General features: G+C 44.2%; 6 protein-coding genes and 2 long non-coding RNA genes across 11 annotated transcripts; 1 reads left to right on the forward strand and 7 right to left on the reverse strand.

Annotated features, from left to right (window-relative positions):
* Nucleotides 1–35,730: 35,730 nt before the first annotated feature.
* LOC147020787 (uncharacterized) lies at nucleotides 35,731–38,065 on the reverse strand. Of its 2 annotated transcripts, XM_085896731.1 has the most exons (3): nucleotides 37,746–38,020; nucleotides 36,855–37,110; nucleotides 35,731–36,290 (listed from the first exon to the last, which is right to left on the reverse strand). In XM_085896731.1, exons 1-3 carry the CDS (start codon nucleotides 38,003–38,005, stop codon nucleotides 36,282–36,284), a joined length of 525 nt encoding a protein of 174 aa, XP_085752857.1. In that variant the 5' UTR covers nucleotides 38,006–38,020; the 3' UTR covers nucleotides 35,731–36,281. The 2 variants fall into 2 exon arrangements, 1 of the variants encoding a protein (XP_085752857.1); XR_015062113.1 differs by lacking the exons at nucleotides 35,731–36,290; nucleotides 36,855–37,110 and adding an exon at nucleotides 37,117–37,560 and having other exon boundaries at nucleotides 37,746–38,065.
* Nucleotides 38,066–38,114: 49 nt separating this feature from the next.
* LOC147020788 (ubiquitin carboxyl-terminal hydrolase 17-like protein B) lies at nucleotides 38,115–39,958 on the reverse strand. Its single transcript, XM_085893811.1, has 5 exons — nucleotides 39,932–39,958; nucleotides 39,660–39,742; nucleotides 39,344–39,455; nucleotides 38,967–39,107; nucleotides 38,115–38,303 (listed from the first exon to the last, which is right to left on the reverse strand). Exons 1-5 carry the CDS (start codon nucleotides 39,956–39,958, stop codon nucleotides 38,115–38,117), a joined length of 552 nt encoding a protein of 183 aa, XP_085749937.1.
* Nucleotides 39,959–50,929: 10,971 nt separating this feature from the next.
* On the forward strand, nucleotides 50,930–51,811 carry LOC147020789 (uncharacterized). The gene is made up of 2 exons (XR_015062114.1): nucleotides 50,930–51,062; nucleotides 51,175–51,811. It is a non-coding gene; the product is annotated as an uncharacterized LOC147020789 (long non-coding RNA).
* A 10,137-nt stretch (nucleotides 51,812–61,948) lies between these two features.
* Nucleotides 61,949–68,165, reverse strand: LOC147020790 (uncharacterized). 2 transcript variants are annotated; one of them, XM_085896424.1, is made up of 7 exons: nucleotides 67,801–68,165; nucleotides 67,416–67,661; nucleotides 66,525–66,780; nucleotides 64,484–65,960; nucleotides 64,004–64,245; nucleotides 63,582–63,683; nucleotides 61,949–62,847 (listed from the first exon to the last, which is right to left on the reverse strand). In XM_085896424.1, the coding sequence occupies exons 1-4, from the start codon at nucleotides 67,947–67,949 to the stop codon at nucleotides 65,952–65,954; spliced, it is 660 nt and encodes a 219-aa protein (XP_085752550.1). In that variant the 5' UTR covers nucleotides 67,950–68,165; the 3' UTR covers nucleotides 61,949–62,847; nucleotides 63,582–63,683; nucleotides 64,004–64,245; nucleotides 64,484–65,951. The 2 variants fall into 2 exon arrangements, with proteins under 2 accessions (XP_085752550.1, XP_085752549.1); XM_085896423.1 differs by having other exon boundaries at nucleotides 67,416–67,664.
* A 198-nt stretch (nucleotides 68,166–68,363) lies between these two features.
* Nucleotides 68,364–76,022, reverse strand: LOC147020791 (ubiquitin carboxyl-terminal hydrolase 17-like protein 5). The gene is made up of 7 exons (XM_085893812.1): nucleotides 75,928–76,022; nucleotides 70,191–70,258; nucleotides 69,554–69,624; nucleotides 69,282–69,364; nucleotides 68,966–69,077; nucleotides 68,589–68,729; nucleotides 68,364–68,444 (listed from the first exon to the last, which is right to left on the reverse strand). The coding sequence occupies exons 1-7, from the start codon at nucleotides 76,020–76,022 to the stop codon at nucleotides 68,364–68,366; spliced, it is 651 nt and encodes a 216-aa protein (XP_085749938.1).
* A 17,330-nt stretch (nucleotides 76,023–93,352) lies between these two features.
* LOC147020792 (uncharacterized) lies at nucleotides 93,353–95,091 on the reverse strand. The gene is made up of 3 exons (XR_015061964.1): nucleotides 94,197–95,091; nucleotides 93,717–93,958; nucleotides 93,353–93,395 (listed from the first exon to the last, which is right to left on the reverse strand). It is a non-coding gene; the product is annotated as an uncharacterized LOC147020792 (long non-coding RNA).
* A 54-nt stretch (nucleotides 95,092–95,145) lies between these two features.
* Nucleotides 95,146–98,491, reverse strand: LOC147020793 (uncharacterized). 2 transcript variants are annotated; one of them, XR_015061963.1, is made up of 4 exons: nucleotides 97,516–98,491; nucleotides 97,131–97,376; nucleotides 96,240–96,945; nucleotides 95,146–95,675 (listed from the first exon to the last, which is right to left on the reverse strand). XR_015061963.1 is itself a non-coding variant. In XM_085896425.1 (4 exons), the coding sequence occupies exons 1-4, from the start codon at nucleotides 97,662–97,664 to the stop codon at nucleotides 95,667–95,669; spliced, it is 660 nt and encodes a 219-aa protein (XP_085752551.1). In that variant the 5' UTR covers nucleotides 97,665–98,491; the 3' UTR covers nucleotides 95,146–95,666. The 2 variants fall into 2 exon arrangements, 1 of the variants encoding a protein (XP_085752551.1); XM_085896425.1 differs by having other exon boundaries at nucleotides 96,240–96,495.
* On the reverse strand, nucleotides 97,824–108,439 carry LOC147020794 (ubiquitin carboxyl-terminal hydrolase 17-like protein 5). Its single transcript, XM_085893813.1, has 10 exons — nucleotides 108,352–108,439; nucleotides 108,179–108,229; nucleotides 107,724–107,919; nucleotides 100,021–100,088; nucleotides 99,317–99,387; nucleotides 99,045–99,127; nucleotides 98,729–98,840; nucleotides 98,352–98,492; nucleotides 98,154–98,207; nucleotides 97,824–97,943 (listed from the first exon to the last, which is right to left on the reverse strand). The coding sequence occupies exons 1-10, from the start codon at nucleotides 108,437–108,439 to the stop codon at nucleotides 97,824–97,826; spliced, it is 984 nt and encodes a 327-aa protein (XP_085749939.1).
* Between the last annotated feature and the right edge of the window lie 14,383 nt (nucleotides 108,440–122,822).

Below are 122,822 nucleotides of genomic sequence, written 5' to 3' on the forward strand. Positions count from 1 at the left end.
CACACTCTCTCTTCCTTTTGCTGCCCTTCTCCCGCTGTGGCTCTTGGGGAGCGATTTCCAATGGAGATCTTGGTAGGAGGGACACGGAATGTTAAAGGTCACTTCCATTTGTGATGAAATCATGACCCCCCTCGCCCCATGATGCCCCACATCTTAAAGTCCCAAGCGAGTCACACCTCGTCCAGCCATCTTCCCTCTACAAAGTCAAAATGTTCAGTGTCCCCGAGAGGAACGTGTCCGTCCTTAAGATGGTGTTGAAGTGTTGGGTAGGAGTAATAAAGTGAGTCATAAACAGCAGAGGTGGAGAGTAAGCGGAAACCGAATCTTCTGATCACCAGCAACCGCTGACGAAGGTATTCATTAACCCCTTTGTTAGCATCAGTTGGTGGAGGTTAAAGATCCCATGGTGTCCACCACAAAGTGTCCGTGAGCTCTCACCGGTACACTGGACCATTGACAAGTTCCTGCTCGAACCAACAGCCATGCTTCGAGCAATGATGTAACCCAGCAGGCACGTACTGCATCCGAAACGAATGAACCCTTCATCAAGTTGTCATCCTTCCATGTTAATATGCAAATGTACATCCACAGATATATCAATATTTACAGGATTAACAAATACAAGGGAGTTCCTGCACTTCCTCCCATAATGCTCCGATATCATGATATTGCACAAAGTGATGGAGTTAGAAAGGGGACTCACAGCTCTTGGCAAGAAACGTCACCACGTCCCACATTGGCATCTCCACGACACAACCTCTTGGCCTCTCCTCCATCATGTGTCTCTTTTCTTTTCCTTTTGTTTTTACAAGTAGTGCTGGTGCCGTTCAGATCTTTCTGTACCCTTGGTATGGGGTTGGCATGGTGTTGGCACACACTTGGGAGTGTTGGTAAATGATTTCCCCTGATCTTGATCTTGATGCGTGGAAGGGTCTTTGTTTGCTTGATACTGCTGAAAGACATATGGACCAAGGCAGGCTTACGGAAAAAGGAAACTGATACATGGAAACATCAGCTCACAGAGACGGGAATTAAAAACAAATAAAATAAATAAATTATTGTGAGAGATGATTTACACACTCACATACCTCGTTGGGAGCTTCACATCTTCTGAATTCTGCCCTTCTGTACCTGTATTCCCATCAAGACCGTCAGGTGACCGCACATAGAACAGGAGATAAGCCTGTTGGTGCATCACCTCGGTCACGTTCACCTTGTTCACGAAAGCATCATTCATTTTAAACCAGGTGCCGTGACTCACCTGTGGGGAAGTGCATCAAATATCATCCTTGCATTGTGACAAAAGCTCAACATATCGAAGAACAATTCACTCCTTTCATATTTGTAGTTTGTGGTGGTGGTGACAATGGCCTGGCAAAGTTGATAAGTCTCAATGTCACTGCAGAGCAGAAACGGAAAGCTTATCTTTTACAAAGAGCAAGAGTGTGAGGCCTGTACCATTGTCAGGGATTTGGAACTTCATTACATTGGGCGAATCATTGTGTCGACACTCAGTCTGAACTCCACATTTCCACACCGATTGGCAAGGTAAATTAAAACCACCCATTGTTTTACTTACACAAGAGATGATGTTTTGGCGGCACCTCCCCTTCTGTGAAGGATCGTACGTAGGATGAGATCGCCTGGTTTCACGCCATTTTACATCTATGATGGATAAAACCAAGAACGGACTGGACACTCAACAACTAATAATGTTCCTCATGACCTGATCAAATGTTGTCCATTGTTCACTCAATAGACTCATGAACTGAGGTTCCATCTGGATGGTCACAATGGATAATCAAAATGTGATTCAATCACGTAACCTGAAGAACATGTTCCCCTCGGCCTGGAGGGCTGCTGTACATCCTATTGGACACAACAAGGTCACGCAGCAGATAATGGTCTCACGTGGATCACTCACCTTGACAAAACTGAAATAGTGACCTTTACAACTTCTTTTCCCATGATGGACGAGAACAGCATAAAGGAAGTAGTATATTGGAGGCCCGTCTGGTTGTGACATGTGGGGACGAAGATTCAGCTTTTCAACATATGGGAAGTTCTGTGGATAAATGATCACGTCATTGGAGGTCAAAAGTTCAAACACCAATTCAGTCCAAATCAGAAAGTCATTGCCGAATTCTAACCAGGTGTATCGAGCATTTTAGAGGTGAAATTGGTGACGTAGTGAGCACCTTGTGGAATGGTGCCTGATGAGGTCTTGGATCAGAAACAAAAATCACATCCGATCGTGTAAGTGTCCTGGTGTACAGGTGTTCCAGATAAGGACAAACGTACCTTTGAGATCTTTCCCCCAGTGACACAGGAAAACCTCTTCAGTGTGAAGGTGAGGACGTTTGGTGGGTCGGAAATTGTGGTAGCCATTGTGGCAGGTCTCTTTGAGTTGCATCTGGAAATCATCACCACAATCCCATCAAACGTGATCATGAGATATATAAACAACACTGGGGGTTCTGGTCACGTGGTGATCAGTCACCAGAAAAGTTGTTTTTTAAGAGACAGATAACTTTGAGAAACGTTTCCATTGTTTTAAAGATCTTTCCCTGCACAATGCAGATCAACATTTGGAACAACAGATGAAAGATGCACCCACCGTTCACAGAAATAAGCATTGTCTCCAAACAGGTCGTCTCTCCTTGAAAAATGCTGAAGGGACTCCTCGATACCGGAAAAATTCTGTGGAAGGACAGGGAAATAGGTCAAAGGTCATGGAATCAGCACACGATCATTATTGTGAAGTTCGAGCACACCCCCCACCACCAGATTTATTTAATTTATCACTTACATTTGTCTACCTGCACCAGGTCACGGCACGGCGAGTAAAACGAAACGGAAAAAAATATTTTATAAAAAACTGAATCCCAACCTCAATATCGAGGAGAACGTCCCTCATCGGCTCGTTCCTGTTCGACTTGTGATGGCAAGTTAAACACTCAACTGATGGAGAAACGGACAATGGTTACCACAACACAGAGAATGTGATAACTGTTGTTTCACTCTTCCATGAGCCTACACTTGTGCATCAACACACTGGTTCGACCTCATAGTCAAGGAGTTTCAGTTTGTACCTTATGGGATTAAAAACCCATTTATCATTGTCAAAAGATACAAAATATATATTATAGGCATCAACTAGTCCTTAACTAACATGAGAACACACACACACACACACACACACACACACACACACACACACACACACACACACACACACACACACACACACACACACACACACACGTGGAGTGGAATTCTAACCAAGAGATTGGCAGGTTCACTGAGAGTGATTCAAATGTGTTCAACGGATTAAAGCACAACCAAGATGGAGTTCATCAAAACTGAACAAATAAATAATGTGGCACACAATAAAACCTGTGTTATGTGATCCCCTTCCAATCAAATAAAAGCGGCCATACTGTACAGGTACCCAATGTGGTATTTACCATTACAGGGTGCTCATGTGTGCATCATCAGTTGGTCACAGAAGGCCGCAAGACGTTTGATCCACTCATTGTGATGGACTCACCTTGTGTTTGTAGGTACCCTTCAAATGTCCGACTGATCACCTTGGACGAACAGCAATGCTGACAGAGGCTGTGAAGTACAAAAGATAAATGTACAAACAGTAAATCATGAACTCACTGAGTTTGGGGTCTGAGTGTAGCTGGTTACGGACTCACCAGTGAGTATTCGTGTTTATTGAGTTTTATCCCTGGGGATGGGGATGAAGTTCGCAATAAATCTCAAAAAGCAAACATTGTGCCACCACATCAGGATCCACCACAAACCAACCCTGACTGGTCACGCTGTCCATCCCTCTCCACTCTCACATACTCTATATCAGTATTAGTCTGTCTTTGTACTCCCTTCTCATTACTTATCATGTATGTGTGCACCCTGACCATCATATCCTCCCTCTCCACCCTCCAACCTAAAACTACTCTAGTACTTTTAACATCTTAACTCCTCCACTATCGACAGTTCTCCGTCGATCATTCCCATATTGTCTTGTCTGATTCATTACTTGCAGGGCTACCCGGTTTAGTTTTATGGGACGTAAAACACTTCCCCAAAAAAACAACAAACATTTCCTTCCCTTGATTGATTAAGGGTGGAAGATAAATATCTGGAGATAAATAGCAAGTTACAAATTCAAGAAGAAATGGAGGTGTCGAATTCAACTGGAATGTGGTGAACAAATGAAACATGGATCGTGACACTCACGATCAAAAGGGAAGTGCTCCAGGAGCTGTTTCACACCTAAAGGTCCCAAAAAATGATCACACCCATGTTCATTAAGATTATATTAATTACTCACCATATTGGGAATTATCAATCATATCAATTAGTGGTAGTGTACCACAAGGCACTCTCATTATCCTACTAACTCGATGGCGGCTGTGGGGTTGTCAGGTGGCGTCGTTCACTGTCAGGATACGAAAGGTGTGTTATCACAGTGAAAATGGATTAAATCCAGGACAAAGTGGAATCAGCGAATCCTTTTGAGAAATTTGTGAGTTTTGCTTTATCAAGGTTCTGAAAGAGGTGTGATGATAAAACTATTGGTAGTCAAAGGATATGATGTATTTTACAAACATCTTACACTCTCTGTTCGTTCAACCATGTCCTCAGACCTGTTTGGGGGTTCGTGTCATGAGGCACTTTCTACCCTGACCCCCACCCTTCCAAAAGGCAGGAGGGACAATTGACCCCACACTGCCCCCCACCCCCACCCCTCCCATGTCCCCCATCTCTGGAAGTCACGAAAATATTTGTATCAAACTAAACTTCGCTGTGCTGACTTTATTCATAAAGCAAAGGTGACAAAATGGTGGTGACCTCGCAGCGTGAATGATAAACACGAGATATGTCCATGAAAAGGGAGAGGGAGACACAATGGATCACATTGAGATCTCCCAGCTGTGGAATCATGAACCTGGAAAAGTTTAGGTTCATAGAAGTAGATAAAACATAAAACAGAATGGATAGAAAAGGAAGAGGATGTGAAGCTCTCACGTATCATCTCGCTGCATGGCATCCAAGAGAAACCCGAGGAACTCGTGCGCGTCTTCCTGATTACCTTGAACAAAATGTTGTGCAATACCTGCAACCATTCAAACAACAATCTCTCCAAACAACAATCGAAATGATCTTAAAATCCATTTATCATAAAATCAAAGCAATCTGTGAATTAAAACTATGCAAGGAGAACAAAACACACACACACACACACACACACACACACACACACACACACACACACACACACACACACACACACACACACACACACACACACACACGCACACACACGCACGCACGCACGCCGCACGCAAACACACACACACACACACACACACACACACACACACACACACACACACACACACACACACACACACTCCCACAATTGTGACAACTCAATAAAAAAACCTCAACCTCCCCCTGCCAACTCTGTCTCCTCTTCATTCACTGCCACCCCCGCCCCCACTCAGCCCCAGATCCTCAACCTCCCCCGTCCAAAGCTGTTACATCTTTACTCTCAACCTCCTCCCATTCAGAAAAGCCAATGGGCATCCCCACGTCGAAACAGTGGAATACGTAAGGCTCACTGTTGCCCAATCAAGTGATCACCGACTTCACAGAAACCCATCACAATTTTAAGAGAAACAAGGAGCTGATACTCTCGGTCCCCCATCTTTTGGGTGGTATGAGGAATCGATCATTATGGAATGAAAGCTAAATCTTGAACTGCTTTTGAAACATCACGTGCACAAGCCAAGTTACTGAGATGGTTTCCAGGGCAACAAAAATCAGCCAATCACAGCCATGATCTCATCACATTGGGATAATGTCCTGAGGAACAGATATCTACAATATGGAAGTTCAACAGTTTTGTAAACATCACGGACACAAAACTACATGGACGGATGATCGATGATGGATGATTGGTGGATAATTCTACAGGGTTATAAAGTGTAACTTATAAAGGGTTCTAAAGTGTAAATTATAGAGGGTTCTAAAGTGTAAATTATAGAGGGTTCTAAAGTGTAAATTATAGAGGGTTCTAAAGTGTAAATTATAAAGGGTTCTAAAGTGTAAATTATAAAGGGTTCTAAAGTGTAAATTATAGAGGGTTCTGAAGTGTAAATTATAGAGGATTCTAAAGTGTAAATTACAAAAGGTTTCTAAAGTGTAAATTAAAGAGGGTTCTGAAGCGACAATTCTAAAGGGTTCTAAAGTATAAATTCCAAATGGCTCCAAAGTGTAAATTATAATGTGTTCTAAAGTGTAAATTCTAAATGGTTCTAAAGTGTAAATTCCAAATGGTTCCAAAGTGTAAATTCTAATGTGTTCTAAAGTGTAAATTCCAAATGGTTCCAAAGTGTAAATTCTAATGTGTTCTAAAGTGTAAATTCTAAATGGTTCTAAAGTGTAAATTCTAAAGGTTTCTAAAGTGTAATTTATCAAGGGTTCTAAAGTGTAAATTCCAAACGGTTCCAAAGTGTAAATTCTAATGCGTTCTAAAGTGTAAATTCTAAAGGGTTCTAAAGTGTAAATTATAGAGGGTTCTAAAGTATAAATTCCAAATGGTTCCAAAGTGTAAATTCTAATGTGTTCTAAAGTGTAAATTCCAAATGGTTCGAAAGTGTAAATTCCAAATGTTTCCAAAGTTTAAATTCTAATGTGTTCTCAAGTGTAAATTCCAAATGGTTCCAAAGTGTAAATTCTAATGTGTTCTAAAGTGTAAATTCTAAATGGTTCTTAAGTGTAAATTCTAAAGGGTTCTAAAGTGTAATTTATCAAGGGTTCTAAAGTGTAAATTCCAAATGATTCCAAAGTGTAAATTCTAATGTGTTCTGAAGTGTAAATTCCAAATGGTTCCAAAGTGTAAATTCTAATGTGTTCTAAAGTGTAAATTCCAAATGGTTCTAAAGTGTAAATTCTAAATGGTTCCAAAGTGTAACTTCTAATGTGTTCTAAAGTGTAGATTCTAAATGGTTCTAAAGTGTACATTCTAAAGGGTTCTAAAGTGTAATTTATCAAGGGTTCTAAAGTGTAAATTCCACATGGTTCCAAAGTGTAAATTCTAATGTGTTCTAAAGTGTAAATTCCAAATGGTTCCCAAGTGTAAATTCTAATGTGTTCTAAAGTGTAAATTCCAAATGGTTCTAAAGTGTAAATTCCAAATGTTTCCAAAGTGTAAATTCTAATGTGTTCTAAAGTGTAAATTCTGATGTGTTCTAAAGTGTAAATTCTAATGTGTTCTTAAGTGTAAATTCCAAATGGTTCTAAAGTGTAAATTCTAATGTGTTCTAAAGTGTAAATTCGAAATGGTTCTAAAGTGTAAATTATAAAGGGTACTAAAGTGTTATTTATCAAGGGTTCTAAAGTGTAAATTCCAAATTATTCCAAAGTGTAAATTCTAATGTGTTCTAAAGTGTAAATTCTAATGTGTTCTTAAGTGTAAATTCTAATGTGTTCTTAAGTGTAAATTCTAAATGGTTCTAAAGTGTAAATTCCAAATGGTTCTAAAGTATAAATTCTAAAGTAATTTATCAAGGGTTCTAAAGTGTAAATTTTAAAGGGTTCTAAAGTGTAATTATAGAGGGTTCTTAAGTGTAAGTTATTGAGGGTTCTAAAGTGCAAATTATAGAGGGTTCTGAAGTGTAAATTCGAATGTGTTCTAAAGTGTAAATTCTCATGTGTTCTTAAGTGTAACTTCTAAATGGTTCTAAAGTGTAAATTCCAAATGGTTCTAAAGTATAAATTCTAAAGTGTAATTTATCAAGGGTTCTAAAGTGTAAATTTTAAAGGGTTCTAAAGTGTAAATTATAGAGGGTTCTAAAGTGTAAAATATAGAATTTGTGGTTGGAGTCAGCTGAACTGTCCCACCAAAGGGTGGAACTCGCACACACACACAGCACACACCGGACGCATGCATGGCTCCTTCAACATACGTCGAGATAGCATGATGTTTTCTCCAAAGTGTTATATTCCACAACGGAATATAAATGTGTATTTGTTTTTAAAATCACAGGTGTCAATGAAATAGTTTCTTTGAAAGAAAGTTTCTTCCATTCTCAGGACGATGTTCGGGTAACCATTGTACGGAGCTGCCTTGTGTGCACAGAGAGTTGTTGAAATGTACGACTCGCATGTTAATGGAAATATTACATAAATTAACATGTAATTGATCACTTTGCAATAACATTTATATCACTGTTTGTCCATTTGGCTGAAACAGGTTTAAAATTGAAAAATGAAAACCCTGAAATGCCACGATCGTAGAGGTCGAGTGCTGCAGAGCATCAAAGTCCTGTTCTCCAAGTGTGACGTCAATGATTCAGGAAAAGCTCCACCAGGAACGTTTAACCTTTAACCTTTCCCGGGGGAGGGGGGGTGTACAAGGCATTCATTTAGAAACAGAATCTTGGAGGGGGAAGTGGTGGCAACCAGAATTTGCAATAAAGAGGGGAGGGGGGCACAGCATAATTGTGGAGGGGAGGGGGCACAAGTATAATTTCTATGGAGGGGAGGGGACACAAGTATAATTTTTATGGAGGGGGAGGGGCACAAGTATAATTTATATGGAGCGGGAAGGGGGGCACAAGTATAATTTTATGGAGGGGGAAGGGGGAACAAATATAATTTTTGTGGAGGGGGAGGGGGGCACAAGTATAATTTATATGGAGCAGGAAGGGGGGGTACAAGTATAATATTTATAATTAAGAAGGGGCTGTACACGAACATTGTGCGAGATCTTTCACGAACAACAGAATTCCCTCCTGGGGGAGTGGGTATTTACCAGTAAACTAAAAACATGGAATGAAAATATTTCAAACTTTACACCCACAAGGATTTGTGGGAAAAGGCGGGAAAAGGATCGGTTTCAGTTTTTTCATTCTCACACCCTCAGATTGATGCATTTGTAAACCTGCAATCTTAAAACGGTCAAACAACTCCCAGGATGGAGGGGTCTTGGTGGTGAGTATAGGGGACTATGATGGAGTTGTTGTCGATCAGGATGTGTGGATCATTATTCATGCATCAATGAATCTCCCTGTGACGTTTCTTTCCGGTGCACACGAGCTAGTACTGCAGTATACGATGATAACTCCACCAAACACCGTTAATGATGGTGTTTCACTCTCGTCGGGGCACATTGTACTCACTTTGGAGCCGTGAAATGAAGGGCCATGGAAGGAACGGTGCCCTTGTGTCTGCCATCGCCTTGATGATGTGTTGGCGCATCGTACACAATGTGCATGATGAAGTGTGCTCACCTGCACGTGATAAAAAAAACAAAAACTTAATGATCATGCCACTGAATGATCATGGTTGTAGGGAAGAGAAACTAAGTGAAGATATAGATGAACAGGGCGAGGTACACACCATCATCGCCATGACTCCCTGACAGCAGGTGGTTCACCAAGGGTGCTGTGTACGTCAGGCATTGGAGCGTGGCGTTCAAAAAACAAGTGTTACCACCGTTCTTCAAACCTGCCCCAATGCCTCGACTTCTTCGCCACTCCAAGGAGAGCTCACCCGGTGTGTGATGGTCAGGTGTGGGAACATGTCTCCCATTGTGATCGTCATCTGCAGGAAGCAAAACCCAAATATGGTGTCATATACATATATTTGGCATCAACTCCATGATATCACGGTACGAGTTCAACAACACACCGGTGTAGATCCAGAAAGCCAAAAGGAAAACCCACATTTGGTGGTGTTTGGTTCGCAATGGGGGGTCTTGTCACTGTTGAGAGACGCGTTCAGCGCCCTCTCAACATTCACGTTCTGCCTCATCGCAGATTCTGCAGGAATGGAAAACAGAGATAAAGGGTTACTGAGAGATAAAATAAATAAATACACAAGAAAACAAATAAATAAACAAATAAATAAATACACAAGAAAATAAATAAATACACAAGAAAACAAATAAATAAATACACAAGAAAATAGATAAATACACAAGAAAACAAATAAATAAATAAATACACAAGAAAACAAATAAAAAAATTAATACACAAGAAAACAAATAAATAAATAAACAAACAAATAAATACACAAGAAAACAAATAAATAAATACACAAGAAAACAAATAAATAAATAAATACACAAGAAAACAAATAAAAAAATAAATACACAAGAAAACAAATAAATAAATAAATACACAAGAAAACAAATAAATAAATACACAAGAAAACAAATAATAAATATCTCAATAACGATCATAATCTTGATCCAGTAACAATCATGATGTTGATCCAGTAACGATCTTGATCCAGTAACAATCATAATCTTGATCCAGTAATAATCATAATCTTGATCCAGTAACAATCATGATCTTGATCCAGTAACGATCATGATCTTGATCCAGTAACAATCATAATCTTGATCCATTAACAATCATAATCTTGATCCAGTAACAATCATTATCTTGATCCAGTAACAATCATGATCGTGATCCAGTAACGATCACAATCTTGATCCAGTAATGATCACGATCTTAATCCAGTGATGATCTTGATCCAGTAACGATCTTGATCCAGTAACAATCATAATCTTGATCCAGTAACAATCATGATCTTGATCCAGTAACGATCACAATCTTAATCCAGTAACAATCATGATCTTGTTCCAGTAACAATCACGATCTTGATCCAGTAATGATCTTGATCCAGTAACAATCATAATCTTGATCCAGTTACAATCATGATCTTGATCCAGTAACGATCTTGATCCAGTAACAATCATAATCTTGATCCAGTAACAATCATGATCTTGATCCAGTAACGGTCATGATGTTAATCCAGTAACAATCATGATCTTGATCCAGTAACAATCATGACCTTGATCCAGTAACGATCACGATCTTGATCCAGTAACAATCATAATCTTGATCCAGCAACAATCATAATCTTGATCCAGTAACAATCATGATCATGATCCAGTAACGATCACAATCTTGATCCAGTAACAATCTTGATCCAGTAATGATCACAATCTTAATCCAGTAATGATCTTGATCCAGTAACGATCACGATCTTGATCCAGTAACAATCACAATCTTGATCCAGTAACAATCATAATCTTGATCCAGTAACGATCTTGATCCAGTAACAATCATGATCTTGATCCAGTAACAATCATGGTCTTGATCCAGTAATGATCTTGATCCAGTAACGATCACGATCTTGATCCAGTAATAATCATGATCTTGATCCACATTCTTTCATGAAGATAACAATTCCCTGAAGATTTTTCCTCCTCTCAACATCACTCTCATCTCCTTCTTGAGAATTTCTCTCTTTCTTTGTGAATTAAAGAATAAAACAAATTCAAACAACGGTCTCCAACCTCCTGCCCTCCCTCACCTGTACTCCCTCACCTGTACTCCAACCACCTGTACTCCCTCATCTGTACTCCACCACCTGTACTCCAACCACCTGTACTCCACCCACCTGCCCTCCCTCACCTGTACTCCACCCACCTGCCCTCCCTCACTTGTACTCTACCCACCTGCCCTCCCTCACCTGTACTCCACCCTCCTGCCCTCTCTCACCTGTACTCCACCCACCTACTCTCCCTCACCTGTACTCCACCCACCTGCCCTCCCTCACTTGTACTCCACCACCTGTACTCCAACCACCTGTACTCCACCCACCTGCCCTCCCTCACTTGTACTCCACCCACCTGCCCTCCCTCACTTGTACTCCACCCACCTGCCCTCCCTCACCTGTACTCCACCCTCCTGCCCTCTCTCACCTGTACTCCACCCACCTACCCTCTCTCACCTGTGATCCACCCACCAGCCCTCCCTCACCTGTACTCCACCCACCTGCCCTCCCTCACTTGTACTCCACCCACCTGCCCTCCCTCACCTGTACAACTAGCACTCATAGAGCGCATACCTTCGCCGCCACTACTTTTTTAGTTCTTGGTATGAGTGTGAGGAACTGGTTTCATGCTGGTTTCATGCAAATAGAATAAGAATTGACGAGTTATATCGAAAACCGCATATTTTTCAAGGGCGTGACCCCCCCCCCCGACATTTTACCCCAACCGGTGACATGTGTTATGACGTCATTGTGTCACAAGATTGGGCATTAAATTCTGAACATTTTGGTGCTGGGTTCATGTAAAGCGGACAAGAATTGACCGCGTTATGACAAAAACCGCATATTTTTCAAGGTCGTGACCCCCCTGACCTTTGACCCCGAACCGGTAACAAGAGTATGGGCGTCATTGTGTCATATTGCATATCACAAGATGAGGCGTTGAATTCTGAACATTTTGGCGTTAGTTGCATGCAAATTGAATAAAAATTGACTGTGTTATCGTAAAAAGACGATTTTGACCTTTTCGTGACCTTGACCTTTGACCCGAACGATCCCAAAATCTAATCGAATGCTTCCTGGCTAATAACCAATCATCCCACCAAATTTCATGCAATTCGGTTTTTTTTCATGCAAACACTTTTTGAGTTTTACGAATCACAAGATTACAAATAAACAAACAAATAAATAAATAAACAAATAAATAAATAAATACACGCCGACCAAACCCTAACCCTTTCACAGAATACGAAGGTAACAAGTCGAAGTGAACGAGGAACAGGGTCCAACACAAACGATAAAAGTCCAAACGGTTGAACCTCTGGGTCCAAACGGGGTAACATCCCTGGGTCAGATTGCGGGAGAGTGTGTCGGAGTGGTGCTGAGGTGTCGTCCACCAGACGGCGGTCTCCTTGGGTTAACCTGAGGCGGTCCCTTTGGGTGGGTGCCTGGAATGTCCTATCCCTAAGAGAGGATGATCACCTGTCTCTGTTATCATCTGAGCTCAAGCGTTTGGACATCGGGATTGCAGCTCTCTCTGAGGTTCGGAGACCGGATTGCGGCGAGATAATGGTGGGTGGTTACACCTACTATTGGTCTGGTCGCTCTGATGGTTACCATACCCAAGGAGTTGCTGTAGCTGTGTCCAATAAGCTGACCCCAATGATAATTGAGGTAACACCGGTCAACGAGCGTATTATGAGATTAAGGATTCGTCACTCCTTAGGTGTCATTTCCCTGGTCTCTATTTATGCTCCGACTGAGGCGAGTGATCTCACCGTGAAGGACACATTCTACGCCACACTCGAGTCTGTGGTTGATCAGTGCCCCAGACGAGATACACTTCTAGTCTTGGGGGATTTCAATGCATCGACTGGAACTGATAGGGATGGTTATGAGGTGTGTGTTGGTCCCCATGGGTCAGGAACTATGAACCAGAATAGCACTAAGTTCCTTGACTTTGCAAGAAGTCATGGACTTAGGGTGGCTGGTTCATGGTTTCAGCGCCCGCAAGCTCATCGCTGGACTTGGTATTCCAACGCTGGCGGTGTGGCAAAGGAGATTGACCATGTCCTCATTGACGGTCGTTGGAGGATGATCCAGAACTGCAGGGTCTACCGGAGTGCTCAGTTCCTCAATACTGACCACAGGCTTGTTGTAGCAACTCTAAAGCTGCACCTTAAATCCTGGAGAATGGTACCATCCCAGCCTAGGCTGGATGTTGCCAAGCTCAGGGATGAGAGAGTAGCTGAGGAGTTTGCGAACAGGCTGAGTGGACACTTGGGGGTCTGGGTGCTTTGGGGGGTCCTGAAGAGTTGTGGAGCACCTTCAAGACCACGGTCCTTGATGTTGCCGGTGGATGCCTTGGAGTTCACCGCAGGGCAAAGAAGAATTTTGTCTCTCAAGGGACACTGGATACCATTGACCAGAGTCGCAGGGCCAGGCTGAATGGCAGAGCTGAGCTGTTTCGGGAGCTGAGGCGTAAAACTGTACGTGCACTGAGGGTGGACAAGGAGGGCTATGTGCGAGGAATCTGTGAGGGGGTAGAGCATCACCTGTGGACAGGTGATTCTCGTCCCGCTTACAGGGGAATTCGCGCATTACGTTCATCCAAGCCCATCCCTCGGAGCACTGCAGTTCGAGCAGAGAGTGGTAGGCTCTTGACAGAGGAGTCTAAAGTGAAGGCCCGCTGGGCCGGTTACTTTGAGCGGTTGTACTAGGCTGATCCCCCAGCTGTCGAGTTGGACGTCAAGGGTGTTACAATCCCTGTTGCTGACCCTCGAATCAACTGTGGTCCACCATCGCTTGTGGAAACACGGGCTGCGGTGAACCAGTTGAAACGGGGCAAAGCTCCAGGGATCTGTGGCATCCATGCTGAACTTCTCAAGGCTGGTGGAAATGCTGCACTCGCGTCGTTGCATGCAGTTTTGTGCTCTGCCTGGAACACAGGCATCATCCCAACTGACTGGAAGAGGGGCCTTGTTGTTCCTCTCTGGAAAGGGAAGGGTGATCGCCAAGACTGCAACAACTACCGAGGGGTGACGCTGCTCTCAGTGCCGGGCAAGGTCTTTGCTCGGATAATTCTTGATAGGGTTCGCCACCATCTGCTTGAGCACCAGCGTCCAGAGCAGTCAGGCTTTACACCAAAGAGGTCAACGATTGACCGTATCCTTGCTCTTCGTGTCCTCACTGAACGCAGACGAGAGTTTCGGCAGGGGCTGCTTGCAGCCTATGTTGATCTCTGTAAAGCGTTCGATTCAGTGAATCGGGATGTCCTCTGGAGGATTCTTTTTCTTCGTGGGGTGCCACCGAAACTGATCGATCTGATGTCTGAACTCTACTCTGGTACTGAGAGTGCTGTGAAGTGTGGTGGTACCGCCTCTGACTTATTTCCAGTTGTTACTGGAGTTCGTCAGGGATGTGTACTTGCCCCCACACTTTTCAGCACTTGTATGGACTGGATTTTTGGGAGGATGTCGGAGAGATCAAGTTGCGGTGCATCGTTTGGCAATGTCAAGATCTCGGACCTTGATTTTGCAGATGATGCAGTCATCTTTGCGGAGACTTTAGACATCCTCTTGGGGGCCCTCGAGGTGCTGAATGAGGAGTCGGAGCCGTTGGGATTTCGGATTTCTTGGGTCAAAACAAAGATCCAGGCTTTCGGTGACATCTTGGATGCTGCTGTCCTGTCTGTGTCTGTTTGTGGTGAGGATGTTGAGGTCGTGGATAGATTCACTTACCTTGGCAGTGATATTCATGTCTCCGCAGGTTGTGAGCCGGAGGTCAATAGACGTCTGGGTCGGGCCTGGGGAGTCATGGATTCACTGGATCATGGGGTGTGGCGCTGCCGGTACCTGTGCGGGAGGACGAAAGTCCGAGTCTTCAGGTCCTTGGTACTTCCAGTCTTGCTCTATGGGTGCGAGACTTGGACTTTGACCAAGGATCTGAGACGGAGACTTAATTCCTTTGGTACCAGGTCTCTTCGGAGAATCCTTGGCTATCGCTGGTCGGATTTTGTGTCCAACGAGCGGTTGCTGAGAGAGACTCGGATGAGATTTGTTACCTGCATAGTCCGTGAGCGTCAGCTGCGGCTGTATGGACATGTGGCTCGTTTTCCTGACGCTGATCCTGCTCACCAGATTCTCTCAGCGAGGGAGTCTCATGAGTGGAGGAGGCCAGTGGGCCGACCACGTGCCTCATGGTTGCAGCAAGTTGACCATCATCTCAAGGAGATGGGGATGGGCCTGGCATCTGCCTGGGGGATGGCCAGACGGAGGCCCCTGGAGTACCGACGGAAAGTGGACGCAGCGACGCGCTGTTCTGGCACATGCTCCCATACCTGACCTGACCTGGTTGAACCTCCAAAGAGCGTGACAGTTATCAACTCGGACCAAACACAACTGCAGACTCACGTCACATTTTGTTGCTTAGCAACAGCACAAAAATAACCGACATCCAGGTCTCTTATTCCGACCAACGGAACGTTTTTTCCACAATCGATTTCATTTGTTTGATTTGATGATAAATTTACATTAAAAACTGAATAAATGTTTTTTAAACTAAGTTAACCAAACCCAGATAACCAAACTAAGTTAACCAGCACTTTTTGAGGTTCACGGGATGACAGGTCAGAGGGAGCGGACTTCACTCTCATCCACCTGGTGGGGGTTAAACTGCCAGTCTGACTGTAAACTGTCGTCCTGGTGATGTTCAGCGCAAGGTGATGCATCAATGAGCACACCTGATCCTTTGGAAACGACGTTAAGTCGGCTATCCAATCTGCTAGCATTCACCGAAGGACGTTAAATATCCCTTTGAGGACGTTATTGGGTTAAGTATGATTTATTAATTGGTTTCAATGACTGAAGAAAACTAAAATCGAATGTGCGAGAATGTTTTTATTTCATGACTCGTAAACTGTAATTGTTATATTCTCCTCTGACATTTATATCATTTCATCACTCACGTCGGGTTTTTTGTTTTTCCCCAGGAAATTCCACATCCTCGTAATTAATACATGCTCCAGGCGGTGTATTGGTACGCTTTATTGTGTGTGATCGTTTGGCAAACATCTGCGCTGACTAATTAAATTAAATTTTTGACTAAATTTCGTTAGATTTTTTCGAATTATCCGTTCACATCATAACTGTGAATGTGAAGAAGATCCGATTTTAATATCGAAACGGATTGGGAGACACCACGTCAGTTTCACACAAAAAACCGTTAATCACGTGACTCGTTTTCCTTCTCTCTGAAACACGTCACGGTGACGACATTCGATTGATCACGTGACTCCTTTTCTCTGAAAGACGTCACGGTGACGACATTGGATTGATCACGTGACTCCTTTTCTCTGAAAGACGTCACGGTGACGACATGGGATTGACCAACCTCCGCTGAAGGAGGTTGGTGCCTGCACGGCAAAGCCGATTCACTGTATTTACCATTTTTGTTTGTGTTTGTGGAATAATGGTGATTTATTTCGTCGTGGTTTGGTGTAACGATGGTTTTTGAAAGGGTTCGGGGTTCGAATTTCATCTGATACCTGCAGAGAGTGATCGACGACGGAGCGGTTTGAGGTGGTCAGAAGGAACTGAACACCGGAACACAATGGAGATCGTGTGTGTGTGTGTGTGTGTGTGTGTGTGTGTGTGTGTGTGTGTGTGTGTGTGTGTGTGTGTGTGTGTGTGTGTGTGTGTGTGTGTGTGTGTGTGTGTGTGCGTGTGTGTGTGTGTGTGTGTGTGTGTGTGTGTGTGTGTATGTGTATGTGTGTGTGTGTGTGCAGGTCATGTTACATCGGCTCTGATAACACTGAACAACAAAAATTTTTTACTGGAGATGTGTAAAGTGATTTAGACTAATTTGGGTACGCTGATTTCAAAAATCATAACCGTTTTGCTGTATCACGTCAGGATTTTCAGGAACAGAAATATTCCCATTTCCTAGAAGTCAGGATTTCAATGAAATTTACAAAAATTCATTCATTCATTTATTTCATCATGAATGCTTCAAAATTATAGAAATTACAGAAAAACTCCACTAGAATGTAATTAAAAATGCTTTAGGCATTTGGCTTTGCGTTTGTGCTGCTCTGTGTCAGTTTCACGATGCAGGAACCAGCAGAAATCGCCCATCATGTTCGGGTTGTGCCGCCCTTGGTAACGCGTCTCCATGAGTGAAATCTCTTGGTGGAATCGCTCGCCGTGCTCGTCCGAGACTGCTCCCAAGTTGTCAGGGAAGAAGTTCAGGTGCTGGTGTAGGAAATGGATTTTCAGGGACATCCTGGAGCCAAGTTTCCTGAAGGACTCCAGCAGCTGCTGCACTATTTCTTCATAGTTGTCCGCGCGCTCGTTCCCCAAGAAGTTGTCCGTCACAGCTTTGAAGCTCCTCCACGCTGCCAGCTCTTTGGGGTTTAGAGTTGTCGGAAAAGTTTCGTCCTTCATAATCTGTCGGATTTGCGGTCCAACAAAGACACCAGCCTTGATCTTGGCCTCCGACAAGGTGTTGCCAAAATTTTCCTTGAGGTATAAAAACCCACGCCCATTCAGATCCATTTCCCGTACAAAACTTTTCATCAAGCCGAGCTTTATGTGGAGTGGTGGAAGGAAAACCTTGGCTGGGTCGACAAGGGCGACATGCTTCACGTTGTGTCGACCAGGTACATGCTCTTTTCGCTCTTCCCAATCTTTCTTCGTCCAGTGATTCTTGTCGTCTCTGCTATCCCAGAGACAAAGGAAGCACATGTATTTCGTGTAGCCTGACTGCAGCCCTAACAACAGCGCAACCACTTTCAAGTCTCCGCAGATGTGCCAGTTGAAGTCATTGTACTTGATGGAATCAAGCAGCTGCCGCATAGTCTCATAGGTCTCTGTCATGCCGAACGCGTGAGCCAGTGGGACTGATGGTTTCTCGTTGCCATTGTGGAGCAAAACAGCCTTCAAGCTGTTCTTCCCCGAGTCGATGAAGAGGTGCCAGTCTGCAGGATCGTGATCACACCCAAGTTCTTTCAACAGACCGTTGATGTCACTGCAGAATGTCATCGTGTCTTCCATCTCAAAGAACTCAGCCATGTCTCTGTGACATGCTCTGAACAAGGATATCTTGGTGTTAGGTTCAAGTAGATTCCACTGCTGCAGCCTTGATCCAAGCAGCTCTGCCTTCGCCTTTGACAGCGAGAGATCTCTTACAAGATCATTTAAGTCTCCCTGGTTCAGAAGGTGTGATTCTTGAGTGTCGGGTTCAAAAGGTTCTTCATCACCATCCTCTTCACCACTGCTTACAGCTATGTTCTGATCAGCTGGAGGTGTTGGAACGGGGTTCTCGTCATCATGAGGCACAGGTTCACGAGCAGAGAAGCAGTCAGCGTACTTGATGTGACCTTTATTCTTCTTGTTGAAGCCGGCGATGCTTGTGCAGCAGAAATAACAATCATCATGATGATTCTGCGGCTCACGCCATATCATGGGCACCGCAAATGGCATGCTCGCGCGCTTGCCCACCAACCACTGAGTCAAGGTTGTGTGACAGCTTGTGCAGCAGATGTGTGGTGCCCAGCTCTGTTCTTGGTCCCCCACCTTACACCCGAAGTAGTGAAAGTAGGCGGCCTTCATTTTCACTGCTGTAGATATACTTCGCTGTTGATCTTTTTTGGTATACCGACCACAGACATAACAGAAGTTGTCAGGATGATTGGTACAGGAACGCCTACTCATCTTTATCTGAAAGAAAGAAATATAACACAAGTTAACAACAATTGTACGAAATAGTCATGTTAAAGACATATGTAAATTTCATTGAAATCCTGACTTCTAGGCAATGGGAATATTTCTGTTCCTGAAAATCCTGACGTGATACAGCAAAACGGTTATGATTTTTGAAATCAGCATACCCAAATTAGTCTTAATCACTTTACACATCTCCAGTAAAAAAAAATTTTGAAATTTGTTGTTCAGTGTAACTCGTCATCATGATGAAGGGAATGAGATATTTACATTCCCAGATATTTAATTGTTTGGGGTATTTACCGGAAAGTTCACTCACTCGTCACAATGGTCCCATTGTTCACGCAAACAAAGCAGCACGTCATCAATCATGCTCTGATCACGTGGATGGTTCTAGAACCATGACACAGCTGCATCACCTTTGAAAATCAGAACTACAACACGGCTGCAAACCTCTCCACGTCTGGGAAATATTGTATCAAGATGAATTATAATTGCTCACCTTGTACATCGGATGTTTTTACCCCACACACGTGACCTGAGGTGCAGGGTTCAACAATTGGTTTACTTCTGTCCGTCTGTCCTTCTGTCTACAAATGTCGGTTGATTATTGAGGAACAACTTGATTTCAATTTAATGTTTTATTTTGAACATGAATCTGAAAACGAACCTGATGTTTAACACTACTTTGCTCTGAATTCGTCCCGAGCACACACGTACACAGAGGAGTGATCATTTTTTTACTCTCTCCCTCTCTCTCTGTCTGTCTGGAAATCAAACAAAATTTAAAATAATTCCAAACAGGAAACTTCCTGTTATTCATGACGTCACAAAGGACACAAACAACCAGAACATTTTCAAGCAAATTTCACTGGATGACAAGGGTCAAGAGAACTGGTGATTTGGAAAAAAATGTATTTATTACAGGGTTACTGAGAACCGAGAATGATCAATGCAGAGACATACTGCAAGGGCACTCGGTCGAGCGCATACCTCTGCTCCGCAATGCCTGATCCAGTGAAACATATCGAGACGAATAACTTTTTGAAATATCGTGCCATATATCGGTTCTTGCCCCATCTCTTAATGGTGAAGAATCACTTTAAAAATGAAATAATTATCACATCCGGATCTTCAGGAAAATTCTATCAATTCTTTCTGGTCACTCACCCAACATGCCCTCCCAGTTTTGTCCGAATCCATCCACAACTTGGGATATCATGCTATTTATCGATTTTGGCCCCATCTCTCAATGGTGAAGAATCACTCTCATAATTCTACCTGCCGGATCCGGATCCGGTTCTTCACCAAAATCGAATCAGTTCGTCCTTATCACACATCCAACCTGTCCAAATTTCATCCAAATCTGTCCACAACATTTTGAGATATCCTGCACATAAACAGACAGAAAGGTGAAAACATACCCTCCTTACACCTTCGGTGGTGGGGGTAACAAACCCTTCTAAAAGGTTATCTCAAGACGAGAAAAATGAGTTTAAATAATCGAACATTTGCCATATTTGCCAAGATGAAATCACCGACGTCAAGGTGAGAGATCATTGTCGTATTTCAGGAAAATACGGAGGACCTGCTCATCAAAGTCGTAATCTCAATTACAAACTTCCTTTTTCATTCCTGTCTTTATTTCCAAGAATGCAAACTACAACAAACTCAATTTGTTCATACATGAACTCTCGACAGTTGGGAACATATCTCCTATTCCTAACACAGACCAGAACTACATCTCTTGCACCAAATCAATTTGAATGAAGCACAAAACTCTTATTAGATTTCTTGACTAGTTCAAATGTAATGATCTAGTTCATGATCGAAATTAGCTTCAAGTTTCATATCATTTTCTAATATCCAGTCATTTCTCAAATCAGGATGAAATGGAACTCTTTTCATTAAGAGGTGGAGAGTAGGTATATAATTTTGACTACATGGACCACTTTGACAGATTTAATGAAACACAACTCCCTCCTCAAGAGAACTTTTTCACAAACTTAATAAAAGTCAAATTGATGATAAAGAATATCAACGCACACAGAAAAATTTGTGGAATGAGGTCAATATCAAAAACCTACGTGAATACCACGACCTCTGTGTCAAGACTGATGTTCTGCTGTTGGCCGATGTGTTTGAAGCCTTTCGAGAGGTCTTTCAGAATAAGGATTCCTCAGGATTAGACCCAGCTCATTATTATACAGCACCCGGTCTCACTTGGAGTGCGATGTTAAAGATGGAATGGATCTGGGGATGGACTCCTTCAAAAAGAGTGGGGATGGTGGGAGAGCGACAAGGGGCTCACCCACCTCCAGACAGACTGAGCTCCTGCTCCTGAGGAGCTGCTGCGGGTCATCAGGTGCAACTACCAGACCGACTGCAGCAGCTTGAGGTTCACATGCAAGAAGCACGATGTTGAGTGTACTCCTGCTTGTGGAAACTGGAGAGGGTCAAGTTGAACAAACAACACAGCTGGCATTTGGCGAAAATGAAGATTATGAAATTGTTGGCATCTGAATGCATATTGTACATTGACACAGATTACCCATGGTGGGGAGATGCTGGCAAGATGGCAACTACTCATCTTCTGTGGAGATCGATGCTTCTCTTGCATAATATTGTTACGAATCTGGAACCCATCACACACAACAGCCAGAGTCCTTATAGATCAGTTATATCGGTAAGTATGTGTTTCTAGGTAGGGTCCCGCCCTATGTTTAATGGGTGATTAATTGTATGTGCGTTGTGAATTATTTTATAGTTAGGATTTTTACACCACCAACAACGACAACAACGCCCATCTTTGCTTCTTCACCACCAACAACAACTACAGCTACTACTACTACTACTACATCCACTAATGTCATCCACTAATGAGGACGGCAGTTCTGAGGATCGTGGCGATTGCGGCAGACGGTCGGAGATTGGCTTGGTCTGGACTAGTTTTTCGGGTGACCGTGTGATTGTGGCGACTGCAGAGGGTTCTGCAGATGGTCGTAGTTGGAGCAGTCTGCGGTCCTTTGGAGGGCAGGTCTGGTCGGCGAGCAGCCAGGATCCGAAGCGGTGGACTTTGGGTCGTGGGTTCGAGTCCCACCAGTGGTTCGGAGTCGGTGTGGCCACACGAAGCGGACAGGTACCCTGGCCCGGCTTGACCGAGATAGACCTACGGGTCCAGTTCGTGTGTGTGTGTGTGTGTGTGTGTGTGTGTGTGTGTGTGTGTGTGTGTGTGTGTCCGTGGGCCACATCTGTTAAATAGAGCTGTTTAAGTGTTTTCTTTTCATATTACATTTCTTTTATTTGTGATAACTCTGCTCTGTGTCTCCCCTCCCCGAATATTGTTATAAATAAATCCCTTTTGTTAAATGTTCCAGCTCGTTTCTGTGTTTCTTTCATTGGCTTGACACGCTGTGTATTGAGAGATAGCGAGGGTAAATTGTTCATTTGGTCCGGCGCGGCTCTGGTAACTCCGCTCGGTTACGCCGGATCCGAGTCGTTACCTGCAACTCGGATCGGACAGAGTCGACCGAGGGTGTGGTTCCACGGTAGTTAGACTGCGTGGGTATTGAGGTATATTGAAATTAGGCAAGTAACCCTGGAGTAGGAACTTGGGTGGAGCCAAAAGCCAATGGGTGGAGAGAGGCAGAGCCAGCAAGCGAATTGGTAAAAAAAGACTGAGCCGGGAGGCGAATGGGTAGGTTGTCGATCCCAAGTCAAACAGAACGAGCCAACAGGAATGAAGAAAGGAACGATGGGCAGGAACAACGCCGACGCTGGAACGACACACGAGGAACGACGACGACTGCGACCGTCCTTTTATAGATCCGGTGGGGCGGGGTCGATGACCCGAAGCGGTGTCGTCACCCGAATCGGGCGCTCTGGTTGGGCCCCGACCAGCACACGAGCTGATCGCCATGACTGGAAGCGGCTCCACTTCACTTCCGGCCAGATGGTTCCAAGCTGAGGAATCGTCTCGCTCCGAGCACCATGACATGAATGGCCTTGCACCGAACTCCGTGATATGAATAGCTTTGCACCGAACCCCGTGCCGTGTCCCGGCGACCCGTGGTTGGCGCTGGTCCATGTGCCTGCTCCACGGTGCACCACGCGGCCCGAGCGATCCGGCCGCACAGCATGCCTCTGCCTGGTAGCAGCTGCATCGAGGCGTAGGTGTGGGAGGATGTTGGCCGTCTGCAGGAGACATTTGTTGCCGTCGTGGTGAGTGAAGACCGATGGTAAGATGTCATTGTAACCCCATGCGCAGACCCGACAAAAGACGTGGGTAATTCGTGCCCCGTTCTTTGTGATGATAAAGTATCATGGCCGTGCGCGAGTCCACCATTAAGCACATGGTCAGCGTGCGGGTCCACCCACCAACGAGCATCGTGTTTGCGGTTATCAAAGGCGGTGGGATGCACGGTGCCAGCCCTAATCTGTGTCAGGGAATTGAGGGAAAAGTTTGGATATAATTATGTATGTCGGGTTGAGTTGAAGAAGAAGATAGATATGATTATTAAATGGAGAGATGGGTTGAAAAGAACACGCCTCGTGCGGCCTGTACAGTGGGTGGAGGTTGTTTATTGTTTGCTGCATCGGTTGCCCCTCGTAAAGACGTATACATTGTGTGTGGCTGCAGTTTTTACAGGTGGCTGTCTGAGTGCAGTGCCTGCTTTGATTTATTTCAGGAAGAAGAGGAAAAGAGTAGGAATGAAGACAAATATAAGACCTAACTGTGAGATCCACACGACCCACTGTCCCGTTGCCCTGCTAGACAAAAGGGAAGGGACTATCTGAACGTATATTAATGGAATAACTGTCGAGAGACCGTTGTATGGTGGTTGCTATTGCTTTGGAGGGAGGTGGTTCCCAAAACCGCAACAATATCATCGACATTTAAAAATGGTAATGTCCTGGAATTATATCGTGCCAGTGTGGATTCAACTCCAAGGATGGGGGTCTGGGTCTCGGATCAGGGACCAGCAGGAGAACCTTGTAGGTGTCGAGATGATGATGGCCCACTCTGTTCCTGGTTTTTCCAAATTTATAAGGCCTCACATAGACTATCCTGAGGTGCTTTTTGTGGTGTTAATAATGTTAAGAGGACAATGTGCATCAAACGTTTTTGAATCAAACCTTGTGTTTTTATACAAGAGTCTACAGGCTCATGGAGGAGTTAAACAACAAAGGGCAGCCAGCTTACAAACCACCAAAGGGTATGGTGGTGGTTGTGGGTGTAGACATACAAAAGGAGGAATCACACAAAAAGCCAGGTGTGTCCTTGATCTGCCCACACACCGCATCAGTATTTCACATGTTGATAGAACACATGAACATAGTCCATAACGGGCAATAACGAGAACTATACTGGGAAGAACGTATACCTCCACCAGGCTGAACAGTTGATATTTTGTATCCCACTGATAGGATGGATCTGGATCAGGACCTGAACCTGAACGAAATTACCATCGGCTTGTTCTTGTCATCTCACCAACTCATCAACCTCGTTTTGTCAAAAGTCATCCACAACTTTTTGAAATATCGTGCCACATATTGTTTTTCATCCTATCTCTAAATGGTGAAGAATCACTTTAAAATTCTTGTATTTTTCACCAAAATCTAACGATTTCGTCCTTGGTACACACCCAACTTCTCCACTAAATTTTGTCCGAATCCATCTTCAACTTTTTGAGATATCCTGGTCACAGACAACCAGACACACAGGCGTGAAAACATAACCTCCGTCGACCTTCAGTGGGAGGTAAGGAAAGGAAACCCAACTGCCCCAGACCACGTCAGGTCCAACTCATGCACGAGAGGCTCGCCCAGGTGTAAGGCACCACCAGGAAGCAATCAGCACCCTGGGATCCCTCCAGGGCCCAGGCTCTCTTTCTCTCTTGGGAGAACTATTCACACAAGTACTTCAGCTTGCAGCATTGAGGCCAAGAGGACCCGAAGGTCTTCAACATAAGCTACTGAGCTACACTTTCTCCATCACACCATTTACGAACCTCTTGCACTGCACACTCCAACTGACTAGTTCTGTACATGTACCTTGATTGAAATACTGTTCCGAATCTGGAAACCATGCGCACTCAACATTCAGGTCCCAAAGTTAGTTATTTCGATAGTATGTCTTTATAGTTAGAATCCTTCCTTCTGTCTAATGGGAATTACATGTGTGCGCTTCGAGTTATTTTTTCGCTAGGTTTTTCCTTGTCAACTACTACGACATCCACTACAACAACGCCACCGTCCCGCACTCGACCGGTCGCCATTGCCCACGTGTTTTCGGCTGAAGGCTTGGGCGGAGCCTCAAACCCCTCAGATCGAGGCTCCGTCCCAAGGAAGAGCATGGACCGTTTCCACAAATTATCGCTTGCATTGAAGTAACAACTGCTGTGATACTTACACACACAGAGTTAATTAAAATCATTTACCTCCCTGTCTTTGCTTGCCATGACATTCGCTGCCATTGACCATTGCCACTCCTACGCCACGGTAACTAATGCACCGATCTCCATCGTAACAGTAATAACGTGACGTCATTATCGGCCGGCCACGCACTGGCCTACACAGCCACGCCTGCGCAGCAACGTGTCCTTTCATTGGTTGGTAAATTAATGGCCATAACTTGAGAAGCACTTATCCGATTAATATCAAACTTTGAAAAGGCACGTCAACAGGGCCCCAGCAATATAGCTGGCACGTTTCAATTAGATCGGACCAGTGGTTGTTGAGAAACAGCGGTCACACACACACACACACACACACACACACACACACACACACACACACACACACACACACACACACACACACACACACACACACACACACATTGCTGGAATTATAGATAGATAAATAAACCCCTGTTAAATGTTCCAGTTCGTTGTTCGTGCTTTCGTTGGCCTAGCATGGTGCGGGTTTGAGAATTAGTAAGGCCGTTCGGGCCGGTAAGTTGCCCCTTGGACCGACGGATCTTGGTAATCCCTGCTCGGTTTACACCCGGATCTGGCTTGGTAAACGGTCCGTTCCGCCCGAGGTCCGTCGAGGGTGTGGTTTTCCCCGGTCGTTGGACGACGTGGGTATTTAGGTATATTGAAATTAGGCAACTAACCCTACCCCACGCCGTCAAAATATTGGCGACCACGTTCCGCCAAGGGATCCATGAACTCTCGGACTTATCCGAGAGTCACGACCTAAATTCCAGGTGTTCGGTGGGAGACGACTCCACTGCTCCACCAAGTGGTCGTTTATCGCCACCGACCACCCCCCCCCCCTGGCCCGCAACAATACATAATTTCACCCCCACCTTGGCGTTTGTGTCTATTTGCAATGGGCATGATGTTACACAATCAAGCTTCATGAAGAAGTTGTTGCAAGGTCAGGTCAGGTATGGGAGCATGTGCCAGAACAGCGCGTCGCTGCGTCCACTTTCCGTCGGTACTCCAGGGGCCTCCGTCTGGCCATCCCCCAGGCAGATGCCAGGCCCATCCCCATCTCCTTGAGATGATGGTCAACCTGCTGCAACCATGAGGCACGTGGTCGGCCCACTGGCCTCCTCCACTCATGAGACTCCCTCGCTGAGAGAATCTGGTGAGCAGGATCAGCGTCAGGAAAACGAGCCACATGCCCATACAGCCGCAGCTGACGCTCACGGACTATGCAGGTAACAAATCTCATCCGAGTCTCTCTCAGCAACCACTCGTTGGACACAAAATCCGACCAGCGATAGCCAAGGATTCTCCGAAGAGACCTGGTACCAAAGGAATTAAGTCTCCGTCTCAGATCCTTGGTCAAAGTCCAAGTCTCGCACCCATAGAGCAAGACAGGAAGTACCAAGGACCTGAAGACTCGGACTTTCGTGCTCCCGCACAGGTACCGGCAGCGCCACACCCCATGATCCAGTGAATCCATGACTCCCCAGGCCCGACCCAGACGTCTATTGACCTCCGGCTCACAACCTGCGGAGACATGAATATCACTGCCAAGGTAAGTGAATCTATCCACGACCTCAACATCCTCACCACAAACAGACACAGACAGGACAGCAGCATCCAAGATGTCACCGAAAGCCTGGATCTTAGTTTTGACCCAAGAAATCCGTAATCCCAACGGCTCCGAATTTCAGCACCTCGAGGGCCCCCAAGAGGATGTCTAAAGTCTCCGCAAAGATGACTGCATCATCTGCAAAATCAAGGTCCGAGATCTTGACATTGCCAAACGATGCACCGCAACTTGATCTCTCCGACATCCTCCCTAGAATCCAGTCCATACAAGTGCTGAAAAGTGTGGGGGCAAGTACACATCCCTGACGAACTCCAGTAACAACTGGAAATAAGTCAGAGATGGTACCACCACACTTCACAGCACTCTCAGTACCAGAGTAGAGTTCAGACATCAGATCGATCAGTTTTGGTGGCACCCCACGAAGACCAAAAATCCTCCAGAGGACATCCCGATTCACTGAATCGAACGCTTTACAGAGATCAACATAGGCTGCAAGCAGCCCCTGCCGAAACTCTCGTCTGCGTTCGGTGAGGACACGAAGTGCAAGGATACGGTCAATCGTTGACCTCTTTGGTGTAAAGCCTGACTGCTCTGGACGCTGTTGCTCAAGCAGATGGTGGCGAACCCTATCAAGAATTATCCAAGCAAAGACCTTGCCCGGCACTGAGAGCAGCGTCACCCCTCGGTAGTTGTTGCAGTCTTGGCGATCACCCTTCCCTTTCCAGAGAGGGATAACAAGGTCCCTCTTCCAGTCAGTTGGGATGATGCCTGTGTTCCAGGCAGAGCACAAAACTGCATGCAACGACACGAGTGCAGCATTTCCACCAGCCTTGAGAAGTTCAGCATGGATGCCACAGATCCCTGGAGCTTTGCCCCGTTTCAACTGGTTCACCGCAGCCCGTGTTTCCACAAGCGATGGTGGACCACAGTTGATTCGAGGGTCAGCAACAGGGATTGTAACACCCTTGACGTCCAACTCGGCAGCTGGGGGATCAGCCTGGTACAACCGCTCAAAGTATCCGGCCCAGCGGGCCTTCACTTCAGACTCCTCTGTCAAGAGCCTACCACTCTCTGCTCGAACTGCAGTGCTCCGAGGGATGGGCTTGGATGAACGTAATGCGCGAATTCCCCTGTAAGCGGGACGAGAATCAACTGCCCAGAGGTGATGCTCTACCCCCTCACGATTCCTCGCACATAGGCCTCCTTGTCCACCCTCAGTGCACGTACAGTTTTACGCCTCAGCTCCCTGAACAGCTCAGCTCTGCCATTCAGCCTGGCCCTGCGACTCTGGTCAATGGTATCCAGTGTCCCTTGAGAGACAAAATTCTTCTTTGCCCTGTGGTGAACTCCAAGGCATCCACCGGCAACATCAAGGACCGTGGTCTTGAAGGTGCTCCACAACTCTTCAGGACCCCCCAAAGCACCCAGACCCCCAAGTGTCCACTCAGCCTGTTCGCAAACTCCTCAGCTACTCTCTCATCCCTGAGCTTGGCAACATCCAGCCTAGGCTGGGATGGTACCATTCTCCAGGATTTAAGGTGCAGCTTTAGAGTTGCTACAACAAGCCTGTGGTCAGTATTGAGGAACTGAGCACTCCGGTAGACCCTGCAGCTCTGGATCATCCTCCAACGACCGTCAATGAGGACATGGTCAATCTCCTTTGCCACACCGCCAGCGTTGGAATACCAAGTCCAGCGATGAGCTTGCGGGCGCTGAAACCATGAACCAGCCACCCTAAGTCCATGACTTCTTGCAAAGTCAAGGAACTTAGTGCTATTCTGGTTCATAGTTCCTGACCCATGGGGACCAACACACACCTCATAACCATCCCTATCAGTTCCAGTCGATGCATTGAAATCCCCCAAGACTAGAAGTGTATCTCGTCTGGGGCACTGATCAACCACAGACTCGAGTGTGGCGTAGAATGTGTCCTTCACGGTGAGATCACTCGCCTCAGTCGGAGCATAAATAGAGACCAGGGAAATGACACCTAAGGAGTGGCGAATCCTTAATCTCATAATACGCTCGTTGACCGGTGTTACCTCAATTATCATTGGGGTCAGCTTATTGGACACAGCTACAGCAACTCCTTGGGTATGGTAACCATCAGAGCGACCAGACCAATAGTAGGTGTAACCACCCATCATGATCTCGCCGCAATCCGGTCTCCGAACCTCAGAGAGAGCTGCAATCCCGATGTCCAAACGCTTGAGCTGAGATGATAACAGAGACAGGTGATCATCCTCTCTTAGGGATAGGACATTCCAGGCACCCACCCGAAGGGACCGCCTCAGGTTAACCCAAGGAGACCGCCGTCTGGTAGACGACACCTCAGCACCACTCCGACACACTCTCCCGCAATCTGACCCAGGGAGGTTACCCCGTGGTTTCCCTCCTATCAAATATTGGGGGTCCCGAAGGCTTTGCCCCAATCCTGTCATCCGGTGAGCTGCCCTGCGAAGGGAAGCTGCACAGGAGGTACTCCCACGGAGTGGGTTTTCAGATTTTTTTGCGTTTTTGCGTTTTGCGGAATGAAGCGTTTTACGGTGGCCGGAGTGCAAATCCTGCCACCAACCTCCTAATAAGAAGTAACTCAACTGCAGGAGGACGTCCGCAGACACAGTTGGGCACTAGATATGGATGGCCGTTGGCTCACAAGGAGCTCCTCCGCCCTTTGACAGGTTTTGTTTTTAATCCTGCTGGGTGTCCATATCCAAACACCCTCCTCACCAGAAAACCTGGTGGGGGAGACGGTTTAGTCGCCGACAACCCGACCATGGAACAGGTTAGTACAGGTTTACATGGTACCTGTAGCAGGTCACAGATCGAACCTGACCTGACAGATCCACACGTTGGATTGCAAGGAATCCATCCAAAGACAGGGAGATCCACACATTGGATTTTGTGTTGCAAGGAAGCACAAAAATTAAGAAAACTGTCTACAAATTGTGTGCACATCAACATTGAGGCAGAATGAAGCCAAAAAGTGGATATCTTGGTCTTGTTACCTGTATCATTTCCACAACCAGAAGAATGTCTTGGAACCCACCTTCAGGCGAAGCAGAACTTTGTCTCCCAAATGACACTTAATTCCATTGATGAGAGTCGCAGGCCAGACTGAATGGCAGAGCTGAGCTGTTCAGCAAGTTGAGGCTTAAAACTGTACGCGCTGCAATGAGGGCGGACAAGGAGTCGTGTGTGCGAGGAATCTGTGGTCAAGTGATTCTTGTCCTGCTTATAGAGGAATTAGTGCATTGCGTTCCTCCAAGCCTATCCATCGGTGCACTGCAGTTTGAGCGGAGTCTGGTGGGCTTTTGACAGAGGAGTCCGAAGTTAAGGCCCGCCGGGCTGGTTACTTTAAGCGGTTCTACCAGGCTGACCATCAGGCTGTTGAGTTGGATATCAGGGGTGTAACTATCACTATTGCTGGCGCTCCAATCAACTGTGAACCACCATCATTTGTCGAAATGCAGGCTACAGTGAACCGGTTGAAATGAGGTAAAGCTCATGGGATTTGTAGCATCCATGCTGAACTTCTCAAGGCTGTTGAAAACGCTGCACTCGTGTCGTTGTATACATTACTATTCTATGTCTGATCACAGGCATCATCCCAACTGACTGGAAGAGGGGCCTTGTTGTCCCTCTCTCTAAAAGGAAGGGTGATCGTCAGGACTGCAACATCCACTGAGGGGTGACATTGCTCTCAGTGCCAGGCAAGGTCTTTCCTCGGATAATTCTTGATGGAGCTCGCCACGATCTGCCTCAGCACCAGTACCCAGAGCAGTGAAACACCAAAGAGGTCAATGAATGACCGTTTTGTTGCTCTTTGGGTCCTCACGGAATGTAGATGAGAGTTTCAGCACGGGATGCTCACAGCCTATGTTGAACACTGCAAAGCATTCGATTCCGTGAATCTGGATGCCCTCTTGAAGATTCTCAGTCTTCATGGATGCCACCAAACCTGATCAATCTGAATTCTGAACTATACTCTGGAACTGAGCGTGTTGTGAGGTGTGGTCGTTCCATCTCTGACATTTCCAGTTGTTACTGGAGTTCTTCAGAGGTGTGTACTGGCCCCCACATTTTTCAGCACTTTTATGGACTGGATTCTGGGGAGGAAGTCGGAGAGATCAAGTTGCGGTGCATTGTTTAGGAATATCACGATCTCTGACCTTGATTAAACAGATGATTCAGTCATCTTTGCGCAGATGCTGGATATCCTTCTGGGGCTGCTCGACGCATTGAATGAGGAGTCGGAGCCATTGGGATTACCGGTTTCCTGCATAAAAACGAAGATCCAGGCTTTCAATGACATCTTGGATGCTGTTATCTTGTCTATACCTGTTTGTGGCAAGGATGTTGAACTCACACAGAGATTCACTTATCTTGGCAGTGATACTCATGTATCTGCATGTTGTGAACCAGAGGCCAATAGACGTCTGAGTCAGACCTGGGGAGTCATGGATTCACTTGATCATGGGATGTGGCGCTGTCGGTACCTATTTAGGAGGACCAAAGTCCGAGTCTTTAAGTCCTTGGTGCTTCCAGTCTTGCCCTACGGATGTGACACTTGGACTCTGACCAGAGATCTGAGATGAAGACTTAACTCTTTCAGTGCCATGTCTCTTTGGAGAATTGTTGGCCATTGCTGGTCAGACTTTATGTACAACGAGCGGTTGCTGAGAGAGATTCAGATGAGATTTGCTTCGTGTATAGTCTGTGAGCGTCACCTGCTGCTGGATGGACATGTGGCTCATTTTCCCGACACTGATCCTGCTCACCACTTTGGACTCGTGAGTAGAGGAGGCCAAAAGGCTGATCACGTGCCTCGTGGTTGCACCAGGTTGATAGGCATCTCAAGGAAATGGGGATGTGCCAGGCATCTGCTGGGGGGGGGGGGGGTAGCCAGACGGAGCTGAAAGTGGACACTGTGACATGCTGCTCCGGCGCATGCTCCCATAACTGGCCTGACCTGACGTTAACTTTTGCAGAGAAATCTGTCAACACGGCTGGTGTATCAGTTTACCACATCAGAAATACCTTTTGGCTCACTGAGAATGTCCATCAATGTTTAAAACCTGTGAATGAATCAGGAGGCAGAAAACATTTCACAACAAATGACAACAAAGAACATTCCATGAACTTCGTATTTATTAAAACAACACAATGGTCATATCAGCACAGAGTAAAAAGTGGAGAAAAGAGGAAATTCACACCAGAATAATTTTAATAAAGAAAGACAACTTTGTGAATCCGTTAACACGAAACCATTGACTTTTGGTCGCAACCACTCAAGAGAAATGTTTCACACAAAAAGATATAAAAGAAAACAATGTACGAAAACACTTATCAAGGTAACACTGAATTGGGGGGAAAACAAACAAAACTGGAGAATTTTAAACACAAGAACACATAGATCATCTCAACACCGATTAGAACTCAAGAACCAATCAAATAACGAGATGTCTCCGACTCAAGTTTCATCTCAACACACTGGAGTGTTAATAAATGTACAAAGATGAGTTTCATTCCTTCTTTCATTTCAATGTGAAACACAAGAAAAAACGAGGAGATGACATCTTCAGCATCACAAAGAGTGAGAGCGACTACTTCACACCTGTAGTACACCTGGATTACATTTTTTGAGGAGACACCATCTCCTTACTGGATGGTCATTGGTTCCTGAAGGAAGCTCATCCGCCCTTTGACAGGTGCTGTTTTTAGTCTTGACAGGATGACACAGTCACCCTCCACACAAACAAGGCCAGCGAGGGGGGGTCGGTGTTGTCGCTGACATTCCGACCATGCTGCAGGTCGCACTGAGTTACATGTTCACATTGACGGTCCCAAAAGACAGACCTGACGTCGTGTTGCAATAACCAGAAGAGAATTTTCATTCCAGTCGAGTAGTCATGTTAAACATGTCAGGAGATTCACACAGGAGTGTTACAGCCTTGAAAATAAACATCTCTTGGCTTCAATCCTGGGATGGAGACATTGTGGTTCGGTCGAGTCTTCTCAGGGATCACGAATCTTTAAAAAAAAAAAATGTATTTTATATAAATGTCATTTATCCTGAAAAAAACATTGTTTTCAGCGCACGGAGAAATGAATATCCTGCATGTGAAACACCAGGGTGACAGTTTATAGCCGTGTTGGGATTCAAACCCAGGTGATGTCATGATCTACCTGTGTATCACAGCAATGGTTTATGTGACGCTTAATATTTCAAAGCTGCGAACCAAGTGTTGCGTCAAAAACAGGGTCCAGGGAGTTTGGGAATGAATAAAGGGGAGAACACAGCTCCAGAAGGGGAGAACACAGCTTCAGAAGGGGCGAACTCAGCTTCAGAAGGGGCGAACACAGCTTCAGAAGGGGCGAACAAAGCTTGAGAAGGGGAGAACACAGTTGAGAAGGGGAGAACACAGCTTGAGAAGGGGAGAACACAGCTTGAGAAGGGGAGAACACAGCTTCAGAAGGGGAGAACACAGCTTCAGAAGGGGAGAACACAACTTCAGAAGGGCAGAACACAGCTTTAGAAGGGGAAAACACAGCTTCAGAAGGGGAGAACACAGCCCCAGAAGGGGAGAACACAGCTTCAGAAGGGGAGAACACAGCTCCAGAAGGGAGAACACAGCTTCTATAAGGGGTGAGCAAGTGGAGCATTGTAAGAGAAGCGAGTGAAGCATTCCATGAGGAGTGAGTGGAGCATTCTTCGAGGAGTGAGTGGTGCGCCCCTTTGGTTCGTTCCAGCGAGGAATGTGCAAGGGCAAGGATATTACAAAACGTGCAAGAAGAGAAATATTTTACCAGGATGAACTCCATTCGTCTTTCAAATGTTGAACGGCAGACATCTTGTCTCTCCATCCAGATGGAATGAGATATAGAAGACACTGGACACAGCATATTCCACTGGATGGTGCAAGAACAAAGAATAAGTTCCAATAAAAAATGATTCAAGAAGCATTTACTCTCCTGACATGATCAGATATCCTGAATGAAGAAAGATTCCAGACCAATCACAGTTCATCTTAGCTTTGTGTATCATAATACTAAAACCACAAGAATCTCATCTGTGAGAGTGATTTGAAATCGATGCTTATCGACATTTACGGATAAAAATCAAATCCTACCAAGGTAATTTATAAATAAATAATAATCCCACTGAGAAAAGTACAGAAATAAATAAAGAAGAGCGACACACGGTCGGCCCTTTGCTGTTTCAAACCGTACCTGGGTTCCTCTGCAGGTGCCGATCCAGGTACGTTCAATCAGAACACAGCACAAGATGAAGAAGCAATGGACAACCCCAATTTACAGGAGAAGTCACATGGGTTTTCAGCACAAACACAGGACACGTGAATGAAGAAAAGTGAGTGAGATGACAATCCTGGTGTTTATACCATGTTTATAACATCCTCCTGCTGGAAGCCCTGTACTCCTTCCTCCATGACGTGACCTTCCAGGCGGTTCACCTGCAACAATAGAATTACACAAACACACGAGGATATGACAAGAAGGGGTACAAAAGGTGACATCTTGTGAGATCATTTCACTTTTGAAAAACTTTGAAAAACAGGATTGTCACAAACATTCCAAGGGGAACTGTACGATCACTTGGAAAACATGGCAAGGAAGGTTCAGATGAAGGGACTCGCACAAGGTTGTAACAATTAGTGAGTGTTTTACCAAATGAGTGTTACAATAGCTCACGATGAAAACTTCTGGTGGAGAAAGATAAACACCATGATGATCCCCAGCAATCTGCATCCATCACAGACTCTTGGAAAATACAAAACAGGAGACAAAGACAAAATGAAGAACCAATTCCAGGAACACAAAATTCTCGTTTGGTGGAACAGGGATGATAATGGAGGTGTCCTGGTGTTTATAACATGGTGTAATTTCAATGTGCAGTTGCAGGTGAAAGGAGGACAGCATTTGCTCAGGTGAAGAAAAGCTTGCAGGTAGACAGGCAGGTAGGCCTCTGATATTCGTGGACCAGAGTGAAAAGGTGTGAATGTGAACAACGATGGGATCATGAGGGTAGTGGGGGAGGGGGCAAGGTAGTGTGATTGAGCAAGATGTAGGGATGGAGGTGCAGGCTTGATTGGGGTGAGAGGCAAGAGGAAGCCCAACGGTGTTGAGAGGGAAATGTGGAGCAGTTTGTGTGTGTTTCGTACAAAACGATTTATGTTTGGAAACCGTGAGTGTTCTTGGAAAAGTGTTCACACCTGTCACGACTGGGGTGAAGAGCTGGGTTGCTGAATGCTTCGAAGGAGGTCGTACTAAACCTTCGTGGCAGAATAAGCTGAGAGGGCTTACGTATTGGCCAGGAAGGTAAAAGTGAAAAAGTGAGTGTGCCTGAAGGAAGATTAGTGTTTGAGACAGATGGAGAAGAAGAAGCGATGGACAACTCCGATTTGCAGAAGTCACCTGGGTTTTCAGCACAAACACATGACACATGAATGAAGAAAAGTGAGCGAGATGACAACCTCCACGTGGTGCTCCTGTTAAAAGATATTCAACCATTTTACACTCTGAAGTTATCAGGACTGATGTCATTAACTGACCAATACGACCGACGCACTCGGGACAAACCCCAGCAATGGGGATCGAGATTGTGTAGCACTAAATAAAGTCCTTTTCAAGGTCAAAAGCCATGGACCACAACTAGACCAGTAGGTCCCTCCTCCACATCCCCCAACTCATTGTTGAGGAGCTGACATTTCCTAATTGTGAGATCCTCGCCAACATCCTGAAGGACTACAACATTGACGTAGCCATACTCCAGGAAACTCATCACGAGGATGACAAAAAGGCTGCAAAGAGAAAGATTGGAGATTAGCTCTCCACCAACTCACACCTGAGGCAGCGACATGGCTGCAGAACCTGGACATGAAACTTTAGCGCAATCCATATTGGTCGTTCACAAGAAGAAAGATGTGAAGAAAAAAAACATTAAAATAATTGTTGATGGATGTGCAGGCTTAAACATTTCAAAAAACAATTGAAATTTAAAAAGTGACGTCATGTCCTGTGAACCAATCCATGAGGATACAGTCTTGGTGGAGGAGGCATTGATGGCTTTGTCGAGCATCTCCACTGTATCCCGACAGGAAAGAAGCTCTGTTGTAAAACAGCCTCAATCTGCCACCACGCCAAGGTAGAAATGCCAGGTCAGGTGAGCTGCAATGAGGTGAGGCAACCACAACCATCAATACAAGGCTCAAAACCATGTGACTATCTGTCAGAGCTCAGACTGATGGAATGATACCCAGAAAGGTATGATGGACAATGAGAACGAATACTCCTTGATCGAAGCTCGCTACGGAGGGAAATTTCATTCCTATCGGCTGAACTATCGTCGAGTTATGTAAAAAAATATGAAAATTACTTCCATTCGGTCATGACCTTAAAATTGAGGTCAACATCAAAAGACATGATATCAACCCCACCGACTTCACATTCACATTATTGATGTAAAATTTCATTGCGAAAGTTCCAGCGGGCTCCGATATCCAGCTCGGTAATTGATACGGTCCGGGAATTTCGAGTGTAAGGAGTGCAGGAAGAAAATAATGATCATAATAACTTTCTAAATGGGGGTTTACTACTCCGAGGGGTTGAAGAAACTTGTGGTTCCAATTAAAAATAGGGGACGATAATTGCGGAAACAAACCCGACAACAGCAACAAGCCTTCCCCAAGCAAGGGGGATGCTCAACAAACGATATTTGATGAAGGAGCACACCTGGTGTTCGAGTTGTGCCGACAGGTGAAGGGGAACTCGGCACAACCTTCCATTCGTTCCTCGTTCTTCATCTTGACTGCATTCACCGGACCCATCGCCAGTGTGTGTGGTCCCTTTCAGTGTATTATTCTTCCTTTCTCTTTTCTTTGTACTCTTCTGCTCCCACAATTCCTCCTCGTCCTCATCCTCACACTCTCTCTTCCTTTTGCTGCCCTTCTCCCGCTGTGGCTCTTGGGGAGCGATTTCCAATGGAGACCTTGATAGGAGGGAAACGGAATGTTGAAGGTCACTTCCATTTGTGATGAAATCATGACCCCCCTCGCCCCATGATGCCCCACATCTTAAAGTCCCAAGCGAGTCACACCTCGTCCAGCCATCTTCCCTCTACAAAGTCAAAATGTTCAGTGTCCCCGACAGGAACGTGTCCGTCCTTAAGATGGTGTTGAAGTGTTGGGTAGGAGTAATAAAGTGAGTCATAAACAGCAGAGGTGGAGAGTAAGCGGAAACCGAATCTTCTGATCACCAGCAACCGCTGACGAAGGTATTCATTAACCCCTTTGTTAGCATCAGTTGGTGGAGGTTAAAGATCCCATGGTGTCCACCACAAAGTGTCCGTGAGCTCTCACCGGTACACTGGACCATTGACAAGTTCCTGCTCGAACCAACAGCCATGCTTCGAGCAATGATGTAACCCAGCAGGCATGTACTGCATCCGAAACGAATGAACCCTTCATCAAGTTGTCATCCTTCCATGTTAATATGCAAATGTACATCCACAGATATATCAATATTTACAGGATTAACAAATACAAGGGAGTTCCTGCACTTCCTCCCATAATGCTCCGATATCATGATATTGCACAAAATGATGGAGTTAGAAAGGGGACTCACAGCTCTTGGCAAGAAACGTCACCACGTCCCACATTGGCATCTCCACGACACAACCTCTTGGCCTCTCCTCCATCATGTGTCTCTTTTCTTTTCCTTTTGTTTTTACAAGTAGTGCTGGTGCCGTTCAGATCTTTCTGTACCCTTGGTATGGGGTTGGCATGGTGTTGGCACACACTTGGGAGTGTTGGTAAATGCTTTCCCCTGATCTTGATCTTGATGCGTGGAAGGGTCTTTGTTTGCTTGATACTGCTGAAAGACATATGGACCAAGGCAGGCTTACGGAAAAAGGAAACTGATACATGGAAACATCAGCTCACAGAGACGGGAATTAAAAACAAATAAAATAAATAAATTATTGTGAGAGATGATTTACACACTCACATACCTCGTTGGGAGCTTCACATCTTCTGAATTCTGCCCTTCTGTACCGGTATTCCCATCAAGACCATCAGGTGACCGCACATAGAACAGGAGATAAGCCTGTTGGTGCATCACCTCGGTCACGTTCACCTTGTTCACGAATGCATCATCCATTTTAAACCAGGTGCCGTGACTCACCTGTGGGGAAATGCATCAAATATCATCCCTGCATTGTGACAAAAGCTCAACATATCGAAGAACAATTCACGACTTTCATATTTGTAGTTTGTGGTGGTGGTGACAATGGCCTGGCAAAGTTGATAAGTCTCAATGTCACTGCAGAGCAGAAACGTAAAGCTTATATTTTACAAAGAGCAAGAGTGTGAGGCCTGTACCATTGTCAGGGATTTGGAACTTCATTACATTGGGCGAGTCATTGTGTCGATACTCAGTCTGAACTCCACATTTCCACACCGATTGGCAAGGTAAATTAAAACCACCCATTGTTTTACTTACACAAGAGATGATGTTTTGGCGGCACCTCCCCTTCTGTGAAGGATCGTACGTAGGATGAGATCGCCTGGTTTCACGCCATTTTACGTCTATGATGGATAAAACCAAGAACGGACTGGACACTCAACAACTAATAATGTTCCTCATGACCTGATCAAATGTTGTCCATTGTTCACTCAATAGACTCATGAACTGAGGTTCCATCTGGATTGTCACAATGGATAATCAAAATGTGATTCAATCACGTAACCTGAAGAACATGTTCCCCTCGGCCTGGAGGGCTGCTGTACATCCTATTGGACACAACAAGGTCACGCAGCAGATAATGGTCTCACGTGGATCACTCACCTTGACAAAACTGAAATAGTGACCTTTACAACTTCTTTTCCCATGATGGACGAGAACAGCATAAAGGAAGTAGTATATTGGAGGCCCGTCTGGTTGTGACATGTGGGGACGAAGATTCAGCTTTTCAACATATGGGAAGTTCTGTGGATAAATAATCACGTCATTGGAGGTCAAAAGTTCAAACACCAATTGAGTCCAAATCAGAAAGTCATTGCCGAATTCTAACCAGGTGTATCGAGCATTTTAGAGGTGAAAGTGGTGACGTAGTGAGCACCTTGTGGAATGGTGCCTGATGAGGTCTTGGATCAGAAACAAAAATCACATCCGATCGTGTAAGTGTCCTGGTGTACAGGTGTTCCAGATAAGGACAAACGTACCTTTGAGATCTTTCCCCCAGTGACACAGGAAAACCTCTTCAGTGTGAAGGTGAGGACGTTTGGTGGGTCGTAAATTGTGGTAGCCATTGTGGCAGGTCTCTTTGAGTTGCACCTGGAAATCATCACCACAATCCCATCAAACGTGATCATGAGATATATAAACAACACTGGGGGTTCTGGTCACGTGGTGATCAGTCACCAGAAAAGTTGTTTTTTAAGAGACAGATAACTTTGAGAAACGTTTCCATTGTTTTAAAGATCTTTCCCTGCACAATGCAGATCAACATTTGGAACAACAGACGAAAGGTGCACCCACCGTTCACAGAAATAAGCATTGTCTCCAAACAGGTCGTCTCTCCTTGAAAAATGCTGAAGGGACTCCTCGATACCAGAAAAATTCTATGGAAGGACAGGGAAATAGGTCAAAGGTCATGGAATCAGCACACGATCATTATTGTGAAGTTCGAGCACACCCCCCACCACCAGATTTATTTAATTTATCACTTACATTTGTCTACCTGCACCAGGTCACGGCACGGCGAGTAAAACGAAACGGAAAAAATATTTTATAAAAAACTGAATCCCAACCTCAATATCGAGGAGAACGTCCCTCATCGGCTCGTTCCTGTTCGACTTGTGATGGAAAGTTAAACACTCAACTGATGGAGAAACGGACAATGGTTACCACAACACAGAGAATGTGATAACTGTTGTTTCACTCTTCCATGAGCCTACACTTGTGCATCAACACACTGGTTCGACCTCATAGTCAAGGAGTTTCAGTTTGTACCTTATGGGATTAAAAACCCATTTATCATTGTCAAAAGATACAAAATATATATTATAGGCATCAACTAGTCCTTAACTAACATGAGAACACACACACACACACACACACACACACACACACACACACACACACACACACACACACACACACACACACACACACACACACACACACACACACACACGTGGAGTGGAATTCTAACCAAGAGATTGGCAGGTTCACTGAGAGTGATTCAAATGTGTTCAACGGATTAAAGCACAACCAAGATGGAGTTCATCAAAACTGAACAAATAAATAATGTTGCACACAATAAAACCTGTGTTATGTGATCCCCTTCCAATCAAATAAAAGCGGCCATACTGTACAGGTACCCAATGTGGTATTTACCATTACAGGGTGCTCATGTGTGCATCATCAGTTGGTCACAGAAGGCCGCAAGACGTTTGATCCACTCATTGTGATGGACTCACCTTGTGTTTGTAGGTACCCTTCAAATGTCCGACTGATCACCTTGGACGAACAGCAATGCTGACAGAGGCTGTGAAGTACAAAAGATGAATGTACAAACAGTAAGTCATGAACTCACTGAGTTTGGGGTCTGAGTGTAGCTGGTTACTTCCTCACCAGTGAGTATTCGTGTTTATTGAGTTTTATCCCTGGGGATGGGGATGAAGTTAGCAATAAATCTCAAAATCAAACATTATGCCACCACATCAGGATCCAGCACGAGCTCAACCCTGACTGGTCACGCTGTCCATCCCTCTCCACTCTCACATACTCTATATCAGTATCAGTCAGTCTTTGTACTCCCTTCTCATTACTTATCATGTATGTGTGCACCCTGACCATCATATCCTCCATCTCCACCCTCCAACCCACAACTACTCTAGTACTTTTAACATCTTAACTCCTCCACTATCGACAGTTCTCCGTCGATCATTCCCATATTGTCTTGTCTGATTCATTACTTGCAGGGCTACCCGGTATAGTTTTATGGGACGTAAAACACTTCCCAAAAAAAACAACAAACATTTCCTTCCCTTGATTGATTAAGGGTGGAAGATAAATATCTGGAGATAAATAGCAAGTTACAAATTCAAGAAGAAATGGAGGTGTCGAATTCAACTGGAATGTGGTGAACAAATGAAACATGGATCGTGACACTCACGATCAAAAGGGAAGTGCTCCAGGAGCTGTTTCACACCAAAAGGTCCAAAAAAATGATCACACCCATGTTCAGTAAGACTATATTAATTACTCACCATATTGGGAATTATCAATCATATCAATTAGTGGTAGTGTACCACAAGGCACTCTCATTATCCTCCTAACTCGATGGTGGCTGTGGGGTTGTCAGGTGGCGTCGTTCACTGTCAGGATACGAAAGGTGTGTTATCACAGTGAAAATGGATTAAATCCAGGACAAAGTGGAATCAGCGAATCCTTTTGAGAAATTTGTGAGTTTTGCTTCATCAAGGTTCTGAAAGAGGTGTGATGATAAAACTATTGGTAGTCAAAGGATATGATGTAATTTACAAACATCTTACACTCTTTGTTCGTTCAACCATGTCCTCAGACCTGTTTGGGGGTTCGTGTCATGAGGCACTTTCTACCCTAACCCCCACCCTTCCAAAAGGCAGGAGGGACAATTGACCCCCCACCCCAACCCCTCCCACGTCCCCCATCCCTGGAAGTCACGAAAATATTTGTATCAAACTAAACATCGCTGTGCTGACTTTATTCATAAAGCAAAGGCGGCAAAATGGTGGTGACCTCGCAGCCTGACTGAAAAACACGAGATATGTCCATGAAAAGGGAGAGGGAGACACAATGGATCACATTGAGATCTCCCAGCTGTGGAATCATGAACCTGGAAAAGTTTAGGTTCATAGAAGTTGATAAAACATAAAACAGAATGGATAGAAAAGGAAGAGGATGTGAAGCTCTCACGTATCATCTCGCTGCATGGCATCCAAGAGAAACCCGAGGAACTCGTGCGCGTCTTCCTGATTACCTTGAACAAAATGTTGTGCAATACCTGCAACCATTCAAACAACAATCTCTCCAAACAACAATCGAAATGATCTTAAAATCCATTTATCATAAAATCAAAGCAATCTGTGAATTAAAACTGTGCAAGGAGAACACACACACACACACACACACACACACACACACACACACACACACACACACACACACACACACACACACACACACACACACACACACACACACACACACACTCCCACAATTGTGACAACTCAATAAAAAAACCTCAACCTCCCCGTGCCAACTCTGTCTCCTCTTCATTCACTGCCACCCCCCCCCCAGCCCCAGATCCTCAACCTCCCCCTTCCATAGCTGTTACATCTTTACTCTCACCCTCCTCCCATTCAGAAAAGCAAATGGGCATTCCCACGTCGAAACAGTGGAATACGTAAGGCTCACTGTTGCCCAATCAAGTGATCACCGACTTCACAGAAACCCATCACAATTTTAAGAGAAACAAGGAGCTGATACTCTCGGTCCCCCAACTTTTGGGTGGTATGAGGAATCGATCATTATCGAATGAAAGCTAAATCTTGAACTGCTTTTGAAACATCACGTGCACAAGCCAAGTTACTGAGATGGTTTCCAGGGCAACAAAAATCAGCCAATCACAGCCATGATCTCATCACGTTGGGATAATGTCCTGAGGAACATATATCTACAATATGGAAGTTCAACGGTTTTGTAAACATCACGGACACAAAAGTACATGGACGGATGATCGATGATGGATGATTGGTGGATAATTCTACAGGGTTATAAAGTGTAACTTATTAAGGGTTCGAAAGTGTAAATTATAGAGGATTCTGAAGTGTAAATTATAGAGGGTTCTAAAGTGTAAATTATAAAGGGTTCTAAAGTGTAAAGTATAGAGAGTTGTGAAGTGTAAATTATAGAGGGTTTAAAGTGTAAATTCTAAAGGGTTCTAAAGTAAATTATAGAGGGTTCTAAAGTATAAATTCCAAATGCTTCCAAAGTGTAAATTCTAATGTGTTCTAAAGTGTAAATTCTCAATGGTTCTGAAGTGTAAATTCCAAATGGTTCCAAAGTGTAAATTCTAATGTGTTCTACAGTGTAAATTCTAAATGGTTCTAAAGTGGAAATTCTAAAGGGTTCTAAAGTGTAATTTAGCAAGGGTTCTAAAGTATAAATTCCAAATGGTTCCAAAGTGTAAATTATAATGTGTTCTAAAGTGTAAATTCTAAATGGTTCTAAAGTGTAAATTCCAAATGGTTCCAAAGTGTAAATTCTAATGTGTTCTAAAGTGTAAATTCCAAGTGGTTCCAAAGTGTAAATTATAATGTGTTCTAAAGTGTAAATTCTAAATGGTTCTAAAGTGTAAATTCGAATGTGTTCTAAAGTGTAAATTCGAAATGGTTCTAAAGTGCAAATTCTAAAGGGTTTTAAAGTGTAATTTATCAAGGGTTCTAAAGTATAAATTCAAAATGGTTCCAAAGTGTAAATTCTAATGTGTTCTTAAGTGTAAATTATAATGTGTTCTAAAGTGTAAATTCTAAATGGTTCTAAAGTGTAAATTCTAAATGGTTCTAAAGTGTAAATTCTAAATGGTTCTAAAGTGTAAATTCTAAAGGGTTCTAAACTGTAATTTATCAAGGGTTCTAAAGTGTAAATTCCAAATGATTCCAAAGTGTAAATTCTAATGTGTTCTGAAGTGTAAATTCCAAATGGTTCCAAAGTGTAAATTCTAATGTGTTCCAAAGTGTAAATTCCAAATGGTTCTAAAGTGTAAATTCTAAATGGTTCCAAAGTGTAACTTCTAATGTGTTCTAAAGTGTAAATTCTAAATGGTTCTAAAGTGTAAATTCTAAAGGGTTCTAAAGTGTAATTTATCAAGGGTTCTAAAGTATAAATTCCAAATGGTTCCAAAGTGTAAATTCTAATGTGTTCTACAGTGTAAATTCTAAATGGTTCTAAAGTGTAAATTCCAAATGGTTCCAAAGTGTAAATTATAATGTGTTCTAAAGTGTAAATTCCAAATGGGTCCAAAGTGTAAATTCAAATGTGTTCTAAAGTGTAAATTCTAAAGGGTTCTAAAGTGTAATTTATCAAGGGTTCTAAAGTGTAAATTCCAAATGGTTCCAAAGTGTAAATTCTAATGTGTTCTAAAGTGTAAATTCCAAATGGTTCTAAAGTGTAAATTCCAAATGTTTCCAAAGTGTAAAATCTAATGTGTTCTAAAATGTAAATTCCAAATGGTTCCAAAGTGTAAATTCTAATGTGTTCTAAAGTGTAAATTCGAAATGGTTCTAAAGTGTAAATTCTAAAGGGTTCTAAAGTGTAATTTATCAAGGGTTCTAAAGTATAAATTCCAAATGGTTCCAAAGTGTAAATTCTAATGTGTTCTACAGTGTAAATTCTAAATGGTTCTAAAGTGTAAATTCCAAATGGTTCCAAAGTGTAAATTATAATGTGTTCTAAAGTGTAAATTCCAAGTGGGTCCAAAGTGTAAATTCAAATGTGTTCTAAAGTGTAAATTCTCAAGGGTTCTAAAGTGTAATTTATCAAGGGTTCTAAAGTGTAAATTCCAAATGGTTCGAAAGTGTAAATTCTAATGTGTTCTAAAGTGTAAATTCCAAATGGTTCCAAAGTGTAAATTCTAATGTGTTCTAAAGTGTAAATTCCAAATGGTTCTAAAGTGTAAATTCCAAATGTTTCCCAAGTGTAAAATCTAATGTGTTCTAAAATGTAAATTCCAAATGGTTCCAAAGTGTAAATTCTAATGTGTTCTAAGGTGTAAATTCGAAATGGTTCTAAAGTGTAAATTCTAAAGGGTTCTAAAGTGTAATTTATCAAGGGTTCTAAAGTATAAATTCCAAATGGTTCTAAAGTGTAAATTCTAATGTGTTCTTAAGTGTAAATTATAATGTGTTCTAAAGTGTAAATTCTAAATGGTTCTAAAGTGTAAATTCTAAATGGTTCTAAAGTGTAAATTCTAAAGGGTTCTAAACTGTAATTTCTCAAGGGTTCTAAAGTGTAAATTCCAAATGATTCCAAAGTGTAAATTCTAATGTGTTCTGAAGTGTAAATTCCAAATGCTTCCAAAGTGTAAATTCCAAATGGTTCTAAAGTGTAAATTCTAAATGGTTCCAAAGTGTAACTTCTAATGTGTTCTAAAGTGTAAATTCTAAATGGTTCTAAAGTGTAAATTCTAAAGGGTTCTAAAGTGTAATTTATCAAGGGTTCTAAAGTATAAATTCCAAATGGTTCCAAAGTGTAAATTCTAATGTGTTCTACAGTGTAAATTCTAAATGGTTCTAAAGTGTAAATTCCAAATGGTTCCAAAGTGTAAATTATAATGTGTTCTAAAGTGTAAATTCCAAATGGGTCCAAAGTGTAAATTCAAATGTGTTCTAAAGTGTAAATTCTAAAGGGTTCTAAAGTGTAATTTATCAAGGGTTCTAAAGTATAAATTCCAAATGGTTCCAAAGTGTAAATTCTAATGTGTTCTACAGTGTAAATTCTAAATGGTTCTAAAGTGTAAATTCCAAATGGTTCCAAAGTGTAAATTATAATTTGTTCTAAAGTGTAAATTCCAAATGGGTCCAAAGTGTAAATTCAAATGTGTTCTAAAGTGTAAATTCTAAAGGGTTCTAAAGTGTAATTTATCAAGGGTTCTAAAGTGTAAATTCCAAATGGTTCCAAAGTGTAAATTCTAATGTGTTCTAAAGTGTAAATTCCAAATGGTTCTAAAGTGTAAATTCCAAATGTTTCCAAAGTGTAAAATCTCATGTGTTCTAAAATGTAAATTCCAAATGGTTCCAAAGTGTAAATTCTAATGTGTTCTAAAGTGTAAATTCGAAATGGTTCTAAAGTGTAAATTCTAAAGGGTTCTAAAGTGTAATTTATCAAGGGTTCTAAAGTATAAATTCCAAATGGTTCCAAAGTGTAAATTCTAATGTGTTCTACAGTGTAAATTCTAAATGGTTCTAAAGTGTAAATTCCAAATGGTTCAAAGTGTAAATTATAATGTGTTCTAAAGTGTAAATTCCAAATGGTTCCAAAGTGTAAATTCTAATGTGTTCTAAGGTGTAAATTCGAAATGGTTCTAAAGTGTAAATTCTAAAGGGTTCTAAAGTGTAATTTATCAAGGGTTCTAAAGTATAAATTCCAAATGGTTCTAAAGTGTAAATTCTAATGTGTTCTAACGTGTAAATTATAATGTGTTCTCAAGTGTAAATTCTAAATGGTTCCAAAGTGTAAATTATAATGTGTTCTAAAGTGTAAATTCCAAATGGGTCCAAAGTGTAAATTCAAATGTGTTCTAAAGTGTAAATTCTAAAGGGTTCTAAAGTGTAATTTATCAAGGGTTCTAAAGTGTAAATTCCAAATGGTTCCAAAGTGTAAATTCTAATGTGTTCTAAAGTGTAAATTCCAAATGGTTCCAAAGTGTAAATTCTAATGTGTTCTAAAGTGTAAATTCGAAATGGTTCTAAAGTGTAAATTCTAAAGGGTTCTAAAGTGTAATTTATCAAGAGTTCCAAAGTGTAAATTCCAAATGATTCCAAAGTGTAAATTCTAATGTGTTCTAAAGTGTAAATTCTAATGTGTTCTAAAGTGTAAATTCGAAATGGTTCTAAAGTGTAAATTCTAAAGGGTTCTAAAGTGTAATTTATCAAGGGTTCTAAAGTGTAAATTCCAAATGATTCCAAAGTGTAAATTCTAATGTGTTCTAAAGTGTAAATTCTAATGTGTTCTTAAGTGTAAATTCTAAATGGTTCTAAAGTGTAAATTCCAAATGGGTCCAAAGTGTAAATTCAAATGTGTTCTAAAGTGTAAATTCTAAAGGGTTCTAAAGTGTAATTTATCAAGGGTTCTAAAGTGTAAATTCCAAATGGTTCCAAAGTGTAAATTCTAATGTGTTCTAAAGTGTAAATTCCAAATGGTTCCAAAGTGTAAATTCTAATGTGTTCTAAAGTGTAAATTCCAAATGGTTCTAAAGTGTAAATTCCAAATGTTTCCCAAGTGTAAAATCTAATGTGTTCTAAAATGTAAATTCCAAATGGTTCCAAAGTGTAAATTCTAATGTGTTCTAAAGTGTAAATTCGAAATGGTTCTAAAGTGTAAATTCTAAAGGGTTCTAAATTGTAATTTATCAAGGGTTCTAAAGTATAAATTCCAAATGGTTCCAAAGTGTAAATTCTAATGTGTTCTAAAGTGTAAATTATAATGTGTTCTCAAGTTTAAATTCTAAATGGTTCTAAAGTGTAAATTCCAAATGGTTCCAAAGTGTAAATTATAATGTGTTCAAAAGTGTAAATTCCAAATGGGTCCAAAGTGTAAATTCAAATGTGTTCTAAAGTGTAAATTCTAAAGGGTTCTAAAGTGTAATTTATCAAGGGTTCTGAAGTGTAAATTCCAAATGGTTCAAAAGTGTAAATTCTAATGTGTTCTAAAGTGTAAATTCCAAAGGGTTCTAAAGTGTAAATTCTAATGTGTTCTAAAGTGTAAATTCGAAATGGTTCTAAAGTGTAAATTCTAAAGGGTTCTAAAGTGTAATTTATCAAGGGTTCTAAAGTGTAAATTCCAAATGATTCCAAAGTGTAAATTCTAATGTGTTCTAAAGTGTAAATTCTAATGTGTTCTTAAGTGTAAATTCTAAATGGTTCTAAAGTGTAAATTCCAAATGGTTCCAAAGTATAAATTCTAAAGTAATTTATCAAGGGTTCTAAAGTGTAAATTTTAAAGGGTTCTAAAGTGTAAATTATAGAGGGTTCTAAAGTGTAAATTCTTGAGGGTTCTAAAGTGCAAATTATAGAGGGTTCTGAAGTGTAAATTCTAATGTGTTCTTAAGTGTAAATTCTAAATGGTTCTAAAGTATAAATTCTAAAGTGTAATTTATCAAGGGTTCTAAAGTGTAAATTATAGAGGGTTCTAAAGTGTAAATTATAGAGGGTTCTAAAGTGTAAAATATAGAATTTGTGGTCGGAGTCAGCTGAACTGTCCCACCAAAGGGTCGAACTCGCACACACACACACAGCACACACCGGACGCATGCATGGCTCCTTCAACAAACGTTGAGATAGCATGATGTTTTCTCCAAAGTGTTATATTCCACAACAGAATATAAATGTGTATTTGTTTTTAAAATCACAGGTGTCAATGAAATAGTTTCTTTGAAAGAAAGTTTCTTCCATTCTCAGGACGATGTTCGGGTAACCATTGTACGGAGCTGCCTTGTGTGCACAGAGAGTTGTTGAAATGTACGACTCGCATGTTAATGGGAATATTACAGAAATTAACATGTAATTGATCACTTTGCAATAACATTTATATCACTGTTTGTCCATTTGGCTGAAACAGGTTTAAAACAGCTTGACCCATTTACAATCATGATCTTGATCCAGTAACAATCATAATCTTGATCCAGTAACAATCATAATCTTGATCCAGTAACAATCATGATCTTGATCCAGTAACGATCACAATTTTAATCCAGTAACAATCATGATCTTGATCCAGTAACAATCATAATCTTGATCCAGTAACAATCATAATCTTGATCCAGTAACAATCATGATCTTGATCCAGTAACGATCACAATTTTAATCCAGTAACAATCATGATCTTGATCCAGTAAAAATCATGATCTTGATCCAGTAACGATCATGATCTTGTTCCAGTAGCAATCATAATCTTGATCCAGCAACAATTATGATCTTGATCCAGTAACGATCATGATCTTGATCCAGTAACAATCATGATCTTGATCCAGTAATAATCATGATCTTGATCCACATTCGTTCATGAAGATAACAATTCCCTGAAGATTTTTCCTCCTCTCAACATCACTCTCATCTCCTTGTTGAGAATTTCTCTCTTTCTTTGTGAATTAAAGAATAAAACAAATTCAAACAACGGTCTCCAACCTCCTGCCCTCCCTCACCTGTACTCCCTCACCTATACTCCAACCACCTGTACTCCCTCCACCTGTACCCCCTCATCTGTACTCCACCACCTGTGCTCCAACCGCCTGTACTCCACCCACCTGCCCTCCCTCACCTGTACTCCATCCACCTGCCCTCCCTCACTTGTACTCCACCCACCTGCCCTCCCTCACCTGTACTCCACCCTCCTGCCCTCTCTCACCTGTACTCCACCCATCTGCCCTCCCTCACCTGTACTCCACCCACCTGCCCTCCCTCACCTCTACTCCACCCTCCTGCCCTCCCTCACCTGTACTCCACCCACCAGCCCTCCCTCACCTGTACTCCACCCACCTGCCCTCCCTCACCTGTACTCCACCCACCTGCCCTCCCTCACTTGTACTCCACCCTCCTGCCCTCTCTCACCTCTACTCCACCCACCAGCCCTCCCTCACCTGTACTCCACCCACCTGCCCTCCCTCACTTGTACTCCACCCACCTGCCCTCCCTCACCTGTACAACTAGAACGGCCCTCATAGAGCGTATACTTTCGCCGCCACTACTTTTTTAGTTCTTGGTATGAGTGTGGGGAACTGGTTTGATGCTGGTTTCATGCAAATCGAATAAGAATTGACTGAGTTATGCCGAAAACCGCATATTTTTCAAGGGCGTGACCGCCCCCCCCCCCCGACATTTTACCCCAACCGGTGACATGTGTGATGACGTCATTGTGTCAAAAGATTGGGCATTCAATTGTGAACATTTTGGTGCTGGGTTCATGTAAAGCGGACAAGAATTGACCGCGTTATGACAAAAACTGCATATTTTTCAAGGTCGTGACCCCCCTGACCTTTGACCCCGAACCGGTAACAAGAGTATGGGCGTCATTGTGTCATATTGCATATCACAAGGTAACAAGTCGAAGTGAACGAGGAACAGGGTCCAACACAAACGATAAAAGTCCAAACGGTTGAACCTCCAAAGAGCGTGACAGTTATCAACTCGGACCAAACACAACTGCAGAGTCACGTCACATTTTGTTGCTTAGCAACAGCACAAAAATAACCGACATCCAGGTCTCTTATTCCGACCAACGGAACGTTTTTTCCACAATCGATTTCATTTGTTTGATTTGATGATAAATTTACATTAAAAACTGATAACCAAACCCAGATAACCAAACTAAGTTAACCAGCACTTTTTGAGGTTCACGGGATGACAGGTCAGAGGGAGCGGACTTCACTCTCATCCACCTGGTGGGGGTTAAACTGCCAGTCTGACTGTAAACTGTCGTCCTGGTGATGTTCAGCGCAGGGTGATGCATCAATGAGCACACCTGATCCTTTGGAAACGACCTTAAGTCGGCTATCCAATCTGCTAGCATTCACCGAAGGACGTTAAATCTCCCTTAAAGGACGTTATTGGGTTAAGTATGATTTATTAATTGGTTTCAATGACTGAAGAAAACTAAAATCAAATGTGCGAGAATGTTTTTATTTCATGACTCGTAAACTGTAATTGTTATATTCTCCTCTGACATTTATATCATTTCATCACTCACGTCGGGATTTTTGTTTTTCCCCAGGAAATTCCACATCCTCGTAATTAATACATGCTCCAGGCGGTGTATTGGTACGCTTTATTGTGTGTGATCGTTTGGCAAACATCTGCGCTGACTAATTAAATTAAATTTTTGACTAAATTTCGTTAGATTTTTTCAAATTATCCGTTCATATCATAACTGTGAATGTGAAGAAGATGCGATTTTAATATCGAAACGGATTGGGAGACACCACGTCAGTTTCACACAAAAAACCGTTAATCACGTGACTCGTTTTCCTACTCTCTGAAACGTCACGGTGACGACATTGGATTGATCACGTGACTCCTTTTCTCTGAAAGACGTCACGGTGATGACATGGGATTGATCACGTGGTACAGGCGGTAACTTCCGGTAAACATGAAGGATCGTCCACCTGAACCGCTAAAGGAGGTTGGTGCCTGCACGGCAAAGCCGATTCACTGTATTTATCATTTTTGTTTGTGTTTGTGGAATCATGGTGATTTATTTCGTCGTGGTTTGGTGTAACGATGGTTTTTAAAAGGGTTCGGGGTTCGAATTTCATCTGATACCTGCAGAGAGTGATCGACGACGGAGCGGTTTGAGGTGATGGTCAGAAGGAACTGAACACCGGAACACAATGGAGATCGTGTGTGTGTGTGTGTGTGTGTGTGTGTGTGTGTGTGTGTGTGTGTGTGTGTGTGTGTGTGTGTGTGTGCAGGTCATGTTACATCGGCTCTGATAACTCGTCATCATGATGAAGGGAATGAGATATTTACATTCCCAGATATTTAATTGTTTGGGGTATTTACCGGAAAGTTCACTCACGTCACAATGGTCCTATTGTTCACGCAAACAAAGCAGCACGTCATCAATCATGCTCTGATCACGTGGATGGTTCTAGAACCATGACACAGCTGCATCACCTTTGAAAATCAGAACTACAACACGGCTGCAAACCTCTCCACGTCTGGGAAATATTGTATCAAGATGAATTATAATTGCTCACCTTGTACATCGGATGTTTTTACCCCACACACGTGACCTGAGGTGCAGGGTTCAACAATTGGTTCACTTCTGTCCGTCTGTCCTTCTGTCTACAAACGTTGGTTGATTATTGAGGAACAACTTGATTTCAATTTAATGTTTTATTTTGAACATGAATCTGAAAACGAACCTGATGTTTAACACTACTTTGCTCTGAATTCGTCCCGAGCACACACGTACACAGAGGAGTGATCATTTTTTACTCTCTCTCCCTCTCTCTCTGTCTGTCTGGAAATCAAGCAAAATTTAAAATCATTCCAAACAGGAAACTTCCTGTTATTCATGACGTCAAAAAGGACACAAACAACCAAAACATTTTCAAGCAAATTTCACTGGATGACAAGGGTCAAGAGAACTGGTGATTTGGAAAAAAATGTATTTATTACAGGGTTACTGAGAACCGAGATTGATCAATGCAGAGAATACTTCAAGGGCACTCGGTAGAGCGCATACCTCTGCTCCGCAATGCCTGATCCAGTGAAACATATCGAGACGAATAACTTTTTGAAATATCGTGCCATATATCGGTTTTTGCCCCATCTCTTAATGGTGAAGAATCACTTTGAAAATGAAATAATTATCACATCCGGATCTTCAGGAAAATTCTATCAATTCTTTCTGGTCACTCACCCAACATGCCCTCCCAGTTTTGTCCGAATCCATCCACAACTTGGGATATCATGCTAATTATCGATTTTGGCCCCATCTCTCAATGGTGAAGAATCACTTTCATAATTCTACCTGCCGGATCCGGATCCGGTTCTTCACCAAAATCGAATCAGTTCGTCCTTATCACACATCCAACCTGTCCAAATTTCATCCAAATCTGTCCACAACATTTTGAGATATCCTGCACATAAACAGACAGAAAGGTGAAAAAATACCCTCCTTACACCTTCGGTGGTGGGGGTAACAAACCCTTCTAAAAGGTTATCTCAAGACGAGAAAAATGAGTTTAAATAATCGAACATTTGCCATATTTTCCAAGATGAAATCACCGACGTCAAGGTGAGAGATCATTGTCGTATTTCAGGAAAATACGGAGGACCTGCTCATCAAAGTCGTAATCTCAATTACAAACTTCCTTTTTCATTCCTGTCTTTATTTACAATAATGCAAACTACAACAAACTCAATTTGTTCATACATGAACTCTCGACAGTTGGGAACATATCTCCTATTCCTAACACAGACCAGAACTACATCTCTTGCACCAAATCAATTTGAATGAAGCACAAAACTCTTATAAGATTTCTTGATTAGTGCAAATGTAATGATCCAGTTCATTATCGAAATTAGCTTCAAGTTTCATATCATTTTCTAATATCCAGTCATTTCTCAAATCAGGATGAAATGGAACTCTTTTCATTAAGAGGTGTAGAGTAGGTATATCATTTTGACTACATGGACCACTTTGACAGATTTAATGAAACACAACTCCCTCCTCAAGAGAACTTTTTCACAAACTTAATAAACGTCATAGTGATGCTAAAGAATATCAACGCACACAGAAAAATTTGTGGAATGAGGTCAATATCAAAAACCTACGTGAATACCACGACCTCTGTGTCAAGACTGATGTTCTGCTGTTGGCCGATGTGTTTGAAGCCTTTCGAGAGGTCTTTCAGAATAAGGATTCCTCAGGATTAGACCCAGCTCATTATTATACAGCACCCGGTCTCACTTGGAGTGCGATGTTAAAGATGGAATGGATCTGGGGATGGACTCCTTCAAAAAGAGTGGGGATGGTGGGAGAGCGACAAGGGGCTCACCCACCTCCAGACAGACTGAGCTCCTGCTCCTGAGGAGCTGCTGCGGGTCATCAGGTGCAACTACCAGACCGACTGGAGCAGCTTGAGGTGCACATGCAAGAAGCACGACGTTGAGTGTACTCCTGCTTGTGGAAACTGGAGAGGGTCAAGTTGAACAAACAACACAGCTGGCATTTGGCGAAAATGAAGATGATGAAATTGTTGGCATCTGAATGCATATTGTACATTGACACAGATTACCCATGGTGGGGAGATGCTGGTAAGATGGCAACGACTCATCTTCTGTGCAGATCGATGCTTCTCTTGCATAATATTGTTACGAATCTGGAACCCATCACACACAACAGCCAGAGTCCTTAGAGATCAGTTATATCGGTAAGTATGTGTTTCTAGGTAGGGTCCCGCCCTATGTTTAATGGGTGATTAATTGTATGTGCGTTGTGAATTATTTTATAGTTGGGATTTTTACACCACCAACAACGACAACAACGCCCATCTTTGCTTCTTCACCACCAACAACAACTACAGCTACTACTACTACATCCACTACAACAACGCCACCCCGCACTCGACCGGTCACCATTACACACGTGTTTTTGGCTGAAGACGTGGGCGGAGCCTTCGTTACCTCGGGTCGAAGCTCCGTTCCGAGGAGGGGCAGAGAGCGTTTCCTCCAGCCAATGAGCGGAGAGCGAGCACCACACACGTGCCCCAGCCAATCGGGAGGCCGCCATGAGTCGCCTGACAACCCACCGTCCAATCAGGAGGCGAGTAGCGGGGAGAGAAGCGCCTCCCTCCTCAAGAGAGCGGAGAGGACGGCAGTTCGGAGGATCATGGCGATTGCGGCAGACGGTCGGAGATTGGCTTGGTCTGGACTAGTTTTTCGGGAGACCGTGTGATTGTGGCGACTGCAGAGGGTTCTGCAGATGGTCGTAGTTGGAGCAGTCTGCGGTCCTTTGGAAGGCAGGTCTGGTAGTCGAGCAGCCAGGATCCTAAGCCGTGGACTTCGGGTCGTGGGTTCGAGTCCCACCAGTGGTTCGGAGTCGGTGTGGCCACACGAAGCGGACAGGTACCCCGGCCCGGCTTGACCGAGATAGACCTACGGGTCCAGTTATTTTGGGTGTGTTTGTGTGTGTGTGTGTGTGTGTGTGTGTGTGTGTGTGTGTGTGTGTGTGTGTGTGTGTGTGTGTGTCCGTGGGCCACATCTGTTAAATAGAGCTGTTTAAGTGTTTTCTTTTCATATTACATTTCTTTTATTTGTGATAACTCTGCTCTGTGTCTCCCCTCCCGAATATTGTTATAAATAAATCCCTTTTGTTAAATGTTCCAGCTCGTTTCTGTGTTTCTTTCATTGGATTGGCACGCTGTGTATTGAGAGATAGCGAGGGTAAATTGTTCATTTGGTCCGGCGCGCCTCTGGTAACTGCGCTCGGTTACGCCGGATCCGAGTCGTTACCTGCGACTCGGATCGGACAGACTCGACCGAGGGTGTGGTTCCACTGTAGTTAGACTGCGTGGGTATTGAGGTATATTGAAATTAGGCAAGTAACCCTGGAGGAGGAACTTGGGTGGAGCCAAAAGCCAATGGGTGTTGAGAGGCAGAGCCAGCAAGCGAATTGGTAAAAAAGACTGAGCCGGCAGGCGAATGGGTAGGTTGTCGATCCCAAGTCAGACAGAACGAGCCAACAGGAATGAATAAAGGAACGATGGGCAGGAACAACGCCGACTCTGGAACGACACACGAGGAACGACGACGACTGCGACCGTCCTTTTATAGATCCGGTGGGGCGGGGTCGATGACCCGAAGCGGTGTCGTCACCCAATTCGGGCGCTCTGGTTGGGCCCCGACCAGCACACGAGCTGGTCGCCATGACTGGAAGCGGCTCCACTTCACTTCCGGCCAGATGGTTCCAAGCTGAGGAATCATCTCGCTCCGAGCACCATGACATGAATGGCCTTGCACCGAACTCCGTGATATGAATAGCTTTGCACCGAACCCCGTGCCGTGTCCCAGCGACCCGTGGTTGGCGCTGGTCCATGTGCCTGCTCCACGGTGCACCACGCGGCCCGAGCGATCCGGCCGCACAGCATGCCTCTGCCTGGTAGCAGCTGCATCGAGGCGTAGGTGTGGGAGGATGTTGGCCGTCTGCAGGAGACATTTGTTGCCGTCGTGGTGAGTGAAGACCGATGGTAAGATGTCATTGTAACCCCATGCGCAGACCCGACAAAAGACGTGGGTAATTCGTGCCCCGTTCTTCATGATGATAAAGTATCATGGCCGTGCGCGAGTCCACCATTAAGCACATGGTCAGCGTGCGGGTCCACCCACCATCGAGCATCGTGTTTGCGGTTATCAAAGGCGGTGGGATGCACGGTGCCAGCCCTAATCTGTGTCAGGGAATTAAGGGAAAAGTTTGGATGTAATTATGTATGTCGGGTTGAGTTGAAGAAGAAGATAGATATGATTATTAAATGGAGAGATGGGTTGAAAAGAACACGCCTCGTGCGGCCTGTACAGTGGGTGGAGGTTGTTTATTGTTTGCTGCATCGGTTGCCCTTCGTAAAGACGTATACATTGTGTGTGGCTGCAGTTTTTACAGTTGGCTGTCTGGGTGCAGTGCCTGCTTTGATTTATTTCAGGAAGAAGAGGAAAAGAGTAGGAATGAAGACAAATATAAGACCTAACTGTGAGATCCACACGACCCACTGTCCCGTTGCCCTGCAAGACAAAAGGGAAGGGACTATCTGAACGTATATTAATGGAATAACTGTCGAGAGACCGCTGTATGGTGGTTGCTATTGCTTTGGAGGGAGGTGGTTTCCTAAACCGCAACAATATCATGGACATTTAAAAATGGTAATGTCCTGGAATTATATCGTGCCAGTGTGGATTCAACTCCAAGGATGGGGGTCTGGGTCTCGGATCAGGGACCAGCAGGAGAACCTTGTAGGTGTCGAGATGATGATGGCCCACTCTGCTCCTGGTTTTTCCAAATTTTTAAGGCCTCACATAGACTATCCTGAGGTGCTTTTTGTGTTGTTAATAATGTTAAGAGGACAATATGCATCAAACGTTTTTGAATCAAACCTTGTGTTTTTATACAAGAGTCTACAGGCTCATGGAGGAGTTAAACAACAAAGGGCAGCCAGCTTACAAACCACCAAAGGGTATGGTGGTGGTTGTGGGTGTAGACATACAAAAGGAGGAATCACACAAAAAGCCAGGTGTGTCCTTGATCTGCCCCCACACCGCATCAGTATTTCACATGTTGATTGAACACATGAACATAGTCCATAACGGGCAATAACGAGAACTATACTGGGAAGAACGTATACCTCCACCAGGCTGAACAGTTGATATTTGATCCCACTGATAGGATGGATCTGGATCAGGACCTGAACCTGAACGAAATTACCATCGGCTTGTTCTTGTCATCTCACCAACTCATCAACCTCGTTTTGTCATAAGTCATCCACAACTTTTTGAAATATCGTGCCACATATTGTTTTTCATCCTATCTCTAAATGGTGAAGAATCACTTTAAAATTCTTGTATTTTTCACCAAAATCTAACGATTTCGTCCTTGGCACACACCCAACTTCTCCACTAAATTTTGTCCGAATCCATCTTCAACTTTTTGAGAGATATCCTGGTCACAGACAACCAGACACACAGGCGTGAAAACATAACCTCTGTCGACCTTCAGTGGGAGGTAAGGAAAGGAAACCCAACTGCCCCAGACCACGTCAGGTCCAACTCATGCACGAGAGGCTCGCCCAGGTGTAAGGCACCACCAGGAAGCAATCAGCACCCTGGGATCCCTCCAGGGCCCAGATTCTCTTTCTCTCTTGGGAGAACTATTCACACAAGTACTTCAGCTTGCAGCATTGAGGCCAAGAGGACCTGAAGATCTTCAACATAAGCGACTGAGCTACACTTTTTCCATCACACCATTTACGAACCTCTTGCACTGCACACTCCAACTGACTAGTTCTGTACATGTACCTTGATTGAAATACTGTTCCGAATCTGGAAACCATGCGCACTCAACATTCAGGTCCCAAAGTTAGTTATTTCGATAGTGTCTTTATAGTTAGAATCCTTCCTTCTGTCTAATGGGAATTACATGTGTGCGCTTCGAGTTATTTTTTCGCGAGGTTTTTCCTTGTCAACTACTACGACTTCCACTACAACAACGCCACCGTCCCGCACTCGACCAGTCGCCATTGCCCACGTGTTTTCGGCTGAAGGCTTGGGCGGAGCCTCAAACGCCTCAGATCGAGGCTCCGTCCCAAGGAAGAGCATGGACCGTTTCCTCCACCCAATGAGCAAAGGGCGAGTATGACGCATGCCCCAGCCAGTCAGGAGGTGACCACGAGTCATCCGACAACCCCTCGTCCAATCAGGAGGCGAGTGGGAGGAGAAGAGGCCCCTCCCATCTAAGGAGGAGTAGAGTGGTTGTCTGGACCAGTGTTGGAGGGACAAGGGTGCGTTCTGCAGGATCGTTGCGATTGCGGTCTGTGGTCTTGGTGGCGAGTGTGGCTTGATCCCGTTCGTGGGCCGTGGACTTCGGGTCGTGGGTTCGAGTCGGTGAAACCGCACGAGGCGGTGAGGTACCCGGCTCTGCCGAAAATAGACCCACGAGGTCCATTTATTGTGTGTGTGTGTGTGTGTGTGTGTGTGTGTGTGTGTGTGTGTGTGTGTGTGTGTGTGTGTGTGTGTGTGTGTGTGTGTGTGCGTGCGTGGGGCGCCGCCCTGTAAGTAGAATTGTTAAGTGCTTTTTCTTTGCTCATTGTACATTGCCTGCCTTTTATTCGTGATAACTCTGCTCTTTTTGTCCCCCCCTCCCCGATTATTGTTACGAGTACGTGTGTGGCCGTACGTGCAAAAAAAAAAAAAAACACATTTCAAACCGACCCAGAAACAACAACCACACAGGCCGTTCCTTCGCTCGCGCGTGCCCGTACGTGCAAACCAAAAAATAAAAACTTTCAAACCGTGAGCCAGAAACAACCACACAGGTTGTTCCTTCGCTCTCGCGTGCCCGTACGTGCAACCCCCCCCCCCCCTCCAAAAAAAACTTTCAAACAAACACATAGGCCATTCCTTCGCTCGTAAATGACGACTGGATTGGGGCATTGTGTTTATCTATAAATGCACATAAGAAATCGAGAAATTATTAGAACACACTAAGTCATCACTATCCGGAAGTGGTGCGTGCCCGTACGGAATGTTCACCTGCATTCCACAAATTATCGCTTGCATTGAAGTAACAACTGCTGTGATACTTACACACACAGAGTGAATTAAAATCATTTACCTCCCTGTCTTTGCTTGCAATGACATTCGCTGCCATTGACCATTGCCACTCCTACGCCACGCTAACTAAGGCACCGATCCCCATCGTAACCGGCACGGCACGTGACGTCATTATCGGCCGGCCGCGCACTGGCCTACACAGCCACGCCTGCGCAGCAACGTGTCCTTTCATTGGTTGGTAAATTAATGGCCATAACTTGGGAAGCACTTATCCGATTAATATCAAACTTTGAAAAGGCACGTCAACAGGGCCCCAGCAATATACCTGGCACGTTTCAATTAGATCGGACCAGTGGTTGTTGAGAAACAGCGGTCACACACACGCACACACACGCGCACGCGCACACACACACACACACACACACACACACACACACACACACACACACACACACACACACACACACACACACACATTGCTGGAATTATAGATAGATAAATAAACCCCTGTTAAATGTTCCAGTTCGTTGTTCGTGCTTTCGTTGGCCGAGCATGGTGCGGGTTTGAGAATTAGTAAGGCCGTTCGGGCCGGTAAGTTGCCACTTGGACCGACGGATCTTGGTAATCCCTGCTTGGTTTACACCCGGATCTGGCTCGGTAAACGGTCCGTTCCGCCCGAGGTCCGTCGAGGGTGTGGTTTTCCCCGGTCGTTGGACGACGTGGGTATTTAGGTATATTGAAATTAGGCAACTAACCCGACCCCACGCCGTCAAAATATTGGCGACCACGGTCCCCAAGGGATCCATGAACTGTCGGACTTATCCGAGAGTCACGACCTAAATTCCGGGTGTTCGGTGGGAGACGACTCCACTGCTCCACCATGTGGTCGTTTATCGCCACCGACCACCCCCCGGCCCGCAACAATACATCATTTCACCCCCACCTTGGCGTTTGTGTCTATTTGCAATGGGCATGATGTTACACAATCAAGCTTCATGAATAAGTTGTTGCAAGGAAGCACAAAAATTAAGAAAACTGTCTACAACTTGTGTGCACATCAATGTTGAGGCAGAATGAAGACAAAAAGTGGATATCTTGGTCTTGTTACCTGTATCATTTCCACAACCTGGATTCCACAACCAGGAGAATGTCTTGGAACCCACCTTCAGGCGAAGCAGAACTTTGTCTCCCAAATGACACTTAATTCCATTGATGAGAGTCGCAGGCCAGACTGAATGGCAGAGCTGAGCTGTTCAGCAAGTTGAGGCTTAAAACTGTACGCGCTGCAATGAGGGCGGACAAGGAGTCGTGTGTGCGAGGAATCTGTGGTCAAGTGATTCTTGTCCTGCTTATAGAGGAATTAGTGCATTGCGTTCCTCCAAGCCTATCCATCGGTGCACTGCAGTTTGAGCGGAGTCTGGTGGGCTTTTGACAGAGGAGTCCGAAGTTAAGGCCCGCCGGGCTGGTTACTTTAGGCGGTTCTGCCAGGCTGACCATCAGGCTGTTGAGTTGGATATCAGGGGTGTAACTATCACTATTGCTGGCGCTCCAATGAACTGTGAACCACCATCATTTGTCGAAACGCAGGCGACGGTGAACCGGTTGAAATGAGGTAAAGCTCATGGGATTTGTAGCATCCATGCTGAACTTCTCAAGGTTGTTGAAAACGCTACACTCGTGTCGTTGTATACATTACTATTCTATGTCTGGATCACAGGCATCATCCCAACTGACTGGAAGAGGGGCCTTGTTGTCCCTCTCTCAAAAAGGAAGGGTGAACGTCAGGACTGCAACATCCACTGAGGGGTGACATTGCTCTCAGTGCCAGGCAAGGTCTTTCCTCGGATAATTCTTGATGGAGCTCGCCACCATCTGCCTCAGCACCAGTACCCAGAGCAGTGAAACACCAAAGAGGTCAATGAATGACCGTTTTGTTGCTCTTTGGGTCCTCACGGAATGTAGATGAGAGTTTCAGCACGGGATGCTCACTGCCTATGTTGAACACTGCAAAGCATTCGATTCCGTGAATCTGGATGCCCTCTTGACGATTCTCAGTCTTCATGGATGCCACCAAACCTGATCAATCTGAATTCTGAACTATACTCTGGAACTGAGCGTGTTGTGAGGTGTGGTCGTTCCATCTCTGACATTTCCAGTTGTTACTGGAGTTCTTCAGAGGTGTGTACTGGCCCCCACATTTTTCAGCACTTTTATGGACTGGATTCTGGGGAGGAAGTCGGAGAGATCAAGTTGCGGTGCATTGTTTAGGAATATCACGATCTCTGACCTTGATTAAACAGATGATTCAGTTATCTTTGCGCAGATGCTGGATATCCTTAGTGGGGCTGCTCGACGCATTGAATGAGGAGTCGGAGCTATTGGGATTACCGGTTTCCTGCATAAAAACGAAGATCCAGGCTTTCAATGACATCTTGGATGCTGTTATCTTGTCTATACCTGTTTGTGGCAAGGATGTTGAACTCACACAGAGATTCACTTATCTGGGCAGTGATACTCATGTATCTGCATGTTGTGAACCAGAGGCCAATAGACGTCTGAGTCAGACCTGGGGAGTCATGGAATCACTTGATCATGGGATGTGGCGCTGTCGGTACCTATTTAGGAGGACCAAAGTCCGAGTCTTTAAGTCCTTGGTGCTTCCAATCTTGCTCTACGGATGTGACACTTGGACTCTGACCAGAGATCTGAGATGAAGACTTAACTCTTTCAGTGCCATGTTTCTTTGGAGAATTGTTGGCCATTGCTGGTCAGACTTTATGTACAACGAGCGGTTGCTGAGAGAGATTCAGATGAGATTTGCTTTCTGTATAGTCCGTGAGCGTCACCTGCTGCTGGATGGACATGTGGCTCATTTTCCCGACACTGATCCTGCTCACCACTTTGGACTCGTGAGTAGAGGAGGCCAAAAGGCTGATCACGTGCGTTGTGGTTGCACCAGGTTGATAGGCATCTCAAGGAAATGGGGACGTGCCAGGCATCTGCTTGGGGTAGTCAGACGGAGCTGAAAGTGGACCCTGTGACATGCTGCTCCGGCGCATGCTCCCATAACTGGCCTGACCTGACGTTAACTTTTGCAGAGAAATCTGTCAACACGGCTGGTGTATCAGTTTACCACATCAGAAATACCTTTTGGCTCACTGAGAATGTCCATCAATGTTTAAAACCTGTGAATGAATCAGGAGGCAGAAAACATTTCACAACAAATGACAACACAGAACATTCCATGAACTTCGTATTTATTAAAACAACACAATGGCCATTTCAGCACAGAGTAAAAAGTGGAGAAAAGAGGAAATTCACACCAGAATAATTTTAATAAAGAAAGACAACTTTGTGAATCCGTTAACACGAAACCATTGACTTTTGGTCGCAACCACTCAAGAGAAATGTTTCACACAAAAAGATATAAAAGAAAACAATGTACGAAAACACTTATCAAGGTAACACTGAATTGGGGGAAAACAGACAAAACTGGAGAATTTTAAACACATGAACACAAAGATCATCTCAACACCGATTAGAACTCAAGAACCAATCAAATAACGAGATGTCTCCGACTCAAGTTTCATCTCAACACACTGGAGTGTTAATAAATGTACAAAGATGAGTTTCATTCCTTCTTTCATTTCAATGTGAAACACAAGAAAAAACGAGGAGATGACATCTTCAGCATCACAAAGGGTGAGAGCGACGACTTCACACCTGTAGTACACCTGAATTACATTTTTTGAGGAGACACCATCTCCTTACTGGATGGTCATTGGTTCCTGAAGGAAGCTCATCCGCCCTTTGTCAGGTGCTGTTTTTAGTCTTGACAGGATGACACAGTCACCCTCCACACAAACAAGGCCAGCGAGGGGGGGTCAGTGTTGTCGCTGACATTCCGACCATGCTGCAGGTCGCACTGAGTTACATGTTCACATTGACGGTCCCAAAAGACAGACCTGACGTCGTGTTGCAATAACCAGAAGAGAATTTTCATTCCAGTCGAGTAGTCATGTTAAACATGTCAGGAGATTCACACAGGAGTGGTACAGCCTTGAAAATAAACATCTCTTGGCTTCAATCCTGGGATGGAGACATTGTGGTTCGGTCGAGTCTTCTCAGGGATCGCGAATCTATAAAAAAAAATTTTTTATATAAATGTCATTTATCCTGAAAAAAACATTGTTTTCAGCGCACGGAGAAATGAATATCCTGCATGTGAAACACCAGGGTGACAGTTTATAGCCGTGTTGGGATTCAAACCCAGGTGATGTCATGATCTACCTGTGTATCACAGCAATGGTTGATGTGACGCTTAATATTTCAAAGCTGCGAACCAAGTGGTGCGTCATAAACAGGGTCCAGGGAGTTTGGGAATGAATAAAGGGGAGAACACAGCTCCAGAAGGGGAGAACACAGCTCCAGAAGGGGAGAACACAGCTCCAGAAGGGGAGAACACAGCTTCAGAAGGGGCGAACTCAGCTTCAGAAGGGGCGAACACAGCTTCAGAAGGGGCGAACAAAGCTTTAGAAGGGGAGAACACAGCTTCAGAAGGGGAGAACACAGCTTCAGAAGGGGAGAACACAACTTCAGAAGGGCAGAACACAGCTTTAGAAGGGGAAAACACAGCTTCAGAAGGGGAGAACACAGCCCCAGAAGGGGAGAACACAGCTTCTATAAGGGGTGAGCAAGTGGAGCATTGTAAGAGAAGCGAGTGAAGCATTCCATGAGGAGTGAGTGGAGCATTCTTCGAGGAGTGAGTGGTGCATTCTTCGAGGAGTGAGTGGTGCGCCCCTTTGGTTCATTCCAGCGAGGAATGTGCAAGGGCAAGGATATTACAAAACGTGCAAGAAGAGAAATATTTTACCAGGATGAACTCCATTCGTCTTTCAAATGTTGAACGGCAGACATCTTGTCTCTCCATCCAGATGGAATGAGATATAGAAGACACTGGACACAGCATATTCCACTGGATGGTGCAAGAACAAAGAATAAGTTCCAATAAAAATGATTCAAGAAGCATTTACTCTCCTGACATGATCAGATATCCTGAAGGAAGAAAGATTCCAGACCAATCACAGTTCATCTTCGCTTTGTGTATCATAATACTAAAACCACAAGAATCTCATCTGTGAGAGTGATTTGAAATCGATGCTTATCGACATTTACGGATAAAAATCAAATCCTACCAAGGTAATTTATAAATAAATAATAATCCCACTGAGAAAAGTACAGCAATAAATAAAGAAGAGCGACACACGGTCGGCCCTTTGCTGTTTCAAACCGTACCTGGGTTCCTCTGCAGGTGCCGATCCAGGTACGTTCAATCAGAACACAGCACAAGATGAAGAAGCAATGGACAACCCCAATTTACAGGAGAAGTCACATGGGTTTTCAGCACAAACACAGGACACGTGAATGAAGAAAAGGGAGCGAGATGACAATCCTGGTGTTTATACCATGTTTATAACATCCTCCTGCTGGAATCCCTGTACTCCTTCCTCCATGACGTGACCTTCCAGGCGGTTCACCTGCAACAATAGAATTACACAAACACACGAGGATATGACAAGAAGGGGTACAAAAGGTGACATCTTGTGAGATCATTTCACTTTTGAAAAACTTTGAAAAACAGGATTGTCACAAACATTCCAAGGGGAACTGTACGATCACTTGGAAAACATGGCAAGGAAGGTTCAGATGAAGGGACTCGCACAAGGTTGTAACAATTAGTGAGTGTTTTACCAAATGAGTGTTACAATAGCTCACGATGAAAACCTCTCGTGGAGAAAGATAAACACCATGATGATCCCCAGCAATCTGCATCCATCACAGACTCTTGGAAAATACAAAACAGGAGACAAAGACAAAATGAAGAACCAATTCCAAGAACACAAAATTCTCGTTTGGTGGAACAGGGATGATAATGGAGGTGTCCTGGTGTTTATAACATGGTGTAATTTCAATGTGCAGTTACAGGTGAAAGGAGGACAGCGTTTGCTCAGGTGAAGAAAAGCTTGCAGGTAGACAGGCAGGTAGGCCTCTGATATTCGTGGACCAGAGTGAAAAGGTATGAATGTGAACAACGATGGGATCATGAGGGTAGTGGGGGAGGGGGGCAAGGTAGTGTGATTGAGCAAGATGTAGGGATGGAGGTGCAGGCTTGATTGGGGTGAGAGGCAAGAGGAAGCCCAACGGTGTTGAGAGGGAAATGTGGAGCAGTTTGTGTGTGTTTCGTACAAAACGATTTATGTTTGGAAACCGTGAGTGTTCTTGGAAAAGTGTTCACACCTGTCACGACTGGGGTGAAGAGCTGGGTTACTGAATGCTTCGAAGGAGGTCGTACTAAACCTTCGTGGAAGAATAAGCTGAGAGGGCTTACGTATTGGCCAGGAAGGTAAAAGTGAAAAAGTGAGTGTGCCTGAAGGAAGATTAGTGTTTGAGACAGATGGAGAAGAAGAAGCGATGGACAACTCCGATTTACAGAAGTCACCTGGGTTTTCAGCACAAACACATGACACATGAATGAAGAAAAGTGAGCGAGATGACAACCTCCACGTGGTGCTCCTGTTAAAAGATATTCAACCATTTTACACTCTGAAGTTATCAGGACTGATGTCATTAACTGACCAATACCACCGACGCACTCGGGACAAACCCGAGCAATGGGGATCGAGATTGTGTAGCACTAAATAAAGTCCTTTTCAAGGTCAAAAGCCATGGACCACAACAAGACCAGTAGGTCCCTCCTCCACATCCCCCAACTCATTGTTGAGGAGCTGACATTTCCTAATTGTGAGATCCTCGCCAACATCCTGAAGGACTACAACATTGACGTAGCCATACTCCGGGAAACTCATCACGAGGATGACAAAAAGGCTGCAAAGAGAAAGATTGTAGATTAGCTCTCCACCAACTCACACCTGAGGCAGTGACATGGCTGCAGAACCTGGACATGAAACTTTAGCGCAATCCATATTGGTCATTCACAAGAAGAAAGATGTGAAGAAAAAAAACATTAAAATAATTGTTGATGGATGTGCAGGCTTAAACATTTCAAAAAACAATTGAAATTTAAAAAGTGACGTCATGTCCTGTGAACCAATCCATGGGGATACAGTCTTGGTGGAGGAGGCATTGATGGCTTTGTCGAGCATCTCCACTGTATCCCGACAGGAAAGAAGCTCTGTTGTAAAACAGCCTCAATCTGCCACCACGCCAAGGTAGAAATGCCAGGTCAGGTGAGCTGCAATGAGGTGAGGCAACCACAACCATCAATACAAGGCTCAAAACCATGTGACTATCTGTCAGAGCTCAGACTGATGGAATGATACCCGGAAAGGTATGATGGACAATGAGAACGAATACACCTTGATCGATGCTCGCTACGGAGGGAAATTTCATTCCTATCGGCTGAACTATCGTCGAGTTATGTAAAAAAATATTAAAATTACTACCATTAGGTCATGACCTTAAAATTTAGGTCAACATCAAAAGACATGATATCAACCCCACCGACTTCACATTCACATTATTGATGTAAAATTTCATTGCGAAAGTTCCAGCGGGCTCCGATATCCAGCTCGGTAATTGATACGGTTCAGGAATTTCGAGTGTAAGGAGTGCAGGAAGAAAATAATGATCATAATAACTTTCTAAATGGGGGTTTACTACTCCGAGGGGTTGAAGAAACTTGTGGTTCCAATTAAAAATAGGGGACGATAATTGCGGAAACAAACCCGACAACAGCAACAAGCCTTCCCCAAGCAAGGGGGAGGCTCAACAAACGATATTTGATGAAGTAGCACACCTGGTGTTCGAGTTGTGCCGACAGGTGAAGGGGAACTCGGCACAACCTTCCATTCGTTCCTCGTTCTTCATCTTGACTGCATTCACCGGACCCATCGCCAGTGTGTGTGGTCCCTTTCAGTGTATTATTCTTCCTTTCTCTTTTCTTTGCACTCTTCTGCTCCCACAATTCCTCCTCGTCCTCATCCTCACACTCTCTCTTCCTTTTGCTGCCCTTCTCCCGCTGTGGCTCTTGGGGAGCGATTTCCAATGGAGACCTTGGTAGGAGGGAAACGGAATGTTAAAGGTCACTTCCATTTGTGATGAAATCATGACCCCCCTCGCCCCATGATGCCCCACATCTTAAAGTCCCAAGCGAGTCACACCTCGTCCAGCCATCTTCCCTCTACAAAGCCAAAATGTTCAGTGTCCCCGAGAGGAACGTGTCCGTCCTTAAGATGGTGTTGAAGTGTTGGATAGGAGTAATAAAGTGAGTCATAAACAGCAGAAGTGGAGAGTAAGCGGAAACCGAATCTTCTGATCACCAGCAACCGCTGACGAAGGTATTCATTAACCCCTTCGTTAGCATCAGTTGGTGGAGGTTAAAGATCCCACGGTGTCCACCACAAAGTGTCCGTGAGCTCTCACCGGTACACTCGACCATTGACAAGTTCCTGCTCGAACCAACAGCCATGCTTCGAGCAATGATGTAACCCAGCAGGCACGTACTGCATCCGAAACGAATGAACCCTTCATCAAGTTGTCATCCTTCCATGTTAATATGCAAATGTACATCCACAGATATATCAATATTTACAGGATTAACAAATACAAGGGAGTTCCTGCACTTCCTCCCATAATGCTCCGATATCATGATATTGCACAAAGTGATGGAGTTAGAAAGGGGACTCACAGCTCTTGGCAAGAAACGTCACCACGTCCCACATTGGCATCTCCACGACACAACCTCTTGGCCTCTCCTCCATCATGTGTCTCTTTTCTTTTCCTTTTGTTTTTACAAGTAGTGCTGGTGCCGTTCAGATCTTTCTGTACCCTTGGTATGGGGTTGGCATGGTGTTGGCACACACTTGGGAGTGTTGGTAAATGCTTTCTCCTGATCTTGATCTTGATGCGTGGAAGGGTCTTTGTTTGCTTGATACTGCTGAAAGACATATGGACCAAGGCAGGCTTACGGAAAAAGGAAACTGATACATGGAAACATCAGCTCACAGAGACGGGAATTAAAAACAAATAAAATAAATAAATTATTGTGAGAGATGATTTACACACTCACATACCTCGTTGGGAGCTTCACATCTTCTGAATTCTGCCCTTCTGTACCTGTATTCCCATCAAGACCATCAGGTGACCGCACATAGAACAGGAGATAAGCCTGTTGGTGCATCACCTCGGTCACGTTCACCTTGTTCACGAATGCATCATTCATTTTAAACCAGGTGCCGTGACTCACCTGTGGGGAAGTGCATCAAATATCATCCTTGCATTGTGACAAAAGCTCAACATATCGAAGAACAATTCACTCCTTTCATATTTGTAGTTTGTGGTGGTGGTGACAATGGCTTATCTTTTACAAAGAGCAAGAGTGTGAGGCCCACACCATTGTCAGGGATTTGGAACTTCATTACATTGGGCGAAAGTCGTTGTGTCGATACTCAGTCTGAACTCCACATTTCCACACCGATTGGCAAGGTAAATTAAAACCACCCATTGTTTTACTTACACAAGAGATGATGTTTTGGCGGCACCTACCCTTCTGTGAAGGATCGGACGTAGGATGAGATCGCCTGGTTTCACGCCATTTTACGTCTATGATGGATAAAACCAAGAACGGACTGGACACTCAACAACTAATAATGTTCCTCATGACCTGATCAAATGTTGTCCATTGTTCACTCAATAGACTCATGAACTGAGGTTCCATCTGGATGGTCACAATGGATAATCAAAATGTGATTCAATCACGTAACCTGAAGAACATGTTCCCCTCGGCCTGGAGGGCTGCTGTACATCCTATTGGACACAACAAGGTCACGCAGCAGATAATGGTCTCACGTGGATCACTCACCTTGACAAAACTGAAATAGTGACCTTTACAACTTCTTTTCCCATGATGGACGAGAACAGCATAAAGGAAGTAGTATATTGGAGGCCCGTCTGGTTGTGACATGTGGGGACGAAGATTCAGCTTTTCAACATATGGGAAGTTCTGTGGATAAATGATCACGTCATTGGAGGTCAAAAGTTCAAACACCAATTCAGTCCAAATCAGAAAGTCATTGCCGAATTCTAACCAGGTGTATCGAGCATTTTAGAGGTGAAAGTGGTGACGTAGTGAGCACCTTGTGGAATGGTGCCTGATGAGGTCTTGGATCAGAAACAAAAGTCACATCCGATCGTGTAAGTGTCCTGGTGTACAGGTGTTCCAGATAAGGACAAACGTACCTTTGAGATCTTTCCCCCAGTGACACAGGAAAACCTCTTCAGTGTGAAGGTGAGGACGTTTGGTGGGTCGTAAATTGTGGTAGCCATTGTGGCAGGTCTCTTTGAGTTGCACCTGGAAATCATCACCACAATCCCATCAAACGTGATCATGAGATATATAAACAACACTGGGGGTTCTGGTCACGTGGTGATCAGTCACCAGAAAAGTTGTTTTTTAAGAGACAGATAACTTTGATAAACGTTTCCATTGTTATAAAGATCTTTCCCTGCACAATGCAGATCAACATTTGGAACAACAGACGAAAGGTGCACCCACCGTTCACAGAAATAAGCATTGTCTCCAAACAGGTCATCTCTCCTTGAAAAATTCTGAAGGGACTCCTCGATACCGGAAAAATTCTGTGGAAGGACAGGGTCATAGGTCAAAGGTCATGGAATCAGCACACGATCATTATTGTGAAGTTCGAGCACACCCCCCACCACCAGATTTATTTAATTTATCACTTACATTTGTCTACCTGCACCAGGTCACGGCACGGCGAGTAAAACGAAACGGAAAAAATATTTTATAAAAAACTGAATCCCAACCTCAATATCGAGGAGAACGTCCCTCATCGGCTCGTTCCTGTTCGACTTGTGATGGCAAGTTAAACACTCAACTGATGGAGAAACGGACAATGGTTACCACAACACAGAGAATGTGATAACTGTTGTTTCCCTTTTCCATGAGCCTACACTTGTGCATCAACACACTGGTTCGACCTCATAGTCAAGGAGTTTCAGTTTGTACCTTATGGGATTAAAAACCCATCTATCATTGTCAAAAGATTCAAAATATATATTATAGGCATCAACTAGTCCTGAACGAACATGAGAAAACACACACACACACACACACACACACACACACACACACACACACACACACACACACACACGTGGAGTGGAATTCTAACCAAGAGATTGGCAGGTTCACTGAGAGTGTTTTCAAATGTGGTCAACGGATTAAAGCACAACCAAGATGGAGTTCATCAAAACTGAACAAATAAATAATGTGGCACACAATAAAACCTGTGTTATGTGATCCCCTTCCAATCAAATAAAAGCGGCCATACTGTACAGGTACCCAATGTGGTATTTACCATTACAGGGTGCTCATGTGTGCATGATCAGTTGGTCACAGAAGGCCGCAAGACGTTTGATCCACTCATTGTGATGGACTCACCTTGTGTTTGTAGGTACCCTTCAAATGTCCGACTGATCACCTTGGACGAACAGCAATGCTGACAGAGGCTGTGAAGTACAAAAGATAAATGTACAAACAGGAAATCATGAACTCACTGAGTTTGGGGTCTGAGTGTAGCTGGTTACTTACTCACCAGTGAGTATTCGTGTTTATTGAGTTTTATCCCTGGGGATGGGGATGAAGTTAGCAATAAATCTCAAAATCAAACATTATGCCACCACATCAGGATCCAGCACGAGCTCAACCACAAACCAACCCTGACTGGTCACGCTGTCCTTCCCTCTCCACTCTCACATATACATGTCTGTCTTTGTACTCCCTTCTCATTACTTATCATGTATGTGTGCACCCTGACCATCATATCCTCCCTCTCCACCCTCCAACCCACAACTACTCTAGTACTTTTAACATCTTAACTCCTCCACTATCGACAGTTCTCCGTCGATCATTCCCATATTGTCTTGTCTGATTCATTACTTGCAGGGTTCCCCGGTATAGTTTTATGGGACGTAAAACACTTCCCCAAAAAAACAACAAACATTTCCTTCCCTTGATTGATTAAGGGTGGAAGATAAATATCTGGAGATAAATAGCAAGTTACAAATTCAAGAAGAAATGGAGGTGTCGAATTCAACTGGAATGTGGTGAACAAATGAAACATGGATCGTGACACTCACGATCAAAAGGGAAGTGCTCCAGGAGCTGTTTCACACCTAAAGGTCCCAAAAAATGATCACACCCATGTTCATTAAGATTATATTAATTACTCACCATATTGGGAATTATCAATCATATCAATTAGTGGTCGTGTACCACAAGGCACTCTCATTATCCTCCTAACTCGATGGCGGCTGTGGGGTTGTCAGGTGGCGTCGTTCACTGTCAGGATACGAAAGGTGTGTTATCACAGTGAAAATGGATTAAATCCAGGACAAAGTGGAATCAGCGAATCCTTTTGAGAAATTTGTGAGTTTTGCTTCATCAAGGTTCTGAAAGAGGTGTGATGATAAAACTATTGGTAGTCAAAGGATATGATGTATTTTACAAACATCTTACACTCTCTGTTCGTTCAACCATGTCCTCAGACCTGTTTGGGGGTTCGTGTCATGAGGCACTTTCTACCCTAACCCCCACCCTTCCAAAAGGCAGGAGGGATAATTGACCCCACACTGCCCCCCCACCCCCACCCCTCCCATGTCCCCCATCTCTGGAAGTCACGAAAATATTTGTATCAAACTGAACATCGCTGTGCTGACTTTATTAATAAAGCAAAGGTGACAAAATGGTGGTGACCTCGCAGCGTGAATGATAAACACGAGATATGTCCATGAAAAGGGAGAGGAAAACACAATGGATCACATTGAGATCTCCCAGCTGTGGAATCATGAACCTGGCAAAGTTTAGGTTCATAGAAGTAGATAAAACATAAAACACAATGGATAGAAAAGGAAGAGGATGTGAAGCTCTCACGTATCATCTCGCTGCATGGCATCCAAGAGAAACCCGAGGAACTCGTGCGCGTCTTCCTGATTACCTTGAACAAAATGTTGTGCAATACCTGCAACCATTCAAACAACAATCTCTCCAAACAACAATCGATATGATCTTAAAATCCATTTATCATAAAATCAAAGCAATCTGTGAATTAAAACTGTGTAAGGAGAACAAAACACACACACACACACACACACACACACACACACACACACACACACACACACACACACACACACACACACACACACACACGCACACACGCACGCAATTGTGACAACTCAATAAAAAAACCTCATCCTCCCCCTGCCAACTCTGTCTCCTCTTCATTCACTGCCACCCCCCCCCCCCACTCAGCCCCAGATCCTCAACCTCCCCCTTCCAAAGCTGTTACATCTTTACTCTCAACCTCCTCCCATTCAGAAAAGCCAATGGGCATTCCCACGTCGAAACAGTGGAATACGTAAGGCTCACTGTTGCCCAATCAAGTGATCACCGACTTCACAGAAACCTATCACAATTTTAAGAGAAACAAGGAGCTGATACTCTCGGTCCCCCATCTTTTGGGTGGTATGAGGAATCGATCATTATCGAATGAAAGCTAAATCTTGAACTGCTTTTGAAACATCACGTGCACAAGCCAAGTTACTGAGATGGTTTCCAGGGCAACAAAAATCAGCCAATCACAGCCATGATCTCATCACGTTGGGATAATGTCCTGAGGAACAGATATCTACAATATGGAAGTTCAACGGTTTTGTAAACATCACGGACACAAAACTACATGGAGGGATGATCGATGATGGATGATTGGTGGACAATTCTACAGGGTTCTAAAGTGTAACTTATTGAGGGTTTTAAAGTGTAAATTATAGAGGGTTCTAAAGTGTAAATTATAGAGGGTTCTAAAGTGTAAATTATAAAGGGTTCTGAAGTGTAAATTATAGAGGGTTCTGAAGTGTAAATTATAGAAGGTTCTAAAGTGTAAATTACAAAAGGTTTCTAAAGTGTAAATTAAAGAGGGTTCTGAAGTGACAATTCTAATAGGGTTCTAAAGTATAAATTCCAAATGGTTCCAAAGTGTAAATCCTAATGTGTTCTAAAGTGTAAATTCGAAATGGTTCTAAAGTGTAAATTCCAAATGGTTCCAAAGTGTAAATTCTAATGTGTTCTAAAGTGTAAATTCTAAATGGTTCTAAAGTGTAAATTCTTAAGGTTTCTAAAGTGTAATTTATCAAGGGTTCTAAAGTGTAAATTCCAAACGGTTCCAAAGTGTAAATTCTAATGTGTTCTAAAGTGTAAATTCTAAAGGGTTCTAAAGTGTAAATTATAGAGGGTTCTAAAGTATAAATTCCGAATGGTTCCAAAGTGTAAATTCTAATGTGTTCTAAAGTGTAAATTCCAAATGGTTCGAAAGTGTAAATTCCAAATGTTTCCAAAGTTTAAATTCTAATGTGTTCTAAAGTGTAAATTCCAAATGGTTCCAAAGTGTAAATTCTAATGTGTTCTAAAGTGTAAATTCTAAATGGTTCTTAAGTGTAAATTCCAAATGGTTCTAAAGTAATTTATCAAGGGTTCTAAAGTGTAAATTCCAAATGATTCCAAAATGTAAATTCTAATGTGTTCTGAAGTGTAAATTCCAAATGGTTCCAAAGTGTAAATTCTAATGTCTTCTAAAGTGTAAATTCCAAATGGTTCTAAAGTGTAAATTCTAAATGGTTCCAAAGTGTAACTTCTAATGTGTTCTAAAGTGTAAATTCTAAATGGATCTAAAGTGTAAATTCTAAAGGGTTCTAAAGTGTAATTTATCAAGGGTTCTGCAGTATAAATTCCAAATGGTTCCAAAGTGTAAATTCTATTGTGTTCTAAAGTGTAAATTATAATGTGTTCTAAAGTGTAAATTCTAAATGGTTCTAAAGTGTAAATTCCAAATGGTTCCAAAATGTAAATTATAATGTGTTCTCAAGTGTAAATTCGAAATGGGTCCAAAGTGTAAATTCAAATGTGTTCTAAAGTGTAAATTCTAAATGGTTCTAAAGTGTAAATTCTAAAGGGTTATAAAGTGTAATTTATCAAGGGTTCTAAAGTGTAAATTCCAAATGGTTCCAAAGTGTAAATTCTAATGTGTTCTAAAGTGTAAATTCCAAATGGTTACAAAGTGTAAATTCTAATGTGTTCTAAAGTGTAAATTCCAAATGGTTCTAAAGTGTAAATTCCAAATGTTTCCAAAGTGTAAAATCTAATGTGTTCTTAAGTGTAAATTCCAAATGGTTCCAAAGTGTAAATTCTAATGTGTTCTAAAGTGTAAATTCGAAATGGTTCTAAAGTGTAAATTCTAAAGGGTACTAAAGTGTTATTTATCAAGGGTTCTAAAGTGTAAATTCCAAATTATTCCAAAGTGTAAATTCTAATGTGTTCTAAAGTGTAAATTCTAATGTGTTCTAAAGTGTAAATTATAATGTGTTCTTTAGTGTAAATTCTAAATGGTTCTAAAGTGTAAATTCCAAATGGTTCTAAAGTATAAATTCTAAAGTAATTTATCAAGGGTTCTAAAGTGTAAATTTTAAAGGGTTCTAAAGGGTAATTATAGAGGGTTCTTAAGTGTAAATTATTGAGGGTTCTAAAGTGCAAATTATAGAGGGTTCTGAAGTGTAAATTCTAATGTGTTCTAAAGTGTAAATTCTCATGTGTTCTTAAGTGTAAATTCTAAATGGTTCTAAATTGTAAATTCCAAATGGTTCTAAAGTGTAAATTCTAAAGTGTAATTTTTCAAGGGTTCTAAAGTGTAAATTTTAAAGGGTTCTAAAGTGTAAATTATAGAGGGTTCTCAAGTGTAAATTCTTGAGGGTTCTAAAGTGTAAATTATAGAGGGTTCTAAAGTGTAAACTTTAAAGTGTTCTAAAGTGTAAATTATAGATGGTTCTAAAGTGTAAAATATCGAATTTGTGGTTGGAGTCAGCTGAACTGTCCCACCAACGGGTCGAACTCGCACACACTGGACGCATGCATGGCTCCTTCAACATACGTCGAGATAGCATGATGTTTTCTCCAAAGTGTTATATTCCACAACGGAATATAAATGTGTATTTGTTTTTAAAATCACAGGTGTCAATGAAATAGTTTCTTTGAAAGAAAGTTTCTTCCATTCTCAGGACGATGTTCGGGTAACCATTGTACGGAGCTGCCTTGTGTGCACAGAGAGTTGTTGAAATGTACGACTCGCATGTTAATGGCAATATTACATAAATTAACATGTAATTGATCACTTTGCAATAACATTTATATCACTGTTTGTCCATTTGGCTGAAACAGGTTTAAAATTGAAAAATGAAAACCCTGAAATGCCACGATCGTGGAGGTCGAGTGCTGCAGAGCATCAAAGTCCTGTTCTCCAAGTGTGACGTCAATGATTCAGGAAAAGCTCCACCAGGAACGTTTAACCTTTAACCTTTCCCGGGGGGGTGTACAAGGCATTCATCTAGAAACAGAATCTTGGAGGGGAAGTGGTGGCAACCAGAATTTGCAATAAAGAGGGGAGGGGCACAGCATAATTGTGGAGGGGGAGGGGCACAAGTATAATTTTTATGGAGGGAGGGGCACAAGTATAATTTTTATGGAGGGGAGGGGCACAAGTATAATTTATATGGAGCGGGAAGGGGGCACAAGTATAATTTTATGGAGGGGGAGGGGGAACAAATATAATTTTTATGGAGGGGAGGGGGCACAAGTATAATTTATCTGGAGCAGGAAGGGGGGTACAAGTATAATATTTATAATTAAGGAGGGGCTGTACACGAACATTGTGCGAGATCTTTCACGAACAACAGAATTCCCTCCTGGGGGAGTTGGTATTTACCAGTAAACTAAAAATATGGAATGAAAATATTTCAAACTTTACACCCACAAGGATTTGTGGGAAAAGGCGGGAAAAGGATCGGTTTCAGTTTTTTCATTCTCACACCCTCAGAATGATGCATTTGTAAACCTGCAATCTTAAAACGGTCAAACAACTCCCAGGATGGAGGGGTCTTGGTGGTGAGTATAGGGGACTATGATGGAGTTGTTGTCGATCAGGATGTGTGGATCATTATTCATGCATCAATGAATCTCCCTGTGACGTTTCTTTCCGGTGCACACGAGCTAGTACTCCAGTATACGATGATAACTCCACCAAACACCGTTAATGATGGTGTTTCACTCTCGTTGGGCACATTGTACTCACTTTGGAGCCGTGAAATGAAGGGCCATGGAAGGAACGGTGCCCTTGTGTCTGCCATCGCCTTGATGATGTGTTGGCGCATCGTACACAATGTGCATGATGAAGTGTGCTCACCTGCACGTGATAAAAAACAAAAACTTAATGATCATGCCACTGAATGATTATGGTTGTTGGGAAGAGAAACTAAGTGAAGATATAGATGAACAGGGCGAGGTACACACCATCATCACCACGACTCCCCGACAGCAGGTGGTTCACCAAGGGTGCTGTGTACGTCAGGCATTGGAGCGTGGCGTTCAAAAAACAAGTGTTACCACCGTTCTTCAAACCTGCCCCAATGCCTCGACTTCTTCGCCACTCCAAGGAGAGCTCACCCGGTGTGTGATGGTCAGGTGTGGGAACATGTCTCCCATTATGATCGTCATCTGCAGGAAGCAAAACCCAAATATGGTGTCATATACATATATTTGGCATCAACTCCATGATATCACGGTCCGAGTTCAACAACACACCGGTGTAGATCCAGAAAGCCAAAAGGAAAACCCACATTTGGTGATGTTTGGTTCGCAATGGGGGGTCTTGTCACTGTTGAGAGACGCTTTCAGCGCCCTCTCAACATTCACGTTCTGCCTCATCGCAGATTCTGTAGGAATTGAAAACAGAGATAAAGGGTTACTGAGAGATAAAATAAATAAATAAAAAAATAAATACACAAGAAAACAAATAAATAAACAAATAAATAAATACATAAGAAAATAAATAAATACACAAGAAAACAAATAAATAAATACACAAGAAAATAGATAAATAAATACACAAGAAAACAAATAAATAAATAAATACACAAGAAAACAAATAAAAAAATTAATACACAAGAAAACAAATAAATAAATAAACAAACAAATACACAAGAAAATAAATAAATAAATACACAAGAAAACAAATAAAAAAATAAATACACAATAAAAACAAATAAATAAATAAATACACAAGAAAACAAATAAATAAATACACAAGAAAACAAATAATAAATATCTCAATAACGATCATAATCTTGATCCAGTAACAAATCATGATGTTGATCCAGTAAAAATCATGATCTTGATACAGTAACGATCACGATCTTGATCCAGTAACAATTATAATCTTGATCCAGTAACAATCATGATCTTGATCCAGTAACGATCATGATCTTGATCCAGTAACAATCATAATCTTGATCCAGTAACAATCATAATCTTGATCCAGTAACAATCATTATCTTGATCCAGTAACAATCATGATCGTGATCCAGTAACGATCACAATCTTGATCCAGTAATGATCACGTTCTTAATCCAGTAATGATCTTGACCAGAAACGATCTTGATCCAGTAACAATCATAATCTTGATCCAGTAACAATCATAATCTTGATCCAGTAACGACCACAATCTTAATCCAGTAACAATCATGATCTTGTTCCAGTAACAATCACGATCTTGATCCAGTAATGATCTTGATCCAGTAACAATCATAATCTTGATCCAGTTACAATCATGATCTTGATCCAGTAACGATCTTGATCCAGTAACAATCATGATCTTGATCCAGTAACGGTCATGATGTTAATCCAGTAACAATCATGATATTGATCCAGTAACAATCATGACCTTGATCCAGTAACGATCACGATCTTGATCCAGTAACAATCATAATCTTGATCCAGCAACAATCATAATCTTGATCCAGTAACAATCATGATCATGATCCAGTAACGATCACAATCTTGATCCAGTAACAATCTTGATCCAGTAATGATCACAATCTTAATCCAGTAATGATCTTGATCCAGTAACGATCACGATCTTGATCCAGTAACAATCATAATCTTGATCCAGTAACGATCTTGATCCAGTAACAATCATGATCTTGATCCAGTAACAATCATAATCTTGATCCAGTAACAATCATGATCTTGATCCAGTAATGATCTTGATCCAGTAACAATCATGATCTTGATCCAGTAATGATCTTGATCCATTAACAATCATGATCTTGATCCAGTAACGATCACGATCTTAATCCAGAACAATCATGATCTTGATCCAGTAACAATCATGATCTTGATCCAGTAACGATCATGATCTTGATCCAGTAACAATCATGGTCTTGATCCAGTAATGATCTTGATCCAGTAACGATCACGATCTTGATCCAGTAATAATCATGATCTTGATCCACATTCTTTCATGAAGATAACAATTCCCTGAAGATTTTTCCTCCTCTCAACATCACTCTCATCTCCTTGTTGAGAATTTCTCTCTTTCTTTGTGAATTAAAGAATAAAACAAATTCAAACAACGGTCTCCAACCTCCTGCCCTCCCTCACCTGTACTCCCTCACCTGTACTCCAACCACCTGTACTCCCTCCACCTGTACTCCCTCATCTGTACTCCACCACCTGTACCCAACCACCTGTACTCCACCCACCTGCCCTCCCTCACCTGTACTCCACCCACCTGCCCTCCCTCACTTGTACTCCACCCACCTGCCCTCCCTCACCTCTACTCCACCCTCCTGCCCTCTCTCACCTGTACTCCACCCACCTGCCCTCCCTCACCTGTACTCCACCCACCTGCCCTCCCTCACCTGTACTCCACCCACCTGCCCTCCCTCACCTGTACAACTAGCACTCATAGAGCGCATACCTTCGCCGCCACTACTTTTTTTGTTCTTGGTATGAGTGTGAGGAACTGGTTTCATGCAAATAGAATAAGAATTGACGAGTTATACCGAAAACCGCATATTTTTCAAGGGCGTGACCCCCCCGGACATTTTACCCCAACCGGTGACATGTGTTATGACGTCATTGTGTCACAAGATTGGGCATTAAATTCTGAACATTTTGGTGCTGGGTTCATGTAAAGCGGACAAGAATTGACCGCGTTATGACAAAAACCGCATATTTTTCAAGGTGGTGACCCCCCTGACCTTTGACCCCGAACCGGTAACAAGAGTATGGGCGTCATTGTGTCATATTGCATATCACAAGATGAGGCGTTGAATTCTGGACATTTTGGCGTTAGTTGCATGCAAATTGAATAAAAATTGACCGTGTTATCGTAAAAAGACGATTTTGACCTTTTCTTGACCTTGACCTTGACCTTTGACACGAACGATCCCAAAATCTAATCGAATGCTTCCTGGCTAATAACCAATCATCCCACCAAATTTCATGCAATTCGGTTTAATACTTTTTGAGTTTTACGAATCACAAGATTACAAATAAATAAATGAATGAATGAATGAATGAATGAATAAATAAATAAATAAATAAATAAATAAATAAATAAATAAATACACGCCGACCAAAACATAACCTTTCACAGAATACGAAGTCGAAGTGAACGAGGAACAGGGTCCAACACAAACGATAAAAGTCCAAACGGTTGAACCTCCAAAGAGCGTGACAGTTATCAACTCGGACCAAACACAACTGCAGAGTCACGTAACATTTTGTTGCTTAGCAACAGCACAAAAATAACCGACATCCAGGTCTCTTATTCCGACCAACGGAACGTTTTTTCCACAATCGATTTCATTTGTTTGATTTGATGATAAATTTACATTAAAAACTGAATAAATGTTTTTTAAACTAAGTTAACCAAACCCAGATAACCAAACTAAGTTAACCAGCAATTTTCGAGGTTCACGGGATGACAGGTCAGAGGGAGCGGACTTCACTCTCATCCACCTGGTGGGGGTTAAACTGCCAGTCTGACTGTAAACTGTCGTCCTGGTGATGTTCAGCGCAGGGTGATGCATCAATGAGCACACCTGATCCTTTGGAAACGACCTCAAGTCGGCTATCCAATCTGCTAGCATTCACCGAAGGACGTTAAATATCCCTTAAAGGACGTTATTGGGTTAAGTATGATTTATTAATTGGTTTCAATGACTGAAGAAAACTAAAATCGAATGTGCGAGAATGTTTTTATTTCATGACTCGTAAACTGTAATTGTTATATTCTCCTCTGACATTTATATCATTTCATCACTCACGTCGGGATTTTTGTTTTTCCACAGGAAATTCCACATCCTCGTAATTAATACATGCTCCAGGCGGTGTATTGGTACGCTTTATTGTGTGTGATCGTTTGGCAAACATCTGCGCTGACTAATTAAATTAAATTTTTGACTAAATTTCGTTAGATTTTTTCGAATTATCCGTTCACATCATAACTGTGAATGTGAAGAAGATCCGATTTTAATGTCGAAACGGATTGGAAGACACCACGTCAGTTTCACACAAAAAACCGGTAATCACGTGACTCGTTTTCCTTCTCTCTGAAAGACGTCACGGTGACGACATTGGATTGATCACGTGACTCCTTTTCTCTGAAAGACGTCACGGTGATGACATGAGATTGATCACGTGGTACAGGCGGTAACTTCCGGTAAACATGAAGGATCGTCCACCTGAACCGCTGAAGGAGGTTGGTGCCTGCACGGCAAAGCCGATTCACTGTATTTATCATTTTTGTTTGTGTTTGTGGAATCATGGTGATTTATTTCGTCGTGGTTTGGTGTAACGATTCTTTTTAAAAGGATTCGGGGTTCGAATTTCATCTGATACCTGCAGAGAGTGATCGACGACGGAGCGGTTTGAGGTGATGGTCAGAAGGAACTGAACACCGGAACACAATGGAGATCGTGTGTGTGTGTGTGTGTGTGTGTGTGTGTGTGTGTGTGTGTGTGTGTGTGTGTGTGTGTGTGTGTGTGTGTGTGTGTGTGTGCAGGTCATGTTACATCGGCTCTGATAACTCGTCATCATGATGAAGGGAATGAGATATTTACATTCCCAGATATTTAATTGTTTGGGGTATTTACCGGAAAGTTCACTCACGTCACAATGGTCCCATTGTTCACGCAAAGCAGCACGTCATCAATCATGCTCTGATCACGTGGATGGTTCCAGAACCATGACACAGCTGCATCACCTTTCTAAATCAGAACTACAACACGGCTGCAAACCTCTCCACGTCTGGGAAATATTGTATCAAGATGAATTATAATTGCTCACCTTGTACATCGGATGTTTTTACCCCACACACGTGACCTGAGGTGCAGGGTTCAACAATTGGTTCACTTCTGTCCGTCTGTCCTTCTGTCTTCAAACGTCGGTTGATTATTGAGGAACAACTTGATTTCAATTTAATGTTTTATTTTGAACATGAATCTGAAAACGAACCTGATGTTTAACACAACTTTGCTCTGAATTCATCCCGAGCACACAGGTACACAGAGGAGTGATCATTTTTTACTCTCTCCCTCTCTCTCTGTCTGTCTGGAAATCAAACAAAATTTAAAATCATTCCAAACAGGAAACTTCCTGTTATTCATGATGTCACAAAGGACACAAACAACTAGAACATTTTCAAGCAAATTTCACTGGATGACAAGGGTCAAGAGAACTGGTGATTTGGAAAAAAATGTATTTATTACAGGGTTACTGAGAACCGAGATTGATCAATGCAGAGAATACTTCAAGGGCTCTCGGTAGAGCGCATACCTCTGCTCCGCAATGCCTGATCCAGTGAAACATATCGAGACGAATAACTTTTTGAAATATCGTGCCATATATCGGTTTTTGCCCCATCTCTTAATGGTGAAGAATCACTTTAAAAATGAAATAATTATCTTATCCGGATCTTCAGGAAAATTCTATCAATTCTTTCTGGTCACTCACCCAACATGCCCTCCCAGTTTTGTCCGAATCCATCCACAACTTGGGATATCATGCTATTTATCGATTTTGGCCCCATCTCTCAATGGTGAAGAATCACTTTCATAATTCTACTTGCCGGATCCGGATCCGGTTCTTCACCAAAATCGAATCAGTTCGTCCTTATCACACATCCAACCTGTCCAAATTTCATCCAAATCTGTCCACAACATTTTGAGATATCCTGCACATAAACAGACAGAAAGGTGAAAACATACCCTCCTTACACCTTCGGTGGTGGGGGTAACAAACCCTTCTAAAAGGTTATCTCAAGACGAGAAAAATGAGTTTAAATAATCGAACATTTGCCATATTTGCCAAGATGAAATCACCGACGTCAAGGTGAGAGATCATTGTCGTATTTCAGGAAAATACGGAGGACCTGCTCATCAAAGTCGTAATCTCAATTACAAACTTCCTTTTTCATTCCTGTCTTTATTTACAATAATGCAAACTACAACAAACTCAATTTGTTCATACATGAACTCTCGACAGTTGGGAACATATCTCCTATTCCTAACACAGACCAGAACTACATCTCTTGCACCAAATCAATTTGAATGAAGCACAAAACTCTTATTAGATTTCTTGATTAGTACAAATGTATTGATCCAGTTCATTATCGAAATTATCTTCAAGTTTCATATCATTTTCTAATATCCAGTCATTTCTCAAATCAGGATGAAATGGAACTCTTTTCATTAAGAGGTGTAGAGTAGGTATATCATTTTGACTACATGGACCACTTTGACAGATTTAATGAAACACAACTCCCTCCTCAAGAGAACTTTTTCACAAACTTAATAAAAGTCATATTGATGATAAAGAATATCAACGCACACAGAAAAATTTGTGGAATGAGGTCAATATCAAAAACCTACGTGAATACCACGACCTCTGTGTCAAGACTGATGTTCTGCTGTTGGCCGATGTGTTTGAAGCCTTTCGAGAGGTCTTTCAGAATAAGGATTCCTCAGGATTAGACCCAGCTCATTATTATACAGCACCCGGTCTCACTTGGAGTGCGATGTTAAAGATGGAATGGATCTGGGGATGGACTCCTTCAAAAAGAGTGGGGATGGTGGGAGAGCGACAAGGGGCTCACCCACCTCCAGACAGACCGAGCTCCTGCTCCTGAGGAGCTGCTGCGGGTCATCAGGTGCAACTACCAGACCGACTGCAGCAGCTTGAGGTGCACATGCAAGAAGCACGACGTTGAGTGTACTCCTGCTTGTGGAAACTGGAGAGGGTCAAGTTGAACAAACAACACAGCTGGCATTTGGCGAAAATGAAGATGATGAAATTGTTGGCATCTGAATGCATATTGTACATTGACACAGATTACCCATGGTGGGGAGATGCTGGCAAGATGGCAACTACTCATCTTCTGTGCAGATCGATGCTTCTCTTGCATAATATTGTTACGAATCTGGAACCCATCACACACAACAGCCAGAGTCCTTATAGATCAGTTATATCGGTAAGTATGTGTTTCTAGGTAGGGTCCCGCCCTATGTTTAATGGGTGATTAATTGTATGTGCGTTGTGAATTATTTTATAGTTAGGATTTTTACACCACCAACAACGACAACAACGCCCATCTTTGCTTCTTCACCACCAACAACAACTACAGCTACTACTACTACTACCACTACATCCACTACAACAACGCCACCCCGCACTCGACCGGTCGCCATTAAACACGTGTTTTTGGCTGAGGACGTGGGCGGAGCCTTCGTTGCCTCGGGTCGAAGCTCCGTTCCGAGGAGGGGCAGAGAGCGTTTCCTCCAGCCAATGAGCGGAGGGCGAGCACCACACACATGCCCAAGCCAATCGGGAGGCCGCCATGAGTCGCCTGACAACCCACCGTCCAATCAGGAGGCGAGTAGCGGGGAGAGAAGCGCCTCCCTCCTCAAGAAAGCGGAGAGGACGGCAGTTCGGAGGATCGTGGCGATTGCGGCAGACGGTCGGAGATTGGCTTGGTCTGGACCAGTTTTTCGGGAGACCGTGTGATTGTGGCGACTGCAGAGGGTTCTGCAGATGGTCGTAGTTGGAGCAGTCTGCGGTCCTTTGGAGGGCAGGTCTGGTAGTCGAGCAGCCATGATCCTAAGCCGTGGACTTCGGGTCGTGGGTTCGAGTCCCACCAGTGGTTCGGAGTGGGTGTGGCCACACGAAGCGGACAGGTACCCCGGCCCGGCTTGACCGAGATAGACCTACGGGTCCAGTTATTTTGGGTGTGTGTGTGTGTGTGTCCGTGGGCCACATCTGTTAAATAGAGCTGGTTAAGTGTTTTCTTTTCATATTACATTTCTTTTATTTGTGATAACTCTGCTCTGTGTCTCCCCTCCCCGAATATTGTTATAAATAAATCCCTTTTGTTAAATGTTCCAGCTCGTTTCTGTGTTTCTTTCATTGGCTTGGCACGCTGTGTATTGAGAGATAGCGAGGGTAAATTGTTCATTTGGTCCGGCGCGGCTCTGGTAACTCCGCTCGGTTACGCCGGATCCGAGTCGTTACCTGCGACTCGGATCGGACAGAGTTGACCGAGGGTGTGGTTCCACGGTAGTTAGACTGCATGGGTATTGAGGTATATTGAAATTAGGCAAGTAACCCTGGAGGAGGAACTTGGGTGGAGCCAAAAGCCAATGGGTGGAGAGAGGCAGAGCCAGCAAGCGAATTGGTAAAAAAGACTGAGCCGGTAGGCGAATGGGTAGGTTGTCAATCCCAAGTCAGAAAGAACGAGCCAACAGGAATGAAGAAAGGAACGATGGGCAGGAGCAACGCCGACTCTGGAACGACACACGAGGAACGACGACGACTGCGACCGTCCTTTTATAGATCTGGTGGGGCGGGGTCGATGACCCGAAGCGGTGTCGTCACCCGAATTGGGCGCTCTGGTTCGGCCCCGACCAGCACACGAGCTGTTCGCCATGACTGGAAGCAGCTCCACTTCACTTCCGGCCAGATGGTTCCAAGCTGAGGAATCGTCTCGCTCCGAGCACCATGACATGAATGACCTTGCACCGAACTCCGTGATATGAATAGCTTTGCACCGAACCCCGTGCCGTGTCCCGGCGACCCGCGGTTGGCGCTGGTCCATGTGCCTGCTCCACGGTGCACCACGCGGCCCGAGCGATCCGGCCGCACAGCATGCCTCTGCCTGGTAGCAGCTGCATCGAGGCTTAGGTGTGGGAGGATGTTGGCCGTCTGCAGGAGACATTTGTTGCCGTCGTGGTGAGTGAAGACCGATGGTAAGATGTCATTGTAACCCCATGCGCAGACCCGACAAAAGACGTGGGTAATTCGTGCCCCGTTCTTTATGATGATAAAGTATCATGGCCGTGCGCGAGTCCACCATTAAGCACATGGTCAGCGTGCGGGTCCACCCACCATCGAGCATCTTGTTTGCGGTTATCAAAGGCGGTGGGATGCATGGTGCCAGCCCTAATCTGTGTCAGGGAATTAAAGGAAAAGTTTGGATATAATTAGGTATGTCGGGTTGAGTTGAAGAAGAAGATAGATATGATTATTAAATGGAGAGATGGGTTGAAAAGAACACGCCTCGTGCGGCCTGTACAGTGGGTGGAGGTTGTTTATTGTTTGCTGCATCGGTTGCCCTTCGTAAAGACGTATACATTGTGTGTGGCTGCAGTTTTTACAGTTGGCTGTCTGGGTGCAGTGCCTGCTTTGATTTATTTCAGGAAGAAGAGGAAAAGAGGAGGAATGAAGACAAATATAAGACCTAACTGTGAGATCCACACGACCCACTGTCCCGTTGCCCTGCAAGACAAAAGGGAAGGGACTATCTGAACGTATATTAATGGAATAACTGTCGAGAGACCGCTGTATGGTGGTTGCTATTGCTTTGAAGGGAGGTGGTTTCCAAAACCGCAACAATATCATCGACATTTAAAAATGGTAATGTCCTGGAATTATATCGTGCCAGTGTGGATTCAACTCCAAGGATGGGGGTCTGGGTCTCGGATCAGGGACCAGCAGGAGAACCTTGTAGGTGTCGAGATGATGATGGCCCACTCTGCTCCTGGTTTTTCCAAAATTTTAAGGCCTCACATAGACTATCCTGAGGTGCTTTTTGTGTTGTTAATAATGTTAAGAGGACAATGTGCATCAAACGTTTTTGAATCAAACCTTGTGTTTTTATACAAGAGTCTACAGGCTCATGGAGGAGTTAAACAACAAAGGGCAGCCAGCTTACAAACCACCAAAGGGTATGGTCGTGGTTGTGGGTGAAGACATACAAAAGGAGGAATCACACAAAAAGCCAGGTGTGTCCTTGATCTGCCCCCACACCGCATCAGTATTTCACATGTTGATTGAACACATGAACATAGTCCATAACGGGCAATAACGAGAACTATACTGGGAAGAACGTATACCTCCACCAGGCTGAACAGTTGATATTTTGTATCCCACTGATAGGATGGATCTGGATCAGGACCTGAACCTGAACGAAATTACCATCGGCTTGTTCTTGTCATCTCACCAACTCATCAACCTCGTTTTGTCATAAGTCATCCACAACTTTTTGAAATATCGTGCCACATATTGTTTTTCATCCTATCTCTAAATGGTGAAGAATCACTTTAAAATTCTTGTATTTTTCACCAAAATCTAACGATTTCGTCCTTGGCACACACCCAACTTCTGCACTAAATTTTGTCCGAATCCATCTTCAACTTTTTGAGATATCCTGGTCACAGACAACCAGACACACAGGCGTGAAAACATAACCTCCGTCGACCTTCAGTGGGAGGTAAGGAAAGGAAACCCAACTGCCCCAGACCACGTCAGGTCCAACTCATGCACGAGAGGCTCGCCCAGGTGTAAGGCACCACCAGGAAGCAATCAGCACCCTGGGATCCCTCCAGGGCCCAGGCTCTCTTTTTCTCTTGGGAGAACTATTCACACAAGTACTTCAGCTTGCAGCATTGAGGCCAAGAGGACCCGAAGGTCTTCAACATCAGCTACTGAGCTACACTTTCTCCATCACACCATTTACGAACCTCTTGCACTGCACACTCCAACTGACTAGTTCTGTACATGTACCTTGATTGAAATACTGTTCCGAATCTGGAAACCATGCGCTCTCAACATTCAGGTCCCAAAGTTAGTTATTTCGATAGTGTCTTAATAGTTACAATCCTTCCTTCTGTCTAATGGGAATTACATGTGTGCGCTTCGAGTTATTTTTTCGCTAGGTTTTTCCTTGTCAACTACTACGACATCCACTTCAACAACGCCACCGTCCCGCACTCGACCGGTCGCCATTGCCCACGTGTTTTCGGCTGAAGGCTTGGGCGGAACCTCAAACGCCTCAGATTGAGGCTCCGTCCCAAGGAAGAGCATGGACCCTTTCCTCCACCCAATGAGCAAAGGGCGAGTATGACGCATGCCCCAGCCAGTCGGGAGGTGACCACGAGTCATCCGACAACCCCTCGTCCAATCAGGAGGCGAGTGGGAGGAGAAGAGGCCCCTCCCACCTAAGGAGGAGTAGAGTGGTTGTCTGGACCAGTGTTGGAGGGACAAGGGTGCGTTCTGCAGGATCGTTGCGATTGCGGTCTGTGGTCTTGGTGGCGAGTGTGGCTTGATCCCGTTCGTGGGCCGTGGACTTCGGGTCGTGGGTTCGAGTCGGTGAAACCGCACGAGGCGGGGAGGTACCCGGCTCTGCCGAAAATAGACCCACGAGGTCCATTTATTGTGTGTGTGTGTGTGTGTGTGTGTGTGTGTGTGTGTGTGTGTGTGTGTGTGTGTGTGTGTGTGTGTGTGTGTGTGTGTGTGTGCGTGTGTGTGTGTGTGTGTGTGTGTGTGTGTGTGTGTGGCGCCGCCCTGTAAGTAGAATTGTTAAGTGCTTTTTCTTTGCACATTGTACATTGCCTGCCTTTTATTCGTGATACCTCTGCTCTTTATGTCCCCCCCTCCCCGATTATTGTTACGAGTACGTGTGTGGCCGTATGTCCAAAAAAAAAAACACATTTCAAACCGACCCAGAAACAACAACCACCCAGGCCGTTTCTTCGCTCTCGCGTGCCCGTACGTGCAAACCAAAAAATAAAAACTTTCAAACCGCGAGCCAGAAACAACCACACAGGTTGTTCCTTCGCTCTCGCGTGCCCGTACGTGCAACCCCCCCTCCAAAAAAAAACTTTCAAACAACCACATTGGCCGTTCCTTCGCTCGTATATGACGACTGGATTGGGGCATTATGTTTATCTATAAATGCGCATAAGAAATCGAGAAATTATTGGAACATACTAAGTCATCACTATCCGGAAGTGGTGCGTGCCCGTACGGAATGTTCACCTGCATTCCACAAATTATCGCTTGCATTGAAGTAATAACTGCTGTGATACTTACACACACAGAGTTAATTAAAATCATTTACCTCCCTGTATTTGCTTGCCATGACATTCGCTGCCATTGACCATTGCCACTCCTACGCCACGGTAACTAATGCACCGATCTCCATCGTAACCGGCACGGCACGTGACGTCATTATCGGCCGGCCGCGCACTGGCCTACACAGCCACGCCTGCGCAGCAACGTGTCCTTTCATTGGTTGGTAAATTAATGGCCATAACTTGGGAAGCACTTATCCGATTAATATCAAACTTTGAAAAGGCACGTCAACAGGGCCCCAGCAATATACCTGGCACGTTTCAATTAGATCGGACCAGTGGTTGTTGAGAAACAGCGGTCACACACACACACACACACACACACACACACACACACACACACACACACACACACACACACACACACACACACACACACACACACACACACACATTGCTGGAATTATATATAGATAAATAAACCCCTGTTAAATGTTCCAGTTCGTTGTTCGTGCTTTCGTTGGCCGAGCATGGTGCGGGTTTGAGAATTAGTAAGGCCGTTCGGGCCGGTAAGTTGCCACTTGGACCGACGGATCTTGGTAATCCCTGCTAGGTTTACACCCGGATCTGGCTTGGTAAACGATCCGGTCCGCCCGAGGTCCGTCGAGGGTGTGGTTTTCCCCGGTCGTTGGACGACGTGGGTATTTAGGTATATTGAAATTAGGCAACTAACCCTACCCCACGCCGTAAAAATATTGGCGACCACGGTCCACCAAGGGATCCATGAACTCTCGGACTTATCCGAGAGTCACGACCTAAATTCCGGGTGTTCGGTGGGAGACGACTCCACTGCTCCACCAAGTGGTCGTTTATCGCCACCGACCACCCCCCCCCCCCCGGCCCGCAACAATACATCATTTCACCCCCACCTTGGCGTTTGTGTCTATTTGCAATGGGCATGATGTTACACAATCAAGCTTCATGAAGAAGTTGTTGCAAGGAAGCACAAAAATTAAGAAAACTGTCTACAACTTGTGTGCACATCAACGTTGAGGCAGAATGAAGACAAAAAGTGGATATCTTGGTCTTGTTACCTGTATCATTTCCACAACCTGGATTCCACAACCAGGAGAATGTCTTGGAACCCACCTTCAGGCGAAGCAGAACTTGTCTCCCAAATGACACTTAATTCCATTGATGAGAGTCGCAGGCCAGACTTAATGGCAGAGCTGAGCTGTTCAGCAAGTTGAGGCTTAAAATTGTACGCGCTGCAATGAGTGCGGACAAGGAGTCGTGTGTGCGAGGAATCTGTGGTCAAGTGATTCTTGTCCTGCTTATAGAGGAATTAGTGCATTGCGTTCCTCCAAGCCTATCCATCGGTGCACTGCAGTTTGAGCGGAGTGTGCTGGGCTTTTGACAGAGGAGTCCGAAGTTAAGGCCCGCCGGGCTGGTTACTATAAGCGGTTCTACCAGGCTGACCATCAGGCTGTTGAGTTGGATATCAGGGGTGTAACTATCACTATTGCTGGCGCTCCTATCAACTGTGAACCACCATCATTTGTCGAAACGCAGGCTACGGTGAACCGGTTGAAATGAGGTAAAGCTCATGGGATTTGTAGCATCCATGCTGAACTTCTTAAGGCTGTTGAAAACGCTGCACTCGTGTCGTTGTATACATTACTATTCTATGTCTGGATCACAGGCATCATCCCAACTGACTGGAAGAGGGGCCTTGTTGTCCCTCTCTCAAAAAGGAAGGGTGATCGTCAGGACTGCAACATCCACTGAGGGGTGACATTGCTCTCAGTGCCAGGCAAGGTCTTTCCTCGGATAATTCTTGATGGAGCTCGCCACCATCTGCCTCAGCACCAGTACCCAGAGCAGTGAAACACCAAAGAGGTCAATGAATGACCGTTTTGTTGCTCTTTGGGTCCTCACGGAATGTGGATGAGAGTTTCAGCACGGGATGCTCACAGCCTATGTTGAACACTGCAAAGCATTCGATTCCGTGAATCTGGATGCCCTCTTGAAGATTCTCAGTCTTCATGGATGCCACCAAACCTGATCAATCTGAATTCTGAACTATACTCTGGAACTGAGCGTGTTGTGAGGTGTGGTCGTTCCATCTCTGACATTTCCAGTTGTTACTGGAGTTCTTCAGAGGTGTGTACTGGCCCCCACATTTTTCAGCACTTTTATGGACTGGATTCTGGGGAGGAAGTCGGAGAGATCAAGTTGCGGTGCTTTGTTTAGGAATATCACGATCTCTGACCTTGATTCAACAGATGATTCAGTCATCTTTGCGCAGATGCTGGATATCCTTCTGGGGCTGCTCGACGCATTGAATGAGGAGTCAGAGCCATTGGGATTACCGGTTTACTGCATAAAAACGAAGATCCAGGCTTTCAATGACATCTTGGATGCTGTTATCTTGTCTATACCTGTTTGTGGCAAGGATGTTGAACTCACACAGAGATTCACTTATCTTGGCAGTGATACTCATGTATCTGCATGTTGTGAACCAGAGCCCAATAGACGTCTGAGTCAGACCTGGGGAGTCATGGATTCACTTGATCATGGGATGTGGCGCTGTCGGTACCTATTTAGGAGGACCAAAGTCCGAGTCTTTAAGTCCTTGGTGCTTCCAGTCTTGCTCTACGGATGTGACACTTGGACTCTGACCAGAGATCTGAGATGAAGACTTAACTCTTTCAGTACCATGTCTCTTTGGAGAATTGTTGGCCATTGCTGGTCAGACTTTATGTACAACGAGCGGTTGCTGAGAGAGATTCAGATGAGATTTGCTTCCTGTTCAGTCCGGGAGCGTCACCTGCTGCTGGATGGACATGTGGCTCATTTTCCCGACACTGATCCTGCTCACCACTTTGGACTCGTGAGTAGAGGAGGCCAAAAGGCTGATCACGTGCCTCGTGGTTGCACCAGGTTGATAGGCATCTCAAGGAAATGGGGACGTGCCAGGCATCTGCTGGGGGGGGGGGGGGGTTGCCAGACGGAGCTGAAAGTGGACACTGTGACATGCTGCTCCGGCGCATGCTCCCATAACTGGCCTGACCTGACGTTAACTTTTACAGAGAAATCTGTCAACACGGCTGGTGTATCAGTTTACCACATCAGAAATACCTTTTGGCTCACTGAGAATGTCCATCAATGTTTAAAACCTGTGAATGAATCAGGAGGCAGTAAACATTTCACAACTATTCTTCTCAACAAATGACAACAAAGAACATTCCATGAACTTCGTATTTATTAAAACAACACAATGATCATTTCAGCACAGAGTAAAAAGTGGAGAAAAGAGGAAATTCACACCAGAATAATTTTAATAAAGAAAGACAACTTTGTGAATCCGTTAACACGAAACCATTGACTTTTGGTCGCAACCACTCAAGAGAAATGTTTCACACAAAAAGATATAAAAGAAAACAATGTACGAAAACTCTTATCAAGGTAACACTGAATTGGGGGGAAAACAGACAAAACTGGAGAATTTTAAACACATGAACACAAAGATCATCTCAACACCGATTGGAACTCAAGAACCAATCAAATAACGAGATGTCTCCGACTCAAGTTTCATCTCAACACACTGGAGTGTTAATAAATGTACAAAGATGAGTTTCATTCCTTCTTTCATTTCAATGTGAAACACAGAAGAAAAAACGAGGAGATGACATCTTCAGCATCACAAAGGGTGAGAGTGACTACTTCACACCTGTAGTACACCTGAATTACATTTTTTGAGGAGACACCATCTCCTTACTGGATGGTCATTGGTTCCTGAAGGAAGCTCATCCGCCCTTTGTCATGTGCTGTTTTTAGTCTTGACAGGATGACACATTCACCCTCCACACAAACAAGGCCAGCGAGGGGGGGTCGGTGTTGTCGCTGACATTCCGACCATGCATTGTTCACATTGCGACCAATGTTACATGTTCACATTGACGGTCCCAAAAGACAGACCTGACGTCGTGTTGCAATAACCAGAAGAGAATTTTCATTCCAGTCGAGTAGTCATGTTAAACATGTCAGGAGATTCACACAGGAGTGTTACAGCCTTGAAAATTAACATCTCTTGGCTTCAATCCTGGGATGGAGACATTGTAGTTCGGTCGAGTCTTCTCAGGGATCACGAATCTATAAAAAAAAATATATATTTTATATAAATGTCATTTATCCTGAAAAAAACATTGTTTTCAGCGCACGGAGAAATGAATATCCTGCATGTGAAACACCAGGGTGACAGTTTATAGCCGTGTCGGGATTCAAACCCAGGTGATGTCATGATCTACCTGTGTATCACAGCAATGGTTTATGTGACGCTTAATATTTCAAAGCTGCGAACCAAGTGTTGCGTCATAAACAGGGTCCAGGGAGTTTGGGAATGAATAAAGGGGAGAACACAGCTCCAGAAGGGGAGAACACAGCTCCAGAAGGGGAGAACACAGCTTCAGAAGGGGAGAACACAGCTTCAGAAGGGGCGAACTCAGCTTCAGAAGGGGAGAACACAGCTTGAGAAGGGGAGAACACAGCTTCAGAAGGGGAGAACACAGCTTCAGAAGGGGAGAACACAGCTTCAGAAGGGTAGAACACAGCTTGAGAAGGGGAGAACACAGCTTGAGAATGGGAGAACACAGCTTCAGAAGGGGCGAACACAGCTTCAGAAGGGGCGAACACAGCTTGAGAAGAGGCGAACAAAGCTTGAGAAGGGGCGAACACAGCTTCAGAAGGGGCGAACTCAGCTTCAGAAGGGGAGAACACAGCTTGAGAAGGGGAGAACACAGCTTGAGAAGGGGAGAACACAGCTTCAGAAGGGGAGAACACAGCTTCAGAAGGGGAGAACACAGCTTGAGAAGGGGAGAACACAGCTTCAGAAGGGGAGAACACAGCTTGAGAAGGGGAGAACACAGCTTCAGAAGGGGAGAACACAGCTTGAGAAGGGGAGAACACAGCTTGAGAAGGGGAGAACACAGCTTCAGAAGGGTAGAACACAGCTTCAGAAGGGGAGAACACAGCTCGAGAAGGGGAGAACACAGCTCCAGAAGGGGAGAACACAGCTTCTATGAGGGGTGAGCAAGTGGAGCATTGTAAGAGAAGCGAGTGAAGCATTCCATGAGGAGTGAGTGGAGCATTCTTTGAGGAGTGAGTGGTGCGCCCCTTTGGTTCGTTCCAGCGAGGAATGTGCAAGGGCAAGGATATTACAAAACGTGCAAGAAGAGAAATATTTTACCAGGATGAACTCCATTCGTCTTTCAAATGTTGAACGGCAGACATCTTGTCTCTCCATCCACATGGAATGAGATATAGAAGACACTGGACACAGCATATTCCACTGGATGGTGCAAGAACAAAGAATAAGTTCCAATAAAAAATGATTCAAGAAGCATTTACTCTCCTGACATGATCAGATATCCTGAAGGAAGAAAGATTCCAGACCAATCGCAGTTCATCTTAGCTTTGTGTATCATAATACTAAAACCACAAGAATCTCATCTGTGAGAGTGATTTGAAATCGATGCTTATCGACATTTACGGATAAAAATCAAATCCTACCAAGGTAATTTATAAATAAATAATAATCCCACTGAGAAAAGTACATAAATAAATAAAGAAGAGCGACACACGGTCGGCCCTTTGCTGTTTCAAACCGTACCTGGGTTCCTCTGCAGGTGCCGATCCAGGTACGTTCAATCAGAACACAGCACAAGATGAAGAAGCAATGGACAACCCCAATTTACAGGAGAAGTCACATGGGTTTTCAGCACAAACACAGGACACGTGAATGAAGAAAAGGGAGCGAGATGACAATCCTGGTGTTTATACCATGTTTATAACATCCTCCTGCTGGAATCCCTGTACTCCTTCCTCCATGACGTGACCTTCCAGGCGGTTCACCTGCAACAATAGAATTACACAAACACACGAGGATATGACAAGAAGGGGTACAAAAGGTGACATCTTGTGAGATAATTTCACTTCTGAAAAACTTTGAAAAACAGGATTGTCACAAACATTCCAAGGGGAACTGTACGATCACTTGGAAAACATGGCAAGGAAGGTTCAGATGAAGGGACTCGCACAAGGTTGTAACAATTAGTGAGTGTTTTACCAAATGAGTGTTACAAAAGCTCACGATGAAAACCTCTCGTGGAGAAAGATAAACACCATGATGATCCCCAGCAATCTGCATCCATCACAGACTCTTGGAAAATACAAAACAGGAGACAAAGACAAAATGAAGAACCAATTCCAAGAACACAAAATTCTCGTTTGGTGGAACAGAGATGATAATGGAGGTGTCCTGGTGTTTATAACATGGTGAAATTTCAATGTGCAGTTACAGGTGAAAGGAGAACAGCGTTTGCTCAGGTGAAGAAAAGCTTGCAGGTAGACAGGCAGGTAGGCCTCTGATATTCGTGGACCAGAGTGAAAAGGTGTGAATGTGAACAACGATGGGATCATGAGGGTAGTGGGGGAGGGGGCAAGGTAGTGTGATTGAGCAAGATGTAGGGATGGAGGTGCAGGCTCGATCGGGGTGAGAGGCAAGAGGAAGCCCAACGGTGTTGAGAGGGAAATGTGGAGCAGTTTGTGTGTGTTTCGTACAAAACGATTTATGTTTGGAAACCGTGAGTGTTCTTGGAAAAGTGTTCACACCTGTCACGACTGGGGTGAAGAGCTGGGTTACTGAATGCTTCGAAGGAGGTCGTACTAAACCTTCGTGGAAGAATAAGCTGAGAGTGCTTACGTATTGGTCAGGAAGGTAAAAGTGAAAAAGTGAGTGTGCCTGAAGGAAGATTAGTGTTTGAGACAGATGGAGAAGAAGAAGCGATGGACAACTCCGATTTACAGGAGAAGTCACCTGGGTTTTCAGCACAAACACATGACACATGAATGAAGAAAAGGGAGCGAGATGACAACCTCCACGTGGTGCTCCTGTTAAATGATATTCAACCATTTTACACTCTGAAGTTATCAGGACTGATGTCATTAACTGACCAATACCACCGACGCACTCGGGACAAACCCCAGCAATGGGGCTCTAGATTACGTAGCACTAAATGAAGTCCTTTTCAAGGTCAAAAGCCATGGACCACAACTAGACCAGTAGGTCCCTCCTCCACATCCCCCAACTCATTGTTGAGGGGCTGACATTTCCTAATTGTGAGATCCTCGCCAACATCCTGAAGGACTACAACATTGACATAGCCATACTCCGGGAAACTCATCACGAGGATGACAAAAAGGCTGCAAAGAGAAAGATTGCAGATTAGCTCTCCACCAACTCACACCTGAGGCAGCGACATGGCTGCAGAACCTCGACATGAAACTTTAGCGCAATCCATATTGGTCGTTCACAAGAAGAAAGATGTGAAGAAAAAAAACATTAAAATAATTGTTGATGGATGTGCAGGCTTAAACATTTCAAAAAACAATTGAAATTTAAAAAGTGACGTCATGTCCTGTGAACCAATCCATGAGGATACAGTCTTGGTGGAGGAGGCATTGATGGCTTTGTCGAGCATCTCCACTGTATCCCGACAGGAAAGAAGCTCTGTTGTAAAACAGCCTCAATCTGCCACCACGCCAAGGTAGAAATGCCAGGTCAGGTGAGCTGCAATGAGGTGAGGCAACCACAACTATCAATACAAGGCTCAAAACCATGTGACTATCTGTCAGAGCCCAGACTGATGGAATGATACCCGGAAAGGTATGATGGACAATGAGAACGAATACTGCTTGATCGAAGCTCGCTGCGGAGGGAAATTTCATTCCTATCGGCTGAACTATCGTCGAGTTATGTAAAAAAATATTAAAATTACTACCATTAGGTCATGACCTTAAAATTTAGGTCAACATCAAAAGACATGATATCAACCCCACCGACTTCACATTCACATTATTGATGTAAAATTTCATTGCGAAAGTTCCAGCGGGCTCCGATATCCAGCTCGGTAATTGATACGGTTCGGGAATTTCGAGTGTAAGGAGTGCAGGAAGAAAATAATGATCATAATAACTTTCTAAATGGGGGTTTACTACTCCGAGGGGTTGAAGAAACTTGTGGTTCCAATTAAAAATAGGGGACGATAATTGCGGAAACAAACCTGACAACAGCAACAAGCCTTCCCCAAGCAAGGGGGAGGCTCAACAAACGATATTTGATGAAGGAGCACACCTGGTGTTCGAGTTGTGCCGACAGGTGAAGGGGAACTCGGCACAACCTTCCATTCGTTCCTCGTTCTTCATCTTGACTGCATTCACCGGACCCATCGCCAGTGTGTGTGGTCCCTCTCAGTGTATTATTCTTCCTTTCTCTTTTCTTTGTACTCTTCTGCTCCCACAATTCCTCCTCGTCCTCATCCTCACACTCTCTCTTCCTTTTGCTGCCCTTCTCCCGCTGTGGCTCTTGGGGAGCGATTTCCAATGGAGACCTTGGTAGGAGGGAAACGGAATGTTGAAGGTCACTTCCATTTGTGATGAAATCATGACCCCCCTCGCCCCATGATGCCCCACATCTTAAAGTCCCAAGCGAGTCACACCTCGTCCAGCCATCTTCCCTCTACAAAGTCAAAATGTTCAGTGTCCCCGAGAGGAACGTGTCCGTCCTTAAGATGGTGTTGAAGTGTTGGGTAGGAGGAATAAAGTGAGTCATAAACAGCAGAGGTGGAGAGTAAGCGGAAACCGAATCTTCTGATCACCAGCAACTGCTGACGAAGGTATTCATTAACCCCTTCGTTTGCATCAGTTGGTGGAGGTTAAAGATCCCATGGTGTCCACCACAAAGTGTCCGTGAGCTCTCACCGGTACACTGGACCATTGACAAGTTCCTGCTCGAACCAACAGCCATGCTTCGAGCAATGATGTAACCCAGCAGGCATGTACTGCATCCGAAACGAATGGACCCTTCATCAAGTTGTCATCCTTCCATGTTAATATGCAAATGTACATCCACAGATATATCAATATTTACAGGATTAACAAATACAAGGGAGTTCCTGCACTTCCTCCCATAATGCTCCGATATCATGATATTGCACAAAGTGATGGAGTTAGAAAGGGGACTCACAGCTCTTGGCAAGAAACGTCACCACGTCCCACATTGGCATCTCCACGACACAACCTCTTGGCCTCTCCTCCATCATGTGTCTCTTTTCTTTTCCTTTTGTTTTTACAAGTAGTGCTGGTGCCGTTCAGATCTTTCTGTACCCTTGGTATGGGGTTGGCATGGTGTTGGCACACACTTGGGAGTGTTGGTAAATGCTTTCTCCTGATCTTGATCTTGATGCGTGGAAGGGTCTTTGTTTGCTTGATACTGTTGAAAGACATGTGGACCAAGGCAGGCTTACGGAAAAAGGAAACTGATACATGGAAACATCAGCTCACAGAGACGGGAATTAAAAACAAATAATATAAATAAATTATTGCGAGAGATGATTTACACACTCACATACCTCGTTGGGAGCTTCACATCTTCTGAATTCTGCCCTTCTGTACCTGTATTCCCATCAAGACCATCAGGTGACCGCACATAGAACAGGAGATAAGCCTGTTGGTGCATCACCTCGGTCACGTTCACCTTGTTCACGAATGCATCATTCATTTTAAACCAGGTGCCGTGACTCACCTGTGGGGAAGTGCATCAAATATCATCCCTGCATTGTGACAAAAGCTCAACATATCGAAGAACAATTCACTCCTTTCATATTTGTAGTTTGTGGTGGTCGTGACAATGGCTTGGCAAAGTTGATAAGTCTCAATGTCACTGCAGAGCAGAAACGTAAAGCTTATCTTTTACAAAGAGCAAGAGTGTGAGGCCTGTACCATTGTCAGGGATTTGGAACTTCATTACATTGGGCGAGTCATTGTGTCGATACTCAGTCTGAACTCCACATTTCCACACCGATTGGCAAGGTAAATTAAAACCACCCATTGTTTTACTGACACAAGAGATGATGTTTTGGCGGCACCTACCCTTCTGTGAAGGATCGTACGTAGGATGAGATCGCCTGGTTTCACGCCATTTTACATCTATGATGGATAAAACCAAGAACGGACTGGACACTCAACAACTAATAATGTTCCTCATGACCTGATCAAATGTTGTCCATTGTTCACTCAATAGACTCATGAACTGAGGTTCCATCTGGATGGTCACAATGGATAATCAAAATGTGATTCAATCACGTAACCTGAAGAACATGTTCCCCTCGGCCTGGAGGGCTGCTGTACATCCTATTGGACACAACAAGGTCACGCAGCAGATAATGGTCTCACGTGGATCACTCACCTTGACAAAACTGAAATAGTGACCTTTACAACTTCTTTTCCCATGATGGACGAGAACAGCATAAAGGAAGTAGTATATTGGAGGCCCGTCTGGTTGTGACATGTGGGGACGAAGATTCAGCTTTTCAACATATGGGAAGTTCTGTGGATAAATAATCACGTCATTGGAGGTCAAAAGTTCAAACACCAATTCAGTCCAAATCAGAAAGTCATTGCTGAATTCTAACCAGGTGTATCGAGCATTTTAGAGGTGAAATTGGTGACGTAGTGAGCACCTTGTGGAATGGTGCCTGATGAGGTCTTGGATCAGAAACAAAAATCACATCCGATCGTGTAAGTGTCCTGGTGTACAGGTGTTCCAGATAAGGACAAACGTACCTTTGAGATCTTTCCCCCAGTGACACAGGAAAACCTCTTCAGTGTGAAGGTGAGGACGTTTGGTGGGTCGTAAATTGTGGTAGCCATTGTGGCAGGTCTCTTTGAGTTGCACCTGGAAATCATCACCACAATCCCATCAAACGTGATCATGAGATATATAAACAACACTGGGGGTTCTGGTCACGTGGTGATCAGTCACCAGAAAAGTTGTTTTTTAAGAGACAGATAACTTTGAGAAACGTTTCCATTGTTATAAAGATCTTTCCCTGCACAATGCAGATCAACATTTGGAACAACAGACGAAAGGTGCACCCACCGTTCACAGAAATAAGCATTGTCTCCAAACAGGTCGTCTCTCCTTGAAAAATGCTGAAGGGACTCCTCGATACCGGAAAAATTCTGTGGAAGGACAGGGTAATAGGTCAAAGGTCATGGAATCAGCACACGATCATTATTGTGAAGTTCGAGCACACCCCCCACCACCAGATTTATTTAGTTTATCACTTACATTTGTCTACCTGCACCAGGTCACGTCACGGCGAGTAAAACGAAACGGAAAAAATATTTTATAAAAAACTGAATCCCAACCTCAATATCGAGGAGAACGTCCCTCATCGGCTCGTTCCTGTTCGACTTGTGATGGCAAGTGAAACACTCAACTGATGGAGAAACGGACAATGGTTACCACAACACAGAGAATGTGATAACTGTTGTTTCACTCTTCCATGAGCCTACACTTGTGCATCAACACACTGGTTCGACCTCATAGTCAAGGAGTTTCAGTTTGTACCTTATGGGATTAAAAACCCATTTATCATTGTCAAAAGATACAAAATATATATTATAGGCATCAACTAGTCCTTAACTAACATGAGAACACACACACACACACGCGCACACACACACACACACACACACACACACACACACACACACACACACACACACACACACACACACACACACACACACACACACACACACACACACACACACACACACACACGTGGAGTGGAATTCGAACCAAGAGATTGGCAGGTTCACTGAGAGTGATTCAAATGTGTTCAACGGATTAAAGCACAACCAAGATGGAGTTCATCAAAACTGAACAAATAAATAATGTGGCACACAATAAAACCTGTGTTATGTGATCCCCTTCCAATCAAATAAAAGCGGCCATACTGTACAGGTACCCAATGTGGTATTTACCATTACAGGGTGCTCATGTGTGCATGATCAGTTGGTCACAGAAGGCCGCAAGACGTTTGATCCACTCATTGTGATGGACTCACCTTGTGTTTGGAGGTTCCCTTCAAATGTCCGACTGATCACCTTGGACGAACAGCAATGCTGACAGAGGCTGTGAAGTACAAAAGATGAATGTACAAACAGTAAATCATGAACTCACTGAGTTTGGGGTCTGAGTGTAGCTGGTTACGTACTCACCAGTGAGTATTCGTGTTTATTGAGTTTTATCCCTGGGGATGGGGATGAAGTTAGCAATCAATCTCAAAAAGCAAACATTGTGCCACCACATCAGGATCCACCACGAGGTCAGGTCAGGTATGGGAGCATGTGCCAGAACAGCACGTCGCTGCGTCCACTTTCCGTCGGTACTCCAGGGGCCTCCGTCTGGCCAACCCCCAGGCAGATGCCAGGCCCATCCCCATCTCCTTGAGATGGTGGTCAACCTGCTGCAACCATGAGGCACGTGGTCGGCCCACTGGCCTCCTCCACTCATGAGACCCACTCGCTGAGAGAATCTGGTGAGCAGGATCAGCGTCAGAAAAACAAGCCAGATGTCCATACAGCCGCAACTGACGCTCACGGACTATGCAGGTAACAAATCTCATCCGAGTCTCTCTCAGCAACCGCTCGTTGGACACAAAATCCGACCAGCGATAGCCAAGGATTCTCCAAAGACACCTGGTACCAAAGGAATTAAGTCTCCGTCTCAGATCCTTGGTCAGAGTCCAAGTCTCGCACCCATAGAGCAAGACTGGAAGTACCAAGGACCTGAAGACTCGGACTTTCGTCCTCCCGCACAGGTACCGGCAGCGCCACACCCCATGATCCAGTGAATCCATGACTCCCCAGGCCCGACCCAGACGTCTATTGACCTCTGACTCGCAGCCAGCAGAGACATGAATGTCACTGCCAAGGTAAGTGAATCTCTCCACGACCTCAACATCCTCACCACAAACAGACACAGACAGGACAGCAGCATCCAAGATGTCACCGAAAGCCTGGATCTTAGTTTTGACTCAAGAAACCCGTAATCCTAGCGGCTCCGACTCTTCATTCAGCACCTCGAGGGCCCCCAAAAGGATGTCTAAAGTCTCCGCAAAGATGACTGCATCGTCTGCAAAATCAAGGTCCGAGATCTTGATATTCCCAAACGATGCAACGCAACTTGATCTCTCTGACATCCTCCCTAGAATCCAGTCCATACAAGTGCTGAAAAGTGTGGGGGCAAGTACACATCCCTGACGAACTCCAGTAACAACTGGAAATAAGTCAGAGGTGGTACCACCACACTTCACAGCACTCTCAGAACCAGAGTAGAGTTCAGACATCAGATCGATCAGTTTTGGTGGCACCCCACGAAGACCAAGAATCCTCCAGAGGACATCCCGATTCACTGAATCGAACACTTTACAGAGATCAACATAGGCTGCAAGCAGCCCCTGCCGAAACTCTCGTCTGCGTTCGTTGAGGACACGAAGGGCAAGGATACGGTCAATCGTTGACCTCTTTGGTGTAAAGCCTGACTGCTCTGGACGCTGGTGCTCAAGCAGATGGTGGCGAACCCTATCGAGAATTATCCGAGCAAAGACCTTGCCCGGCACTGAGAGCAGCGTCACCCCTCGGTAGTTGTTGCAGTCTTGGCGATCAGGTTCGATCAGGTTCGATCAGGTCAGGTTCGATCTGTGACCTGCTACAGGTACCATGTAAACCTGTACTAATCTGTTCCAAGTTCGGGTTGTCGGCGACTAAACCGTCTCCCCCACCAGGTTTTCTGGTGAGGAGGGTGTTTGGATATGGACACCCAGCAGGATTCAAAACAAAACCTATCAAAGGGCGGAGGAGCTCCTTGTGAGCCCACGGCCATCCATATCTAGTGCCCAACTGTGTCTGCAGACGTCCTCCTGCAGTTGGGTTACTTCTTATTAGGAGGTTGGTGGCAGGATTTGCACTCCAGCCACCGTAAAACGCTTCATTCCGCAAAACGCAAAAACGCAAAAAAATCTGAAAACCCACTCCGTGGGAGTACCTCCTGTGCAGCTTCCCTTCGCAAGGCAGCTCACCGGATGACGGGATTGGGGCAAAGCCTTCGGGACCCCCAATCTTTGATAGGAGGGAAACCACGGGGTAACATCCCTGGGTCAGATTGCGGGAGAGTGTGTCGGAGTGGTGCTGAGGTGTCGTCCACCAGACGGCGGTCTCCTTGGGTTAACCTGAGGCGGTCCCTTCGGGTGGGTGCCTGGAATGTCCTATCCCTAAGAGAGGATGATCACCTGTCTCTGTTATCATCTGAGCTCAAGCGTTTGGACATCGGGATTGCAGCTCTCTCTGAGGTTCGGAGACCGGATTGCGGCGAGATAATGGTGGGTGGTTACACCTACTATTGGTCTGGTTGCTCTGATGGTTACCATACCCAAGGAGTTGCTGTAGCTGTGTCCAATAAGCTGACCCCAATGATAATTGAGGTAACACCGGTCAACGAGCGTATTTTGAAATTAAGGATTCGTCACTCCTTAGGTGTCATTTCCCTGGTCTCTGTTTATGCTCCGAGTAAGTGATCTCACCGTGAAGGATGCATTCTACGCCACGCTCGAGTCTGTGGTTGATCAGTGCCCCAGACGAGATACACTTCTAGTCTTGGGGGATTTCACTGCATCGACTGGAACTGATAGGGATGGTTATGAGGTGTGTGTTGGTCCCCATGGGTCAGGAACTATGAACCAGAATAGCACTAAGTTCCTTGACTTTGCAAGAAGTCATGGACTTAGGGTGGTTGGTTCATGGTTTCAGCGCCCACAAGCTCATCGCTGGACTTGGTATTCCAACGCTGGCGGTGTGGCAAAGGAGATTGACCATGTCCTCATTGACGGTCGTTGGAGGATGATCCGGAACTGCAGGGTCTACCGGAGTGCTCAGTTCCTCAATACTGACCACAGGCTTGTTGTAGCAACTCTAAAGCTGCACCTTAAATCCTGGAGAATGGTACCATCCCAGCCTAGGCTGGATGTTGCCAAGCTCAGGGATGAGAGAGTAGCTGAGGAGTTTGCGAACAGGCTGAGTGGACAGTTGGGGGGTCTGGGTGCTTTGGGGGGTCCTGAAGAGTTGTGGAGCGCCTTTAAGACCACGGTCCTTGATGTTGCCGGTGGATGTCTTGGAACTCACCGCAGGGCAAAGAAGAATTTTGTCTCAAGGGACACTGGATACCATTGGCCAGAGTCGCAGGGCCAGGCTGAATGGCAGAGCTGAGCTGTTCAGGGAGCTGAGGCGTAAAACTGTACGTGCACTGAGGGTGGACAAGGAGGCCTATGTGCGAGGAATCTGTGAGGGGGTAGAGCATCACCTGTGGACAGGTGATTCTCGTAACGCTTACAGGGGAATTCGCGCATTACGTTCATCCAAGCCCATCCCTCAGAGCACTGCAGTTCGAGCAGAGAGTGGTAGGCTCTTGACAGAGGAGTCTGAAGTGAAGGCCCGCTGGGCCGGTTACTTTGAGCTGTTGTACCAGGCTGATCCCCCAGCTGTCGAGTTGGACGTCAAGGGTGTTACAATCCCTGTTGCTGACCCACGAATCAACTGTGGTCCACCTTCGCTTGTGGAAACACAGGCTGCGTGACCAGTTGAAACGGGGCAAAGCTCCAGCGATTTGTGGCATCCATGCCGAACTTCTCAAGGCTGGTGGAAATGCTGCACTCGTGTCGTTGCATGCAGTTTTGTGCTCTGCCGAGAACACAGGCGTCATCACAACTGACTGGAAGAGGGGCCTTGTTGTCCCTCTCTGGAAAGGGAAGACCTGACAAAAAAATCCACCACGAGCTCAACCCTGACTGGTCACTCTGTCCTTCCCTCTCCACTCTCACATAGTCTATATCAGTATTAGTCTGTCTTTGTACTCCCTTCTCATTACTTATCATGTATGTGTGCACCCTGACCATCATATCCTCCCTCTCCACCCTCCAACCCACAACTACTCTAGTACTTTTAACATCTTAACTCCTCCACTATCGACAGTTCTCCGTCGATCATTCCCATATTGTCTTGTCTGATTCATTACTTGCAGGGCTACCCAGTATAGTTTTATGGGACCTAAAACACTTCCCAAAAAACAACAACAAACATTTCCTTCCCTTGATTGATTAAGGGTGGAAGATAAATATCTGGAGATAAAGAGCAAGTTACAAATTCAAGAAGAAATGGAGGTCTCGAATTGAACTAGAATGTGGTGAACAAATGAAACATGGATCGTGACACTCACGATCAAAAGGGAAGTGCTCCAGGAGCTGTTTCACACCTAAAGGTCCCAAAAAATGATCACACCCATGTTCATTAAGATTATATTAATTACTCACCATATTGGGAATTATCAATCATATCAATTCGTGGTAGTGTACCACAAGGCACTCTCATTATCCTACTAACTCGATGGCGGCTGTGGGGTTGTCAGGTGGCGTCGTTCACTGTCAGGATACGAAAGGTGTGTTATCACAGTGAAAATGGATTAAATCCAGGACAAAGTGGAATCAGCGAATCCTTTTGAGAAATTTGTGAGTTTTGCTTCATCAAGGTTCTGAAAGAGGTGTGATGATAAAACTATTGGTAGTCAAAGGATATGATGTATTTTACAAACATCTTTCACTCTCTGTTCGTTCAACCATGTCCTCAGACCTGTTTGGGGGTTCGTGTCATGAGGCACTTTCTACCCTAACCCCCACCCTTCCAAAAGGCAGGAGGGACAATTGACCCCACACTGCCCCCCCCACCCCCACCCCTCCCACGTCCCCCATCTCTGGAAGTCACGAAAATATTTGTATCAAACTAAACATCGCTGTGCTGACTTTATTCATAAAGCAAAGGTGACAAAATGGTGGTGACCTCGCAGCGTGAATGATAAACACGAGATATGTCCATGAAAAGGGAGAGGAAAACACAATGGATCACATTGAGATCTCCCAGCTGTGGAATCATGAACCTGGCAAAGTTTAGGTTCATAGAAGTAGATAAAACATAAAACAGAATGGATAGAAAAGGAAGAGGATGTGAAGCTCTCACGTATCATCTCGCTGCATGGCATCCAAGAGAAACCCGAGGAACTCGTGCGCGTCTTCCTGATTACCTTGAACAAAATGTTGTGCAATACCTGCAACCATTCAAACAACAATCTCTCCAAACAACAATCGAAATTATCTTAAAATCCATTTATCATAAAATCAAAGTAATCTGTGAATTAAAACTGTGCAAGGAGAACACACACACACACACACACACACACACACACACACACACACACACACACACACACACACACACACACACACACACACACACACACACACACACACACACACACACTTGTGACAACTCAATAAAAAAACCTCAACCTCCCCCTGCCAACTCTGTCTCCTCTTCATTCACTGCCACCCCCCCCCCCCTCAGCCCCAGATCCTCAACCTCCCCCTTCCAAAGCTGTTACATCTTTACTCTCAACCTCCTCTCATTCAGAAAAGCAAATGGGCATTCCCACGTCGAAACAGTGGAATACGTAAGGCTCACTGTTGCCCAATCAAGTGATCACTGACTTCACAGAAACCCATCACAATTTTAAGAGAAACAAGGAGCTAATACTCTCGGTCCCCCATCTTTTGGGTGGTATGAGGAATCGATCGTTATGGAATGAAAGCTAAATCTTGAACTGCTTTTGAAACATCACGTGCACAAGCCAAGTTACTGAGATGGTTTCCAGGGCAACAAAAATCAGCCAATCACAGCCATGATCTCATCACGTTGGGATAATGTCCTGAGGAACAGATATCTACAATATGGAAGTTCAACGGTTTTGTAAATATCACGGACACAAAACTTCATGGACGGATGATCGATGATGGATGATTGGTGGATAATTCTACAGGATTATAAAGTGTAACTTATAAAGGGTTCTAAAGTGTAAATTATAGAGGGTTCTGAAGTGTAAATTATAGAGGGTTCTAAAGTGTAAATTATAGAGGGTTCTAAAGTGTAAATTATAGAGGGTTCTAAAGTGTAAATTATAGAGGGTTCTCAAGTGTAAATTATAGAGGGTTCTAAAGTGTAAATTTTAAAGGGTTCTAAAGTGTAAATTATAGAGGGTTCTAAAGTGTAAATTATAGAGGGATCTAAAGTGTAAATTATAGAGGGTTCTAAAGTGTAAATTATAGATGGTTCTCAAGTGTAAATTATAAAGTGTAAATTATAGAGGGTTCTAAAGTGTAAATTATAGAGGGTTCTAAAGTGTAAATTATAAAGTGTAAATTCTTGTGGGTTCTAAAGTGTAAAATATAGAGGGTTCCAAAGTATAAATTATAGAGGGTTCGAAAGTGTAAATTTTAAAAGGGTTTTAAAGTGTAAATTATAGAGGGTTCTCAAGTGTAAATTCTTGAGGGTTCCAAAGTGTAAATTATAGAGGGTTCTAAAGTGTAAATTTTAGAGGGTTCTAAAGTGTAAATTTTAAAGGGTTCTAAAGTGTAAATTATAGAGGGTTCTCAAGTGTAAATTATTGAGGGTTCTAAAGTGTAAATTATAGAGGGTTCTAAAGTGTAAATTTTAAAGTGTTCTAAAGTGTAAATTATAGGGGGTTCTAAAGTGTAAAATATAGAATTTGTGGTCACAGTCAGCTGAACTGTCCCACCAACGGGTCGAACTCGCACACACACAGCACACACCGGACGCATGCATGGCTCCTTCAACATACGTCGAGATAGCATGATGTTTTCTCCAAAGTGTTATGTTCCACAACCGAATATAAATGTGTATTTGTTTTTAAAATCACAGGTGTCAATGAAATAGTTTCTTTGAAAGAAAGTTTCTTCCATTCTCAGGACGATGTTCGGGTAACCATTGTACGGAGCTGCCTTGTGTGCACAGAGAGTTGTTGAAATGTACGACTCGCATGTTAATGGGAATATTACATAAATTAACATGTAATTGATCACTTTGCAATAACATTTATATCACTGTTTGTCCATTTGGCTGAAACAGGTTTAAAATTGAAAAATGAAAACCCTGAAATGCCACGATCGTGGAGGTCGAGTCCGAGAGCATCAAAGTCCTGTTCTCCAAGTGTGACGTCAATGATTCAGGAAAAGCTCCACCAGGAACGTTTAACCTTTAACCTTTCCCGGGGGGGGGGGGTGTACAAGGCATTCATTTAGAAACAGAATCTTGGAGGGGGAAGTGGTGGCAACCAGAATTTGCAATAAAGAGGGGAGGGGGGCACAGCATAATTATGGAGGGGGAGGGGGCACAAGTATAATTTATATGGAGCGGGAAGGGGGCACAAGTATAATTTTATGAAGGGGGAGGGAGCACAAATATAATTTTATGGAGGGGGAAGGGGGACACAAGTATAATATTTATAATTAAGGAGGGGCTGTACACGAACATTGTGCGAGATCTTTCACGAACAACAGAATTCCCTCCGAGGGGAGTGGGTATTTACCAGTAAACTAAAAACATGGAGTGAAAAATATTCCAAACTTTACACCCACAAGGATTTGTGGGAAAAGGCGGGAAAAGGATCGGTTTCATTTTTTTCGTTCTCACACCCTCAGAATGATACATTTGTAAACCTGCAATCTAAAAACGGTCAAACAACTCCCAGGATGGAGGGGTCTTGGTGGTGAGTATAGGGGACTATGATGGAGTTGTTGTCGATCAGGATGTGTGGATCATTATTCATGCATCAATGAATCTCCCTGTGACGTTTCTTTCCGGTGCACACGAGCTTGTACTGCAGTATACGATGATAACTCCACCAAACACCGTTAATGATGGTGTTTCACTCTCGTCGGGCACATTGTACTCACTTTGGAGCCGTGAAATGAAGGGCCATGGAAGGAACGGTGCCCTTGTGTCTGACATCGCCTTGATGATGTGTTGGCGCATCGTACACAATGTGCATGATGAAGTGTGCTCACCTGCACGTGATAAAAACAAAAACTTAATGATCATGCCACTGAATGATCATGGTTGTAGGGTAGAGAAACTAAGTGAAGATATAGATGAACAGGGCGAGGTACACACCATCATCGCCATGACTCCCTGACAGCAGGTGGTTCACCAAGGGTGCTGTGTACGTCAGGCATTGGAGCGTGGCGTTCAAAAAACAAGTGTTACCACCGTTCTTCAAACCTGCCCCAATGCCTCGACTTCTTCGCCACTCCAAGGAGAGCTCACCTGTTGTGTGATGGTCAGGTGTGGGAACATGTCTCCCATTGTGATCGTCATCTGCAGGAAGCAAAACCCAAATATGGTGTCATATACATATATTTGGCATCAACTCCATGATATCACGGTACGAGTTCAACAACACACCGGTGTAGATCCAGAAAGCCAAAAGGAAAACCCACATTTGGTGGTGTTTGGTTCGCAATGGGGGGTCTTGTCACTGTTGAGAGACGCGTTCAGCACCCTCTCAACATTCACGTTCTGCCTCATCGCTGATTCTGCAGGAATGGAAAACAGAGATAAAGGGTTACTGAGGTATAAAATAAATAAATAAACAAATAAATACACAAGAAAACAAATAAATAAACAAATAAATAAATACACAAGAAAATAAATAAATACACAAGAAAACAAATAAATAAATACACAAGAAAACAAATAAATAAATAAATACACAAGAAAACAAATAAAAAATTAATACACAAGAAAACAAATAAATAAATAAACAAACAAATAAATACACAAGAAAACAAATAAATAAATACACAAGAAAACAAATAAATAAATAAATACACAAGAAAACAAATAAATTAATACACAAGAAAACAAATAAATAAATAAATACACAAGAAAACAAATAATAAATATCTCAATAACGATCATAATCGTGATCCAGTAACAATCATAATCTTGATCCAGTAACAATCATTATTTGATCAGTAGTAATCGATATCAGTGATCCAGTAACAATCAGATCCAGTAACGATCAGTAATGATCTTGATCCAGTAACAATCATAATCTTGATCCAGTTACAATCATGATCTTGATCCAGTAACGATCTTGATCAGTAACAATCATAATCTTGATCCAGTAACAATCATGATCTTGATCCAGTAACGATCGATCACGATCTTGATCCAGTAACAATCATGATCTTGATCCAGTAACAATCATGATCTTGATCCAGTAACGATCATGATCTTGATCCAGTAACAATCATGATCTTGATCCAGTAACAATCATGATCTTGATCCAGTAACAATCATGATCTTGATCCAGTAACAATCATAATCTTGATCCAGTAACAATCATGATCTTGATCCAGTAACGATCACAATTTTAATCCAGTAACAATCATGATCTTGATCCAGTAACAATCATAATCTTGATCCAGTAACGATCATGATCTTGATCCAGTAGCAATCATGATCTTGATCCAGTAACAATCATAATCTTGATCCAGTAACAATCATGATCTTGATCCAGTAACGATCATGATCTTGATCCAGCAACAATCATGATCTTGATCCAGTAACAATCATGATCTTGATCCAGTAACAATCATGATCTTGATCCAGTAACAATCATGATCTTGATCCACATTCTTTCATGAAGATAACAATTCCCTGAAGATTTTTCCTCCTCTCAACATCATTCTCATCTCCTTGTTGAGAATTTCTCTCTTTCTTTGTGAATTAAAGAATAAAACAAATTCAAACAACGGTCTCCAACCTCCTGCCCTCCCTCACCTGTACTCCCTCACCTATACTCCAACCACCTGTACTCCCTCCACCTGTACTCCCTCATCTGTACTCCACCACCTGTACTCCAACCATCTGTACTCCACCACCTGTACTCCCTCATCTGTACTCCACCACCTGTACTCCAACCACCTGTACTCCCTCCACCACCTGTACTCCACCACCTGTACTCCCTCATCTGTACACCACCTATACTCCAACCACCTGTACTCCCTCCACCTGTACTCCCTCATCTGTACTCCACCACCTGTACTCCCTCATCTGTACTCCACCACCTGTACTCCAACAATCTGTTCTCCACCCACCTGCCCTCCCTCACCTGTACTCCACCCACCTGCCCTCCCTCACTTGTACTCCACCCACCTGCCCTCCCTTACCTGTACTCCACCCACCTGCCCTCCCTCACTTGTACTCCACCCTCCTGCCCTCTCTCACCTGTACTCCACCCATCTGCCCTCCCTCACTTGTACTCCACCCACCTGCCCTCCCTCACCTGTACAATAAATCGAAGTGAACGAGGAACAGGGTCCAACACAAACGATAAAAGTCCAAACGGTTGAACCTCCAAAGAGCGTGACAGTTATCAACTCGGACCAAACACAACTGCAGAGTCACGTCACATTTTGTTGCTTAGCAACAGCACAAAAATAACCGACATCCAGGTCTCTTATTCCGACCAACGGAACGTTTTTTCCACAATCGATTTCATTTGTTTGATTTGATGATAAATTTACATTAAAAACTGAATAAATGTTTTTTAAACTAAGTTAACCAAACCCAGATAACCAAACTAAGTTAACCAGCACTTTTCGAGGTTCACGGGATGACAGGTCAGAGGGAGCGGACTTCACTCTCATCCACCTGGTGGGGGTTAAACTGCCAGTCTGACTGTAAACTGTCGTCCTGGTGATGTTCAGCGCAGGGTGATGCATCAATGAGCACACCTGATCCTTTGGAAACGACGTTAAGTCGGCTATCCAATCTGCTAGCATTCACCGAAGGACGTTAAATATCCCTTAAAGGACGTTATTGGGTTAAGTATGATTTATTAATTGGTTTCAATGACTGAAGAAAACTAAAATCGAATGTGCGAGAATGTTTTTATTTCATGACTCGTAAACTGTAATTGTTATATTCTCCTCTGACATTTATATCATTTCATCACTCACGTCGGGTTTTTTGTTTTTCCACAGGAAATTCCACATCCTCGTAATTAATACATGCTCCAGGCGGTGTATTGGTACGCTTTATTGTGTGTGATCGTTTGGCAAACATCTGCGCTGACTAATTAAATTAAATTTTTGACTAAATTTCGTTAGATTTTTTCGAATTATCCGTTCACATCATAACTGTGAATGTGAAGAAGATCCGATTTTAATATCGAAACGGATTGGGAGACACCACGTCAGTTTCACACAAAAAACCGTTAATCACGTGACTCGTTTTCCTTCTCTCTGAAACACGTCACGGTGACGACATTGGATTGATCACGTGACTCCTTTTCTCTGAAAGACGTCACGGTGATGACATGAGATTGATCACGTGGTACAGGCGGTAACTTCCGGTAAACATGAAGGATCGTCCACCTTTACCGCTGAAGGAGGTTGGTGCCTGCACGGCAAAGCCAATTCACTGTATTTATCATTTTTGTTTGTGTTTGTGGAATCATGGTGATTTATTTCGTCGTGGTTTGGTGTAACGATGCTTTTTAAAAGGGTTCGGGGTTCGAATTTCATCTGATACCTGCAGAGAGTGATCGACGACGGAGCGGTTTGAGGTGATGGTCAGAAGGAACTGAACACCGGAACACAATGGAGATCGTGTGTGTGTGTGTGTGTGTGTGTGTGTGTGTGTGTGTGTGTGTGTGTGTGTGTGTGTGTGTGTGTGTGTGTGTGTGTGTGTGTGTGTGTGTGTGTGTGTGTGTGTGTGTGTGTGTGTGTGTGTGTGTGCAGGTCATGTTACATCGGCTCTGATAACTCGTCATCATGATGAAGGGAATGAGATATTTACATTCCCAGATATTTAATTGTTTGGGGTATTTACCGGAAAGTTCACTCACTCGTCACAATGGTCCCATTGTTCACGCAAACAAAGCAGCACGTCATCAATCATGCTCTGATCACGTGGATGGTTCTAGAACCATGACACAGCTGCATCACCTTTGAAAATCAGAACTAGAACACGGCTGCAAACCTCTCCACGTCTGGGAAATATTGTATCAAGATGAATTATAATTGCTCACCTTGTACATCGGATGTTTTTACCCCACACACGTGACCTGAGGTGCAGGGTTCAACAATTGGTTCACTTCTGTCCGTCTGTCCTTCTGTCTACAAACGTCGGTTGATTATTGAGGAACAACTTGATTTCAATTTAATGTTTTATTTTGAACATGAATCTGAAAACGAACCTGATGTTTTCACTACTTTGCTCTGAATTCGTCCCGAGCACACAGGTACACAGAGTGATCATTTTTTACTCTCTCCCTCTCTCTCTGTCTGTCTGGAAATCAAACAAGATTTAAAATCATTCCAAACAGGAAACTTCCTGTTATTCATGATGTCACAAAGGACACAAACAACCAGAACATTTTTAAGCAAATTTCACTGGATGACAAGGGTCAAGAGAACTGGGGATTTGGAAAAAAATGTATTTATTACAGGGTTACTGAGAACTGAGAATGATCAATGCAGAGACATACTTCAAGGGCACTCGGTCGAGCGCATACCTCTGCTCCGCAATGCCTGATCCAGTGAAACATATCGAGACGAATAACTTTTTGAAATATCGTGCCATATATCGGTTTTTGCCCCATCTCTTAATGGTGAAGAATCACTTTAAAAATGAAATAATTATCACATCCGGATCTTCAGGAAAATTCTATCAATTCTTTCTGGTCACTCACCCAACATGCCCTCCAAGTTTTGTCCGAATCCATCCACAACTTGGGATATCATGCTAATTATCGATTTTGGCCCCATCTCTCCACTGGAGAAGAATCACTTTAATAATTCTACTTGCCGGATCCAGATCCGGTTCTTCACCAAAATCGAATCAGTTCGTCCTTATCACACATCCAACCTGTCCAAATTTCATCCAAATCTGTCCACAACATTTTGAGATATCCTGCACATAAACAGACAGAAAGGTGAAAACATACCCTCCTTACACCTTCGGTGGTGGGGGTAACAAACCCTTCTAAAAGGTTATCTCAAGACGAGAAAAATGAGTTTAAATAATCGAACATTTGTCATATTTGCCAAGATGAAATCACCGACGTCAAGGTGAGAGATCATTGTCGTATTTCAGGAAAATACGGAGGACCTGCTCATCAAAGTCGTAATCTCAATTACAAACTTCCTTTTTCATTCCTGTCTTTATTTACAATAATGCAAACTACAACAAACTCAATTTGTTCATACATGAACTCTCGACAGTTGGGAACATATCTCCTATTCCTAACACAGACCAGAACTACATCTCTTGCACCAAATCAATTTGAATGAAGCACAAAACTCTTATGAGATTTCTTGATTAGTGCAAATGTATTGATCCAGTTCATCATCGAAATTAGCTTCAAGTTTCATATCATTTTCTAATATCCAGTCATTTCTCAAATCAGGATGAAATGGAACTCTTTTCATTAAGAGGTGTAGAGTAGGTATATCATTTTGACTACATGGACCACTTTGACAGATTTAATGAAACACAACTCCCTCCTCAAGAGTACTTTTTCACAAACTTAATAAAAGTCATATTGATGATAAAGAATATCAACGCACACAGAAAAATTTGTGGAATGAGGTCAATATCAAAAACCTACGTGAATACCACGACCTCTGTGTCAAGACTGATGTTCTGCTGTTGGCTGATGTGTTTGAAGCCTTTCGAGAGGTGTTTCAGAATAAGGATTCCTCAGGATTAGACCCAGCTCATTATTATACAGCACCCGGTCTCACTTGGAGTGCGATGTTAAAGATGGAATGGATATGGGGATGGTGGCAGAGCGACAAGGGGCTCACCCACCTCCAGACAGACCGAGCTCCTGCTCGTGAGGAGCTGCTGCGGGTCATCAGGTGCAACTACCAGACCGACTGCAGCAGCTTGAGGTGCACATGCAAGAAGCACGACGTTGAGTGTACTCCTGCTTGTGGAAACTGGAGAGGGTCAAGTTGAACAAACAACACAGCTGGCATTTGGCGAAAATGAAAATGATGAAATTGTTGGCATCTGAATGCATATTGTACATTGACACAGATTACCCATGGTGGGGAGATGCTGGCAAGATGGCAACTACTCATCTTCTGTGCAGATCGATGCTTCTCTTGCATAATATTGTTATGAATCTGGAACCCATCACACACAACAGCCAGAGTCCTTATCGATAAGTTATATCGGTAAGTATGTGTTTCTAGGTAGGGTCCCGCCCTATGTTTAATGGGTGATTAATTGTATGTGCGTTGTGAATTATTTTATAGTTAGGATTTTTACACCACCAACAACGACAACAACGCCCATCTTTGCTTCTTCACCACCAACAACAACTACAGCTACTACCACTACTACTACATCGACTACAACAACGCCACCCCGCACTCGACCGGTCGCCATTACACACGTGTTTTTGGCTGAGGACGTGGGCGGAGCCTTCATTGCCTCGGGTCGAAGCTCCGTTCCGAGGAGGGGCAGAGAGCGTTTCCTCCAGCCAATGAGCGGAGGTCGAGCACCACACACGTGCCCCAGTCAATCGGGAGGCCGCCATGAGTCGCCTGACAACCCACCGTCCAATCAGGAGGCGAGTAGCGGGGAGAGAAGCGCCTCCCTCCTCAAGAAAGCGGAGAGGACGGCAGTTCGGAGGATCGTGGCGATTGAGGCAGACGGTCGGAGATTGGCTTGGTCTGGACCAGTTTTTCGGGTGACCGTGTGATTGTGGCGACTGCAGAGGGTTCTGCAGATGGTCGTAGTTGGAGCAGTCTGCGGTCCTTTGGAGGGCAGGTCTGGTAGTCGAGCAGCCAGGATCCTAAGCCGTGGACTTCGGGTCGTGGGTTCGAGTCCCACCAGTGGTTCGGAGTCGGTGTGGCCACACGAAGCGGACAGGTACCCCGGCCCGGCTTGACCGAGATAGACCTACGGGTCCAGTTATTTTGGGTGTGTGTGTGTGTGTGTGTGTGTGTGTGTGTGTGTGTGTGTGTGTGTGTGTGTGTGTGTGTGTGTGTGTCCGTGGGCCACATCTGTTAAATAGAGCTGTTTAAGTGTTTTCTTTTCATATTACATTTCTTTTATTTGTGATAACTCTGCTCTGTGTCTCCCCTCCCCGAATATTGCTATAAATAAATCCCTTTTGTTAAATGTTCCAGCTCATTTCTGTGTTTCTTTCATTGGCTTGGCACGCTGTGTATTGAGAGATAGCGAGGGTAAATTGTTCATTTGGTCCGGCGCGGCTCTGGTAACTCCGCTCGGTTACGCCGGATCCGAGTCGTTACCTGCGACTCGGATCGGACAGAGTCGACCGAGGGTGTGGTTCCACGGTAGTTAGACTGCGTGGGTATTGAGGTATATTGAAATTAGGCAAATAACCCTGGAGGAGGAACTTGGGTGGAGCCAAAAGCCAATGGGTGTTGAGAGGCAGAGCCAGCAAGCGAATTGGTAAAAAAGACTGAGCCGGCAGGCGAATGGGTAGGTTGTCGATCCCAAGTCAGACAGAACGAGCCGACAGGAATGAAGAAAGCAACGATGGGCAGGAACAACGCCGACTCTGGAACGACACACGAGGAACGACGACGACTGCGACCGTCCTTTTATAGATCCGGTGGGGCGGGGTCGATGACCCGAAGCGGTGTCGTCACCCGAATCGGGCGCTCTGGTTGGGCCCCGACCAGCACACGAGCTGGTCGCCATGACTGGAAGCGGCTCCACTTCACTTCCGGCCAGATGGTTCCAAGCTGAGGAATCGTCTCGCTCCGAGCACCATGACATGAATGGCCTTGCACCGAAATCCGTGATATGAATATCTTTGCACCGAACCCCGTGCCGTGTCCCGGCAACCCGCGGTTGGCACTTGTCCATGTGCCTGCTCCACGGTGCACCACGCGGCCCGAGCGATCCGGCCGCACAGCATGCCTCTGCCTGGTAGCAGCTGCATCGAGGCGTAGGTGTGGGAGGATGTTGGCCGTCTGCAGGAGACATTTGTTGCCGTCGTGGTGAGTGAAGACCGATGGTAAGATGTCATTGTAACCCCATGCGCAGACCCGACAAAAGACGTGGGTAATTCGTGCCCCGTTCTTCATGATGATAAAGTATCATGGCCGTGCGCGAGTCCACCATTAAGCACATGGTCAGCGTGCGGGTCCACCCACCATCGAGCATCATGTTTGCGGTTATCAAAGGCGGTGGGATGCACGGTGCCAGCCCTAATCTGTGTCAGGGAATTGAGGGAAAAGTTTGGATATAATTATGTATGTCGGGTTGAGTTGAAGAAGAAGATAGATATGATTATTAAATGGAGAGATGGGTTGAAAAGAACACGCCTCGTGCGGCCTGTACAGTGGGTGGAGGTTGTTTATTGTTTGCTGCATCGCTTGCCCTTCGTAAAGATGTATACATTGTGTGTGGCTGCAGTTTTTACAGGTGGCTGTCTGAGTGCAGTGCCTGCTTTGATTTTTTTCAGGAAGAAGATGAAAAGAGTAGGAATGAAGACAAATATAAGACCTAACTGTGAGATCCACACGACCCACTGTCCCGTTGCCCTGCTAGACAAAAGGGAAGGGACTATCTGAACGTATATTAATGGAATAACTGTCGAGAGACCGCTGTATGGTGGTTGCTATTGCTTTGGAGGGAGGTGGTTCCCAAAACCGCAACAATATCATCGACATTTAAAAATGGTAATGTCCTGGAATTATATCGTGCCAGTGTGGATTCAACTCCAAGGATGGGGGTCTGGGTCTCGGATGAGGGACCAGCAGGAGAACCTTGTAGGTGTCGAGATGATGATGGCCCACTCTGCTCCTGGTTTTGCCAATTTTTTAAGGCCTCACATAGACTATCCTGAGGTGCTTTTTGTGTTGTTAATAATGTTAAGAGGACAATGTGCATCAAACGTTTTTGAATCAAACCTTGTGTTTTTATACAAGAGTCTACAGGCTCATGGAGGAGTTAAACAACAAAGGGCAGCCAGCTTACAAACCACCAAAGGGTATGGTGGTGGTTGTGGGTGTAGACATACAAAAGGAGGAATCACACAAAAAGCCAGATGTGTCCTTGATCTGCCCCCACACTGCATCAGTATTTCACATGTTGATTGAACACATGAACATAGTCCATAACGGGCAATAACGAGAACTATACTGGGAAGAACGTATACCTCCACCAGGCTGAACAGTTGATATTTTGTATCCCACTGATAGGATGGATCTGGATCAGGACCTGAACCTGAACGAAATTACCATCGGCTTGTTCTTGTCATCTCACCAACTCATCAACCTCGTTTTGTCATAAGTCATCCACAACTTTTTGAAATATCGTGCCACATATTGTTTTTCATCCTATCTCTAAATGGTGAAGAATCACTTTAAAATTTTTGTATTTTTCACCAAAATCTAACGATTTCGTCCTTGGTACACACCCAACTTCTCCACTAAATTTTGTCCGAATCCATCTTCAACTTTTTGAGATATCCTGGTCACAGACAACCAGACACACAGGCGTGAAAACATAACCTCCGTCGACCTTCAGTGGGAGGTAAGGAAAGGAAACCCAACTGCCCCAGACCCCGTCAGGTCCAACTCATGCACGAGAGGCTCGCCCAGGTGTAAGGCACCACCAGGAAGCAGTCAGCACCCTGGGATCCCTCCAGGGCCCAGGCTCTCTTTCTCTCTTGGGAGAACTATTCACACAAGTACTTCAGCTTGCAGCATTGAGGCCAAGAGGACCCGAAGGTCTTCAACATAAGCTACTGAGCTACACTTTCTCCATCACACCATTTACGAACCTCTTGCACTGCACACTCCAACTGACTAGTTCTGTACATGTACCTTGATTGAAATATTGTTCCGAATCTGGAAACCATGCGCACTCAACATTCAGGTCCCAAAGTTAGTTATTTCGATAGTATGTCTTTATAGTTGGAATCCTTCCTTCTGTCTAATGGGAATTACATGTGTGCGCTTCGAGTTATTTTTTCGCTAGGTTTTTCCTTGTCAACTACTACGACATCCACTACAACAACGCCACCGTCCCACACTCGACCGGTCGCCATTGCCCACGTGTTTTCGGCTGAAGGCTTGGGCGGAGCCTCAAACGCCTCAGATCGAGGCTCCGTCCCAAGGAAGAGCATGGACCGTTTCCTCCAGCCAATGAGCAAAGGGCGAGTATGACGCACGCCCCAGCCAGTCGGGAGGTGACCACGAGTCATTCGACAACCCCTCGTCCAATCAGGAGGCGAGTGGGAGGAGAAGAGGCCCCTCCCACCTAAGGAGGAGTAGAGTGGTTGTCTGGACCAGTGCTGGAGGGACAAGGGTGCGTTCTGCAGGATCGTTGCGATTGCGGTCTGTGGTCTTGGTGGCGAGTGTGGCTTGATCCCGTTCGTGGGCCGTGGACTTCGGGTCGTGGGTTCGAGTCGCTGAAACCGGACGAGGCGGTGAGGTACCCGGCTCTGCCGAAAATAGAACCACGAGGTCCATTTATTGTGTGTGTGTGTGTGTGTGTGTGTGTGTGTGTGTGTGTGTGTGTGTGTGTGTGTGTGTGTGTGTGTGTGTGTGTGTGTGTGTGTGTGTGTGTGTGGGGGGGGGGGGCGCCGCCCTGTAAGTAGAATTGTGAAGTGCTTTTTCTTTGCTCATTGTACATTGCCTGCCTTTTATTCGTGATAACTCTGCTCTTCCCCCCCCTCCCCGATTATTGTTCCGAGTACGTGTGTGGCCGTACGTGCAAAAAAAAAAACACATTTCAAACCGACCCAGAAACAACAACCACACAGGCCGTTCCTTCGCTCTCGCGTGCCCGTACGTGCAAACCAAAAAATAAAAACTTTCAAACCGCGAGCCAGAAACAACCACACAGGTTGTTCCTTCGCTCTCGCGTGCCCGTACGTGCAACCCCCCCCCCCTCCAAAAAAAACTTTCAAACAACGACATAGGCCATTCCTTCGCTCGTAAATGACGACTGGATTGGGGCATTGTGTTTATCTATAAATGCGCATAAGAAATCGAGACATTATTAGAACACACTAAGTCATCACTATCCGGAAGTGGTGCGTGCCCGTACGGAATGTTCACCTGCATTCCACAAATTATCGCTTGCATTGAAGTAACAACTGCTGTGATACTTACACACACAGAGTTAATTAAAATCATTTACCTCCCTGTCTTTGCTTGCCATGACATTCGCTGCCATTGACCATTTCCACTCCTACGCCACGGTAACTAAGGCACCGATCCCCATCGTAACCGGCACGGCACGTGACGTCATTATCGGCCGGCCGCGCACTGGCCTACACAGCCATGCCTGCGCAGCAACGTGTCCTTTCATTGGTTGGTAAATTAATGGCCATAACTTGGGAAGCACTTATCCGATTAATATCAAACTTTGAAAAGGCACGTCAACAGGGCCCCAGCAATATACCTGGCACGTTTCAATTAGATCGGACCAGTGGTTGTTGAGAAACAGCGGTCTCACACACACACACACACACACACACACACACACACACACACACACACACACACACACACACACACACACACACACACACACACACACACATTGCTGGAATTATAGATAGATAAATAAACCCCTGTTAAATGTTCCAGTTCGTTGTTTGTGCTTTCATTGGCCGAGCATGGTGCGGGTTTGAGAATTAGTAAGGCCGTTCGGGCCGGTAAGTTGCCACTTGGACCGACGGATCTTGGTAATCCCTGCTCGGTTTACACCCGGATCTGGCTTGGTAAACGGTCCGTTCCGCCCGAGGTCCGTCGAGGGTGTGGTTTTCCCCGGTCGTTGGACGACGTGAGTATTTAGGTATATTGAAATTAGGAAACTAACCCTACCCCACGCCGTCAAAATATTGGCGACCACGGTCCGCCAAGGGATCCATGAACTCTCGGACTTATCCGAGAGTCACGACCTAAATTCCGGGTGTTCGGTGGGAGACGACTCCACTGCTCCACCAAGTGGTCGTTTATCGCCACCGACCACCCCCCCCCCGGCCGGCAACAATACATCATTTCACCCCCACCTTGGCGTTTGTGTCTATTTGCAATGGGCATGATGTTACACAATCAAGCTTCATGAATAAGTTGTTGCAAGGAAGCACAAAAATTAAGAAAACTGTCTACAACTTGTGTGCACATCAATGTTGAGGCAGAATGAAGACAACAAGTGGATATCTTGGTCTTGTTACCTGTATAATTTCCACAACCTGGATTCCACAACCAGGAGAATGTCTTGGAACCCACCTTCAGGCGAAGCAGAACTTTGTCTCCCAAATGACACTTAATTCCATTGATGAGAGTCACAGGCCAGACTTAATGGCAGAGCTGAGCTGTTCAGCAAGTTGAGGCTTAAAACTGTACGCGCTGCAATGAGGGCGGACAAGGAGTCGTGTGTGCGAGGAATCTGTGGTCAAGTGATTCTTGTCCTGCTTATAGAGGAATTAGTGCATTGCGTTCCTCCAAGCCTATCCATCGGTGCACTGCAGTTTGAGCGGAGTGTGGTTGGCTTTTGACAGAGGAGTCCGAAGTTAAGGCCCGCCGGGCTGGTTACTTTAAGCGGTTCTACCAGGCTGACCATCAGGCTGTTGAGTTGGATATCAGGGGTGTAACTATCACTATTGCTGGCGCTCTAATCAACTGTGAACCACCATCATTTGTCGAAACGCAGGCTACGGTGAACCGGTTGAAATGAGGTAAAGCTCATGGGATTTGTAGCATCCATGCTGAACTTCTTAAGGCTGTTGAAAACGCTGCACTCGTGTCGTTGTATACATTACTATTCTATGTCTGGATCACAGGCATCATCCCAACTGACTGGAAGAGGGGCCTTGTTGGCCCTCTCTCTAAAAGGAAGGGTGATCATCAGGACTGCAACATCCACTGAGGGGTGACATTACTCTCAGTGCCAGGCAAGGTCTTTCCTCGGATAATTCTTGATGGAGCTCGCCACCATCTGCCTCAGCACCAGTACCCAGAGCAGTGAAACACCAAAGAGGTCAATGAATGACCGTTTTGTTGCTCTTTGGGTCCTCACGGAATGTAGATGAGAGTTTCAGCAGGGGATGCTCACAGCCTATGTTGAACACTGCAAAGCATTCGATTCCGTAAATCTGGATGCCCTCTTGAAGATTCTCAGTCTTCATGAATACCACCAAACCTGATCAATATGAATTCTGAACTATACTCTGGAACTGAGCGTGTTCTGAGATGTGGTCGTTCCATCTCTGACATTTCCAGTTGTTACTGGAGTTCTTCAGAGGTATGTACTGGCCCCCACATTTTTCAGCACTTTTATGGACTGGATTCTGAGGAGGAAGTCTGAGAGATCAAGTTGCGGTGCTTTGTTGAGGAATATCACGATCTCTGACCTTGATTAAACAGATGATTCAGTCATCTTTGCGCAGATGCAGGATATCCTTCTGGGGCTGCTCGACGCATTGAATGAGGAGTCGGAGCCATTGGGATTACCGGTTTCCTGCATAAAAACGAAGATCCAGGCTTTCAATGACATCTTGGATGCTGTTATCTTGTCTATACCTGTTTGTGGCAAGGATGTTGAACTCACACAGAGATTCACTTATCTTGGCAGTGATACTCATGTTTCTGCATGTTGTGAACCAGAGGCCAATAGACGTCTGAGTCAGACCTGGGGAGTCATGGATTCACTTGATCATGGGATGTGGCGCTGTCGGCACCTATTTAGGAGGACCAAAGTCCGAGTCTTTAAGTCCTTGGTGCTTCCAGTTTTGCTCTACGGATGTGACACTTGGACTCTGACCAGAGATCTGAGATGAAGACTTAACTCTTTCAGTACCATGTCTCTTTGGAGAATTGTTGGCCATTGCTGGTCAGACTTTATGTACAACGAGCGGTTGCTGAGAGAGATTCAGATGAGATTTGCTTTCTGTATAGTCCGTGAGCGTTACCTGCTGCTGGATGGACATGTGGCTCATTTTCCCGACACTGATCCTGCTCACCACTTTGGACTCGTGAGTAGAGGAGGCCAAAAGGCTGATCACGTGCCTCGTGGTTGCACCAGGTTGATAGGCATCTCAAGGAAATGGGGACGTGCCAGGCATCTGCTGGGGGGGGGGGGTTGCCAGACGGAGCTGAAAGTGGACACTGTGACATGCTGCTCCGGCGCATGCTCCCATAACTGGCCTGACCTGACGTTAACTTTTGCAGAGAAATCTGTCAACACGGCTGGTGTATCAGTTTACCACATCAGAAATACCTTTCAGCTCACTGAGAATGTCCATCAATGTTTAAAACCTGTGAATGAATCAGGAGGCAGAAAACATTTCACAACTATTCTTCTCAACAAATGACAACAAAGAACATTCTATGAACTTCGTATTTATTAAAACAACACAATGGTCATTTCAGCACAGAGTAAGAAGTGGAGAAAAGAGGAAATTCACACCAGAATAATTTTAATAAAGAAAGACAACTTTGTGAATCCGTTAACACGAAACCATTGACTTTTGGTCGCAACCACTCAAGAGAAATGTTTCACACAAAAAGATATAAAATAAAACAATGTACGAAAACACTTATCAAGGTAACACTGAATTGGGGGGAAAACAGACAAAACTGGAGAATTTTAAACACATGAACACAAAGATCATCTCAACACCGATTAGAACTCAAGAACCAATCAAATAACGAGATGTCTCCGACTCAAGTTTCATCTCAACACACTGGAGTGTTAATAAATGTACAAAGATGAGTTTTATTCCTTCTTTCATTTCAATGTGAAACACAAGAAAAAACGAGGAGATGACATCTTCAGCATCACAAAGAGTGAGAGCGACTACTTCATACCTGTAGTACACCTGAATTACATTTTTTGAGGAGACACCATCTCCTTACTGGATGGTCATTGGTTCCTGAAGGAAGCTCAT

The sequence above is a fragment of the Eptatretus burgeri genome, chromosome 9 (assembly GCF_056783735.1).
Source record: "Eptatretus burgeri isolate ZD-2024b chromosome 9, Ebu_testis_v1, whole genome shotgun sequence".
In the NCBI taxonomy this organism is placed as follows: Eukaryota; Metazoa; Chordata; class Myxini; order Myxiniformes; family Myxinidae; genus Eptatretus; species Eptatretus burgeri.

Bases quoted from the DNA above. Each gene is read 5' to 3' on its own strand.
- LOC147020790 (XM_085896423.1), bottom strand. From the start codon at position 67,949: ATGAATGATGCATTCGTGAACAAGGTGAACGTGACCGAGGTGATGCAC. The intron at 67,665-67,800 runs GTATGTGAGTGT...TATGTCTTTCAG, and splicing joins GATGTGAAGCTCCCAACGAG to CAGTATCAAGCAAACAAAGA. The intron at 66,781-67,415 runs GTGAGTCCCCTT...CCTCCTACCAAG, and splicing joins GACGTTTCTTGCCAAGAGCT to GTCTCCATTGGAAATCGCTC.
- LOC147020788 (XM_085893811.1), bottom strand. From the start codon at position 39,958: ATGAGGGACGTTCTCCTCGATATTGAG. The intron at 39,743-39,931 runs GTTGGGATTCAG...GTCCTTCCATAG, and splicing joins ACGTTCTCCTCGATATTGAG to AATTTTTCTGGTATCGAGGA. The intron at 39,456-39,659 runs GTGGGTGCACCT...GATGATTTCCAG, and splicing joins AATGCTTATTTCTGTGAACG to GTGCAACTCAAAGAGACCTG.
- LOC147020793 (XM_085896425.1), bottom strand. From the start codon at position 97,664: ATGAATGATGCATTCGTGAACAAGGTGAACGTGACCGAGGTGATGCAC. The intron at 97,377-97,515 runs GTATGTGAGTGT...GTCTTTCAACAG, and splicing joins GATGTGAAGCTCCCAACGAG to TATCAAGCAAACAAAGACCC. The intron at 96,496-97,130 runs GTGAGTCCCCTT...CCTCCTACCAAG, and splicing joins GACGTTTCTTGCCAAGAGCT to GTCTCCATTGGAAATCGCTC.
- LOC147020794 (XM_085893813.1), bottom strand. From the start codon at position 108,439: ATGAGGCAGAACGTGAATGTTGAGAGGGTGCTGAACGCGTCTCTCAAC. The intron at 99,388-100,020 runs GTGAGTCCATCA...TTTCTCCATCAG, and splicing joins AGGGAACCTCCAAACACAAG to TTGAGTGTTTCACTTGCCAT. The intron at 98,493-98,728 runs GTACGTTTGTCC...ATTTATCCACAG, and splicing joins CTGGGGGAAAGATCTCAAAG to AACTTCCCATATGTTGAAAA.
- LOC147020787 (XM_085896731.1), bottom strand. From the start codon at position 38,005: ATGTCTTTCAGCAGTATCAAGCAAACAAAGACCCTTCCACGCATCAAG. The intron at 37,111-37,745 runs GTGAGTCCCCTT...CCTCCTATCAAG, and splicing joins GACGTTTCTTGCCAAGAGCT to GTCTCCATTGGAAATCGCTC.
- LOC147020791 (XM_085893812.1), bottom strand. From the start codon at position 76,022: ATGCACATTGTGTACGATGCGCCAACACATCATCAAGGCGATGGCAGA. The intron at 69,625-70,190 runs GTGAGTCCATCA...TTTCTCCATCAG, and splicing joins AGGGTACCTACAAACACAAG to TTGAGTGTTTAACTTGCCAT. The intron at 68,445-68,588 runs GTGAGTGATCCA...GTGACCATCCAG, and splicing joins ACTATTTCAGTTTTGTCAAG to ATGGAACCTCAGTTCATGAG.